This window comes from Sceloporus occidentalis, unplaced genomic scaffold, assembly GCF_023333645.1.
Source record: "Sceloporus occidentalis isolate IW3139 unplaced genomic scaffold, rSceOcc1.0.p SCAF_137, whole genome shotgun sequence".
Classification (NCBI taxonomy): Eukaryota; Metazoa; Chordata; class Lepidosauria; order Squamata; family Phrynosomatidae; genus Sceloporus; species Sceloporus occidentalis.
In genome coordinates this window covers 179,123-323,301 of record NW_028317117.1, presented here as the reverse complement: position 1 = coordinate 323,301, position 144,179 = coordinate 179,123, and the positions used below count along the sequence as shown (strand labels likewise).

The 144,179-nt window shown below is 46.6% G+C and overlaps 3 protein-coding genes across 6 annotated transcripts; 1 reads left to right on the top strand and 2 right to left on the bottom strand.

Annotated features, from left to right (window-relative positions):
- The first annotated feature begins 8,613 nt into the window (after positions 1-8,613).
- Positions 8,614-19,920, top strand: LOC149281180 (protein FAM168A-like). Of its 4 annotated transcripts, none has more exons than XM_089499530.1 (6): positions 8,617-8,686; positions 16,130-16,210; positions 17,489-17,614; positions 18,085-18,227; positions 19,265-19,439; positions 19,808-19,920. In XM_089499530.1, exons 1-6 carry the CDS (start codon positions 8,617-8,619, stop codon positions 19,918-19,920), a joined length of 708 nt encoding a protein of 235 aa, XP_089355656.1. The 4 variants fall into 4 exon arrangements, with proteins under 4 accessions (XP_089355658.1, XP_089355656.1, XP_089355655.1 ...); XM_089499529.1 differs by having other exon boundaries at positions 17,462-17,614; XM_089499532.1 differs by lacking the exon at positions 17,489-17,614 and having other exon boundaries at positions 8,614-8,686.
- A 10,643-nt stretch (positions 19,921-30,563) lies between these two features.
- On the bottom strand, positions 30,564-36,036 carry LOC149281179 (tumor necrosis factor receptor superfamily member 19L-like). The gene is made up of 9 exons (XM_089499537.1): positions 35,992-36,036; positions 33,317-33,430; positions 32,784-32,962; positions 32,619-32,704; positions 31,924-32,207; positions 31,587-31,641; positions 31,299-31,380; positions 30,922-31,134; positions 30,564-30,750 (listed from the first exon to the last, which is right to left on the bottom strand). Exons 1-9 carry the CDS (start codon positions 36,034-36,036, stop codon positions 30,564-30,566), a joined length of 1,245 nt encoding a protein of 414 aa, XP_089355663.1.
- Positions 36,037-52,982: 16,946 nt separating this feature from the next.
- Positions 52,983-135,652, bottom strand: LOC149281178 (rho guanine nucleotide exchange factor 17-like). Its single transcript, XM_089499536.1, has 21 exons — positions 131,687-135,652; positions 87,689-87,766; positions 75,733-75,915; positions 71,283-71,399; positions 70,532-70,624; positions 64,358-64,534; positions 64,203-64,253; positions 63,387-63,496; positions 62,483-62,568; positions 61,958-62,076; positions 61,417-61,630; positions 60,801-60,874; positions 60,517-60,710; positions 59,337-59,581; positions 57,034-57,280; positions 56,639-56,725; positions 56,175-56,242; positions 55,656-55,804; positions 55,277-55,451; positions 54,188-54,445; positions 52,983-53,173 (listed from the first exon to the last, which is right to left on the bottom strand). The coding sequence occupies exons 1-21, from the start codon at positions 135,650-135,652 to the stop codon at positions 52,983-52,985; spliced, it is 6,882 nt and encodes a 2,293-aa protein (XP_089355662.1).
- Between the last annotated feature and the right edge of the window lie 8,527 nt (positions 135,653-144,179).

The window sequence follows — 144,179 nt, the reverse complement described above, 5'->3', positions numbered from 1 at the left end:
CCGGGGTACCTATTTCTGTAATCTCATGAAAAAGAGACTTGCGAGCCTACCACCTGCTGACAAATGAGCAGCAGACCGCTGTGGCGCACGAGAAATTGCAGCCGGCTTTGTGAATGAAGACATGGCTCGTGGTTTGTTTTTTTTTCGCTTGCCCTGCATCTCCGGAGTCTTTGTGCGCATCGGGCGTGTGGGAGGCCGCGTCGCACCAATTAATCGCATTCTTTTTTTAGCTCTTTTTTTTCTTTTTTAAATGCGATCCCGTTATGTGTGAAGGACGTTCTGTTCCGGATTATTGCAGATCTGAATTCATGTGAAGCCGATCGCCAGACACGGCGCTTCCCTGACCTTCCCGGAGACGGCTTTAACCTTTAATGTCCGGATTCAGCAGTCGGGTGCCCGCGGCGGCCCCGGTAACCGGGCCCGTTATTTTAACTATATATATATATATATATATATATATATATATAGGTATTACTCTACAGCAGTTGTAGTGGTTACGGCTGATTGATTCATCAAACAAGGTATTTACCCATAAAATGCCGGACCCCATAGGTATATAAGCTTAAGGGGTATAGATTCTTCCTTCGTTCTACTTGCGGTTCTATGCCCGCTGTTCTAGAATAACGGATGTTCTGTGCTGTCTGGAAAGGTTATTAAGGGACAGTTCAATGTCACGGGGAGCCGCTCCAAAGAATAGTGCGTATTAAAGTACTTTGTGAGTGTGACGATTGGCCTGTTTAAACCAATGGGAGCTGCTGAGCCGTTGATTAAACCAGGCCAGGTAAACCATATGGCCCCCTATTTAGCCGGGGGGGGGGGGGGGGGCAAATGCATATGGGGGGTATTTATGCCTTTGCAACAACAACATGAAAATTTAAAGGGACCACACAGCTGTTATATGCTTTAAAGCAGGTATGATGGCTCGAGTGCCCCTTTTAACCGTTTTAGTTAACCATTTGTTGTTCTGCAATGCCCCTCTCCCCTATTTAACTCTGGTTTAGGGTTAACTCCGTGTGAGCTGGTGGCTCGTGTCATTCCGTAGTAGGTGCACCGGATATCCGTATGCCGCAGGCAGCTGCGCTTAGTAGACAATGCGCTGCAGGGAAAGGGTTAACTGAAATGGCAAATATATTAGTGCGATCTTCTTGCTGTCCTACACAAGCCTATAGGCAGTGTACAGCGAGGCTGCTCCATTTATCTACCACCCTCTCATTACAGTAAAAATAATGCGAATCCCCGAGGCCTATTATTAAAATAATAATAAAAAGAAATGATCTTTCTGAGCTTTTACTTCTCGCTGCAAATATTCTTAAGAATCTGAATTGAAAACAATTCAGCGATTCTGAAGCAGTTAACCCCCGAAGCGCCGGAGCTCTCGTCCCGACCCCCCCCCCCCCCCCGACGCGTGCGTTCTCCCGGAGATTCTCCCGACGCGTGCCGCTGCTTGCCGGAGATCGCTTTCATGTAATCGCTTGTGTCATCACAGCCGGCTTGCAGGTGCAAAGCAAGCGACGACTGCAATTCTTTTTCCTGCAGTCACCTTGAACGCCCTTTTGTGATTGGTGTGTGGAGCTTCTTTTTTTGTGTGTGGAAATTCGTGTTTTGGGGGGTTTTTTTAGGTTATTTTTTCTGCCGCCTGTTACAAGGCAATGATTGTAAACGTGTGAACCTTCTCGGTGTGATCGTAAGGCTTAGATTTCGTCGGCTTCCTTTCTCTGCCGTCGTCTTCGTTTGGTTCCTCTGTCGCCCCGTAGCCCGGTCTCCCCGGGGTCTCCTTTATTTCCGGCGGCATGCTGGGATGTCCCCCCCCCCCCCCGTTTTCTGCGGAGGTTATATTTTTGGATGCATTCTTTGGGGGGGGGGGGGCTTGGAAAGGAGGTAAATGGGGTCTGGTTATCTAACTCCGGTAACTAAGGAATGACGGCACCAGTTTGCATGCAGGAACGTGCATTGGGGTCCATGGTAACTGTGTTTAAATGGACTCTCCAGCCGTTATATGCACTTTAATACATGTGACCCCTTTAAATGTTCATGGTGCCCACCTTAAAACCACACGGGGGGGGGGTCTGCAGAATCCCCCATATGCATTTGCCCCCTTTCATACACCCCCAGCTAGTCTCCGTGCGGTAATTGTCTCCGGCCGAACGTACATCTCCACGCACGTGACATGCTTACCGCCTGTCGGCTCCAGCAACGGCTCGGCGACCGCCATGTTCAGACCCATATGCATACCAAGTACCCCCCCTGCCGTTGAATTCAATGGGAGCTCCTTCCTAATACTGCTTGGTTGCTTCAGCCAATTAGTGGCATGAAACGTCAGACCATGGGGCGGCGCCTCTGCCACAGCAGGGCTGCAGCTTCCATCTCGAGCATTCTTCTATACCATAAACCATGATTGTAGTTTTTGAGGCCGGACCCCAAACCCCTTTCTGTTATATTTACATATTATAATTCGATCGTTAATTTTTTAATTATATATATATATTGCAGTAGCCAGTAGCAGGGAAAAAATAACATTTTTTTTTTTTCAGAAAGTGTCATTTTTTTTTTTTTCTTGGCAGTAATAAATGTTTTTATATAAAGATTTTATGGCTCGAGGGATTCTCATTATGAAGCCCATCGATCGTGTGGATTTTAAGGCGGACTCGTTGTCTGCCGGCTGCGTGATGTGTGTTTCGGGACCCGGGTGGGCGGCCGTGCGTTCTGCCCTGAATCGGGTATTTACGGCAATTTTTAATATATTTATTTCTGATCGCGCGTTGAGGGTGTGATTCGGCGGCAGGAAAAACATTGCGTGCCTTAAGAGCATTGAAATCCATTAACAGAAGGACATGTTCTGCGGCAGCGAGCGGGGCGGGGGGGCGAGACGCGCTTATCTATTCCTATCTCACTGCCGGCAGTTCCTTAGGATTGCTGTCCTGCTTGAAGAGAGGTGCAGTGATGCGGGGGGGGGGTAGATAAATGTAAAGGCAAGAGGTAGAACTAAAACGGTCAGATTAGGTTTTAGGTGGCATGTAAGGATGTTTTACTTTACTGAGAGGGTGGTAGATAAGTGGAACAGCCTCCCAGCAGAAGTGGTAGAGGGTAATACAGTGAGGGTATTAAACATGCATGGGATAGGCATACGGCTCCTGAATCTAAGACGTGGCTTTTGTAGAGATTAAAGTGTTGGGGTATATATATATATTTATGGTACGCGCTGTATATAGATGGGTATACGGAAGCTCGCGGTGCGTTCTGCAATCTGTATACTATATAGGACGCTGGTAAATAATGTTGTTATATGGAACTCTTTCCTTTTCCTCCCCAGAATCCGAGTTTCAGAGATCTGTACTCCTGCAATGACCTCGGCTTCAACGTTCTTCTAAACCCCTCGTTTTATCCTTCTGCTCGGCCCCTCGGAGATCCCTTCGTCTCGATCTGAGAAAATCCCCAGAAGGTTCAGTTGATTGAAAGAGGTAACGTGTTAATATTATTATTAATATTTTAGGCAAATACTTGATTCGGACACTTCTGCTGGGAGTCTGTTCCACTTATTCACCACCCTCTCAGTAAAGTAAAACTTCCTTACATTCCACGTAAGGCCTAATTTGTAGTAAAATTGGAAAAACAAATAATTGCGATAATGTCAGCATTTTTGGCATAGCTCAGGGCTGTGCAGATTTGAGCAGTAATCGGGTTGGTGTCTCGCTGGCTGTGATGGGAGTGATGCTATTCCGAGGAAACCCCTTTTTTGTACATGGTACTCGGCTGAGTAAACCAGCGCCATACCCCTGACACCCCGCCGCCGTCATATCAAGCTCTGTTTCTTAAGCAGCCTTCCTATCACCCCCAGGCATCTGTAGCATATGGTCCTTGGTGCTGAGCTCAGCCCCTGCTGCGCACTCTGGTGCCGGATCAAGGAGTCTTTCCAGCAGCTGCCATCTGCGCTTGGCCAACGATCCGTTTCCACGGCTGCTTTCCCCCCACGTCCAGCCATTTTACCGCATTCAAATATATCTATTACTTAGGACAGACATATTTCTCTGAGGGTTGTAGATAAATGGAACAGCCTCCCAGCAGAAGTGGTAGAGGGTAATACAGTGAGGGTATTAAACATGCATGAGATAGACATACGGCTCCTGAATCTAAGACAAGACCGACGACTGATTAGGGTTTGAGCAGGAGAAACGGGCCGAATGGGGGCCGATCTGCCGGTGGGGTTCTATGTTCCCGGTGCCGGATAATGTTTTTGCTGACTTGTTTTATGATCCAGTAACCAGCGGATTTCGATGTGTTTCTGAGATGTGTATATTAGGGCTGAAACAACTAATCGATGAAATCGATAATCGATAATGAAAATCGTTATCGATTATAAAAATTATAATCCGACCTCAAACAGAGATCGGATTATAACACTAGAATCCAGATCCCCCGCAACGCTGCAGGGGACCTGGATTCCCCTCACTGTAGGCCAGTCTCTCACTTCCGTCTCTCTCCCCCTCCCATACACCCCTCTGACTCCTCCCCCCTCCCATACACCCCTCTGACTCCTCCCCCCTCCCATACATCACTCTGCCTCTCTACCCGGCTCTGTTACTGACTTCATAGAAGCCTCAGCGTAAGTGAAGGGCAGTAACGGAGGCTGTCTGTGCGCATCGTACAGACCCCCACCGGCTGACAGAGAATCATCCTCTCTGTCAGCCGGTGGGGGTCTGCATCGCACAGACAGCCTCCGTTACTCACCTTCACTTACGCTGAGGCTTCTATGAAGTCAGTAACGGAGCCGGGTAGAGAGGCAGAGCGGTGTATGGGAGGGGGGAGGAGTCAGAGGGGTGTATGGGAGCCACCCTCCCATACACCACTCTGGCTCCTCCCCCTCCCATACGGCACGCTGCCTCTCTACCCGGCTCCCTGGTGTCTTGTGAACCTCCCTTGCTGACAGGAGGCAGAGTGGAGTATGGGAGGGGGGAGGAGGCGGAGTGATGTATGGGAAGGGGGAGGAGGCGGAGTGGAGTATGGAAGGGGGGAGGAGGCAGAGTGGAGTATGGAAGGAGGGAGGAGGCGGAGTATGGGAGGGGGGAGGAGGCAGAGTGGAGTATGGGAGGGGGGAGGAGCCAGAGTGGTGTATGGGTGAGTTATAGTGGTGTATGGGGGGTATTATGAATTTCAGGGCATATAGGGGGTATAAGGCATATCGATATTAGGCATATCAGGGGGGCATAAAACATATCTGGGGTAAAAGGTATATCAGGGGGCTCAGTTGCATATCACTGGCATATGACGAGTATAAGGCATATCAGGGGGCACAGTGGAATCTGGCATATAAGAGGTATAAGGCATATATGGGGGCAGAGTGGCAAGCTGGGGGTCAGATGTGCATAACCGGGGGCAGTTTGGTAAATAAAAAAAATTTAAACAAGGCTTTTTTCTCATAGTTTTTATTAAATATGAAAAATAGTTAACATATGAATTAATATTTACTAATAACTTTGTATTAAAACCTAGTTTGAGAAACACAGTGTTTGGGTTCTTGTAGCTTTTATTATTATGTCAGTAAAATAAGAAGGTGAATAGCGAGAGGCCATTGCAATAAAGAGATGAAAGTGTAAATTGTACGTTTTTTATTACATTATTTTAAATTGAAAAAAAATTACATTTTTTTTATCCGATTAATCGAAAAAATAATCGGCCAACTAATCGATTATTAAAATAATCGTTAGTTGCAGCCCTAGTGTATATGTAGCGCCACCGTATTCAGGATTTCCCGTTACCTGAACCCTTATTTGCTGACATTCTCTGCTTTTCTACTACCATTTAATTTTTTTTTAAATTACATATATATATATTTTATTTTTTTTTATTAATGAATTAAATTTGATATATATGTATTACTTTTTTTTTTTTTTTTAAATGAAATTGTATTTATATATATATATATATGTGTATGTTTTGGTTTTTTGGCATTGAGTTTCGGGTCATTAAACTGTTCTGTTGCCCATATGCAAATATCAAGCTTTGCGTCAGCGTTGGTTGATGTTAGGAGCCGTGTAGTATTGACGGATGTGTTTAATGGGGAGGAATAATAATGACTGAGATGATCGGCGGCATATTTTTATACTGAATTGTAGCTCTAGTAATTCATTATTTATTATTATATTATTGCATATTTATATTGTTGTTGTTGATGATATGATTATTATTCCCGATATCGGTAGTAGCAGAAGTAATAACCACGTCAGTCCCCCCCCCTATGGCTGAACCTGTACGTCCTGGACTCCCCTCGGGGTGGGGGGGGTTTAATTTATTTTCATTTATTTAAAAAAAAAAAAAGAAAAGAAAAATCATCACTAAAAATAATTAAAATTAACGAAAAAGTGAGCTACGTGATGTCATTTTTCATTCGCTTTTGTAGATGAGTAAAAGATTTTTCATATAAAAGTCTGAATTCAATTTTCGCCCCTAACCACAAGCTCCAGCCGGCTGTTTAATACGTGCGGGTCGTGACTTTTCGTAGCTTTTACCTTTTTTTTTTTTTTCTTCTTTTTCTGTGTTTATCGGCGACCGCGTCGTTTTACGTGTAGATGGCGGTCCTGAGATCCGCCACCTAAAAAAAAAAAAAAAAAAATCTAAAAATAAAAAATCTTTGCCAAAAATTAGAAAATGACACGGCCTTGCGCATAGCCGCTAGGTACAGACGGACCCTTGGGAGGTATGGAGCCGTGTGCTTTGTTACCATTTCCAAGGTTGTCCTAATTTTGATGATAAATGTAAGGTTTTGTCTTTGTTCCTCTTATGTATGGGAATAAATGTATAGTTCCCGGCACGTCTGCCTCCCAGATCGTCTGCTGATATAACGCTTTTGTTGATCTCGTTCGTTATATATATATATATTATTTTTTTATTTTTTATTTTTTTTTCTCACGACATGGGGCTAAAAATAAACAGCTGATCCAGGGCCCTTAATGAGTGTGTATGAGGCACTAGACTGTCCCTTTAATGATCGGGGGGTCTGTATGAGACACTAGACTGTCTCTTTAATGATCGGGGGGTCTGTATGATACACTAGACTGTCTCTTTAATGATCGGGGGTCTGTATGAGACACTAGACTGTCTCTTTAATGATCAGGGGGTCTGTAAGGGACACTAGACTGTCTCTTTAATGATCGGGGGGTCTGTATGAAGCACTAGACTGTCCCTTTAATGATCAGGGGGTCTGTATGGGAGACTAGACTGTCTCTTTAATGATCAGGGGGTCTGTAAGGGACACTAGACTCTCTTTAATGATCGGGGGGTCTGAATGAGGCACTAGACTGTCCCTTTAATGATCAGGGGGTCTGTATGGGAGACTAGACTGTCTCTTTAATGATCAGGGGGTCTGTATGAGACACTAGACTGTCCCTTTAATGATCGGGGGGTCTGTATGAGGCACTAGACTGTCCCTTTAATGATTGGGGGGGGTCTGGATGAGGCACTAGACTGTCCCTTTAATGATCGGGGGGTCTGTATGGGACACTAGACTGTCTCTTTAATGATCAGGGGGTCTGTAAGGGACACTAGACTGTCTCTTTAATGATCGGGGGGTCTGTATGAAGCACTAGACTGTCCCTTTAATGATCAGGGGGTCTGTATGGGAGACTAGACTGTCTCTTTAATGATCAGGGGGTCTGTAAGGGACACTAGACTCTCTTTAATGATCGGGGGGTCTGAATGAGGCACTAGACTGTCCCTTTAATGATCAGGGGGTCTGTATGGGAGACTAGACTGTCTCTTTAATGATCAGGGGGTCTGTATGAGACACTAGACTGTCCCTTTAATGATCGGGGGGTCTGTATGAGGCACTAGACTGTCCCTTTAATGATTGGGGGGGGTCTGGATGAGGCACTAGACTGTCCCTTTAATGATCGGGGGGTCTGTATGGGACACTAGACTGTCTCTTTAGCAGTCGGGGGTCTGTATGAGGCACGACTGTCTCTTTAATGATCTCACTCACATTCTGTTGCTCTCTCTGTCATCATGGTGATTTTTTTTTTTTTACCTTTTTTATTTTTGGGGGAATGTTTTTTCCCCTAAAGCAGAAACACATGTGGAATGTAACGGGATGATGTAATCGCGCAGGTTACCGGAGGCCGGAGCAGCGGCCCTTCCTCAGGCCTCTCTCATATCTCAAGGGCCACATGAGAATTTGTGGTCAGGTGTTTTGCACTCTTACCTTTTGCAACGTACTCCTCCGCGGCACAAACCTTTTTGGGATAAATATACAGAATATAAGGGCTCTACGTATTTATAGTCTTTCTGTCCACAGGGACTCCCTGCAACAATGTAACCGGGGGGTTATCAGCCATCATATGCACATTGGTGCCAAATATTTACATGATGATGTCACACACTGCGTCATGAGTGATGCAATCAGTACTTTGTCGCAACCTAGAGCCAGCTTCTCGGATACCAAAGTTTCGTGGGTTGGTGAGCCCTCCGATGAAAGAACAAACGATATAATAGAAATAAAATGACAATGTTTATGCGATATTATATACATAGGAATACGGAATATGATATAAAACATTTCTGGGTCGCTTTACTGCCTTTGCGTTAATCTCGCTGTTCCTTGCCTTTCAGATCTCTTCGTCTTCCGCGATGAATCCTGTTTACAGCCCTGTGCAGCCCGGGGCCCCCTACGGAAACCCCAAAAACATGGCCTACGCAGGTACACTTTTCAGTCTACTCTCTGCCGATAATAATTACCAGCAAAACCACAAAGTGACAACTAACGGGTATGCAATAAAAAAATAATAATAATAATAAAAAAGGAACGGGTGAAATGCATTGAGAAATCTCCAGGGTCCGCCGTCTGGGGAACCGAGAAGCCGACGTGGAACGTTCAGCTTTATTCTTCGTACAGCTGGTATCTCCAAAGATCATCACGACTGATATATATTTATATTTATATATATAATCGCTTTTTACCAAGTGTTTGCGTGTGTTTTATATTTTATTATTTTTAAATACACTACCGTTCCAGAGTTTGGGGTCACTTAGGAATGTCCTTGTTTTTTCCCCATTAAAATAACATGAAACGTATCAGAAATCCAGCGCAGACGGGGTTAATGTTCTTAATGACTATTATAGCTGGAAACGGTTGGTTTTTAATGGAATCTCTTTAAAGTGTACAGATGGCCCTTTATCACTCCTGTGTCCCGACGGCCCTTTATCACTCCCATCACTCCTGTGTCCCGACGGCCCTTTATCACTCCCATCACTCCTGTGTCCCGACGGCCCTTTATCACTCCCATCACTCCTGTGTCCCGATGGCCCTTTATCACTCCCATCACTCCTGTGTCCCGACGGCCCTTTATCACTCCCATCACTCCTGTGTTCCAACGGCCCTTTATCACTCCCATCACTCCTGTGTTCCAACGGCATGTTGGGTTCGCTGATCCAAGTTTACGTTTTTTAAAGGCCGATTGATGGTTAGAAACCCTTTTTGCGATTGTTGCAGCCAGAAATCTCCTTGTTTTTCATGAAAATATCTGAGTGACCCCACACTTTTATATGACGCCGGTGACCCCGTGGTTATTTAGGCGCACAATTAAAATACTGGCCTTTCGCTATATGTATTGTGAGCAGTGAAGCGAGGGGGGTGATCTCCGCTGACCGTACTAAGCTGTCCAAGATCGCGTCTTTATCAGGGAATGGATTTAATACGCAGTATCTGGCGCGCTTAATTATAAGCGATACGGACACTTAGAAGAATAACGGGCGAGCCGGTCTTTAAGAAACAATATTGATGACTTTGCAAGACATTCCTTATACATGGGAAGTATTGACGTTTTTTTTATTATTTTTATTATTTATTTATTTTATTTTACCGGTTAATTAGCCAGGATTAACGGCCGCCCTGTTGTTGTGGGAGTTGTTATCATTGATTAGCTTTTACAGACCGTTGTCACATAAGCCCCTGTTAATGGCGTGGGGATAAAGGAATCCGATTCCGAAGAATCCCCCTTGGATCTCTGCGAAGGGCTGCTAGGTAACCATCGCCTCGGCGCGGGAGACGGTGATCAATTCTGTCAATATTAGCCTGCGTTGGTATGTGGGGGGTATCGGGGGGCCGCACCTCGGACGTCTCACGGTGACAGCTTAGGTCTGTATACGCAATCGAGCGTCCCGTTTAATATACGAGACCCCGACGTGTTTAGCGCGGGAACGGCCGTGGCAGATCTTTATGATTCCCCGTCCTGCCGCATTGTCCTTGGAGTTCTCTGCGTAAGCCGCGCTCCTTGCGTGCGGGGGCTGTGTCTATAAAGCGCTCTTACTTCTTCGCTTTATCACCAAAGGCCTGGATATAATGTAAAGATGTTTTACTATACTTGGATGGTGGTGGATAAGTGGAACAGCCTCCCAGCAGAAGTGGTAGAGGGTAATCCAGTGAGGGGATTAAACATGCATGGGATAGACATACAGCTCCTGAATCTAAGACGAGACCAACGACTGATTAAGGTTTGAGTCGTTACAGCAGGAGAAACGGGTGACTAGCCGGGGGCCGGATGGGGCCGATCTGCCGACAGACTCTGTTTCTACGTCCTAATAACCCGGATAGAATAGTGTCCCTTGTTTGTTTTGTATATCCTATAATTAATATTAATCATCAGTCGGATTTTCCCAAGGCATCCGGATTCATTCAGCGCGTTGGATTTGTGTTTATTTGGTCGGGAAGGCAATGAAATTGTTGCCGGTCTCGGTGACAAAGGGGTTAAGCAGCGAGGAATCTGTCGGCTATTCTGGGTCTCTGCCGGCCAGGCGTCCTTGGGGGGGGGCGGGGCCAGAATCCTAATATCTCTGCGGCTCGGAATGATTTATTACATCGCCCGGTGACTTGGCAGCGGCGAAATAAATGAGATCCGAAAGGCTTCTCTCTGTGCCTCCTTCGCTGCTCCTACCTTTTCCTGCCAAGGCCGGGTCCCTATTACTATATATTGATTTATATAGCGCCCCCATATGCCACAGCGCTGTACAAAGGGTAAACAGGACATGAGTGGGGCTTCACGCAACATTTTGTCTCATAGGAGCTTACAATCTAATGACAAGCCGATCATTAATACTGATGTAACGCTGCCGGGGCCGCTATCTGGTGTATCTGTTAAAGAGGCTCTCCCGTCGTCTTTTATTCCTTTTATCCGATTAAGAATAAGTTTCAAAAAAATGTATCCTTATCATGCTGCCTGTGGGGAACAATGGAATGGCTCGGTCTTAATCACACAGCCGGACAGTGTTGGATTTAACCCTTTCGCTCCGTGCTGAGCAGTGTGTTTCCGCGCTGGCAGCAGGCAGATCACATGCTGGTTTTCGGGAATTGTCCCGTGGGGTAGGTATTTCCCCTCCTCTGTCACACGGGGGGGGGGGGGGCGCTATTATCCTCCAGTCTTTATATCTGTTACCATAATAACCGGCGAAGCTGCAGCGGCAATCTGTGGAAAATTGTGTGAAAGCCATATCTTCATTCTATTTATAGTTTGTGTCCCCGTTACCGTGGAGACACCGGTGACATGGAGTGGTCTGTATAAATGATCAAACGCGTTGTTTAGGTGACATAGTGTGTGTCGCATTAAACACTTTACAGATCTCTGGTCAGACCTCACCAAGGGTATCGGGGGCAGTTCTGGAGACCCCATCTCTAAAAGGATGCGGTAACATTGGAGAGAGTTCAGAGGAGACGACTGGAATAGCGAACGGTTTGCAGGATAAAAGTAATCCGAAAAGATTAATGGATCTTAGAATCTCCAGCTAGGGAGAGAGGAGGGAGCGAGGGGATGGAAGGGAAGAGAGGAGGGAGCGAGGGGATGGAAGGGGAGAGAGGAGGGAGCAAGGGGATGGAAGGGAGAGAGGAGGGAGCGAGGGGATGGAAGGGGAGAGAGGAGGGAGCGAGGGGATGGAAGGGAGAGAGGAGGGAGCGAGGGGATGGAAGGGAGGGAGCGAGGGGATGGAAGGGAGAGAGGAGGGAGCGAGGGGATGGAAGGGGAGAGAGGAGGGGATGGAAGGGGAGAGAGGAGGGAGCGAGGGGATGGAAGGGAGCGAGGGGATGGAAGGGGAGAGAGGAGGGAGCGAGGGGATGGAAGGGGAGAGAGGAGGGAGCGAGGGGATGGAAGGGGAGAGAGGAGGGAGCGAGGGGATGGAAGGGAGAGAGGAGGGAGCGAGGGGATGGAAGGGAGAGAGGAAGGAGCGAGGGGATGGAAGGGAGAGAGGAGGGAGCGAGGGGATGGAAGGGAGAGTGAGGAGGTGGGGTGGGAGAGAGATTTAAATACATGAAGGGATTTAACAAAGTACTGGAGGGAAGTTACAACAAGAGACCGGAATCTCACACTAGAGGTTATTTTGATCTCTAGTATTTGCAGTGTGATTTGCCCCAGCCGAGGGTAATAAGTCTGTTCAGAAGCAAACAAAGCTTGACCTTGAAAACATTTTTCAGGATTATATATATTCCAAAGATTGCATTTGTTGCTGTGGCGATAAAACATCTTTTCACTCTTTTGAGACATATTTGCTCTTAAAGGAGCTGTTAGTAGATCCTGGGAGACATTCGCTTAATGGCGTGGCACGCCCTCTTGTCTGATCACCCGCTGTCGGTGGTCACCGGCTTCGATGTGTCGGTGTTGATCTGAATGCCGGAAAGGAGGTTGTGACGTTCCCTACCCGCGGTGCCGAGCGTCTTAGATTGGTCTCGTCTTAGACATACGGCTCCTGAATCTATCCCATGCATGTTTAATACCCTCACTGTATTACCCTCTACCACCTCTGCTGGGAGGAAGATCCACACCTCTACCACCCTCTCAGTAAAGTAAAATGTCCTTAGATTCTATCTCCGCTTCTGACTCAATCCTCTCCCCAACCTTGAAATATTCTGCAAACAGCAGCGTCGTGCGGTATAAATGGCTGCTTTCACCTCGGAGAGCACTAAAGGATGTTGAATGACCGCCCCGCATCTCCCCAAACCGGGACGCCGCCGTTTATTATTATTCCTCATAAATTAAAAAGATATGTTTTTATAAATATCGCTCTGTTTTCTTTTTTGCCGTTGTATGATTCTCGCTCTGTTATCTGATCCCTGATCTACTAAACCCCCCCCCCCGACTCCTTATCATACTGCCTGTGGGGCACAATAGAACGGCTCGGTCTTAATCATCCAACCAGACTCTCTGACTAATGAATGTCTATGGAGGAACGGACTTCATTAGCATCGCCATAAAGCATCAGCTCAGTGCGGTGTTGGAGCCGGGAAAGTCACCCAAAATATCACATGACTGACAGCAGCGGCGGCTCCAGGTCTGCAGATAGAGAGTTTATTGGGGCAAAATGAGTTAAATCCGAAGCTGACATCCGAACCCGTTTCCTCTGGCTTGCTCGTCGTACCTGCGCGGCGCGGTGGCTGCCAGACGGACGCCTCTTTTCTGCCAGCGTCAATTAGAGAGGAAACGTCTCAAAGCGACACGACTCTCTCGATAACCCTCGCTTGTCGGCAGCATTTATATGAAACAAGTACTTCCCTGCTGCAGCTGGCATCACAGGCCCATTATTAACACAATAGTTACGCTGGAAAAACTTACGCTTCTATTGGCTTCAGCATTTTTTATTAAAAAAACCGTATATATTCAGTGTGAAATTTAATGATTTATCGGATTGGATCGACGTCCCGTAAGAGGGCTTTTATTTATTTTAAATTTTTTACATTTATAGAATCAAACTACGGTATTTTTTTTATTCTTCATGGTCCAAAAAGTTAATTTTTTTTTTTTTTAATGGCATTCTCTCGCTGGAAGAGGTTCATGTTCACAATATTTATTTTATTATATTCTTCTAAAATTTTCATCTTTTATTTTGTATTGTTTTTTAGATCCCCCTCCCCCCTCCGATTATTGAGATTTTTATTATTATTTATTTTAATTAATAGAGGCTTTGACTTAAATCAAACCAGGCCTTTAAGGGGACCCTATAGCAGCTTTAGCCTAACTAACTACTTTAATATTCTTTAAACCTACAAAATGACTTCCCTTTGGGAGAAGCTGCAGCCTCCAGCTCAGTCCGATGTATCCCACCAATGATTGGCAGCATCCATTCCCGTGGGACCCTGGAGCGGCACGGTGGTCTGTATCTCACGCGTCCGGACAGATTCTCCGGAACCCCCTCCATACGTTTGTACGGTGGACCCCATGAAAATGTAAGGGGGGGGGCGACGCGACCATCGTAGGGCTGGAGGGTCTTTAATCCCAGTCGGTGAGACGGACGTTTTTATCATCTGTTAAGCGAAGAGAATTACAAATGGAATTCTCTTTTTATCTGCCGAGTTATAAATGCTTTATAACGCCGCCTCGCTCTGCAGGATTTCATTAACAGTCGCCCGGGGGGGGGGTTCTGGAAGAGAATTGATAAGGAATTCCACCTGAGCTGTCGTCAAAGCGCACACCCTGGCCAGAGCGTCCCCGTAACTCCTAATATACTATAAGAGATGGGGTGCAGGAGAAGGGTCATATACATATAGGGGCACCGCATAGCCATCGTATTATTAAAGTGCACATGATGGCATGATAACCCCCCCCCCCGGCGCTGTATACAGTAATATAACCCCCCCGGCGCTGTATACAGTAATATAACCCCCCCGGCGCTGTATACAGTAATATAACCCCCCCGGCGCTGTATACAGTAATATAACCCCCCGGCGCTGTATACAGTAATATAACCCCCGGCGCTGTATACAGTAATATAACCCCCCGGCGCTGTATACAGTAATATAACCCCCCGGCGCTGTATACAGTAATATAACCCCCCGGCGCTGTATACAGTAATATAACCCCCGGCTCTGTATACAGTAATATAACCCCCAGCGCTGTATACAGTAATATAACCCCCCCGGCGCTGTATACAGTAATATAACCCTCCGGCGCTGTATACAGTAATAACCCCCCAGTGCTGTATACAGTAATATAACCCCCGGCGCTGGATACAGTAATATAAACCCCCACCCCGGTGCTGTATACAGTAATATTACCCCCCCGGCGCTGTATACAGTAATATAACCCCCCACCGCTGTATACAGTAATATAACCCCCCAGCGCTGGATACAGTAATATAACCCCCCAGCGCTGTATACAGTAATATAACCCCCCCGCGCTGTATACAGTAATATAACCCCCAGCGCTGTATACAGTAATATAACCCCCCAGCGCTGTATACAGTAATATAACCCCCTGCGCTGTATACAGTAATATAACCCCCCAGCGCTGTATACAGTAATATACCCCCCCAGCGCTGTATACAGTAATATAACCCCCCAGCGCTGTATACAGTAATATAACCCCCCAGCGCTGTATACAGTAATATAACCCCCCCAGCCATGTATACAGTAATATAACCCCCAGTGCAGATCTAGGGCCGTCGTTGCTGTCAGTTATGTGATATTTTGGGTGACTTTCCCGGCTCAAACACCGCACTGAGCTGACACTTTATGGCGATGCTAATGAAGTCCGTTCCTCCATAGACTTTCATTAGTCAGAGAGTCCGGCTAGGAGATTAAGACACAGCCATTCTATTGTTCCCCACAGGTAGTATGATAAGGAGTCTGGGGGGAGGGGTTGTCTGCTAGAATACAGTCAGATAAAATTCCCCACTTTACTTCCGTCACAGTCTGGGCCCCTCGGACCCCCGCGTGTGATCGCGTGTCACGTGTGATCGCGTCTCTGGAGATATGACATGAACACAGAAGGTTCTGCCGCGTAGCCGCCTCGATGCGCTTATATCACGGATATTCCGCGCGAGAATTATTTGAGTTGTCATGGCAACCAGTTCCGTAATAAGGTTCGCAAAGGGGGCTTCCTGAGGAATGCTGATAACACGGCTTATACCCGTATTACACGCGCAGAACACGAGCCCCCCGGCGCACGCTTTTCCCCTGAGCCGCTCTTATCTGCTGTATTGATTCAGAGCTCGGTGGTCCCGTCTAGGGCCCGAGACGTGCGGCTTCTCTACAAGGACCGGGACTCGTTCCAGCCTCCAAAAATCCAAACCCTTTAACTCCCAGCCAGCCCCGCACCAGCGATCCCGACGCATGCCGATTATACCATATGTTCTGACGATCGTGATTTTTTGTCTTTGCCTCCAGGTTACCCTGCTGGATACCCCGCGGCCGCTCCTGCCTACAACCCCAACATGTATGCCACCAGCAGCCCAGGCTACGCCCCAGGTAAGGGAACCCTCTTCAGCCCTCTGACCTTCAATGACCCCGAACGTCCGCAGCCCACCGTCTCTCCCGGTGGGCATCTGTGCCGGCGCTCTATCTGCCGCCTCCGCATAGGTTGCTGTATAAGTGTTTGGCGAGTGTCCGGACTCGGCCCCCGTCTCCGGGTCAATCTCACGGGGCGCCCACCTTTTATTTTGGCGGATTGTATGACGTTTGCTGCATCTGTATTGTTTTCCATAGGTGGTAACGCAAGGGTTAATTTGCTCTCATTTTTTGTGGGGTTTCTAATTCATAAAAAGTCCAGCCGAACTTCTGTAAATGGAGAGAAATTGTGATAAATCGGGGCTCGTAAGCGGCTGCGCCAGGCGGCTCCGGCCCCGCGGGATAAATGTCACAGCGTGCAGCGAGAAAAGACAGAAATGAGATCACCGCCCCGATGAGCGGCCGCCCAGCGCGCGGCCCGGAAAAATACCGGATTGGCTCACGCACCACTTTTCACATGGGCTGTTTAACCCCTTCAGTGCAATCGTATGAAAATTGTTCTAGCTCTAGATCTGAATGTACCAGCGGCGACGGCCATCTAAGCCAATACATCAGGACTCGGCCCAGAAGCTTACAATCTAGAGATCGCTAGATCCGCAAAACCGTACAACTGGATTTTATGAAACCAGACGCTACGTCCATCCGCAGAAATCATCTGTTTCCATTAAGTGCTTCTGTCCCGTAATGAGCTGGGAGCTTCGTACAAATGACCAAAACTCCCAATACTCTGGTGAAACGGGTTCCGCCTCCCAGCGGAGGCTTCTCGCGCGTCCTGCGATCGCCCCGACGACGGACGTGGAAGCGCGGCTGCCTTCTGAGCTGAACGCGGAGCCGGAGCTTATTCGAAGGACTTCTAATCGGGGCTCCGAGACGCTTCTGCCGAGAGACCTACGGGGGGCCGCTGGCTCCGTACCCGACGGGGGATGGGATTCACGCAGAGTCTGCTCCGCATGGCCGTCAGCTGGTACCATAAACACTCGGGTGCCTCCTGCGCTGGGCTTTGGACACGGGGGTATTTAATGTGTGGATTTACTAATACCCCAAAAACCCCCGCAATCTGTGTTTCCACCCCATCTGCATTCTGTATGCCCCCCCCCCAGGAACAATAATATAAAATATACAATGGCACCGACTCTGCGACCAAATGTATAATTCCAGTAATATATATCGGGCAATGCCCCCATATATTAATATATATATTTATTATGTGTAAACACCGCTTTTTGTCTTGTTTTAAAGCGACCCTTTTGATGAAACAAGCCTGGCCGCAGACGTCTTCATCTTGTGCCAACGAGGGCACCTTCCACCTCCCCGTGGACACCGGGACAGAGAATCGCACGTACCAGGCCTCCTCCGCCGCTTTCAGTAAGTAACGCGTTTTACTCCGTTACTTTTTCCTGCGTGTAAATCGCCAAACGGCCGCAAACGTACCGAAAACAGCGGCGAGCCGATGAGTCCGTCGGCGGCCCCCACGCAGAGCTCGCGATTACGTTATATTCCGATTTTTTGCGTGACTGACGCTCTGTGCCGGCGGCTATGGAGGGCCGCATTCCCCTGCGCACCATTAGCTCTCTCGGCAGCCATTAAAGAGGCCAATAGCAAGAAGGTCAAATACCGGCCAAGGGCATCTCCAAGGAGATTGTTTTATTTTCCCCAGGACCTGGTAGGCGGACTCCAGCCCGGGGGCCGCGGAGGAATTAACAAACATTTTGTGTTATCTCTCGCCTGCTTTGAAAGTGTTCTTCAGCAGTGGTGTTGAAAGAGTTAATGTGCGAGTGCAGTTGCTCTTCGTGTTTGGCTGTTAACCTTTTGTTTTTCCTCCCCTCTTGTCGTAGGGTACACTGCCGGGACTCCATATAAAGTCCCCCCAACTCAGAGCAACAGCGCACCTCCGCCCTATTCTCCCTCCCCAAACCCTTACCAAACCGCAATGTATCCCATCAGAAGTGCCTACCCACAGCAGAACCTGTATGCCCAGGTACGTGGAGCCCCGGGCCCTCGGCCACGCACACTCAAACGCCCCGCTATCCCTGCGCATGCACACTATTCATTTTTTTTTTTTTTGTTCCCCCCCAAAAAAAATTACCTGAAAGGGTTCCTACAAAAATCAACATCAAAAATATCCTTTAAAGTAACTCAAAAAAAAACTACCAAAAAAATTAACCCAAAAATATTATCCTTTAAAGTAACTCAGAAAAAAAAATACCAAACAAATTATCCTTTAAAGTAACTCCAAAAAATACCCCAAAAAATTTACCTAAAAATATTATCCTTTAAAGTAACTCCAAAAAATTGTTTCTAAAAAAATAAAAAATACTAAAGCTGAAAAATAGTTAATTAAAAAATATTAACCTAAAAAAAAATCTAAAACAACTAAAATGTTGCCTAAAAATTGTTACTATAAAATTGTCCTAAAAAGAATATTTACCTAAGAAAGAGTTCCTAAAACAAGTATTTTTTATGAATTACCTAAAATAACTTACCTTACAATACTTTTTAGGAAACATTTATTAAAAAAAAAAAATACCTTAAAAAAAATTGTAGAAAAAAATTACCCTACTAAAAATAGTCCCTAATATTAACCAAAAATATTTACCTTCTAGTTCTAACCCCCCCCAAAAAAAGATTCCGAAAAATATTAAAAATTAACCTAAAAAAAACCAAAAATAGTTCCTATAAAATGACTGTCCTATAAACATTTACCAAAAAATAGTTCTTAAAACAATTAACCCCCCCAAAAAATTTCCTAAAAAATAATTTAGCTAAAAATGATTAATCAACGTGTGGGAATAGGGAATATGCCTGAAAAATCCGGAAAAGATCTCGCCCCCCGGCAACCAACCGCTTTACGGAAACCTGGAAGTAAATATTGCCCCGACGTGGGGTTTGTTGTGTCGTTCCGGGTTGGTGGCAGCTCTGCTGGGTTCTAGATCCGTTCTAGCAGTTGTTGCCCCTACAGTAGTTTATTATTATTATTATATCTTTATTAATATTTCTATATATTTTTGTTTCTAGGGCGCCTACTACACACAGCCTGTTTACGCGGCCCAGCCACACGTTATTCACCATACCACGGTGGTCCAACCCAACAGCATTCCCTCCGCCATCTACCCGGCCCCAGTACCCGCTCCCAGAACTAACGGCGTGGCCATGGGCATGGTCGCCGGAACCACCATGGCAATGTCTGCAGGTGAGTCCGCGAGCCTCCGCCCCGGGTGACTGAGCCAGGATTTAAAATAAAACCCAATATACATAGGTTTTTTTGTAAAAAATGTCTTTTGTCTTGTTTTGAGTAGTGTTTTTTTGTTTGTTTGGTTTTTTTTGCTTTTTTTTTTTCTAGTTTAGTTTTTTTTTGTTTTGTGTTGTAACAAATCAGTGATTCGTTATTTGATTATTCACTTACGAAAAAAGAACAGCGATTCCTATTCTTATGGAATGCTTAGAATTTGCTGATTATTGGTTAACGTCTCCTTTTATTTTTAGTTTTTACTGCTGGTTAGTGACATCGCCTCCTCTCTGTCTGCTGTTATAAAGCCGCCTTCTTTGTCTCCATTGCAGGTACCTTGCTGACTACCCCACAGCACACTGCAATAGGAGCGCATCCAGTCTCTGTGCCGACATACAGAGCCCAAGGAACGCCAACCTACAGCTACGTACCTCCCCACTGGTAAAGTCGCCGGCCTGTCCATGTAAGTAGCTCTCCCCGTGGCGCTCCTAGCTCTCCGTGCTGCGCTTTTACTGGCCAATAACAGCTGAGGATAGACAAGCCAGAGACCTATGGGGACACCTTGTGGCTCCTCGGTGTTACTGCTTTTATTGCAAGTGCTTAAAGGTCCGCTCCAGCCCTGTTGTGCACCAAGCGCAGCAGCCTCCCAGCGGAGGTGGTGGAAGATAATAACGTGAATACATTTCGAAATGCATGGGATAGGCGTATGGCTCCTAAATCCACGACAGCATTAAGGATTGAGTCTTTACAGAAGGAAAAGCAGGCAGACTAGATGGGCCTAGTGGCTCTGATCCGTAGTCCGGTTCTATGTTTCTGTGTTATTACACATACATTTAGCGTGTTTGTTTTTCCCCCCTCAGGTCTAGAGTCAAACATTGTATGCAACCTACTCGAGTCTTACTTCAGGTGCCGGAGCAACGCAACGCCTGCACCGACATTGTCTGCAAGAACAAAACAAGGAAACAAACAAACAAAAAAAAAAAAAAAAGTGCAAGGGTCACTTTATTATTATTATTTAGTGTTTTTTAGTTTTTAAAAAAAAGCTGCTTTTCAAAAACTTCCACTTTTTTATTTTTAAAAATTTCCATCCCAAGTTGCTTACGTTGCATGTTTGTAGTTCTGTTCTAGCAGAGGGATAGCAGAGCCGTCTCGGGTCGGCCGAACCAACTGCTTCATTCATCCGTAATGCAATTCAGCGCTACACAGACTGTTTTTTAATTTGCAAAAATCATTGCGATTTTATTATTTCTATTTTTGTGTTGAACTAGTACCGTTTTTAAATATTTTTTTTTTATTATTGTCCTACATATGCAACAAGGTACACTACATAGCTTTTTTTTATTATTTCCTAAATATATGGTTACTTTTCAAACATTCGTAAGAACAGATGAAAATGGTGTCTTCCAAAACTATTGCAAATGGATTATGTCTAAAATAGTAATATGTAGTGAACCTTTTTTCTTTTTTTATTATAATTTTTTCTCCCATGTAATTTTGTTTAAATAGGAAAACTACAGACGCATCACCAAGATTTTTTTTACATTTTTTTTTGTATTGTATTTTGTTAAATTAATTTTTTTTTTATTTACAATTTTTATTTTATTTACTTTTTTTTTTTTTTTTTTTTAACTTGCAATGAAACTCAAGGCTGCTACACCAGGTTTTCTTAGAGAAAGATAGAGTGATTCTGAGATGACCACAATTCTGTAAAAGCCACTGGTATCTTTAAAAGCACAAAGCACCCTGTTGTACGTAACTGCCGTTCATTTCTACCACCGGAGGAGGGGGGTATTTTTTTTTAAATTTTTTTTATTAACCCCTCCGCAAGTTTTCCATCAAACCCCTCCTCCTCTTTCCAAACCAAAACAGGGCCACCGTCTTTTTTTCCCCGCAAAGTAAGCCAATTACACGGAGTATCGTGTTATAAGGAAATAATACGCTGGGGGGGAGGGGCGTCCGTGATGGTGTTTTAATATAGACGATGACTTGTTTTTTTTGTTGTTCTTTTGTGATTATACAATGTTATACTAGGAGACCTAAATGTTTTATTAATACCCCAGCTATTAGTTTGCATGTACGGGGACAGTGTTTAGGCTGTAATTGATTCAGTAATGTACGGTAGCCCTTATGCACCGGTTTTCTGCCGTTTCCGACGAACGGTCGATTTCACATGTGATTAAAAAAAAAAAAAAGGGAAATTCTGTTTAGTGAATGGCTTCGTTCTACGCCGGCGGGTATCCTACCTCTGCTGCTTTCAGTGAAGCGCCCCTGTGTGTACGGCATGGTTTATTTTTTTTCGGGGGCTGTTTTTTAAGCGCGGGTTGCTGAATCACAGGCTATTGTATATGGTGCTCCAAGAGATATAACAATAAAGTATTTGCCGGTTCCACCTCTCCTTCATCCCTTTCCTAGGCGCTATTCAGATCCGCTTTCTATTGAAAAGACCTCTTATTCCTGGCGTGAAAAAAAAAATGGCGTCCAGACTGCAAAAAGTTGTGTTGGACGTAGAAGGATCCCATGATCTGTTATCTCGGGTCTCCTTTTAAACTTAGTTCTTAGTTCTTCGTCCATTTCTTATCCAGAGACCTTGGCTTGTGTTTGAAGTCATACAAGTCAGGCGGCTCTAGCGGGCTTTAAGAACCCACCGGCTTGGAATAGCGTTCCGTTATTCCGGAATCTTGTCTGTATGGAACCCGTTGATGCATAAAAACCCGTCTATGCGTTTAATTGGAAATAAACATTGGGCTCTCCTGGATGTCTTGCATCACCCCGTAACTTATGACATCATTTTTATCAGCCGTTAGACATTTGGCGGCTTTCCGGGGCTGCTGGGTGTTTAAGGGGCAGGCATTGCTAAGATATCGTCAGCAAACTCAAACGCCCATCAGGAGGCAGCCGCGATGGCCCTGGGGGTATTATAACAGCCGAACACCAGATTTAACGACCCCGGATGGTGTTAGAGCGACTTGTCGTGTTTTATGGCAGCTTCTGCAAGCCGGCCGGGCCTTGCAGGACTTCTAGGAGAGGCCTTGAGTCGTACGCGTGTTGGGTAGAAGCGTCCCATCCATGCGCCGGGTTCGGTACCGACTTATCAACGCAAACCAAGGCAGAAGGAGATGGGGAGAAGGGATTAGGGGGAAGTGGCAAGCGGTAAGGGACACAATAGCAATACATTGTTGCCTGCTGGAGGTAGAGTTCCTTACCGCTTCGCGATGAGCTGCAAGTGACAGAAACCGGAGAAAGACACGGTACATCCAAAAAAAAAAAAAAAAATAGGCATTTCATGAAGGACGGATTAGGATAAAGCAATATGTTCGTAGAAATGTACAAATGTTTGAACTCTTTTGCTTTTGGGGAGAGCTTCGCCCTTCAGGGGCCAAAGAGTCCGACTTTCTTAGTGTTACCGAGACGAGTCGATAAGTATCAGTATTTGTACTTGTACAAAGAGTCTTGACGCGTTCGGGGCGTTCAGGGATTAACTCTGCCGCCGCGGTGTCACGGTATATATCTGCGCTATTATCATTAAAAAAAACAATAACGTGTGCTTTGATTCTGTTTGTATTTGTTGGATTTTTTTCTTGTCACTTTGTTTACTGCAAAATAAACGCTAGTAATTGTTTTTTTATTTTTATTTTTTTTAACCACTTCTTGCCTGGATACCATAACACATAATAACTTATCTAACGCTCATGTGCTATATCAAGGTGGTTAATAAGTCCGATTTGTTAGATATCGGGTACAAATAGATTCCAAGAAAATTATTAGTTAACCCTTCTTTGGACGCAGCATTCTATTCCAAACCTGATATCTGTTACCCTCCAGCACTCCAAGGGCCACGTAGGGTATTGCCCCCGGCCCCCAATAATCCAAAATATATTCAGCGCGGTGATGGCCTTGCACGGTATTGAAGGTAAAAGATTGCAGGTTGTGGCCCCCATACATCACACACTCGCTGCTCCTTCTGCCGAAGTCTCTGTATAAATTGTGGCACAAATTGAGGAACAATAACCGCGTCTTTAACGTTCTTCACAATACACCTGGAGTAAAGCATTAACCCCGTGACGTCTAATCCTATCGATCCGTTTGGACCTCTTCTTTCTCAGCGACTGCTCGGTGGAGGGCTGTCCGCGTAGCGCCGAGTACATGCGGAGAACAGATCTCCAACGGAGCAAAAGTACCAACGGGGACAAAGTAATGGGTTAATGGAACCCCAGTTACAACCTTAGACTGGTGAAAAACCATTAAAGGCTCCCAAGCATTATGCTGGTTAGATTTAAAGCTGTTGTTCCAGCTGGCGTGCCTCAAAAATTATCCCAGAGAAGCGCTGCAGCAATGAGTAAAGGCAACCGCCTGCCGGTGCTCCCGGTTACTGACGGCAATAAAAGCTTTATTGAGATAAAAGATCGACAGAAAAAGGGCCACTGACCCCGCTAGCTAACGGGGGGGGGTTGTACAGCTGGTGGGAAATGAATCTCAAATAATGGGGAAAATGGTAAAATCTCTGTTTAATCAAAATTGAATACAATCTAATCGGTGCAGAACAGTAACGGGATAGTCAAATCATCCCGAGTGGCAAAGGGGTTAAACACGGGCTCCCCGACGTACCCAGCTGGGCAAGAGGTAGTCGCTCTCCTTGCTACATCATAGCCCCGACTTCTGGGGGGGGTTCCCTAAGTACGGGGGTGAAGCTCAGAGAGACGTCCTCATAGATCTCCCTAATTCCGCGGGATGAAAGGAAATATAAAGAACAAGCGAAGAGGAGACGGACCATCCAACACCTTTTCCGTTTCGCTGGCGGCAGCCAATTAGTGTCGACTTTTGTGTCACAGCAGGGCTACGGTGAGAGCGATGCTGCCTACGGCCCAAGCCAGCAGCTGTGGGCTTACTGAGAGGGTGGTAGTTAAGTGGAACAGCCTCCCATCAGAAGTGGTAGCGGGTAACACAGGGGATTAAACATGCGCGGGATAGACATACGGCTCCTGAATCTAAGACGAGACCAACGACTGAGTAAGGTTTGAGTCTTTACAGCAGGAGAAACGGGCGACTAGATTAATTAAATGATACATTTGGGGGGGCAAACAAAGCGAAGAAAAAATCCTCTTCTCAGTGCACTCATGTTGAGAGCAGCTAAAGAGGTAGTGTTTGCAGTTGCAGTACTATAGGTTGCGTCTGTCACATTCCCCCCCCCCCGTGGCTGTTCTCTCTCACTCCAGCGGATGGCAGCCGAGCCCTGAGATCTCTCGTCACGGAGACTTTCCCAATACAATCACACTTTACAAACAAAGCAGCTTCTCTAGTATTTCATTTTATATTTTTTGGTCAGTTGCTGGCATAAGTAGGGATTTTTTGGGGTCCCCGGTCCGCACGCTGACTTGCTAAAAACTATTTTTTGTGATAATTTTATTTTTATTTAATTACCAAAACAAAGAATTCTTCGTAAACATACGTAGCGGCGCCGGGCAGCGATAGGCCAATGAACGGTTACAGTCGTTGATTTTCTGAAATTTTGTCATTTTATTCAGCAAATACCCAAATTCAGCCTCGCTTTTCCCACTAGTGATTTTTGCCATCGATGCTTTTCCCCAATTCCTGGCCATTTTTTTTTTTCCACACTTACAGAACGTAGCGGACACCACAGTTAGAACAAACGGGACGCGATCTCTCATCCCTACCTCTACCGCAGCATTCTAAGAATATTCTTCTAAATATTTTTCTAAATAATAAATAGAAATAATTTAGAACAGGGGGTTCTCAAACTGCGGCCCTCCAGCTGCTGCAGGACTACATCTCCCATAATGCTCCTTCAGCTAAGGGGCTGGCTGAGGAGTATGGGAGATGTAGTCCTGCAGCAGCTGGAGGGCCGCAGTTTGAGAACCCCTGATTTAGAAGAAGCCGCCGTACCCGACCTCGCTGTATGACCTCATTGTGTGTGAAATAAGAGGGAACCGAACGCCTCGGGGAATAAAAAGCTGAGTAAGGCGTTGGAACAATAAGGGGATTCATTGTCATCCCAACCATTGTGTGGAGAAGAGACTCGGCTCACGGAGACGACAAAACTCCTCGCGACGGCAAAACCCCCGAGTTCAACGATCAGCAGGTTTCTCAAACTATTCTGTCACCGAGTGTCAGCGAGTGAGTCAGGCGAGTGATACAGCGGAACCTCCCAACGTTTAAACTCTTCATTTCAGAACGGACGTGATGTAATCGGACGCGCTGCTCCGCCAACCAGCAGACAGATTCAGGGCTGAAGGCTGACTAAGCACTTTACACACACACACACTAGTGATGGGAAGTTCGGATCATTAAAGTGAATCGGATCATTTCGATTCGTTCACTGAAATGATCCGATTCATGATCCGGATCTTCGGATCACTCAGTGTGTCTGCACGGAGTTACTGTTTTCCAGTAACTCCGTGCAGGCACACTAACGATTGGCCCCGCCCCTTTCATTATGAATCCTCCCCCCTGCCTCCAGTGATGTCAATGAAGGCAGAGAGTCGTTCAAAGATTCGGATCTTACAGGGATCCGAATCTTACAGTGATCCGGATCACTGTAAGATCCGGATCACTGTAAGATCCGGATCATTGTAAGATCCGGATCTTTGAACGACTCTCTGCCTTCATTGGCATTGTAATCATTCAGAGAATGTCACCATACTGTTATAAATAATACATTCATAATCACTGCCCCCAGGATTTACATTCCCCTTTACCTGCAACTGCACCTTAAGCTAACTTTATTAAATTAATTAAATTAACCCTCACCATTAAATTAACCCTAAACACCCCATCAACCATGACTGCCCTAAAATTAACCCTTAACACCCCATCAACCATGACTGCCCCTAAAATTAACCCTTAACACCCTATTAACCATAACTGCCCCCAAATTAACCCTAAACACCCCATTAAGCATAACTGCCCCTAAATTAACCCTAAACACCCCGTTAAGCATAACTGCCCCCAAATTAACCCTAAACACCCCATTAAGCATAACTGCCCCCAAATAAACACTAAAGACCCCTTTAAGCATAACTGCCCCCAAATTAACACTAAAGACCCCTTTAAGCATAACTGCCCCCAAATTAACACTAAAGACCCCATTAAGCATAACTGCCCCCAAATTAACCCTAAACACCCCATTAAGCATAACTGCCCCCAAATTAACCCTAAACACCTCATTAAGCATAAATGCCCCTAAATTAACACTAAAAACCCCATTAAGCATAACTGCCCCCAAATTAACCCTAAACACCTCATTAAGCATAACTGCCCCTAAATTAACACTAAAGACCCATTAAGCATAACTGCCCCCAAATTAACCCTAAACACCTCATTAAGCATAACTGCCCCTAAATTAACACTAAAGACCCCATTAAGCATAACTGCCCCTAAATTATCCTTAAACACCCCATTAAGCATAACTGCCCCCAAATTAACACTAAAGACCCCATCAACCATACCAATTTATTAGGTAATTTATCTGGAGTACATGCAATTAATTTAGGGGCAGTTATGGTTAATGGAGTATTTAGGGTTAATTTCAGGGGCCGTTGTGGTTAATGGGGTCTTTAGGGTTAATTTCAGGGGCCGTTATGGTTAATGGGATCTTTACGGTTAATTTCAGGGGCAGTTATGGTTGATGGGGTATAAGGGTTAATTTTATGCTGATGATTGAGGGTTAATTTAATTAATTTAATAAAGTTAACTGTAGGTGCAGTTATAGGTAAAGGGGGGCAAACTCAGGGGAATCTAAATCCTGGGGGCAGTGTGAACATTATTAATGTATTTATTTATAAAAGTATGGTATCAGTGATTTTCTCTGAATGATTCGAATCTCTGTAAGATTCGGATCCCTGTAAGATTCGAATCATTCGACTCTTCGGTTCATTCGACTCTTCGGTTCATTCGACTCTTCGGTTCATTCGACTCTTCGGTTCATTCGACTCTTCGGTTCATTCGACTCTTCGGTTCATTCGACTCTTCGGTTCATTCGACTCTTCGGTTCATTCGACTCTTCGGTTCATTCGACTCTTCGGTTCATTCGACTCTTCGGTTCATTCGACTCTTCGGTTCATTCGACTCTTCGGTTCATTCGACTCTTCGGTTCATTCGACTCTTCGGTTCATTCGACTCTTCGGTTCATTCGACTCTTCGAACGAATCTCTGACTCTATGAGTCATCGTTCCTGTGAGAATTAATGAGCTGTAACCTGACCCCAGAGTGCTCTGCAGATGACTCACAGCTCTAGGATCAGGTTACAGCTGCATGATGATTCACAGACTGAACTGCTACAAACGAATCGTTCAGTCTAGTGAACCGACTCATCCGGATCACTAAAAAGAACCGGATCAAATGAACGATTCGTTCATGATCCGGACATCACTAACACACACACTAACTGTATCATTATATACACACACGTTTGGTTTTGATGTCCTCACAAACAGTGAAGAGTAGAACAGAAGATCAACCCCCGCCACACAACATGGATTAATTGGGGTGCAATGCAAGTGAAATTATATATAGCGCCAACATATTGCATAGCGCTGTACAACGGGTAACGAGTATAGAACACAACTCGACTTACAGAAGCAAGGACAGCCCTTCTCAGACAGTCACAGGGGAGAGGTAACAGAATGGGGAGCAAAACTATAGATCTGCCTCCCCCCCCAAAAAAATAATTGACCTCGAGAGAAGAAAAAAAACCAAACAAAAAATACTAATTTTGTAAATGTTTATTAGATACATTTAACAAAATAAATAAAAACTCATAAAGAAACAGCAAACATGTAAAATGAAAACCAACAAAAAAAAAACCCACCAAAACTTTAGTATAAAAATGGATTTGTGGGAAAAATGTTAATTCCATGACAGAAATGCAACGATAGAAGACAGGAACCCCCCCCCCCCAAAAAAAAAACAAAAACACCACACAAAGGGTTCTGTAAACCAACATTATAGATTTTGATTTTAAAATGCCCCATTTTTCAGAGTTTTCAGGACTTTGGTGAACGAGCTCTTGAAACTTCTAGAATGTTTGCAATCTCATCATGCTCAGCCGGCCAGGATGATGGGAGCTGCAACCCCCCCTATAAAGCCAGTAAAACAGCTTAAAGTAGCCCCCTAGACAGACGATGGTTATGCAATCAACCTGCGCATGGAAATCCAGCACTGCGAGGGTTACCTTTATGCGGATCCAGAAAGCTTCCCACCAGCCGCGCATTGACTTATGATGTCATAGCAGGGGATAGAAAGCTTCTTAACGCTGATATAGAATTAAAAATAAATGGCAGAGCAACAAAAACATTCCTGGGACGTCAACATCAAGGGGCCAAAACTGTACCGCCCTCGAGGGGTTAATTACTATGAACCATACGTTTACCAGGCGTAGCGAACCGGTTTTGGTGTAAATTTTTTTTTATAAACATATATATATATATATATATATATATATTATATATATATATATATATTTTTTTTTTAATGTACGTTTTCATGTTTCTCGCTAGAGGACGCTGAGGCAGCGCACGCCGCACAGAGCCGCGGGGGCGGAAAACAAAATTATAAAACAAAAAGCACATAAAATGCAATAAATACTCAATAAATTAACATAAAAATATACAGTACCTAAAAAAAAAAAAACCCGCAAAGAAACGAGACGTTTACTCCATTCTGATAACTTTAGAAGTTCTGCTCTGTACATGCGCAGCTACCCTGGGTTACAAGCACTTGGAACATGATCATCACTCTGCATTTAATACGTTTTATCGGGGCCGTAATTAAAATGTCGATCTATAATTGCTGAATTTGGGTTGCCGGGGGTTACGGGCAGCCTATAATACCTTCGTATTTGAACATCGCATATTATAAGCGGCGGCGGCCCCCGCCGGAGAGTCACGGAACGGCTGCCCGCGGCACGTTACTGAATACCGAACATCGAGTCCCCGTCTCGGGTGACCAAGATCTCAGCGCATGACGCGCCAAGGTCGTCCAAGGTGAGCGCCGGCTCCGGGTAAGAAGAGTCTCGGCAAACCGTCTGCTGATTGATAATTTAGACGGCGGACACTCAGTTTGTGACCTTCTGGCTGAGCAGCGCCATCGCGGACAGTCGTTTCCATGACGACATGCTAAAACCCCCCCTTTTTGGGGGTGTTGCTTTAATAACCCCCCCCACACTGATACAGTATATGGGGGGCTTCATCTAGAAGGTTATATTACAACTTGGTGAGAAATAAAAACGTTAGAGGGCTGTATTCATGATCGCCTCGGGGGGTCGCGGGAATGCCGGCACGTTCTACTCCTACACGTAGCCGAGAGGTTGCCAAAGCGCGGCGTGGAAGCCGAAGAATTGCGTGCGGAGTCCCGATGCAGAACAATATTTGAGCCGCTTGGCGGCCGGCGGTTTAATTCACCGCATGGCAGGAGATTCATTCAGTCTCGGCGGCTGGACGGCGGCTCTACTAATAAAACTTCCCCATGTTTACGCTTCTTCTGAACGGCGGGGGTCTCGGATCGGTTCCGCCCCCCAGATCTGCGCCGGTGAAGAGTCCAACGGAGTCCGTGAATAAAAAGAGTTCTGTTCTTTTAAATGAAAACGATGTACTTTAAAACGCAGCGCGGGCTTCCGGAACGTCCCGCAGAGAACGAGGCCGCTCCGCGCTCCACCTGCAAATCGGAGCTTCCTCGGGGGGCCGCAGGTGGCCAGCGGGGGGAGCTCTCCCACAGGAGGGTGCTTTCACTTTTGTTGTCCCAGCAAGAGGAGAGGAGTCAGATAACATCCTGACGGGGAGGAAAAAGTAAATATTTACAATAGACACAAAGTCATCAGCTCAGGATATACGGCCAACCCAAAGCTTCGCGGTAACCCAGGCTGGCGGAGCGCTCTGCTCCCAAAATGCTCGAGGGAGGAGGGTTTTGCGCAAGGAAATGCCCCGGGGGCTTCATTAGCAGAGCCCCGAGTACATCCTGTACAGCGAGCGGCGGGGCTGTGCGCACGTGTGCCGATTCATCACATAAACAAGACACAGCACGGAAAACGAGGACACAGAGATAGAGCGCTAAGCAATAAAGCGGCCGGACCCCGAGTCACTCGCACGCCGTTACCTCCAGCTTGCTGGTGTCTTCCAGGCTGCGGTTTTTGGCCCGAAGTGCGTTGCAGAGCGGCGTCCTCTGCTCGGCGTCACGCGGGGCGTCCTGGGGGTCTCCGAGGTCAGAGACGGTTTTCACCTCCGGGGGGCACGGCTTCTGTTCCGGAATACGAGCCACGCGGAACCTGCAACGAAGCGGCCGGGATTAATACAGATCGTGAATAATCGCCACGGTCTGCGCCAGCGATATAAGCCACAGCACCGGACAGAGCCCACCCCCCCCCCACCCCACACACACACACACACACACACACCACGGAGCTCGGCTTCGTCTTCATTTTACCGGAGATTCCTACCTTCCCACGGAGAGGATGGTGATCTCGCCCGCCCGGCCCGTCTTGGCCCCCGGTTTGGTGACCGGTAAGGCTTGTAGAGGCGAGAGAACGTCTGTCCACTTCTTCTGACTGCAGCGAGAGCAGCAGGGGCCGGAGCGGGACGCCAGGCCCTGGATGGTGTGGAGGTGATGCTGGTGCTTGCAGATGTGGGGCATTTGGGGCAAGAGGTGCAACCTGCGGGGCAGAGAGACGGAGCCGGTGAGATACGGGGGTCACAACCTCCTGTAACTACCCCCCCCCCCCCAAGGTCAATGAAGTCAAAAGGCAGACATTCATATAGAAGAAGCAACATACATCGCTACACATATTAACTATACACGATACAGGGCCAGCCGTACCTGTGCGGAGCTTTATTCATGGCCGGGGAGGTGGGCTTCGTCTGATATTCCTTTAGAAGTTCCTCCAGCGCAACAGCGTTTTCTGCCGGGGGAGGGGAGAAAAGATGTGAGATTTACGGAGCTTTCTTTAAGAGCCTGGACCGCAGCGCGGAGGGGGAGGAAAAAATAAAATATACCAATGATATTAATAACGCTCCACGATAAAAACAAGAACGGTCCCGGGACTTTAAATAAAGACGCGTTACGCATGCGCAAAACTAACTGGCCGAGGCTTCACGGCTTATTTACCCTTCTTCTCGGTTATGAGGCGCACGAGGACCCCGATGGTATCTTCGTTGGCGTTCTCCTCCAGCATGCAGACCGGGGCCGCGCCTGGCGAGAAACAACGGGTTAGACGGTAGAGTAACGCAGCGACACAGCTGGAGTCTGGGTGCCTCATTGCCTTTCCTACCTAACGCGTTACACCTGGAGACCCAAACCACGCAGCTCGCTGCTCTCCCCACCCCCTTCTGGCGTCATTAACACGCAACACGGACGCCTGCATCAGCCGGAACACACGTTTTATGTAGGGTTTGCTGCGCCCCCCCCACCAGAGAATGTAATTATGGCTATTTGGTAACAGGACGGTAACGGGGGGGGGGGGGCTCTCACCGTTCTTGCCATGCGCGGCGGCCTCCTCGTCGAGCTCCTTCCGCGCCGTGCAGTGGTAGCCCTTCTTTTTCAGCAGGTTGCAGAGGAAAATCCCCGACAATCCCATCATGCAGAAGACGGGCACGATGGCCAACACGGCGTACTCCGTGCCGCCCTCCTCCTTCACCCCGCTCTGCGTGATGTTGGCCGGCGACTTGTTATCCGGCTTACCGGCCGCTTCTATCGTCCTCGGGGAGCGGGAACGCAGCGTCCGGAGACCTGGGGAGGAAAAAGTAAATAAGGTTTATACGAAAGTAGAACGCCCCCAATGAAAGGCTTCCTATTACCTGCACCTAGGGGCTTTAAAGGGCCGACAAGTGGTCCCCTGGGCCCCTCAGAGCGGCACCCGACAAAGGCTGCTCGATATTTTACACATATTTATACGTTATTAACCCTGTGGCTCCCAGGGAGCTACCAATTCTCAGTTAGAGCCTACCAGAGACATGAGAATATACAAATCAACACTGATTTACTGATAGAAGGATGTAACAGAGTGGTAGATAAGTGAAGCAGCCTCCCAGCAGAAGTGGTAGAGGGCATTAAACATGCATGGGATAGACATACGGCTCCTGAATCTAACCTAACAGTGGGAAATATATATAGTTGTAGTAAGTAGGCCGCGGCTCGTACCTTCGCACCCCGCAGAGTCCGGGGGGGCCAGCCAGCAGGGGTAACAGGCGCTAGAGCTGCTGGTTTTGGCCACCAGCGGGAAAAACCTGTCAATAAATGAAAAGTGAATTAAGCTGAGATTCGGGCTTTGCCGCAGCGACTGGTTGCCCTGGGAGACAGACTCACCCCGGCAGACAGACCCCGCACTGCACGTCCGACCCGGGGGTCCCGGGGCTCAGCTGGACCCTCTTGCGTTTATCGCATTGCGTGTGCGGACTGCAGGGGGACACCGAGAACCCGCTGGAGAACGTCCCGGGACCGCACTTCCTACAGGAGACCCCGACACCGACTCCAAAACCGCAAACCTGCAGAAAAACACGCAAAACACACGCGATGTCGTCATACGTCTTACAGATTCTAACCCAGAATATCAGGTCACCGGCAGCTGCATATCAGCCGTTTGTATGATTCCCTCTCTGATATCTGACCCCCGATCTACTAAACCCCCCCACTCCTTATCATACTGCCTGAGGGGAACAATAGAACGTCTCAGTCTTAATCACCCAGCCAGACTCTCTGACTAATGAAAGTCTATGGAGGGAGGGACTTCATTAGCATTGCCATAAAGCATCAGCTCAGTGCGCTGATTGAGCCGGGAAAGCAGAGCAGGGGGTGGGGGGGGAGATGTTTTTTTGTTGGCGGGGGGTCTCAGTCCTCACCCTGTCCGGCTCTTCTCCCGGTGGGCAGACGGGGCAGGTTACACACCGTCCTTCTGAATCCGTGAACTGGCCCTTACCGCACTCCGTCTGGCAGCCCCCTCTCTGAAGCAGCAGCTAAAAAAACCACAACATGAAAAGGAACGTTAAAAAGGATTCACTCTGACAGGCGGCCCCCGGGGGCCATAGAACATTTATTATGCGTATAAAGCAATGAAACCGATCAACGCAAGGAGATCACTGGAACTTAGAAGCTGCCCACAGATCGGCCCCATCCGGCCCCCGTCTAGTCACCCGTTTCTCCTGCTGTAAAGACTCAAACCTTAATCAGTCGTTGGTCTCGTCTTAGATTCAGGAGCCGTATGTCTATCCCATGCATGTTTAATCCCCTCACTGTATTACCCTCTACCACTTCTGCTGGGAGGCTGCTCCACTCATGCTGTAGTCTATGAGACAGTATGTTGGTTCCCTTCTGTCCCTGCGGCCCCCACACCGGTCACTCTGTTATTTGTTCTTAACCTGCGGTCCCGGCTTTATTTATAGAGCGTGCGCAGGATCTCCCGCGGCCCCACGGACGGACGCTCTGACACAACGATCTGCCCCCAGGACACACAGTGGGATATTAACCCCCTCACCGCTAGGCAAGGGCCCCCCTGCAATACCCTCATACCCAGAAAACATTCTGAACTCCTAGAAAAGAGGGGCATCGGGGAGGTGAGAGGGGTACTAGGATTCGGGGGCCCCTATAACAAGTAATGTGTTTGAAGGACTCCGGTGCATGCGTGGCTGGGAGTGCTGGGAGTTGTAGGCGGCTCGCTGGCGGGTGTCAGTGCGAATGCGTTGGGCTTATGTCAGGACTGTTCCCGGGCAAACACTTCCGGCTGCTCGCATCTCCGTGACACGGCGTGACCCGCACCACCTGCTGCTAGAGAGACCGACGAGGCGCGGGCGCCGACCGAAGAGCCACTCGCTGCCCCCCCCCCGGGCTATAAAAATAGAAACCCCCAACATCTCTTAAAGGGAAAGCACCCCGGCAACCAGATAACTGAAGGGGAGTATTCACTAAACAATGCGTCTGCCCACCTCTCATCCTTCCTTATTCATTGTCCAGCCCTGTATAATGTATTATTAAGCGGGGGGGGGATTACTTTAACACCCCCCCCCCGCAGGCATCCCCCACACAGCTGCTGCGAATCTCACCTGAAAGCACCGCGTCAAGGTCACCCCCCCCCCCCCCCCCCACGGACCACTGCAGAATCCTCCTCCCAGCCGACAGCCCTCACCTGCCAGCCGCTGAATGAGAGAAACACCGACGAGAGGCTCCTTCCCCTCCGCCCCGACTTTCTGGAGAATTCCTGACATTTTGGTATTTAATAAACTCGCTCCTAATCTTTAAATAAAGTTCATTATAGAAGATTGTAGGCAGTTCTTTAATAAGACGGTGGCGGATTAGAGGACAGGCTCCCAGCAGAGGTGGTAGAAGGTAATACAGTGAGGGGATTTAAACATGCATGGGATAGACATACGGCTCCTGAATCCAAGACGAGATCAAGGACCGATACCGCTTCTGCTGGGAGGCTGCTCCACTTATCTACCACCGTCTCAGTAAAGTTAAGACTAAGCTCTAATCACTAAAGACAGATAAAAAGCTACTTGGGAATCGCTCTCCTCCTTCTCTACCATTAGGAAGGATTGGGCGTTTATCGCGCCCCAGGGGTAATAATCCACTCCCAGCACCACAAGCCAATCAAAGCTCTGACAATGTCTGCCAATTCATTTTGGGGGAAATATTACCAAAAACGGGTTATGTTCTATATAACGCATATAGGAGAATATTCCAACATTTAACTCATTATAGACCGAGAACGTAGAGTGGGGAAGACGACTTAACTATTTCCTGCCCGCTAAGTAAAGCGCGAGAGTCAGCCAGCAGCGGCCACGATTCAGCATGATGGGAGTTTGAGTAGCGAGACGGCAAAGCCGGTGAATAGAGGAAGCCGGCGCAGGGGATCAGAAACCGGTCTGGGTGGAACGTCGTCACTCAAAACAGAGAAAGAATTAAATCCACCCAACAAGGAATTTAACCCCTTCATTCCACAGAAAACACCCCCCCCCCCCCCAGACACACACACCCTGGTACACCTTCAGATGCGCAGCAGGGGTCTCAGATTTTGCTACCGACTTTGGGGGCAAATCGTCCAAAACGCGCTTCTTTACACCAAACAAAAGGGTACTTAACCCTTTCCTCCCCCCTGCCGGGAAACGATCACGGATCGATTCACGTGTCAGTCACCCGTCCAAAGGGCTTGGCGTGTTTACAGGGAGCAAAGCCAGGGCCGGGACGGACAGCCCCAGGCCGTGTTTGGTAAACAGAAGCCTCGCCAACCCCCCGGGGTGATCACGGCCAATGGTTATATAATCATACATGTTCATGCCCCCCAGTTAACCCTTTGTTTATCTCAGGACACTGGTTAGACAGCAACGAGTTTTGGGTCCATAAACGCAATAAGTCGTTTTCCTCCCAGCGAGCCCCCGGAATTCTCCCGCCAGGAGATCTTTACCGGAACCCCTGGATATTTTACAGTTTTATGAAACCCGACATCTATAAAAACGACCCAAAATACAGAAATCTAAACCGCGCCGAACAGAACGTTCCGGACTCGGCAGCCGCGACTCACCAACAACAACGAGGCCAACAGAACCGCGAAGGCGTCTCCGGTCATGGCGAGAAATCACGACCCCGGCAGCAGCAATCTGCAAAAACACAGAAAATATATGGAATTGTCAAAAACAGTTATTAAAAATAACTATTAACCCCACGGCTGCCATACACTCTAATTTACAAGAGACGCTAAACCGTCCAATAGTCTCCTCCATAACCCGACCTCTGTTTCCAGCTTTAACTTGCCCGATTGTTCTTTTAGGGCACACGTCCGCTGAATGTGTCGTCCCCGCAGGGCCCGGCGGAGTCTAATTCCTCCCCGTGAATGTCACCAAACGGCCTCAGCCACGGAGTATAAAGCGTCTGGCCCGACATTCCACGTGGATAACGGACCCTGCGCAACCCGGAGATTCCAGAATCTCTCCCCAAACTCACAGCCCCCGGCTCATCAGCCACACGTACGCCTACCAACTCTGCTGCAAGACAACACCATGCATCCACCTCCTCATCTCAAAGGAGGGGGGGGGGGGAACCAGACACCACAAACACACACACACCTCAAGGTCAAGCGAATGACCTACAAACATCCCGTAACCCCCGAGGTCTCTTTGAAGCAGAGAACATGAGATTTTCACCAAGACACGAGTAACCACGGCGACACTAGAGTCAGGTTCATTTTTTTTTGTGTTTCCATGGAAACATCAACTTCACCAACTATTGAAAGGTTAATATTTAAAGCGCCCGAGGGTGAGTTTTGGTCTCACTCCGTGGCGTTGGGGGCAGGCGAAGCGACCCGCGTTCGGCTCTGGGACGGGACTGTCTGAGCCAGAATCGGCCGCGTCGGGTGCTATATTTAGAAGCCGTGGCTCGGCAGTTCGTCATCTCGGCACCTGACGGGGAGCGAGCCGGGGCAGATCTGACTCACCTGAGTACCGGATACGCCTGCCAAGCCCTGCCTGCCGGCACGCGGGGCAACTACACCCCGAGAGCCACCGAGCAGGAGGACTTACAGGACGAGAGCCGGGGAGGAAAAAATTATATATAAATATATATTTCCTGTGTATCGTGTCCATGGTAACCATTAAATGTTACCCAAAGGATAAAACCCAGAAGTCGCTTTTATCTCTGGATCCGGCTGCCGGCCGACGCTGGGGAATCCGGCTAATAGCCAAACAGCCTTTCAAGCAGCCATTACTGCCCCAGCGGGGCAATTAACTTTCACGATGAAAGGCCCTGGGCCCTGAATATAAAAAGGGCGTCAGGGTCAGCTTAATAAATTAATAATCCATACATTCTCCACCCACGGAACGATTAAATCATCTTTTATTTATATAGCGCCAACAACGCCCGCAGCGCTTCTTGCAGTCCCTACAATCAAAGGGTCCGAAATAACTAGAGCCGACCGCGTTTAGGGAAAGCGGGCCCGGCTCGTGAGCTTGCAATCTAAACGCCCCCCTAAAACCAGCTCCATAGTTCTCATGGAATCCCCCCGGGGCCATGTATAGTAAATATAAATTAATTAGAATTTGTGATGAGCAGGAAGTTTTTAAATTGCGAAATTTGGCGCAGAACCAGGAACGGGAAGGAAAAACTAAATATATGCATTCTATGCAAATGTGCTGAGCGGGCGACGTCAGCCGGAACCGGCGGGATAGACGAAGGTGTAGCCGGGACCGACGAGTCCTGCGTGAGGTCATCGGGAGCATTAATAGTAAATAGCAGGGGGAAATCCGGCTTCCCCTTCCTGCTCAGGAACATGTATACGATATACACCATACAGGAACTCCATATCCTTCCCTATACACACACAGAACACCCCCGCGCTACCCCGGATTATTATTTCACACGCTCAGGACCTCAGAGGTCTCTTCTTCAGGTGCAAATCAGCAGAAGCGGCCCTGCTCTTCCTGCCCGGCCCCTGTTATCACGCTGCTCATCCAAAGAATAGCCCCAGACGGGGCGGGAACGCGGCTCACATCTGACTGTCGAGGTGTCCGGGGCCGGGGGTGGGTGGCTGGTCTGCTTGGTTGTAGCTCCAGATACGGGGAGGAAAAAGGTGAATTTTACGCTACAAAAAAAACCCAAACAGCCCATCCCCTCCCTGCTGTAACGACTCAAACCTTAATCACTCGTTGGTCTCGTCTTAGATTCAGGAGCCGTATATCTATCCCGCGCATGTTTAATACCCCTCACTGTATTACCCTCTACCACTTCTGCTGGGAGGCTGTTCTGCTTGTCTACCACCCTCTCAGTAAAACATCCTTCCATTCCATCTCAGCCCCGGGCTCTATAGCTTTAGATTACAGTCTCTTGCCGTACAGCCGCCGTTATGACACCCGGATGGTTCAGTACGCCCGCCTGTCGCCCTGGACTCACCCGCCGCTCGGCTAGAGGCTCCTTGGCATCCGCTGGGCCAGGCTGAACATCGCGCAGGAGCCAGAAAGCAGGGGGGGGGGGGGGAGCGGGGGCTATAAATAAACCCCACGCCGCGTATCAGGACATTAAAGGCTCTTAAACGGCCAGCGCCGAGCACACAGGACGGGCCACTTAACGGGGCAAGCGGCGGCCGGATCCCACGCAACGATTCAGCAGACGGGGCGTTCACTGAACGGGAGGAGACTAGGATGATAGGGGTTGTAGTCGGGCATCTGGATGATGGGTCAGTAAAAGCTGTTCCGGCATCACCGAGCCAGGCGATCCCCCCCCCACGCAGAATCTACCCCACGGGAGGCGGGACACCATTACACTACTACAACTCCCACTATCCTCAGACAGCTGTTGGATACAGAGTTGGCTTCCTGCGGGATAATTAGTTTATTACACGGTGTATGGGGGGGGGGGGAAGATAAGGGTAGCATCGTTTCCATAAATAATACAGTGCCTGCCGCGGTGTATCCAGGACCAACTCGGATCGGGTGTCGGATCACACGCTGCATACGTGTCTGAAACCCGCATGCGACACGCAACACTACACGGAGTCTACAGAAAAAACAACAATATTAATACATAAAACCTTTCAAATACCGCCAGATCGGCCCCCATCCGGCCCCCGTTTCTCCTGCTGTAAAGACTCAAACCTTAATCAGTCGTTGGTCTCGTCTTAGATTCAGGAGCCGTATGTCTATCCCATGCATGTTTAATCCCCTCACTGTATTACCCTCTACCACTTCTGCTAGGAGGCTGCGCCACCCGTCAGCGAACAAAACACTAACATGAATGGAAAGGTCAGCAATGCGAATAACTGTATAGGACGCGGGCGCTCCGGCTATTTTAAGCCGCAGAGATATTTATAGCGCATCAGTTATAACATTGATTAATGCAAAGACGCAAGTGGGGGGGCCACTCCTTAACCCTGCGAGTGCCAGCGACAGACCACACACACGACACAGCACCTGATATCTCACCGGCACGGGGTTTATTGACGTCATGTAAAGCGTTAACGTCCCCAGACTCCCCCTGCGCAGGCTGCATGTTACCGTCAGAGGGGAGAGCGCTCCTGGTCATTACCCTTCTCCCCTCCCCCCCCACATCCAGACATCAAACCAGTAAGGGAACTGGGAGCTGCTGGGCTCATCAGACAGCAGGAGGTAGATAAGGCCCAGAGCAGAAGGTATGACGTAATCAGCAAGGATCAGCCTGGGGGGCTTCACACCACAAAGCAGAGGGCGGACCCCCCCCACCCATAATGAAACATTGGGGAACATTCCAGAAGCTCCAAGACCAACCCGGGGACCCCGACGGGTAACAGCCCCCCCGATTTACAGCAAAATTACACAATAGGCACGAAGATACCTAGTCACAAAAGCCTGAAAAATCGTCATTTAATATATACTGCCTGTGGGGAACGATAGAATGGCTCAGTCTTAATCACCCAGCCAGACTCTCTGACTAATGAAAGTCTATGGAGGAAAGGACTTCATTAGCATCGCCATAAAGCGTCAGCTCAGTGTGGGGTTTGAGCCGGGAAAGTCACCCAAAATATCACATGACTGACAGCAACGGCGGCTCCTGGTCGGCAGATAACGGGGGATTATTGGGACACGTCGTGGGTCGCGTCGTTTAGCCGGGGGGGTGAAACCGGTCACCGGATATCCACGGTTGCCACATCAGCGAGGAGGGTGAGATACCGGGTGCCCCACGCCTCGGGGTTTTCATCCCTCCTGCTTTGTTCCTGTTGTTACGAAAGCTAATCTGATGCGAAAGGCTTCCTCCTGCACCAGAAGGCAGTGCCACGTATTGATTACTTCCTGTTCTGGATCAGAAGCGCGGCCGGAAGGACAACGAGATCTTCGACTTATTAGAGTTTATTTTTAAATAGAAACCTCCTTCCCTCGTCAGGCCTACAGAGGGTTAAATGTAGGGAGTATGTAGGCGCCATTAGGAGGGGCAATTATTTGAACCGGTGGATTTCCAACACCTTTAACGTCACACATTAAAAATGCATGATACATCTGTTAGCCTCTACCACCTCCGCTGGGAGGCTGTGCCACTTCATCACCCTCTCAGTAAAGGCAAAACACACACTCTATACAGCAATACGCAATGGCTGCTTCACACCCCAGCACTTTATCTCTCAGATCAGGACAAGATGCTAAGTATTTGGGGAGTAGTACAGACAAGGATCTGGTTTGGAATGCCGTCCCCTCCCCCAGAGCTCATCTTTTTTCACATCAGCCAGGAATTCCTTAACTTGCCCCCCCCCTTCTACTCCCTGCAAAAAGACAATTGAGACCTCTCCTTAAAGACACAGATACCGGTGCAGGACTCAGGGAGAGCAAAGTAACAAAGGATAAGAGATTAAAAAAAGGGGGTAAACAACAGAGACGGGCACAGAGTAACAACGTTATTAACTGCACCAACGGGGGCATCCAGGGGTAACCTAAGCAGGGGTTCCCACCACGTCAGGTCATGCGTGGAGTGATTAATGCACACGCTAAGGTCACAGAATAACATCTGCAGGGGATAGGTGGCAGTAAATGCCCTCGTGGTGACAAATACCTGGGGGGGGGGGTAAGATACAAACTACCCTCCAGGTAAAAGCAAGCACATGCCTGGTAGACACGGTATGCGCTGGAGATATAGTCTGCGGCTGCGCATGCGCAACACCGGCGGAGCGGAAAGCAGAGGAGGACAAATACTTATTGTTGCAGAGACCGGGCCGGCAGCCCAGACCCATCACAGGGACCACCTGGCAAGGGCTGCAGTTGGCCGACCCCCAACGTCTTTCTCCAACATTTCCGTGTGATCTCGGGGGGGGCGTCACGCAAATAATATCAGGGGACAGCGGAACAAGGGGGGGGGGTTAAACTTTCCTCTAGATCATAAGCTCTTATGGCAAGGCTGGCCTCTCACCGGTTGCGTCTGCCCGCTGTAGGGATCAGGGGTATGCGGATATAAAATAAGCAGCGGGCATTTCAACAGAGCCCGGGGCAACCGTAACAACATAAAGAGCCCCAAATTAGCCTTCCGCCTGTTGTTCCCCAGCTGCTTTCCTGTCATGGAGATGTCAGCCAATCGGGACACGGCGTGCACGAGACAGAATTACCCCCCTCAGCCACCCCCGGGCTATATCTGTAAGCAGCCAGTCTGGCAAAATGCCCCAATAACAATGAAACCTGTGACTCTTGGAAGGACTGCGGCCAACCAGACCCCGTGCAGCCTGAAAGCGCTTCCCCTGCCAGCCGGGACACCGGGCCGCACCGATGGTTCCTCATTAAAAGAATGTAATAAGAGATACCCACTGGAAAATGTAACACGGATACCGTAACTGCCCCATGACGTGCTCCTCTTTCCCACGGAGTGGTTTATTCACTAAAGAGTTGATTATATGAGCACCCTAATACCTAATCATTACACATAGTCAGGGGCAAGAGCTTATCCTTCTGCGCTAGCCCTGCACAGGTTATGTGATTACCTATACTTTATACGGGGCCGGCTCATCCATTCATAACATGATATCAATGTCCTTAAACTCAACAAACTCTCTTTAGTAAATCGACCCCAAAAGCGTTACTGAGACACGTGGCCCATCATATCGTGTATTGGTTTATATAGCGCCATCATATTCCGCAGCGCTGTACACCGGGCATTCCGGTACCGCGATGATGAAAGCGGAGAGAGCTATGCAGCAATTAGCAATGCAGAGCCTTCCAGCCGCAGGGGACGGTATTTTCCGTTACACCGCATTCCCTCCGGGTGGGGGGGGGATTAAGGGCAGCAAAGAACCCCATAAAGAGAAACAAGTGGCCACCAAGCCCCGGACTCTGGATAATGTATGGGAAGCCCGCGAGACATATAGATTATAGGTTTATACAGCGGCTTCATATTCCACAGCGCTGCACAAAGGGGCGTTACCTTAAAGTATTATAGAGTGTAAGCTCTTGAGACCAGGGATCACCGCATTGTAACATATTTGCCAATAGACAGGGAGAGTGGCTCAATAACCGGGACGGAGCATGAAGGATTTACACAGGAGCCAGGGGCAGCCATGAGACACCCCAAAAACACAGATACCCCCTCCAAAAACAGTCATAATACAGATACCCCCCTTAACATATCCAGTCACAGATACATCCCAAAACACAGCCACTATACAGATACCCCCCGCAAAGGCAGCGGGCTGTAGCAGTTGGGGCAGAACAGCCAACAGAAAGGGTAACCGAGTATTCAATGAACCAGATCAATACACCTGATATCTCCTGCCCCGGCGCCTGCTGACTAAAGCCCCCCCATCTCCTGCCCCGGCGCTCGCTGACTGAAGCCCCCCCCATCTCCTGCCCCGGCGCTCGCTGACTGAAGCCCCCCATTGCTGCCCCGGCGCTCGCTGACTGAAACCCCCCTATCGCCTGTCCGGGGGCTCGCTGACTGAAACCCCCCATCTCCTGCCCCGGCGCTCGCTGACTGAAGCCCCCCATCTCCTGCCCCGGCGCCTGGAGTAGGTCACTGTACCTGTATATCTGTACCCGATGCTGTAGTCCCAGCTGTGCGCTCCCTCTCTCTATGTGAATGAACACGCGCCGGTTATTTAGGTGAATATGTGACGTCATTTTTGGGACCGCCCACCGGCCGGCGTCGCAGTGAAAGTCACGAGCGGCCGCATTCTACCTGCGCCACCCGCTGGCAGATGCAGGAACTGCAGGTCAATCCTAAACCTAAAAGTCAGACTCGCCAAAAAACCCCACACGCTAGTAATTATTCTGATGCCTGCAGGATGTGAGCCAGACAAGCAAAAATAACATACAATAACATATAATAATATACAATAACATATAATAACATCTCACACAAACACATCCACACACATCATTCACGACGTATAAACCAATCACTCGATCCTGCAAATACAGTGATTGTTATGTTTCTGAGTGGTGTGGGGTAACCACAAGCCATGTTTTTTAGGACATACCGCTATATATTTTTTCTGTATTGCTCACCTGTATATATATATATATATATATATATATATATATATATATATATATATATATATATAAAATTTAATATATATATATATATATATATTTATATAATATATATAATAAAATAATACCGGTATATATATATATAACTTCATATTTATGCTTTATATATATAAAGTGCTGCCCCCTGCAGGATGTGAGATGTATAACCGAGCAGCTGATTCCCTTCCCTGAGGTTATACATCCCACATCCAGCAGGGGGCAGCACTGTGCATGCCCAGGTCAATAACGTGTGAAGTGTATCCGGGGAAATTTGACTGAGGAGGTCACCCTATTTAAAAAATTTTTGAATTCAGGTAATTATTACGGGCCCTTATTATACATCAGAACTGCAGAAATATTATTACAACATACCTGCCAACAGTCCTTAATTTTCCTATGAGTCTCGACCAGGGCCGGACTGGGACTGAAAAGCATGGAAACATTTGGAGATCAGCCCCGTATAGTTTATCTCGCGGTCGCGCTCTTATACCCACACGCACCCCTTATACCCGAGTCACACTATTTATCATACAAATAACTATAAAACATTATTTTTATCACATTATTTGTATTAAAATGCCAGAAAGCAAAAGTGTTAAAATGCCCTAATAAATGAAGTACATTACACAGAATGGAATCAAAACATTTGCTACTGCAAACATTTTTAGATGGAAAAGTTCCATTTTATTGAACAAAACAGCGATCACATTATTCTTAACTATATTCTTGTAAGAAACTTTTATTTCTTTATTAATTCATGTAAACTATTTTTTCATATTTAATAAAAGCTATGATTGAGACATTTTTGGTTTTTATTTCCTTTTATTTGCCAACCTCCCCCCCCCAGTTATGCATATCTGCCCCTAGGCTTGCCACTCTGCCCCCAGAAATGCCTTATACCCAGGCCCGGACTGGCCATCGGGCACACCAGGCATTTGCTCGGTGGGCCTGGCCGGGGCAGGGCCGCGACCGGGCCAGCCCAGGCCGCGACCGGGCCAGCCCAGGCCGCGGCAGGGCCGGATTGACTTAGGGGCTAATGGAGTTGCAGCTCCAGGCCCCTACCTTAAAATAGGCCCAGTCAGGACCGCACTGACTGGGCCTATGCGGCCGTCCTTAATGCAGGGCAAAAGGGGCACCTGCCCCTTAAGCCCGCAGCAACTGCGACCGGGCCCGCAACTCTAGCAGCAGGCCCGATACTTACCTGGCAGCGTCTCTTCTACCGCCAGGGGGACGCAGGAATCCAACGGAACCATGTGACATACGTCACGTACGTCACATGACCCTGCTGCGCGTCTGCTTCCCCTGTGCAGATCTGCAGAAGTCTGCGAGCGGCGCGTGCATCATTAGTTCAGGTAAGGAGGTGAGGGAGGCTGTATGGAGTATGTGAGATTGAATGAAAGAATGAATTAATGAGTATATGTGAAGGAGTGAGTGAATGAATGTTTGTGAATGAGTATATGTAAATGAGTATCTGAATGAGGGAATTAATGAGTATCAATGTATGAATGAATATCTGAATGAGTGAATGATTATCTGTGAATTAGTGAATAAATATTTGTGAAAGAGTGAATGAATATGTGTGTGTGTGATAGCATGGATGTGTAAGGGGGGGCAAAGATGCAACAGGCAGGCTGTTTTGGGGGCAAAGATGCCACAGGCAGGCTGAGTGAAACCGTCCGTGGAAACCCTCCGGATGCGGGTGTCAGTGTGGCAAAGCCTGTCCAGGTGTTTGTGATTGGGTGTCAGTGTGGCAGAGCCTGTCCTGTTATGTGTGTGTATGGGTGTTGGTGTGACAGAGCCTGCCTTGGTGTGTGTGTTTGGGTGTCGGTGTGACAGAGCCTGTCCTGGTGTGTTTGGGTGTCGGTGTGCCTGTCCAGAGCCTGACCTGGTGTGTGTGTCTGGGTGTCAGTGTGGCAGAGCCTGTCCTAGTGTGTGTGTTCAGGTGTCAGTGTGGCAGAGCCTGTCCTGGGGCGTGTGTTTGGGTGTTGGTGTGGCAGAGCCTGTCCTGGTGTGTTTGAACACAGAAAATAACCCCAGCACTCCAATCAGCTTCCAATCCTTAGGTTACTTTATTCAAAGAAAGCAAAACAAAAAAGCAACGTTTCCGCCAAACGTTGCTATTTTTGTTATGCTTTCTTTTTTTGTTTTGCCCTTTTTTCCTGCTAGTTGAGTGCTGAACCATTTCTTCTTTTTTTAACTGTCCTGGTGTGTGTGTTTGGATGTTGGTGTGGCAGAGCCCAGAGCCGGCCTTAGGTGTTCTGGCGCCCTGTGCGAACTGCTCCTCTGGTGCCCCCCCCTCACTACCCCTCCTCTGCCCCTTCAAACTACCCCCCCTCTGCCCCTTCAAACTACCCCCCCTCTGCCCCTTCAAACTGCGGTCGCACAGGTCGCACACCCCAAAGGCCGGCCCTGGCAGAGCCTGTCTTGGTGTGTATTTGAGTGTCGGTGTGGCAGAGCCTGTCCTGGTGTGTGTGTTTGCTTATCTGTTTCCTTAATTTACAGTAGGAACTATTTCATTTTTACTTATCCAGAGATAAAATGCCCTCCTGAATTTGTAGTGACTTCAGGGGTCAAAACATTCAAGGCCCTGAAATCATTTAGTGGAAAGATAAGGTATTGTGTTATTTACTCTAATATTTTTTTAAAGGATTAGTCGCACTAAATGGTGGCTTCAGGCTTCCCATGTTGAATGACCAAGTATTATGTATATGTACGTACATATATGTTTTTTCTTAAAAATGGGCTGCTCAGTCTGAAATGCCCGGGCCTATTTTTTGTCCCAGTCCGGGCCTGCTTATACCCCCCCTATATGCCACTCTGCCCCCAGAAATGCCTTATACCCCCCCTATATGCCACTCTGCCTCCAGAAATGCCTTATACCCCTATATGGCAGGGGCATATCATGGGACATAGTGGCATATATGGGGGTATAAGGCATTTCTAGAGGCAGAGTGGCATAAAGGGGGTTAAAAGCCATATCATGGGGCACTCTGCCTCCAGAAAAAGCCTTATGCCCCCATATAGCCCCCCCCCAACTTACTACTGCTTGTGACTCCCTGGTGTCTAATTTTACTTATTTTTTTATCCTTCAATATTTTAATTTATAAAAAATAAATAAATAAAATTCAATAATATACAAAATTATTTAATATTATAAAATTATAAACAAGTTTTTTTTTTTTATCTTTCCTGTAACAACCTGTTTATTTTTTTTACATGGATTTTCGCCTCTCTATAGTGACTCATCGTAAGGAGATAAACATTATTCCCGCGGCATGAAGTGTCTGAACCTCGGGACAGACGGCAGCCATCAAACCGCACGGCTACAAAATATTTGGCTTTCCTGGATTCGGCAATTTTGTTTTATTTTTTTATGTTAATAGATAAAGCATGACTCGGGGCAGCATCAGCATTTTATACCGACGCAAAACACGAGCCGTACATTCCAAGGCTGAGAAGGAAGGGAAGGCAGTTTTACGTTACTGAGAGGGTGGTAGATAAGTGGAACAGCCCCCCAGCAGAAGTGGTAGAGGGTGATACAGCGAGGGGATTTAAACATGCATGGGATAGACATACGGCTCCTGAATCTAAGACGAGACCAGCGACTGATTAAGGTTTGAGTCTTTGCAGGAAGGATCCAGTCAGGGTGCAAATGCTGTTTAAAGGCAGACCATCCCGAGAAATAATTCCTTAATTACGGAAATTTTTCTTTATTCATATTTTTTTCCCCGCCGGGAATACATAATTGTCACGTGACACAAAATCAGGCACTGATAGGCTGTGGCCATAGAACGCCGAGCTCTGTAGATATTAGGATTCAGCGTCTCGCTGCCGACGTTCTCAGCAACATTCTGCCTCTTAACGAAAATTCTTCTGAAAACAACGGTGATTATTCTATTTACTTAAAAAAAATCTGCTGTGTGACATAGACATGGTCTGCCGGGAAAGAATTGCTGGATGGCAACCGCGTCTTTATATAGAAAGAGGAGGAAATTAATATTGATTTTTGCTGGCCAGGCTTCAAGGTTCACCTTCCTACTTAATAACATTCAGCGGGGGAATCGGGACGGACGGACAGCGAGTGCTGCTCACATTTAAAGGGCATCTCCCAACATTATTTATTCCCCGTATTTTCCCAGGGAAATTCTCCCAAAATATCACATGACTGAAAATACTGTATACAGTGCTGGGGGTTATATTACTGTATACAGCGCTGGGGATTATATTACTGTATACAGTGCTGGGGGGTTATATTACTGTATACAGCGCTGGGGGTTATATTACTGTATACAGTGCTGGGGGTTATATTACTGTATACAGAGCTGGGGGGTTATATTACTGTATACAGTGCTGGGGGTTATATTACTGTATACAGCGCTGGGGGGGTTATATTACCGTATACAGCGCTGGGGGTTATATTACTGTATACAGTGCTGGGGGGTTATATTACCGTATACAGCGCTGGGGGGGTTATATTACCGTATACAGCGCTGGGGGGGTTATATTACTGTATACAGCGCTGGGGGGTTATATTACTGTATACAGTGCTGGGGGTTATATTACTGTATACAGCGCTGGGGGGTTATATTACTGTATACAGAGCTGGGGGTTATATTACTGTATACAGCGCTGGGGGTTATATTACTGTATACAGCGCTGGGGGGTTATATTACTGTATACAGCGCTGGGGGGTTATATTACTGTATACAGCGCTGGGGGTTATATTACTGTATACAGTGCTGGGGGTTATATTACTGTATACAGCGCTGGGGGGTTATATTACTGTATACAGAGCTGGGGGTTATATTACTGTATACAGCGCTGGGGGTTATATTACTGTATACAGCGCTGGGGGGTTATATTACTGTATACAGCGCTGGGGGGTTATATTACTGTATACAGCAAGTACCAGCAACATGAGAAGTTCAGTTTACAATAGCTGGGGTGGTAAAGATTAGCCACAACTACCCCAGTCTACATTTCCTACGGCGTTGTATTTAGGCCAAAATAGGGCACTTTGTAGTTTTGGCACATTTAAATATGAAATAAAACTCCCCTGACACAGAATTCAACACTAGTGAACTTTAATTACAAAGAATCCACAGTGACATAAAGACATTACAGGTTTGTGGTAGCCATAACAACCCGCTGGGTGCGCCGAAGGGGCTTCTCCGCCTCGCACGCGAGCAGTGACGGCTTCCACGTGGGGGGCGCGATGGCGCCGGCAGGAACTTTACATTATAGTTATATAAAAATATGCAGAATTATTTCAACAATCAGACGCTGAGAACACTATTTACAGGAAAGGCCATATAATGCAAGTCACTATTTACAATACGTCCGGGTTGTATATATATATATATATTTTTTATTTCTAAACAAAAAAAGACACAAATATATCATTCCCCCCCCCCCCCAAAGCGGTGATGAAATGGTTAACCCTTCCAGCTCTAGGACTGTGAAACCAGCAGGGCGCTGCTTGTCCCCCAGGCACTGAGAGAGTTAATGCAGGAGGGGGTTCCAGAACAGTGCAATAAAGGCTGGGGAGTTTTTTTTTTTGGTTGAGTGATTTGTCCCCTTAGTGCTTAAGGGGTTAATCAACTTATTTTTCTTTTTTTTTCTTTTCACAGCAGACGTGCTTTGTTGCCAAATGGTCCCAAACCCTATCCGGCGACTAAACAGCGGTAAAGCGTAAAGAATTTTTGGGTGGTCCGCTAGGGACCCTTTACGTAGCGCCGTGTACTGGAATATACCATTTTAGGGCACAGCGCGGGGGAAAATTTCTTCCAGGATCTTTGGCGGATTGGATTTAAGGGGAACAATTAACTTCCTTCTCCAATCGGTTGGATAAGAACTACTTTCTTCCCCCTCCTCAATGATCAAGAGAGGCACTTACAGGTGGGGGTAAACCCTCGGGGCAAATTCCAGCAGCCGTTTATCTGGGTAGCCTAGGAGAGATTGGGGTTAGCAGCGTAACTCAAGAAAAAAATATATATATTTTTTCAATACAAAAATTGGGGGTTTTTTTTTAAAAAAAGTGCTTAAAGATTTGCCTGCATTTTATATTCCAGATATAACCCAAACCGCTGACAAATCATTCAAATTATTTCCAAATTCTTGCAATTTAAACGTTTGGTGCGTCAGGTGCTTCTTCTATTCTGGAATACGTGGTAACGGCAGGTGGTGCTGGGGTAACGACCGGCATGTCCCGGGGTAATAACAGCCGAAGCAGTGTCTGCAATTTTTTTTAGATTTTTTTTTTTAAATTATTACTTCTAAAAGTTAATAGTATTTATTAGAATACAAAAAGGTACAAAGTAATAAAAAAATATATTGGGGGTTCTAGAATGAGGGGGGTGGAAGGAAGAAAGACTAGCCTAGAACCATGGACAACCCAATGAGGATGGAGGACTCAGGTAACATTTCCAATCAGCACAGGGGTATGTTTAACATGGGGCAAAAGGGGCAGCTTATTTTGGGGGCCTATAGAAGCTGTTGAGCCCCCCCAATAGCCAAGTGAGGAACAACCGGGGGGGGCAGATAACATTTCCAACCTTTCCAAGGGGCATCTTTAAAGTGGGGCAAAAAGGGCAGCGACCCGTGGACCTATGTGAAGGGGGAAGGAATTAGCGTGGGTTGCGGACTGCTGGTGTATGAAGGGGCTTGGAGGGGGAGACGAATGGGGGTCTCGTCCAGGACCCCCATAGATGGCCCTGTAGTCAACAATCACAGTGCAGGGCTGAACATCTAGAACATACATTCATAACACGTTCAACCAAACCCCAGTAGTTTCAATTTGCATCCACAGATTATAAATCCCGCAATCCCATCTGACCGACTGTCGGAAGGTCCGTGGGATCTAGAACCGAGCAACACCAATCAGACTTCCCGGCACAATAAAAAAAAAAGCGAGGCACATTCATCTTTGTACAATGGCTTGTACCGGAATTTTGGCTAAATAACGTAACATTAATGTACAAATATATTAACATTCCGTTCTGCGGAGTTCCTCAAACGTTACCATAGCAACCAGCAAGGATAAGTCTTTTCCAAAGTCCAAACGTCGGCCGGTGCGGTGGATGTGATCGGCACAGACGGGTTCTCGAGTAGAACGGTTCTCCGCTCCCGCTACCAACGGATAGATTGATCCTTAACGGCGATCGGGGAGGCGCTTCGACCGGTGAGATTCGGAGTTTGCGTTCCCAGTAAGGTAAACACTCCCATCAAACCCAGTATCAAAAATACCCTCTGCTGGAGCCGAAACTGGAACATTTTCAAAGCAATTTTTTTGGGGGGGAAATGCCCCCTCTTATGGCACAAAGTTAGCCTATTCTGGACAACACTAATTTGGGCGTCTTTTAATTTAAATTAGAAAAAAAGGCAGTTTTCATTTTATATTTTTTTAGGGAAATTCTTGGATTGTAACAAGTAAGACAATTTTAGATTAATAGAAACTTTTACCCCAAACTGATTTATTGGTCACCGCTGAACGCCCCAGAGCAACTGAAAATGAATTCTTTGATTGTATTATATCTTTCCCCGCTAATAATTCATACAGGTTGAAAAGGGTTTGAAAGCACTGACTGGTCCATGGGTTTTGTTGCCATAGCAGCAGAAAAATGTATTTCCTTGATAGGCTAAAACACTCAGCACTCGATGAACGTTCCAGCGACGTCCTGGCAAAACAGAAGGACGCAGAATTTCTTGTAATCCAGTTGCTCTGCGGCTTACTGCTGCCTGAGCCTGATGGGATTCGTAGGGCCGTGGTAACCGTGCCAGGGGCTGCCTACCCCTAACAGTATTTCCTCATTCCAAAATCAGACCACTTCCTTCTTCTCAATCATTTTAGGGGCGACAGCCGTCTTTTGACCATTTTTATTAAAAATAAACCTAATTTCTCAACTTCACGCAGATGGTTTCTGCGTCGATTTAAAGCGAGTTAAGCAGGAATGTAGGGTTTAGCCACGGAAATCCACGGAATGGGTTAAATAATTTACATTTAAAATTGAAATACCACGGCTTGTATCCATATTACCCCCGTGGCTATATTGCCAGCAACAGCTACGCTACGACCCGGGGTTTAAATTAACCAAGACCGTCACTAGATAGGCAAAATTACCTAATTTTGTTAGATCTGCCCCCGCCTGGAGCAATTATCCAATATCTGGGTCTCTAAATAATTTCCTTCTATTATAAGAATCACTGCTCTGAGAATTGGGACCCCACCTGCTAAACGGTGTATTTACGTACTTTTTAACACTAGCGGCCCCAAAGTTACCTTTGTATTCTCCATGACCTTCCGCCTAAGTGCTCTGACAATTATAAGTGAAGAATTCCCATTGCCGCAAGCCACGGCTGAGAGTGTTTACTGTCTTAAAGGCCCCATCTAAGAAAATAAACACATTTTTTTTTAAAAACAGCAAAAAAATAATAAAATAAATAAATCGGAAAAAAAATTGGTTAAAAGGAAGATTTTTAACGAATTAAAAGCCAATAAAAGATATTTTAAAGCCCTTTTTTTTTTTTTTTTTTTTTTTTTTTTTTGGACACTGCCAAGAAGAGGGGAGGTTATCCTAAAAAAAATGGAATAAAAAGAAGAAAACTATTTTAGAATAAGGATTTTTCATGAAAGTCGGCTGATGTCTGTGAACCCAGGAACACGCAAACCAAAAAGAAAAAGCGAAGCTCCGGGGAGATCTATCCTCGTTCAGATGAGAAAGTCAGCGTTCTCCTTAAGGCAATGGTCCTGACCCCCCCGGTGCCAAAATAAGACCCTCTCTTAGGGTATTACCTCTGGGCTTAGAGAGATCGGTGAAGCCATCCGGCCCCCAATCTCTCCGCACTAAAAAATATTAACATTTTTACGCAAGCTTCCACTTGACAATAAATAAGAACATTTTATATATATATATATATATATATATATATATATATATATATATATATATATATATATATATATATATATATATATATATATATAGTTGGCCTAGGGAGCCCAGTTTTAAAGCCACAGATATGGAGCGTACCAGTCGGACCTCCAGTTTGGTAAGTGGACCACGGATGATGCCTCTGGTGTTAGTGCCGGAGAGGAGTGCCGACGTTCCACCAAGTTTCCGAGGCCAATGTCCACTAAGCGGGGGTTGATACCGTAATAGAGAGACCGGAAGGAGCTTTGGACAGGTATAAGCGGACCGGAGCGGACAGGAGACCAAGGGGTCCATTCGTTCCCCATTAAGCTTTGGCTGTAGGCACCGTCTTTGAGCGCATGTACCGCGTGGTTAGCGAGGGCTTTGGTTTCTTCCTCCCGTTTCCTTTACATTGTAAAATATGCCGTTTCCGTAACAACGAATCTTTGGCCAAACAGCCGCGCGCTCCTAGGCACAGATTAAAGCCCCCCGGGAAGGAAGGCTTCAGGCCCTGCTTTGCTTTGGAACAAAATCACCTATGGACCTTTTCAGCAGGTTATATTTTAACAACAAGTCAATGGAGAAGAAGGGGGGGGACAACCAGGGGCGGCGTGGGACATGGCGGCCCACATCCCACCTCACACCCTCCAAAGGAGAAGGTGGTTGGTGCTGTCGTCCCTCCCCACCGTCTCGCTGCTGTTGGTGAGTCTGAAGTCCTCGTATCCGTCTCCGCCGCTGATGACCAGGATTTTGGACTTGGACTGATTGATGGCGGAAGGCCGGTGTCTGGCGGAGTCCCTCGTTTCTGTGTCGGACGTCTGCTCGTTGCCTGTGAGATGAGAAGAGGCGTAAGAGACACGTTGTATGGCGGCCATTCATCAAAGCTACCTATGGCTTCCGCTTCTTGTATGGCATTAGACGGGAGATATTCGGTTCAAACGTCTCGGGGCCCCAGAACTCAATCATCGTCTGCCCTGACGTTCTCTCCCTTCTCCTCCCTTACAAAGGCGGATAATAACAACAATAATAACATTATTACTTATTATTGTATTAATACTATTAATATTATTATTAATAGTATTAATAATAATATTAATAGTATTAATACAATTAATATTATTATTAATATTTTATTATTATGTTTATTACTATTATTGTTATTAATATTATTTTATTATTATTTTTTATTACTATTTATATTACTATTATTATTAATATTATTTTATTATTTTTTTTTATTACTATTTATATTACTAGAATTAACATTACTTTATTATTATTTTTATTAATATTTATATTACTATTATTAATATTATTTTATTATTATTTGTATTAATATTTATATTATTATTTTATTAATATTTATATTATTATTATTGATGATGTGCAAACAAAACTTAAATAATGATGACATTCAATATCACTGATATTATTTTTAAGGGTGGTCCTCAATAAAATGAATTGTAGGGTGGGATTTAAAAAAAAAAAATCCTATATTGGTATTTAAAGCCACCAGCCTTTCCCTTAAAACTAGGGGTAATGTTATGGCAGAGTTATAGAGGGATGGATCAGCCTCCCAGCAGAGGTGGTGAGGGCTAATGCCGGGGAAGAAGTCCCAGGAGAGGAACATGGACGCCCCTAACAGGAATTCCAAATGGGCCAATAGGTTCTTGGGCGGCATTTACAAAATCTATCCGTGTTTCACGGCTGCCGATTATTTTATTGGACGCGGGATCCCACATGTTGGAGATGTTGGCTCGCAAAAGTAGCTGATATGGCAACCCCAAACGGAGACCTACTGGAGGCATCTAACACACCTTCCGATGTGACAGCAGATACCCACCCAGATCTCCCGGCAGCGGGAAGTTGACGTCAAACCCTTCGGGCAGCTCCACGGAGGTGAGGAAGCGGACGTGGCCCGTGTGCCCCTGCGACAGTCCCACCGGGTTGAGCGGACCCTTCAGGGAGTTGGGGCTGGAAGGGACGGAGAGGGTGAGCACCACGCCAGCGCTGGTCCCGATCCACAGAAGGTCCTTGCAGGCCAGCAGAGCCGTAATTCGCAGACACGCCGACTTATGCTGCCGGATGATGGCGTCGGAGCCTTGAGGAAAAAAAAAAAAAACCCATCAGAAAGGCGCCGGGGTTATCGTCACATCGAGACACGTTCCGAAACAAATATTTTTCATAAAAAAAACCCAGGAAATTGTTTACGGTAAGAAGCCCCACGTCTGGGACCTTCGTGGTTTTTCGCTTTCGCTCAAAATATTTGTTGCCGGAGACTTCCGAGGCTTGCGAGTGGAGCGCCGCGCAGGGGCAAATAACAGTTTATCATCTTAAATATTTGTGGCCCGGGTTTGGTCAGACTGTCCGCCCGTGACATCATAGCCCAGCGACACCAAACAATAACACCTCTGTTTTTATCTCTTCCACCTGACGAGGCTTCAATTTTGTTCGATAAAAAAAAAAAACTTTGACTGCTCCTTTGGAACTAATTCTATTTTTATTTTTTTAATCAGATTAAAAATATGTTTTTTGTTTTTCTACCCCAGTTATAGTTTTTGCCCCATAATATCCTGTTTTCATGCAGCTGCGTATCAGCCTCGCTCTGTTATCTGAACCCCCATCTACTAGACAAACACCCCGACTTCTTATCACACGGCCTGTGGGAAACAATAGAACGGCTCGGTCTAAATCACACAGCCGGACTCTCTGACTAATGAAAGTCTATGGAGGAACGGACTTCATCAGTACTGCCATAAACCATCAGCTCAGTGTGGTGCCTCTGCAGAGGTCACTCAAAATATCCCATGACACTGGCGGCCAGACATGAGATTCTCTCCACAGAGAGCCGGTTCTCATCCTGAGGTTCTGGGGAGGAATAAGGCTATTATGTGATCGGTTTTGGAGAGGTCCAGGAACCGACAGTAGTTACCTGCTAGCATTTTGTGCACAGGTGGGGCAATATCAACCTCTGCCAGCTGCTCGAAGTTGGTGGCGTGGTAAAGCCGGACCTGCGCGCTGCTTTGTAAGGCGATCCACATTCCGAGGCACGAGCTCACCATGCACGTGACGCTGCGGCTCTGATCCTGCCCGATGTGAAACGCGTGCTGGGGCAGAAAGAAAATGCGTGTTACGTGTAACAGAAAAAAAAAACACACCAAAAATGTAACATAATGGGCAAATTCATTATTCCCCGTTCTCAAAAACTAGCTTCCGTAAAAAGCTGATTGGTGGGAGGCAAAAAAAGGGGAGGGGCCATAAATATTTATGATGCAGCGCCCCCTCCTGGCTGGATTTTTGGGGGTAATTACCTCCTGGAGCAGGGAGCTGGTGTTAAAAACGGTGATTCTGTTCTGGCATCCGCACCACAGCTTGCCGGAGACCGACACCATTTTCGTTACTGGGCTGCCGGGGGAGCCGAGAGGGAGAGTTTTTGAATTTTGAGGGTCCCAGAAACTTCCTGAATTAAAAAGAACAATAATAAAAAAAACAATAAAATGTATAATTAAATTTTATAAAGAACCGCCTAATATACAGTGCAAAAAAAACACGCAATACGGCAGAACATGCGCAGTTCGGTTCATATGTTCTTTATAACACAGGGGGAAAGTTCTTAACTCCAAAAGGTTATGGTAGGAAGAAGTTTTACGAGGGGGGGTCAGGAAGGAAAGCTGTATTTTGGGGGTCTGTGGTTAGAGAAGGATTAGGAAACGTTGCTATTGGGGGGGAGCACAGAAAGAATCCAGTGGAGGGGGGGTATTTAAATGCTGCAGACTTTATACATAAACCTCATCTGTAACGCTGAGTGACACTCAGGAAGACTCACTCACCTGCTTCCCTCTGATACACGATCAGCTCTCCATTGGCCAGCGATACAAACACCTGATTATCCAGATAGCTGTAAAAAAAAAAAAAAAAACATTTAAAAAAAAAAAAAAAAAACATTTTAAAAAAAATAAAAAAATTAATCCCTTTGTTTTGGAAAATTAATAAAAAATAAGAAGTCAAATGAATCGTATTTCTAGAAAAGCTATTAGGAAGATTTGGGGTTAACGTTTAAACATCGACATGGATGATCTCAATGGGGTTTTAATGCTAAAGCAGGAGCCGCAGGACATGGGTCACGTGACACAAAAGCGAGCGCCGATAGGTCGAATCTTCTCAAACGTTTCCGTGTAGACTCTTTTTGCCATTTCTTCATAATTTAATTAGGAAAGTTACGTGTGCGAGGGTACAGGGCGCAAGAGGGGACACAATCCGAGACGGGGGCGTCACGGTAACGGGGGATACTTACAGGATACACATAACGGAAGCCGAATGCTGCATCTTCATGCTGTTTTTGCGGTTGCGGATGTTGTCCGAAGACTGGTAGACATGGATGCTGCGAAACAGGGAGTAATCAGTACCGAGAATCACAAGCGGCGGCCCCGTGTACTGGATACAGTAATAGAAAGGGGAACCATCCAGCCAATGGGAGGCTGAATCTCTGCCTCGATACCGTCCCATTGGCCGGCCAATGTTTTAGAACATGACACGCAGACACGGGGTCTTCTATGTATTATATACACCCATGTGTGATAAAGTAGCCCCAGGTTTAGCGCGCCCCCTACTGTTGGTGAGGGTTGGCCTTGGTGATTTTTGCAGCGCGTTGGGGAAATGATTTTGGATTCATACAGGTTCCTCACTCACCAGCCGTCCTCTGTGCCCAGCCACATGGAGCTCTGATAGGCTTCTGGGTCAATGCTCAGAAGGTCCTCCAGACTTCCCCGCGAGAAGGAGCCTCGGCTGGACCTCCTCGCCGCGCTGTCATCCGGCGGGCTCTCGCTGTCTCTGTTCTGGTTGAACGTGCTGGGGATCGGGAGGAAACCGGATTCCTGCTCTTCCTCCGAGCTGGTGGTCTCGGCGGTGGTGTCCTTGGCACTTTGCATCTCCTCGTCTGATGGAGAGAACACACAGCAACGACTCGTTACCAGAGACAAAGCAGATCACCACCCGCTGATTACGGTTAATGGGGTACAGATGTCCCCCGAAATCTTGAAACATTGTTGCCACAGTTTTTGTTGCCCCATTGTTACATTCTAAGAAGAGCGGCTGAAATACAAAAGCTACAGCGAAGCGTCTGCACAAGAACCAAATCACAACGAGATGTTCTAGAGATCTAATGGGTATCCGGTTCCTCTCGCCCGCTGCATGTAAGATTCGACTTGAAGACAAGTTTAAGGCTTTAATTAGAAAAGTGTTAACTCAGACTCGAGGACACGTAATACGAGACTCCAGAACGACATCAACATATTGGAGAGAGTTCAGAGGAGAGCGACTTAAATAAGGAACGGTCTGCAGAATAAAAATCAACAGGAAAGACTAAGAGAACTCAGTATCTCCGGCTTGGGGGAGAGAAGAGGGAGGGGACGTGAGAGAAGGCATGGGAGAGAGGAGAGAGAAGGGGATGGGAGAGAAAAAGGGAATGGGAGAGAAAAGGGGATGGGAGAGAAAAGGGGATGGGAGAGAAAAGAGGATGGGAGAGAGGAGAGAGAGAAGGGGATGGGAGAGAGGATGGGAGAGAGGAGAGAGAGAAGGGGATGGGAGAGAGGAGAGAGAAGGGGATGGGAGAGAGGAGCGAGAGAAGGGGATGGGAGAGAGGAGCGAGAGAAGGGGATGGGAGAGAGGAGCGAGAGAAGGGGATGGGAGAGAGGAGAGAGAGAAGGGGATGGGAGACAGGAGAGAGAAGGGGATGGGAGAGAGGAGAGAGAGAAGGGGATGGGAGAGAGGAGAGAGAGAAGGGGATGGGAGAGAGGAGAGAGAAGGGGATGGGAGAGAGGAGAGAGAGAAGGGGATGGGAGAGAGGAGAGAGAGAAGGGGATGGGAGAGAGGAGAGAGAGAAGGGGATGGGAGAGAGGAGAGAGAAGGGGATGGGAGAGAGGAGAGAGAAGGGGATGGGAGAGAGGAGAGAGAAGGGGATGGGAGAGAGGAGAGAGAAGGGGATGGGAGAGAGGAGAGAGAAGGGGAAGGGAGAGAGAAGGGGATGGGAGCAAGGGGAGAGAGAAGGCATGGGAGAGAGGAGAGAGAAGGGGATGGGAGAGAAAAAGGGAATGGGAGAGAAAAGGGGATGGGAGAGAAAAGGGGATGGGAGAGAAAAGAGGATGGGAGAGAGGAGAGAGAGAAGGGGATGGGAGAGAGGATGGGAGAGAGGAGAGAGAGAAGGGGATGGGAGAGAGGAGAGAGAAGGGGATGGGAGAGAGGAGCGAGAGAAGGGGATGGGAGAGAGGAGCGAGAGAAGGGGATGGGAGAGAGGAGCGAGAGAAGGGGATGGGAGAGAGGAGAGAGAGAAGGGGATGGGAGAGAGGAGAGAGAAGGGGATGGGAGAGAGGAGAGAGAGAAGGGGATGGGAGAGAGGAGAGAGAGAAGGGGATGGGAGAGAGGAGAGAGAAGGGGATGGGAGAGAGGAGAGAGAAGGGGATGGGAGAGAGGAGAGAGAAGGGGATGGGAGAGAGGAGAGAGAAGGGGATGGGAGAGAGGAGAGAGAAGGGGATGGGAGAGAGGAGAGAGAAGGGGAAGGGAGAGAGAAGGGGATGGGAGCAAGGGGAGAGAGAAGGGGTTGGGAGAGAAGAGAGAGAATGGGATGGGCGAAAAGAGAGAGAAGGGAATGGGAGAGAAGAGAGAGAGAAGGGGATGGAAGAGAAGAGAGAGAGGAGAGGATGGGAGAGAGTGGGAGAGACATTTAAATACATAAAAGGATTTAACAAAGTACAGGAGGGAATTTATTTCAAAGGAGGAGGAAAGTTACAAGAGACCGGAATCCAGCACTAGAGAGTCAGAGACTGAGATGGAACGGAGTTTTATGTTACGGACTGGGCGGTGGATCTGTGTTTGGAAGGAGGCGATTACTGTAACCACGTTGAGCGGAGATGTAGGACGGTCGCCAGGCTAGCAGAGCAAAGCGCCAGAGACATAAAAACCGGCGGAGCGTTTTCGCTGCGGGAGCCAATGCTTACTTCCAAAGCTGGAGGAGATGGTGGAGCGGCTGGTCTGCAGCGTGCCGGACGGGCTCGGGGAGGACTCGTCATCTGTGTCGTCACTGTCAAAAGGGACCAGGTCGCGGCTGGCGCTGTCGGTGTGCTCGGAGAGCTCCAGCGACGAGCCGGAGATCGAGATGTGAAGGCACTGCTGGGCAGCCGGTCCGTCGAGGGCCGGTGGAACCTGCTCCGACGTCTGACTCGCCAGAGGTCTGGGCCTCTCCCTGGAGAAGAATGGGACGTTGCCGGTGACATTCCCAGTGAACCCACCGCCAGGAACATTTCCAATTAAAACCAGGGCTCATCACAGGGTTTCATCTCCAGGCCCCACAGCCACTAAATACCCTTCAGGTCCCAAACCATGTTCTACCCCATTGCTGGAGGCAACACGCAACGCAACACGCAACTGGAGGAACGTCAAGGAACGTTATCTACTCTTTCAAAGCACAGCCTGAATGAAGCTCGTTATCGCCTCTACACAGTACATTCCTTCACGGTCTACGCCAGCGTTCTGGATCTTCCGCGGCTTAAATCCCTGACTCCACCACCATTCCACCATTCTCGTAGCTCATCAATAATCGAAAGTCACGGCACAGTTTGAAGGCTAATCCCCCAATTCCTAGAAAAATAAATATAAATCGCCCCCCCCCCTCCCCACCCACGGAAGTCTCTGAACATCTGGGTCATATTTTCCAGTATTCGTATCATTTATATCTTGAGAAAGTCAGGAATGCCACAACGGATCTATCTCTGTAGGACACGTCTACCGCACCGCACACTTACTCCATACGACGGGTCAACACTAGGCTGATAGACAGTCTACGGCACCCACCTGTGTTAAAGGAACACCATCTTCCAGAGAATGGATCGATGACCAAAAGAACCCTCGCAACATTTCAAGAAGTTTTAAGTGACAGCAACCAAAGTTCTCCAACACTTTGGGAAACCCCCTAAACAATCTACATAATAATAGATTGTAAGCTCACAAGACCAGGTCCCTCTTCCCCCAGCGCTACGGAAGCTGCTGGCGCTCTATACATAAGATGCTAGCTTGTGGAACATCCCTGGTCTTTGGGAAATGGTTGGCACCACCATTAGGTCCTCCGCTGTCCCCACCACCCGGGTACGAGACGCCCCCCCCCCCCAACCGCGCGCTTACCTGTAGCTCCTCTTCAGCCCCGGCACGGACGCGATGCACAGGATCCTGGCGGAGCAGACGGCAATGCACGCTTCTACCGTGGGCTCGTTCCTGATACTCAGGAGGCAGACCTGGCCCACGTAGCCGTCGCTGTTACACACCCACACCTCGCGGACGTTCTCCGCGCCGCTCTGACTGGGAGACGCGCAGGAAAACTGCCATGGAGACAGAACGTTCACAATGACAAAGGAACTGCTGTCGGCACAAAAAGAGGTGGATTCTCATTTTTTTTTTTTTTAACGTACCTGCATCCCACTCCTGGTCTTCATGATGGGAATGGCCTTCAGGAACTCGGGGTCCAGATAGTTCTTACTGGATGCTGTAAAGCAGGAGATGAATTCAGGGGATCTGGTGCAACAAGCAATTTTAAGGGACAACTAAGACGTTTTGATAACGGGCTAATAATTGGGTGTCTATATATATTAATAGTGATTCGAGGACTCCCTGTCTCCACCGTTGGAGAAAGTTTCACCGGGTCGAAGTCACACATCACCCCGGGGGGCAAAAAGAGACAATAAAATAATGTGTCTCAAATAGTATGTATAGGTTTCTTTTTCTAGGGGGTCAATTATAATGGAGATGCCCCTGTTGACTAGGATTTGAGACCTTCCTACTCTGTAACCCTCCTGGTGAAGGTGGACAGTGGGGTGGAGAGACGCCCTGGAGAACTTTCCTATGGAAGTTCTAAGGAACACCGGTGGTCCTGGAACCAGAAGGAGACGGCCGCGGCTGTATGGCACAAGATTGCGGTCTCATTTCGGGCAAGGAACCTGCGACCCCGCTAATGTTCTCCAGGACGTCTTCCGATGGACCACCCGGCGGACGCGTGAAGACACGCAGCCTCCCCCTGAAGCGGACTACCTAGTTTCTTCTTTGCGTCATCGAAGGCGTGCTCAAAGTGGAGCCGGGCTTCCGGGTTGCTGAACTCAAAGATGAAGGATTCGGTGCCGTCCGCCTTCGCGGTGGTCAGCTCCACTTTGTTGGGTGGGAAGGACATGGTGAAAGCGAGCGATTGCTTCTCGGCCAGCTCGCGATGCACTGATGCCATCATATCTTTGATGACGTCATCGAGGCTCTGCCCAGCCCAGAAAATGACATTTTATTTTTAATCAATAAATATATTTAAATGTTAATATATTCAAATTGCATATTTTAACAGAAAAATGCAGACTACAACATGAAAAATAAACGAAATATATTCCAAGAACAAATTATTCCACGCATTGTCATTTTTTTTGGTACATAGACTGGGATTTAACACTCAAGGTACTACCAACTCTTCTAGAAGGTTCTACAAAGCATGTACAACTCTTTTTGTCACTAAAAAAAAGCCCCTATGGATAAAGGTATGCTAGGATATAAGTCGGGGCGCATAAAAATGTCTCCTGTTAGGAGTGCTCACCTGGTGTGGGAAGCTGAGGGTCTCGGAGAGTTTGCTGATCTGCCCCATGGTGCTCAGGTCCTCGTCCAGGCGGCTGATGGTTTTCTGTATGCTGTCTCGGTTGGAGGCTTGGGAGGTTCCTGGGTGAGGGGGGCAAAAGCCAGAGCAGTTCCAGGGGTGGGCAAATGATTGGGTAAACAAGGGGCAACAAGCACAGGGACCCTTGTTAAGAGTCCGATACCACTCCCCGACAACCCAGTACCCCGCCATTACTAATATACGCCTATGGGGATCTGCGTTACTCGTGCAATGAAGCGGCTGCTCCTGATTGGCCAGCGCACAGTGGCGCAACGCGTAGACGCAACCCAGGAACTGCTTTATGTATAGCCAATAATACTTTATATAAAATATAATATATATACATTGTATTTTATACATGGGGGATTTTTCCGTGTTAAACGCATGTATGATACCCGCAGCCACAAGAGCCAGTAAGATTTAGAGAACATGCCCCTCGTCCCGGGGGATAAAGCCCCCCCCGCGTACCTTTCACGATATCCACGTCCTCCAGGGGCAGTTTCCAGAGCAGTTTGTATTTGCTGGTGATGTCGATGACGCTGGCCGCCGTGTACCTGCAACACAAGCCCGTTATGTTTCCCCCCGCATTTCCAGAAATGACCACACGGGGGCTCCATCGGCCCTTCAAATGCCTGCGGGGAATGCGACACTGGGGGCAGCTAACAAATTATTACTTATCATACGGCGACAAGAATTCCCGCAGCACCCTACATAGTCCCTACATACGACGGGGTCTGAACCAGAACCGGCCCGCTACAGTCGGCACAGAGGGTCCTCTCAGCGTGTTAGTGAAAATACCCAATTTAACTCTTACCGTACCGCCGCACGCATATAGGTAGCCTTACTTCTATTTGCCGTAGGCTATAACTCCTATCATGCTCGGCATCCCCAGCAAGGTAGGAATGCTTTTTATTCTTAGAAGATCTCATCATTTTCCAGGAATTCTGGAATTTTTCCGAAAGGCCCCCCCTTTTCTGGATCCATAAAGACCGATTACAATGTATCCTTCTTTTTTTCCCCCTCCCCGTATAACAAATAGCTTCTCCTGTGTTTTGATGCCAGAAAATTGGAAGCCTGGAAGAGCCCGAGCCGTCCCGGTGCCAGCCGCTGGTATCTAGAGACGGATCTGCTTCTTACGCGGCTAATTAACTCTTTCGTGACCAGTGGCCTTTAAAGTGTTAAAAGTACGATATAGAGGGGGGGGGAGTGTAAAGGGTAAAAGCAGTGTTGGCGTTAGACATGAAAGAGTACAGAAACACCAAATAAAACTATAAATACTCAGTGTTCTAGAATTTCTAGGGATGCTTTGTGTAGAGAATGCATTTCACGCTCTACGTTGCGATTGGTCAAAAAGATCGGCGAGGATACTCACAAGCTCATTGAACTGCGGCGCAGGGACCCCGACTTCCTTTTCGAGGTGGTGCAAATCAACAGGTCTGTAAACAGGAAAAGCGATCGTTCCTTCTTACCCCCGACGGCTTTCTGAGGAACAGAGAGAGAGAGAGAAGGTTTCAGGGGGCAAATGTCTCGCCCAGCGAGACGCCAAGGACCAAGAGGGTGGACTTTGTTGTTTCTCGATGTGCCACGACTTTTATTTCTACTTTTTCGAAGTTGGTGGCCAAACTTGACCGTCCATGAACGTTATAGACGTGGGAGGATTCTGGATAAGTATCTGGGTGGTCAGGGGGCAAATGTCTCGGCTCATGGTGTAGGGAGGGCAACGCAAACATTCCCTTTGGAGTCCGGATTCCAGAACTTTAAATAGAAATCTTAGCTTATAACAGAGAATGGAGGAAGCGATCGGGTAGAAGCCCAGGTGCTCTAGAACTACAAGGGCCATGATGTCCCACCAACCACTCACATAACTGACCAAGTGCTATGGGGAGAGTAGCTACCCTCGCCATAGAACTTTCTGCGGCCGTTGTTTAGTATAGTGTGGGGTTGAAGACCTGCCGATCATTTACACGATGGTCTCCTCGGTTCTCCATTCTAAGGTATTACAGAGGAGTCTAAGAGGAGAACTAAAGGCCACCGGTGGTCTTCTGCTCACATTGATGATGGGAATGTCTCATGTCACCTGGATTCCTCCACCAGCTACGATCGATGGAAAGACGAATTCCCCCCGACACACGGAAATGTCTCTGAACCCCCGTTACGGTCCAAGAAGAAGGTGAAGAACGCAACTTACCACTTCTGCCACCATCTCCTGCCGCACAAACCTCCGGAAAGGAACTTGGAGCTGTGGGTAGAAGATGCACGGGGGGTTATCGCTCCGTAGAAAGCTAAGTAGACCAGCTGATGTCTGATAACCACCCACACCTTAGTTAGGGAACCGGCACTTACGTCCTCCATGCCTTCAATATGGGACTCTATCTCCTGGAGGATCCTGGTGTCTCTCTCGGCCTCCTCGGCGTTCCTCATGCCTTTGTTTATTCTCTCTGCTAACTGCTTGATATTTCTCTGGGCGTTTAATAGACATGGGTAGTCCGGATGGTCCTCGGGGGTATGTTTCAGCAGGTCCTGGAGGAATTACAGGAGCGAGAAGTCAGAAGTCCACGCGTGGCATCAATAAGGCCGTCGGACTGTACATTAAGTATTCCGCTGGGGTAGAACCCAACCAAACGAGCCTAGAAAGTAAGAATTTCCTGACAAGGGTGGTTGGGCAGTTAAGTGAGGCTGCCCCAGGTACCACCTTAGGCAATTTATTAGGCAATTAATTAAATAAGTGAAAATGTTTGGCCTTCTAGATAGCTTAGGTTCTAGATTTAGATTTTTTTTCTCATTTTCTTGTATTTTAATTTATATTTTTTTGCATTGATAATAAAAAAAGGTTATTTTCTTAGAATGGTGCAAGGCCAGGGTGATCCAGACTCCGCCCGGCTCTAGAACTCTGTTCTGGAGGAACTAACGGTCGTGGTCTCTTATTGGCTGGTGGGTCACACGAGAGTTACAGCAGAGCCAATGGGAACCCTCGTCCAGGTTCCGGGGCGTCATGGACACGTCGGAAAGGATAAAACCACCCGCCCGTAAAAGACTGGCGAAGGACTCGATACTCTGAGCGGTGAGCGGACGTACCGTGAAACCGGCGCATGTACATGGAAAAACAGCACGGAATGCAAAAAAATGCGCATTGCACGAGAGACGCTCACCCGCAGGACTGAATTTTGGGCTTAAATGTTATCTTTGTACCTACTTTTGTAACTGGGGTGGAAGCAGCCCCCGGGGCATCTGTGTTGTGGAGGCTGACATGACTTTAACCATTTAACTGCCAACAGGGGCAAAGAAATGAAACAACCCCCCCCCCCCAAAAGAAAAGTATGATCTAGAAGGACAGACCTCCGGGGACAAGGGGGCCGCCGGTTACCCCAGTACACCCCCCCCCAATGTGTAACGAGTACGTCCGAGGACCAATAAAGCAATGACTGCGTCCTTGTTGCCCCTGGTGGGCGGAAGGGCAGGTAAGCCCCCCCGGTGTGATATACAGTATAACGACGCATGGAGAAGCCCCAAACATTCCTGAGACATAAGGGGGGAATTCCCTTAATGAGGGGCTCCCGACGCTCATTTGGGGTTATGTAAAAAAAAGTGATTATTATCACCATAGCAACTGGACTGATCATGCTGCTGGGAAGATTCTATTAGTTGCTATGGTTACAAGAGAACCTATCAAACCTTTTATATAAAACCCTCAATGAGCTTAGTTATTAACCAGTTACTTCTCAAGGGAAAACATATATATTATATATATATATATACCAGTATATACGGTATACACATATACACACACACACACACATATACACACAGATATATATATATATATATATACACATATATACACATATAGTTATATATACATATACACACATATATATATATATATACACACACCAGTATATACGGTATATACATAGACACACATATATATATATACATATACAAATATATATTTATAACTTCAAATTCCAGCCTCCCTAAAAAGGAGCCAAATAATATATTTAAAAGATCAAAAACCTACAAGAAAAGGCTAATAAACACATCATTCGGCGGGTGCGGGGGATGGGAGGGCGTCCAGATTTGGCCCATACACTGTGCCGGAGGTCCCGCGGCAGCTTGTGTCAATCAAACCCTAACACTGCGGTCCGTGTGAAAGGAAACAGGGGGCTGAAGCCGACCCACTCGCCGCAGCGGGGTACCGGCCAAAAAAAAAGGGGAGGAAAATCCCTAAAGATTAACGTAATTTATTACAATATACATTTGTTTTGGAATGGAATATAGAGAACGTTTGCCACAAACTTTCATTAGCTGGCTGAGGATGGTGGGATTTCTAGGTGGTTTCCTTTTTTTTTTTAAACTAGTTTAAGAGCTCTTATCTCCGCAAGAGACACCACACATCATATTCCCGTATGTATTGCTTTATATAGCGCCGTCATATTCCACAGCGCTGTACAATGGGTAAATAACAGGACATAACAAGCAGGGCGTCACATGGCTAGGAGGGTCTTGCACAAAGAGCTTACAATCTAGAAGAGTATCATGCAAAAGTAGTAGACGGTGCGTTTTGATCTACACGCCCAGCTTGGGGTGGTTCGACTACAAATTAATGTATAGCTCAACAGAGGCTTTCCTTTATATACGTTATCTACAAGAACAAATAAATTAAAAAAAGACCAAGATTGGGGACTTGGAAAAAAAATCTAGCTATTCTTTGAGGTGCACCCAACTCTCCTGAGGTTTTAGGACTACAACTCCCTGCCAGCTACAACCCTCATCACTCTTTGCCAACCAGGAGGGATCCAGATACCCGTGTCCCCCTTTTTGTTGTTATTGTTCTTAGCCAGCAAGGGGTCAGATGTGGCCCCTGAGTGTAGCGGATTTCCAAACACCATCATCCTCAGACAGCGGAAGGGGGGTTGCAGTCCCCTCCAGTCCATTATCCAGAAGCCAAGAAGGCAACTGCAGAACTGCAACTCCCATCACCCCCTCAGCAATGAACGATCTGTGCCGTGCGGCCGCCTGCCTCTGCCCTAGGATTGGCAGGTATGTCAGTAAGTGAAGTGTTGACGGGTCATTTATTGACATCAGAAAACAAAACGGGGCAAAAAAAATCCCTTTGGCCACACAGAAAGCAACGTAAAAATCCAGACATTAAGGAAAATGGTTTTAAACGGCCCCAAAAATAACAGGTTTTAAATTCCCTACATATTTATTAAAAAAAAAAAATGAGTCAAAGGCAGAATACGACCGAAACAAACAGCTAAAAAAAGCAATCCGGGAGATTAAGACACCAAAGACTCCAGAATGTATTATAAACCCCAGATCATTAATTCTGCGCGGCCACTGAGAGCACCACTTCTGCTGGGAGGCTGTTCCATGTATCTACCACCCCCTCAGTAAAGTAAAACTTCCATTCCATCTCAGCCTCTGATCCTCTAGTGTTAGATTCACTATCATTCAAAAGTTTGAGGTCACTTTCTTGGTTTTAAAAGAAAAGCACATTCTGTCCATTAAAATAACATGGAATGGATCAGAAATCCAGCGCAGACAGGGTTAATGCTGTAAATGACTATTGTAGCTGGAAACGGCTGATTTTTAATGGACTCTCTTCATAGGCGTATAGAGGCCTTTATCACTCCCATCACTCCTGTGTCCCAATGGCCCTTTATCACTCCCATCACTCCTGTGTTCCAATGGCCCTTTATCACTCCCATCACTCCTGTGTTTCAATGGCCCTTTATCACTCCAATCACTCCTGTGTTCCAATGGCCCTTTATCACTCCCATTACTCCTGTGTGCCAATGGCCCTTTATCACTCCCATCACTCCTGTGTTCTAATGGCCCTTTATCACTCCCACCACTCCTGTGTTCCAATGGCCCTTTATCACTCCCATCACTCCTGTACTCCAATGGCCCTTTATCACTCCCATCACTCCTGTGTTCCAATGGCCCTTTATCACTCCCATCACTCCTGTGTTCCAATGGCCCTTTATCACTCCTGTGTTCCAATGGCCCTTTATCACTCCCATCACTCCTGTGTTCCAATGGCCCTTTATCACTCCCATCACTCCTGTGTTCCAATGGCCCTTTTTTTCACTCCCATCACTCCTCTGTTCCAATGGCCCTTTATCACTCCCATCACTCCTGTGTTCTAATGGCCCTTTATCACTCCTGTACTCCAATGGCCCTTTATCATTCCCATCACTCCTGTACTCCAATGGCCCTTTATCACTCCCATCACTCCTGTGTTCCAATGGCCCTTTATCACTCCCATCACTCCTGTGTTCCAATGGCCCTTTATCACTCCCATCACTCCTGTGTTCCAATGGCCCTTTATCACTCCCATCACTCCTGTGTTCTAATGGCCCTTTATCACTCCCATCACTCCTCTGTTCCAATGGCCCTTTATCACTCCCATCACTCCTGTGTTCTAATGGACCTTTATCACTCCCATCACTCCTATACTCCAATGGCCCTTTATCATTCCCATCACTCCTGTACTCCAATGGCCCTTTATCACTCCCATCACTCCTGTGTTCCAATGGCCCTTTATCACTCCCATCACTCCTGTGTTCCAATGGCCCTTTATCACTCCCATCACTCCTGTGTTCCAATGGCCCTTTATCACTCCCATCACTCCTGTGTTCCAATGGCACGTTGTGTCCGCTGATCCAAGTTTAAGTGTAAAAGAAGAATTGATGGTTAGAAACCCTTTTGTAATTATGTTACAGCCAGAAATGTCCTTGGTTTCCATGAAAACAGCGAAGGGACCCCAAACTTTTGAACAGTGTATAACTAAATATCTCTGCATATGAAGAAAGATGCAAGATAATTCTGGATTATTATTATTATCATCATCATTCTGGAATTTTATTATTCGGGATTATTATTATTATTCGGGATTATTATTATTCGGGATTATTATTATTATTCGGGATTATTATTATTCGGGATTATTATTATTATTCGGGATTATTATTATTCGGGATTATTATTATTATTCGGGATTATTATTATTATTCGGGATTATTATTATTATTCGGGATTATTATTATTATTCGGGATTATTATTATTATTCGGGATTATTATTATTCGGGATTATTATTATTCTGGATTGGCCCCCAGTAGGTGTTATTTGCCGCCATACATCGTGGTCGGGAAGGCATCACGTTGTGGCAGTGCACGGCGGAGTTCTTTACATAGTAAATCGTGAAACGCTCTGTATGGGTTTGAGGCCGCGGAGGCCATATAATAACCGCTTAACACGCCAAGAGACGTGCTGGGATTCCGTGCCGCGGGCCGGAGACAAACTGGGACAGTTAATAACGGGACACGTGGCCGACCCGGGGGGGGGGGGGGGGATGTGAAGGATGGGGGTGAGATCTACAGTTTTCTACTGAATACATATGAAGAAAAGACCTCCGAGGTCTCCAAAGCTTAGGTGCAATTTACTCTACGAACATTGGTCCGCTAAATCCTCTCTGGGGCCGATGCAGCGATATATAGTTCTGATAAACCGGCTACTAGCCGCGCATGAGTATTATATATATATTTGTTTTTTAAACCAAGGTTTTATATAAAAAATAAAATAAAAAAACACAAACGAATATTATCAATAATAATTTAAGTAATGAGTTTAGACGGGGCTTCTTGCTCAAGGTTTTGATGGACTGTATATCACGATATAGATATTTGTAACGTTCAAAGAGTTAAATGACAAAGAATAATTTAAAATCAGATTTTACATTTTATTATAATACTAAATTCGGTACATGGATACAACGTAACAACCGCGTCTAGCCAATCAAAGTCCAGCAACATTACGGGATTCCGGGTTGACTTTCATCCTAAACCCCATATCGTCTTCTCACCAGAACCCCCAAAACTGGATTGGGGTTTGGGGGCCAATGTTCCCCCCATCTTTATTACCATACATGGCCACAAGGGGGGCGTGTACCGTGACGCTGTCAGCTCATTGGCTGAATCCTGACTTGCAGTTTCATGTTTAATTACTTATTGATTTATATCATTTTTTTTTTATACAAACCATTAAATCGCACTCTTAAGCAAACACGGTTTAGCAGATCTGTCATTTTATTATTTCCTCTGAACGTTCTATTGAGTACAAACTACACAAAACCCATTTACGAAGACTTTTCCGCTGACATGGCAACAACCTATCACTGCCTGCTGTTCGTACCCCATGAAAATTAAGTGTTCCTGAATAAAAAAAAAAAAAAAAAAAAAAAAAGAGGGACCCAAGGTTTTTATGTTAATTAAAAATATATATTTCTGGAAGGATTTGCGGCTCCAGCGGTATTGGAATCGCTGTCTCTAGCGCTGGATGTAGTTATAAAAGCGTGGACCGGGTGGGACTGCAGCTTTAAGAGGCGTGAGACGAGCGGGGCGCTCTCGGCTCCTCCCAAAGACGGGAAAAATTGGGTGTTTAATGAGAAATGAATGAAAAGAGGCAGATTACTGGAGGGGAAGGTGTCCGATCGTCCTGTTAGATCTCTTACCTTGACGATAAGCTCGTAGCGCGGGATCCTCTGGACGGGTTTAATCATCAGGTCGGAGAGCGCTTGCTTCTCCTTGTTTTCCCGCGTACATTGCTGGAACGGGAGAGGAAAGGGTTAAATCGTAACCTGGGCCCAACAGGGCCAACCATACGGCCAGCGCGCATTCTCCCCGTGTTGGAAGCCACTTGGGCGGTTCTAGAGTTTTAGGGACTCATCGCTACAATAAATTGGTTGAGGTCACATATATATCACTTATAGAACACGCTACATACATGAACACACGCTTATCTCACTAACAGATTTGACTGGTATGTGGCTTACTGTCCTTTGTCCTCTGGATCACATAAATCACCAAAGGTGAGCACTATGAAGCATCTAGAAGAAGAATAATGGGGGTTATTTACCCCGTTTAATGTATAAAGCCGTTTCCTGCTGTTTCTATACACATTATCGGGGCTTTTAGGGCAGTAGAACCCTGCGATCCCCTCATACCCAGCAAACATTCTGACCTCCTAGAAAAGAGGGGCATCAGGGGAGGAAAGAGGGGTAAAGGGGAGGGGAGAGGGGAGAGGGGACTCAGGGGAGGAGAGAGGGGACTCAGGGGAGGAGAGAGGGGACTCAGGGGAGGAGCGAGGGGACTCAGGGGAGGAGCGAGGGGAATTAGGTTCGGAGAGGGGGTATCAGGGTGTGGAAGCTGTGATTGGACGATGATAAAATTCGAAAGTAGAAAGACTTTATTTCACTGACAAACCTCCAGGAACTTCAGAAACGCCGGCCTGGTTTCCTTGGCCACCCTCACGGCGTCCTTGGCGTTGAGAAAGTTGTCGATGTACGCGGAGTAGATCGTCACCAGGATTTCCTTACAAAACTGTATATAAAAAACACATTTTAGCTTCTTTCCCAATGGGAGCCTCAACTCACTGACCTCTACGGTGATACCACCCCAGCCCAGAGTCAGACCTGTAATGGTCGGTTGGGAATCCCAAGGAACACTAAATAATAAGCTCTGAGACCGGGGCGATCCTTTTTTGCATCACCAACTGGCTGCTGGCGCCCATGCGCAGAAACCTAGAAACCTTTTTTTTTCCTTTAATAACATCAAACACACTACGGCCCCCCATGAGAATAATGTTAAGGGGTCACCAGCAATGAAGAATGCATATGAATGCAAAAGAGGGAGAAATGAATTTAAGGGGGGCACTCAGCCAAGTTTAAGAAAGACGCCACTGATTCATTCTGCTCACGGAACGGGCAAAATCGTCTCAAACGAGGGATTTTCACCCATTTTATTAAGTATCACAAAAACAAGTCTATTCTATCGAAGCTCAAAAAAAAATCTATAGACAGGGGCCAACATCACAAGTCCTGGGCCCCGAAACAAACATAAAGACAGGGGCCGCACAAAGCCTGCGGGGGCCAATCCCAGGTATTGGGGCCAATAATGATGAGTCAGGGTTCCCATGAGGACCAGAATTAGGCACATTTGTCGGGTCAGGATGGGCTATTAAAGGGTTAATATTTAAAGAATCTAAAAGGTATGGACACGATTGAATGCTACCAAACGGATGTTGCTTAGCAACAGCAACAAATAAATGCATTCCCCCCCCCCAAACTGACGACGTCTTGTTATATGGCAGGCAGTCCCCATGACGACGATAGTGATTTTTCAACCAGCTCTGGCATTTAACTAGTTAACGGACCGTGGACCCCCCTAAAAAAAGCGGCCAAAGAAAAGCAAATGTGCTCAGAAGAACACTCGGGACGGAGCGCCTGGAGACGCTTCAAACAAAAGCTCTTGAGCGCGCAGGCACGCCGCGCTCCATTACCGACGGGAGACGGTCCAAAGGAGGAGTCTAAAGAGACAGCCAGTGCCGGGACAAGACAGCCCGCCAAACAACGCGGGCAGCGGCTCCAACGCTTAACCACGCCGGCTACGCACCGAGCTCTACCAACCCCCCTGTGTACCCGCAACGCGCTATACAAAGGAGCAACAGCGATACGGAATATGATGGCGCTATATCAAACAACACGCATCATAAACAGCGCTGGCTTCCAGCTGCACGTTGTGTTATAACCGGGAGCGATCTATTCAATGAAACTATTTATTGGTACGATGCAGGTAATAAACGGCAATCCGAGTAATCTCCTGCCGACCGGCGCTTTACAGCAACACCTAAATGCCTCATTCTTCCTAAAACACGAACGCACGCACGCACGCACGCACACACACACACACACACACACACACACACACACACGCACGCACGCACGCACACTATCACTCAGAGGGTCACTTCGCTGTTTTCATGGATTTTCTAACCATCAATTATCCTTTTAAACTTAAACTTGGATCAGCGAACACAACGTGCCATTGGGACACAGGAGTGATGGGAGTGATAAAGAGCCATTGGAATACAGGAGTGATGGGAGTGATAAAGGGCAATTGGAACACAGGAGTGACGGGAGTGATAAAGGGCCATTGGAACACAGGAGTGACGGGAGTGATAAAGGGCCATTGGAACACAGGAGTGATGGGAGTGATAAAGGGCCATTGGAACACAGGAGTGATGGGAGTGATAAAGGGCCATTGGAACACAGGAGTAATGGGAGTGATAAAGAGCCAATGGAACCCAGGAGTGATGGGAGTGATAAAGGGCCATTGGAACCCAGGAGTGATGGGAGTGATAAAGAGCCATTGGAACCAAGGAGTGATGGGAGTGATAAAGGGCCATTGGAACCCAGGAGTGATGGGAGTGATAAAGGGCCATTGGAACACAGGAGTGATGGGAGTGATAAAGGGCCATTGGAACACAGGAGTGATGGGAGTGATAAAGGGCCGTTGGAACACAGGAGTGATAAAGGGCCATTGGAACACAGGAGTAATGGGAGTGATAAAGAGCTATTGGAACCCAGGAGTGATGGGAGTGATAAAGGGCCGTTGGAACCCAGGAGTGATGGGAGTGATAAAGGGCCATTGAAACACAGGAGTGATGGGAGTGATAAAGGGCCATTGGAACACAGGAGTGATGGGAGTGATAAAGGGCCATTGGAACACAGGAGTGATGGGAGTGATAAAGGGCCAATGGAACCCAGGAGTGATGGGAGTGATAAAGGGCCAATGGAACCCAGGAGTGATGGGAGTGATAAAGAGCCATTGGAACCCAGGAGTGATGGGAGTGATAAAGAGCCATTGGAACCCAGGAGTGATGGGAGTGATAAAGAGCCATTGGAACCCAGGAGTGATGGGAGTGATAAAGAGCCATTGGAACCCAGGAGTGATGGGAGTGATAAAGGGCCATTGGAACACAGGAGTGATGGGAGTGATAAAGGGCCATTGGAACACAGGAGTGATGGGAGTGATAAAGGGCCATTGGAACACAGGAGTAATGGGAGTGATAAAGAGCCAATGGAACCCAGGAGTGATGGGAGTGATAAGGGCCATTGGAACCCAGGAGTGATGGGAGTGATAAAGAGCCATTGGAACCAAGGAGTGATGGGAGTGATAAAGGGCCATTGGAACCCAGGAGTGATGGGAGTGATAAAGGGCCATTGGAACACAGGAGTGATGGGAGTGATAAAGGGCCATTGGAACACAGGAGTGATGGGAGTGATAAAGGGCCATTGGAACACAGGAGTGATGGGAGTGATAAAGGGCCGTTGGAACACAGGAGTGATAAAGGGCCGTTGGAACACAGGAGTGATGGGAGTGATAAAGGGCCATTGGAACACAGGAGTGATGGGAGTGATAAAGAGCTATTGGAACCCAGGAGTGATGGGAGTGATAAAGGGCCGTTGGAACCCAGGAGTGATGGGAGTGATAAAGGGCCATTGAAACACAGGAGTGATGGGAGTGATAAAGGGCCATTGGAACACAGGAGTGATGGGAGTGATAAAGGGCCATTGGAACACAGGAGTGATGGGAGTGATAAAGGGCCAATGGAACCCAGGAGTGATGGGAGTGATAAAGGGCCAATGGAACCCAGGAGTGATGGGAGTGATAAAGAGCCATTGGAACCCAGGAGTGATGGGAGTGATAAAGAGCCATTGGAACCCAGGAGTGATGGGAGTGATAAAGAGCCATTGGAACCCAGGAGTGATGGGAGTGATAAAGGGCAATTGGAACCCAGGAGTGATGGGAGTGATAAAGGGCCATTGGAACACAGGAGTGATGGGAGTGATAAAGGGCCATTGGAACACAGGAGTGATGGGAGTGATAAAGGGCCATTGGAACACAGGAGTGATGGGAGTGATAAAGGGCCATTGGAACACAGGAGTGATGGGAGTGATAAAGGGCCATTGGAACACAGGAGTGATGGGAGTGATAAGGGGCCTCTGTACGCCTATGAAGAGATTCCATTAAAAATCAGCTGTTTTACGCTACAATAGTCATTTAAAGCATTAACCCCGTCTGCGCTGGATTTCTGATCCATTCCATGTTTTTGTAATGACAAAATCTGCTCGTGTGTGTGTGTGAGATGAGTGTGTGTGCGAGATGAGTGTGTGTGTGAGATGAGTGTGTGTGCGAGATGAGTGTGTGTGCGAGATGAGTGTGTGTTGGTGAGTGTGTGTGTAGAAGTAACTGTGCACAAGCTGCACCTTAGAATATGATCAGAGGCATTGATTGCGGCTCCCGCGTGGCTCCCTTGTGATTTATTGATGCAGAGAAGTATGACATCATACCCCAGCTTTCTGATTTACCGCAGGGCAGGGTGACTGGATCGGTAACCATGTCTGTAACAAAGCAGCTTCTCTTTGGATGCATGCTGAGGGGTATCTCACACTGCCGGCTAAACTCCTTACACAACTGCCTCTCCGGTACGAGAGGAGATCATTCAGGGAAAGGGTTAAACTGAAATCAGACCTGGCAATAAATCATTGCTGGAAATCCCGGGTATGTGAGAGGTATTTTGGCACAGAGTCCCGCACATTATATTAAAATGACTCTCGCACACGGAAGGTTTAACAGGATCCACGTATAAATGGACTTTACTGAGAGAGTGGTGGATCAATGGAACAGCCTCCCAGCAGAAGTGGTAGAGGGTAATACAGTGAGGGGATTAAACATGCATGGGATAGACACACGGCTCCTGATTCAGGTTTGAGTCTTTACAGCAGGAGAAGCGGGTGCGAATGTGTTTTTTATAGGCCAGAAAGTCCTGTGAACACCAGGACTGTTGGAAGGTATGCTCCAGGCTACTTACAGACTGGCCTAGGACGTCTCCCACCGTCTGGATCTCGGCCCAGTTGTGCACGCACTGGTGGACCTGCTCCAGGAATTGCTCGTGATGTTCCAGCAGCTCCGGTATCTGATCGAATATTTCATCCACCAAGGAAGGGTCGCAGAGGAAGGAATTCTCCGGCTGCTTTAAGGGCCTCATGTAACCCTGCCGGGGAGGAAAAAGAGACACGAAAAGTCATCTAAAGCCATAAATCAGGATTACGATTATAATAATAAATAATAATAATATTATTGTTGTTATTATTGTTTTTATTATTATTATTGTTATTATTGTTAGTTAATATTTTATTATTGCAGCTTTTGTTTTTATTGGATTAACACATTTATTATTTTATTATTTATTTAATAAATGTATTTTTTTTATTAATTTTAAACATTTCTTGGGTTGTGGATAAAATTGTACATTTCCGCAGGTTGTTTTGCCTCTAATGATCTGGCCGGTGATATAATATACAGCTTCCCGACCCCCTTACTGCCCGCTCAGTTAGAGAGATAGCTATTACTCGGACACAGAGTCCCGTAGGTATCCGTTGCCCCCTCGCACCCCTGAGCCATATCCCATGACGAGGAGGGGAGATGGAATCCCTGGGTAATAGATCCCTGAGTTGTTGTTGCGCTGCAGTTGATGGGAGTTGGGATTCGCTCCCGGCTGGCAGAGATTAATCAGCTCCTGGAATCCTGACCCTGCTGCCGGCTCACATTGCCATAATCTTTAGTGAAATGACCCAAAAGGGAGATATTTGCACTTTTCAAAAGGATATACTATTGGGGCTGCAATCACCTTTTTGTGCCTGGCCTCCATGATTCTGGCCTCCTCTTTCCCATCATCCTCCATCCTGCCCTCCTCTCTCTCTCAGTCTTCATCATCCGCCCCTTCTCCACTCTGCCCTCCTCTCTCCCAGCCTCCGTCATCCTGCCCTCCTCTCTCCCAGCCTCCGTCATCCTGCCCTCCTCTCTCCCAGCCTCCGTCATCCTGCCCTCCTCTCTCCCAGCCTCCGTCATCCTGCCCTCCTCTCTCCCAGCCTCCGTCATCCTGCTCTCCTCTCTCCCAGCCTCCGTCATCCTGCCCTCCTCTCTCCCAGCCTCCGTCATCCTGCCCTCCTCTCTCCCAGCCTCCGTCATCCTGCTCTCCTCTCTCCCAGCCTCCGTCATCCTGCTCTCCTCTCTCCCAGCCTCCGTCATCCTGCCCTCCTCTCTCCCAGCCTCCGTCATCCTGCCCTCCTCTCTCCCAGCCTCCGTCATCCTGCCCTCCTCTCTCCCAGCCTCCGTCATCCTGCTCTCCTCTCTCCCAGCCTCCGTCATCCTGCCCTCCTCTCTCCCAGCCTCCGTCATCCTGCCCTCCTCTCTCCCAGCCTCCGTCATCCTGCCCTCCTCTCTCCCAGCCTCCGTCATCCTGCCCTCCTCTCTCTTAGCCTCCGTCATCCTGCCCTCCTCTCTCTTAGCCTCCGTCATCCTGCCCTCCTCTCTCCCGGCCTCCGTCATCCTGCCCTCCTCTCTCCCAGCCTCCGTCATCCTGCCCTCCTCTCTCCCAGCCTCCGTCATCCTGCCCTCCTCTCTCCCAGCCTCCGTCATCCTGCCCTCCTCTCTCCCAGCCTCCGTCATCCTGCTCTCCTCTCTCCCAGCCTCCGTCATCCTGCCCTCCTCTCTCCCAGCCTCCGTCACCCTGCCCTCCTCTCTCCCAGCCTCCGTCATCCTGCCCTCCTCTCTCCCAGCCTCCGTCATCCTGCCCTCCTCTCTCTTAGCCTCCGTCATCCTGCCCTCCTCTCTCTTAGCCTCTGTCATCCTGCCCTCCTCTCTCCCGGCCTCCGTCATCCTGCCCTCCTCTCTCCCAGCCTCCGTCATCCTGCCCTCCTCTCTCCCAGCCTCCGTCATCCTGCCCTCCTCTCTCCCAGCCTCCGTCATCCTGCCCTCCTCTCTCCCAGCCTCCGTCATCCTGCCCTCCTCTCTCCCAGCCTCCGTCATCCTGCCCTCCTCTCTCCCAGCCTCCGTCATCCTGCTCTCCTCTCTCCCAGCCTCCGTCATCCTGCTCTCCTCTCTCCCAGCCTCCGTCATCCTGCCCTCCTCTCTCCCAGCCTCCGTCATCCTGCCCTCCTCTCTCCCAGCCTCCGTCATCCTGCCCTCCTCTCTCCCAGCCTCCGTCATCCTGCTCTCCTCTCTCCCAGCCTCCGTCATCCTGCCCTCCTCTCTCCCAGCCTCCGTCATCCTGCCCTCCTCTCTCCCAGCCTCCGTCATCCTGCCCTCCTCTCTCCCAGCCTCCGTCATCCTGCCCTCCTCTCTCTTAGCCTCCGTCATCCTGCCCTCCTCTCTCTTAGCCTCTGTCATCCTGCCCTCCTCTCTCCCGGCCTCCGTCATCCTGCCCTCCTCTCTCCCAGCCTCCGTCATCCTGCCCTCCTCTCTCCCAGCCTCCGTCATCCTGCCCTCCTCTCTCCCAGCCTCCGTCATCCTGCCCTCCTCTCTCTTAGCCTCTGTCATCCTGCCCTCCTCTCTCTTAGCCTCTGTCATCCTGCCCTCCTCTCTCCCGGCCTCCGTCATCCTGCCCTCCTCTCTCCCAGCCTCCGTCATCCTGCCCTCCTCTCTCCCAGCCTCCGTCATCCTGCCCTCCTCTCTCCCAGCCTCCGTCATCCTGCCCTCCTCTCTCCCAGCCTCCGTCATCCTGCCTCCTGAGAAGTAGAGCAGTCTTTCTACATAATTAGTTGATCGCCGAGTTACTTTTTACAAGAACTCAGTCTCTCCATTTAACACCTTTTTAAAAAGCTTTTAAATTTTAATAAAAATGTCTATAAATAGAACTTCCCGAAAGTGAGACCCCCTGATAAATATTACAATCTCACCCCCCCCGGCTGCCTGCGAGTGACCCCCGTTGCGTTCAGATTTCTGCGTCCATCACCTTGTTCTGTTCCTTTATTTTATTGAATCGCAAATCATTTCCCTGAAGCCGTATAATCCTCGACCCGCATCGCTCGTTATATATTATATTATATTATATATTATATTATATATTATATGAGGAACTGGGAGGGGCCTACCAACCGGCTCATACAAAAAGGTCCAGCTTCAACGAAGACCACCCCACCGACACCATATAAATTGGTTATAAAAATAGACCTTATTGGGGGAACGTTAGCAAAGACCTCGCATACCCCCGACCGCCTCGGATACCCCCGACTGCCCCCGATAACCCCGACCGCCCCCGATAACCCCGACCGCCCCCGATAACCCCGACCGCCTCGGATACCCCCGGCCGCCTCGGATACCCCCAGCCACCTCGGATACCCCCGGCCGCCTCGGATACCCCCGGCCGCCTCGGATACCCCCAGAAGACACGGCTCTTGGTCTGCACGCGAACTGAGAAGCTACAAAGGGAGCCAGTGTTTGGACCGAAGGATGTTCGGATCTTCTGAGGTCAAACCACAATGTTTTGTTGGTAAATGAGCTTGTGCTGCGCGGCATGCTCTTGGGCACGTGTCACATGTGTATTGTCTCGCGCACGGCTCGGAACACTTACAAGAAGACAACGGCCTATTCATGCTCCCTGGCAAAGAGGCAGATCTGAAAGGATCCACCCTAATGTGTTTAAATTCCCTCACTATAACAGCTTTCACCACTCCTGCTGTGAGGCTGCTCCACTTATCTACCACCCTCTCCATGTCCTGCTACAGCTGGATACATTTTTAGGAATATGGCTTTTTTCGCATGTAGATTGTATACACCATTTAGTGTGGGGGGGGCAGCAATAACCCCCAGCGCTGTATACCGTAATATAACCCCCCCAGCACTGTATACAGTTATATAACCCCCCACCGCTGGATACACTAATATAACCCCCAGAGCTGTATGCAGTAATATAACCCCCCCAGCGCTGTATACAGTAATATACCCCCCACCGCTGTATACAGTAATATACCCCCCACCGCTGTATACAGTAATATAACCCCCCACCGCTGGATACACTAATATAACCCCCAGAGCTGTATGCAGTAATATAACCCCGGCGCTGTATACAGTAATATAACCCCCCAGCGCTGTATACAGTAATATAACCCCCCCAGCGCTGTATACAGTAATATAACCCCCAGCGCTGTATACAGTAATATAACCCCCCAGCGCTGTATACAGTAATATAACCCCCCAGCGCTGTATACAGTAATATAACCCCCCAGCGCTGTATACAGTAATATAACCCCCAGCGCGCTGTATACAGTAATATAACCCCCAGCGCGCTGTATACAGTAATATAACCCCCAGCACTGTATACAGTAATATAACCCCCCAGCGCTCTATACAGTAATATAACCCCCAGCGCTGTATACAGTAATATAACCCCCAGCGCTGTATACAGTAATATAACCCCCCAGCGCTGTATACAGTAATATAACCCCCCAGCGCTGTATACAGTAATATAACCCCCCAGCGCTGTATACAGTAATATAACCCCCAGCGCTGTATACAGTAATATAACCCCCCAGCGCTGTATACAGTAATATAACCCCCCAGCGCTGTATACAGTAATATAACCCCCAGCGCTGTATACAGTAATATAACCCCCCAGCGCTGTATACAGTAATATACCCCCAGCGCTGTATACAGTAATATAACCCCCAGCGCTGTATACAGTAATATAACCCCAGCGCTGTATACAGTAATATAACCCCCAGCGCGCTGTATACGGTAATATAACCCCCAGCACTGTATACAGTAATATAACCCCCAGTGCTGTATACAGTAATATAACCCCCAGCGCTGTATACAGTAATATAACCCCCAGCGCTGTATACAGTAATATAACCCCCAGCGCGCTGTATACAGTAATATAACCCCCAGCACTGTATACAGTAATATAACCCCCAGTGCTGTATACAGTAATATAACCCCCAGCGCTGTATACAGTAATATAACCCCCAGCACTGTATACAGTAATATAACCCCCAGCGCTGTATACAGTAATATAGCCCCCCAGCACTGTATACAGTAATATAACCCCCAGTGCTGTATACAGTAATATAACCCCCAGCGCTGTATACAGTAATATAACCCCCAGCACTGTATACAGTAATATAACCCCCAGCGCTGTATACAGTAATATAACCCCCCAGCACTGTATACAGTAATATAACCCCCAGTGCTGTATACAGTAATATAACCCCCAGCGCTGTATACAGTAATATAACCCCCAGCACTGTATACAGTAATATAACCCCCAGCGCTGTATACAGTAATATAACCCCCCAGCACTGTATACAGTAATATAACCCCCAGCGCTGTATACAGTAATATAACCCCCAGTGCTGTATACAGTAATATAACCCCCAGCACTGTATACAGTAATATAACCCCCAGCGCTGTATACAGTAATATAACCCCCCAGCACTGTATACAGTAATATAACCCCCAGTGCTGTATACAGTAATATAACCCCCAGCGCTGTATACAGTAATATAACCCCCAGCACTGTATACAGTAATATAACCCCCAGCGCTGTATACAGTAATATAACCCCCCAGCACTGTATACAGTAATATAACCCCCAGCGCTGTATACAGTAATATAACCCCCAGTGCTGTATACAGTAATATAACCCCCAGCGCTGTATACAGTAATATGTGATATTTTTCAGATAACAGAGCGAGAATCATACAAACGGCTGATATGCAGCTGCCTGGAAATCTTGTATTATGGGGCAAAAACTGGAACTGTAATATGAAGAAAACAGTGAAATATTTTTTATAAAAGTTCGCCTTTATCATACTGGAGAGGGCACTAGTGTTCTTTTTAGTGGAACAGCAAACAATCTGCAAGATATTCTCACACGGTAATCCATCAAAACCAATCCCTGTGACTGTAGACGGTATTTATGAGAACGGCTCAGCGTGGATACATTGTTTCACCCGCAAGAAACGCCGTTATTTGTGTAACACGGCTCGGCGGTACACGGAGCAGCCGCTGCAGACAAAGCGTTCCGTGATCTCTCGGGTCTCCTTTGTGTGATGACTGGAGAGAGAGCTTTACGGAGGAGGCGAGACGCTCTGCACATGCAGAGCATCACGTGCCACGTACTTAGCAGAAATCCCCACGTGTCACGTGTAGCAACATTCACGGCCCATGACGCCTGGCCCAGTATCTGATTTCCCCTCTTTCCTCCCCTGATGCCCCTCTCCTCTAATACCCCTCTTACCTCCCCCTGATGCCCCTCTTTTCTAGGAGGTCGGAATGGTTGCTGGGTATGAGGGGATCGCAGGGTTCTACGGCCCTAAAAGCCCCGATAATGTGTATAGAAACAGCAGGAAACGGCTTTATAAATTAAACGGGGTAAATAAACCCAATTATTCTTCTTCTAGATGCCTCACAAACATTGGGGGGATTCATGATTGTAAGCAACGTGAAAAATAAGGACTGCTCAAACTAAACAAGGACACTTGGTATATATGATAATGTATAGCATACTGTATGAAATGTCTGTACCTGTACGGTAAGTTATAGGGTGGGACCCTCCGGCCATAACATGCACTTTACTGCCGCGGGCCCCTTTTATTTTCCGTGGGGGCCCTTTTATTTTCCGTGGGGGCCCTTTTATATTCCATGGGGCTCCTTTTATTTTTCGCGGGGGCTCCTTTTATTTTCCGCGGGGGCCCTTTTATTTTCTGTGGGGCCCCTTTTATTTTCCGTGGGGGCCCTTTTATTTTCCGTGGGGCTCCTTTTATTTTCCGTGGGGCTCCTTTTATTTTCCGTGGGGGCCCCTTTTATTTTCCGTGGGGGCCCTTTTATTTTCCGTGGGGGCCCTTTTATTTTCCGTGGGGGCCCTTTTATTTTCCGTGGGGCTCCTTTTATTTTTCGTGGGGCCACTTTTATTTTCCGTGGGGCCCCTTTTATTTTCCATGGGGGCCCTTTTATTTTCCGTGGGGGCCCTTTTATTTTCCATGGGGGCCCTTTTATGTTTCGCGGGGGCCCCTTTTATTTTCCGTGGGGGCCCTTTTATTTTCCGTGGGGGCCCTTTTATTTTCCGTGGGGGCCCTTTTATTTTCCATGGGGCTCCTTTTATTTTTCGTGGGGCCACTTTTATTTTCCGTGGGGCCCCTTTTATTTTCCATGGGGGCCCTTTTATTTTCCGTGGGGGCCCTTTTATTTTCCATGGGGGCCCTTTTATGTTTCGCGGGGGCCCCTTTTATGTTTCGTGGGGGCCCCTTTTATTTTCCGCGGGGGCCCCTTTTATTTTCCGTGGGGGCCCTTTTATTTTCCGTGGGGGCCCTTTTATTTTCCGTGGGGGCCCTTTTATGTTTCGCGGGGGCCCTTTTATTTTCCGCGGGGGCCCTTTTATTTTCCGCGGGGGCCCTTTTATTTTCCGTGGGGGCCCCTTTTATTTTCCGCGGGGGCCCTTTTATTTTCCGCGGGGGCCCCTTTTATTTTCCGTGGGGGCCCCTTTTATTTTCCGTGGGGGCCCCTTTTATTTTCCGTGGGGGCCCTTTTATTTTCCGTGGGGGCCCTTTTATTTGCTCTGTAGGTATAATGAATGCACATTAAAGCTTTCTAACCAGATTTCTTGGTTCAGGATGCTGGGGGGACGCCGGAGGGTCTCTTTAAAGGGGCGCGCAGCTATGATACGCATTCAAGTACATTTTATGGCTGGAGTGTCCCTTTAAATGATCTGCAATGAGGACAGCTCCAAACATTCTCCCCCTCTCTCTCTTCTCTCACTCCCTCCTCTCTGTCTTTCTTTCTCTCTCTCTCTCTGTCTCTTTTTCCCTCTCAATTCTCTCACTCCCCCTATCTTTTTCCCTTCTCTCTCTCTTTCCCGCTCTCTTTTTCCCTCTCTCTCCATCAGTCTCTCTCTCCCTCTCCTCTCTTTCTCTCTCTCTCTTTTTCCCATCTCTCTCTCTCTTTCCCGCTCTCTCTGTGCTCTAACGAGATGTTCTTTGTTGGTACGTTAAAGGGCAGCTTGTCAGACCGCGTCCCCTCTTCCTGGTACACGCAGGCCGCCGGACGATTTCCTCTGGACATCATGTTCTCAGCCGTCGGGACAGATAAATCCGTAAGCGCGAGAACGAGGTGAATGAAAGCAGCATGCAGATTTTCGGTGAGATGGGGAGGAGCGCGATTCGCCCTCTCTCTTAAATGAGTGTAAAAGAGAAGAAAACACAATTGTTACCTAGCAATGGTTAACCCCTTACGACACCGGTTACTCTCTGGTGAGATTCCATAAAAGGACTGTATTATTATTATTTATTGGATTATATAGCGCCGTCATATTCCGCGGCGCAGTACACAACGGAAGACAATCTCTGCCCCACTCCTGTGTTGTGTCCACGACATAAAAAAGGGTTAAACGTCAGGCTGCAAGAATTTGCCCGATCTGCCCAGGGAGAAATTCCTGAAAGATCAAACAGATAGTCGGTTTAAAGAAGCGGTCGATTACTTTTCTGCGGGCCTCTTGGAAAGCGATGAAAGCTCCGTCCGGGCCGCTCATATAATAATATTTATTAGCGGAGATCACCCTCCGCCAGGTACGTGGACTGCTTCTGGTCCGGTGACTCCGGGCCGCGGCGGCCACCTTGGCCATTTAACACCTGACGTGTAGGAAACGTACCGATTTTAGTCGGCGACCAGCTTTCAAAAAGCGATTTCCAGGGACAGTCTGCCTCGGAATATTAACATCCCAATACAACGTATCTGCGCTTAATTGGAAGGAAATTACCCTATTAACCCTTTAGAGAACAGAGGACTAAAAGACTGATTAAGATCTGAGTCTTTACAGCAGGAGAAACGGGCAGACTAGACGGGGGCCGAATGGGGCCGATCTGCCGGCAGGTTCTATGTTTCTATGCTTTCAATTCTGACGAATGTAAAGGTGATAGCAGTCAGATTTATTAAGAGCGAGCGGGGCGCCGAGTGGAACAGATGATGTAAAAAACAGAAACCCCCGGAGACTTGTTACACAGTGTCGTGGAATTCTACGAGCCGTGAAGGTGCGACTATTAGCGGGGCGCCAGGGCTATATAAAACTGCAACAGCCATTTTACACTCGGCGAGGTGACTGTACCCAGGGGTGAGCGCGGCTCACGCGTTTCGCAGCCTTCGTTACGATGTCATGATGCAGCGTTACTATGGGAACGATGGCGCTGCACAGCGGTGTCGGGTGCTGCGGAGAACGAGACCTTGAAGGTCTGCCAGGTTATTAATAATGAATACAATGTGTTGCTTTCAGTGCCGTCTTTGACACGGGGTGTACAGGGCAACGGCCACGAGCCCAGGCTTACCTTTGGGGTGGAATGGCACCTTTTGGGGGGCCTGCCGTGGGCTGCGTTTATTTGTACCCCCAAAAAGGCGCAAATATACAGATCTCTGTCTACTGCACCACAGAGTCAGCGGTGCTCTGTACTGCAGGTGGACCCCTAAAACTAGAGGGTCAGAGTGTGGTAGTTAAGTGGAACAGCCTCCCAGCAGAAGTGGTAGGAACTAATAGAATGAGGGAGGGGATAGGCATATGGCTCCTGACTCTGGCCTTAAAAATACATACTATGTATTCTGTTTCCATTCAGCAGCACAATTTTATTTTTTAACTACATCACATGGCGCACCGAAAAAGCCGGATGGATTTGGTGTGATCACGTGGTCCGGCTAAACACAGATAAACTAAGGTATGGCAACTAGAAGAAATAATAGCATTTTAAGGAATACTTCCATTCTTGTTATTATATTGATTTTATTTAAATATAATAGCAAATAATTTGAAGCAATAATATATTTGACTATTGGAATATTCCGTATTCTTACATTCCGAGTTACATTTCTGGGAATACTGCAGATTGTTGCGATACAACGGCAATAATAGGCTTTGAAAGGATGCTCGAAATAATTGGCTGTAATAATCCAAAATAATAATAATAGATATTAATAATAATTAATAATTATAATAATAAATAATAATACATATTAATAATACATATTAATAATTAATTACAATAATAAATATTAATAATAATAAATAATAAATAATGTTTTGCAGGCTACCGGCACAGAGCTATATAGAAAAGCTAAAGCTGGTAATCTGCTCAGAGAATTCACCTCCGGCGGCTTCATGAGCTCTTTGGACTTTAAGTGTGAAAATACAATTGGAAGCCGGAAAAGTACTGGTAACTTTCCACTGTCAGCAATAACGAAGAATCTTCTGCATGATCTGCCCAGCTCCTTCATTAAAGGAGCATTTCAGCCCATTTTCACGTTAAGTGTATACTGGGTCTAATTCGCACGGAATCCGGTGCTTTTTCCGGCATGGAAATAGGTCCTGGCATTCTATAGTTATCAATGAGTTTGTCGCTTAACTCCTCCCCCAGCTGCCTCCGCTGAAAACAGGGAGCATACCATGGTACGCTTCGTGCGCACGCTCAGAACCCCCCTTCTAGTCAGAAAAGACTGAGAGCGGCAGCAGCCAATCACGCGTATGCTATCTGAACACTGCTCTGTTAACATACGTGTGATTAGCTGCTGCTTCGGTGAGTGCTCTACTGAGCATGTGCGAGAAGTGTACGTACGAATACTTCCTGCTTCCATTACAGGCAGCTGGGGGAGGAGCTAAAGGAGTCAGAAAGAATACCTGCACCGATTCACATGCATTGGGGTCCGTGTAAAATACACTCTGACATGCATAGAAAATATAACTAGACTATTCCTTAGCAGACCTGCTGTCTTCACCCTTGTACATTATATATATATATATATATATATATATATATATATCATAAACACATATATATATATATATATAATACTCTCGAAGGCTCAAAAGAAGGCTTTAAAATGGAATATTAGTCCAATTAAAAAGTATTTTATATTGCAATACTCATTCTTTTTTTTTTTTTAATATATATATATATATATATATATATATATATATATACACACACAATATTTGCTTGATTAAAAGATAAAAATCATCTGAAAAAACAATCTTGTCTTATAATCGGAGTCATCTTTTATTCAGACCTCAGATCCTTGGCACAGCCGGCTAACCTCAGGGCTTGTCACTCACACTCTCATTCACACGCTCTCTCTCTCAATGTCTCCCTACCTTCTCTGCTGTGCGCTTCCGCGTCCCTGTCTTGTTTCCCGCTGCTCCGCTTAGTCTCTTGCCTCTTCTTGTTCTTCTGAGGCAAGAGAAGGAGCAGAGCCGTGAAAAAAAGGAGACAGGGACACAAAAGGAGGATATGATTTGGAGACATTGACATGAGAAAGAGTCAGAGTGAATGAATGAATGAAAGTTAAAAAAGCAAACAGTGGTTTTGTCCAATATTTAATTATATATGAATTATATTCAGGCTTTTTAAAAATAATTTCATTAAGATCCAAAGTTTGGAGGTCGTCTTATAATTGAGCGATATGATGCATATATATATATATATATATATATATACACACACACACATTATACACATTAATAAACATGTTAATGCCGGAGAGAAATATGTTAAGTAAATAAGAAAAGACCGAATTCTTCCGAGAAACAGAACTAATCCAAACAGCCGTTCAACATGTTGGTGGCGGAACCAGCGTGAGTAAAGCGGAAGACCTGTGGGGTTTTGATGCCGACTCAATGTTTCAAACCATCATCTGAACCACAAACCTCTAACCAGCCAGGACTTTCATATCTTGAGCAGGAAAATCTGCTCCAATGTTCAAGAAGGTAGGGGAACGGTATGCCGGTTACACCAGCAACACGAACAGGGGAGGAATCTGTAAACATGGGACCTCAGATACTTCCATACTTCTGGGAGGTCCACCTGTGTTCATGTAAGACTTGTAAACCCCTACTTGAAGATCAGCAGAGTGGATGCAGCGGAGGAGCACCAACTCTGCCACGCCCCCCCCCCCCCCAACCTCACCACCAGACCAATCAGCATATAGGATACGGACATAACACGGCACTGTACCTCCATCAGCGTGCGCAGAGACTCCACGTAGGACTGTTCCGTGTCTAGGAGGGTCAGGAACACATGTTTTCTCATATCCTGCAAGAGAAAAGGCACATGTATGTGAAGAACCAGGTGCGATAAAGTCCAATAAGACGCCACTACACTTCGGGGGTTAACATGTGAACATCAATCTATGAACTACAGCAGATTACCGAGCAAACGTATAAAAAAAATCTATACGAATAATTCATTCCATTGCAGTCTGCGCCATAAACATGTTTCCGTAAACACATTACACAACAGATATCACTTTGTATGCTGCGCCCTAATTAGCAGCATGCGCACAATTAACACATTGGATAATGCGACCTGGAGCTTAGTGAATGAAGAGATGCTGCGCGTTCTGCCGCTGCGTGAGCCACACGATGTGGATGAATATTTGAACTTGTACCATACGTGCTGCGTTACATGGCTATATACATTATATAGGCAGCCGCCGCCGCTCGCGGGATCCCTGATGAAACAGAATGACATCATAGAGCACTGCGTTTCACCATTTATATTCTTATGACCTCACTTCATACCGAGTCTCCATCGTTCTATTATCTCCTGTAGCCACAACTTTGAATATTGTAAATGGCCAACGAGGGGCGTGTCTGGGTTAAGGGGTGTGGTTACAGGCATGGTCATGGGTGTGGCTTTACGCAGACGTTTAATGTGACTTTGTGCCCTATTGCTGGGTATTTGTTGAGTGGGGCATCTAGAATAAGAATAATGGGGTTTATTTACCTCGTTTAATGTATAAAGCCATTTCCTGCTGTTTCTATACACATTATCGGGGCTTTTAGGGCTGTAGAACCCTGCGATGCCCTCATACCCAGCAAACATTCTCACCTCCTAGAAAAGAGAGGCATCAGGGGAGGAGAGAGGGGGCATCAAAGGGGAGAGAGGGAGCCTCAGGGTTTTGGGGGCCACTTTTAGGGTATGTATAGGGGTCATGCAGATCACCAGAAAATTGCCCATTTGCTAAACATTCATATTAATAAATCATAATAGAGCATAATAGTATTATGACATCATCAGGTTTGTGCTGGTTTGCATCAGATTAGCTCACACAGCTACAAAAAAAAAATAAAAAAAATAGCATCCGGAACAGACATCTCAGACACTTGGATGGCAGAAATGATAATAAAAGCTATAAAGAATTTAAAAATGATGATTTTTAGCTTAGTTTAATCATTCCAAAGATCTGGACTTTTTGGGTTGGCAAAATTTTTTTAAATGTAATATAAGCTAATATAACATATATAATAATATAATACTTTATGATTTTATGACAATATTTATGTCATTCCTAAATTTTTGGGGTCGGTAAAAAAATACATAATATAACCCACAAAATAGTTCCCAAAAACTTTAACATATTTAAATATATATATATATAGGGTCTGGCTTCTTTTTGCCTTTCTAGATGGTTTATCTAAACCTGCAGTAGCTCTGATTGACGGCTTCTGTTGAACGACAGGACATTTTCCTACACGTCAAAACACAAGCTCCATTGTAAAGGAGACTTAGGAGGTATTTCAGCACCTTGGAGAGGTTCTGTTGACTGAGCCGCGTTACAAGATACAACTCTTCCTTTTTTTCTTTAAGGAAACAGTTTCCATACTTTGGAATGGTGAAGGTAAGGCGAGGATTGTCCCTCGGACAATAGATCAAGGTCTACAAAGAGACCGTAAATACAGAAGGACCATCAGCAAACCCCCATAACATGCCTGGCCTCATGAAACCCTTTATTTCACGGGGTCTCTCCCATGACTTGAGAAGAGGCGTTCTGTGGACACATCTCTCCCCCTTTCTTGTGGGTATCTGGAGATGCTTGAAGGTTCAGGGCTGGAGAAACCAGCCTCCTCCAGTGTCAGGACCCAGAAAGCTCAGAAGAACCTCTTGTGGTCCACACAGAGTCTGCCATCCATATACCCACATACTCCCAGCAGAAGTGGTAGAGGGTAATACAGTGAGGGTATTAAACATGCGCGGGATAGACATACGGCTCCTGAATCTAAGACGAGACCAACGACTGATTAAGGTTTGAGTCTTTACAGCAGGAGAAACTGGCCGGGGGCCGGATGGGGGCCGATCTGCCAGCAGATTCTAGGTTTCTATGTTCTCCCTATTTAATTTAATGTATAGTAACACCAGACTAAAATGTAGCAGAACATCATCTTTGTGAGAGGCTGTTATGACATCACGGTAGTCAACGAGACACAACGTTTCGCTATTTCTGATGAGTGTTCCAATAAGTGGTCCCATGGAGGATTGTGATATCCGTAGTTCTTTCCAGTATTAAAAAAAATAAAAAAAATTACATTTGTGAACAAGTTGGAGAACTGAGGGTTCTCTGTCTTCTTATAAAATCAGACTGCTATGGGGTCTACAGTCATATCCTCGGCCATCAGGTCTGGCCATAAAGCCACAAGTGGGCCCCAGTTATATGGAAAGGAGCTCCATGCTCACGTTCCGAAGAGTGTGGACATATTTTTCTTTCCCATCAACAACCCCAAAATTTTTATTTTTTTTTACATTTTTTTTAGGCTGTCCCTAATAGTTATTTCCTTCAAACTCAACAACACTGGTGCTTTATAACATAAAAAAAAGAAAATAAAGAGCAACCAAAAGCCATCATTTCTTGATTGTACTGCGCTGAGGAATATGAAGGCGCTTTATTAAAAAAAAAATATTATTTAAAACATTATTTTTTTCGGGGTAATAATAACAAACAATAATTTCATCAAAGAAAACTAGTGACTCCCTCTCACACATTAATGCTAACACACCCCCCCTCTCACACCACTTACACATTCATGCTCACACACCACTTACACATTCATGCTCACACACACTCCCTCTCACGCCACTTACACATTCATGCTCACACACCCCCTCTCACGCCACTTACACATTCATGCTCACACACCCCCTCTCACACCACTTACACATTCATGCTCACACACACTCCCTCTCACACCACTTACACATTCATGCTCACACACTCCCTCTCATGCCACTTACACATTCATGCTCACACACTTACATATCCATGCAAAAACACAAAAAAACACACATGCTTACACGTTTGACGAGTCACTACAAAGAGTCGTCACGATGGGCTAATAAGGGGTTAATATTTCAAGAGTCAGTTCCCAGACACGCCGATTATCAATAAATATAATGAATTTAATAAGCAACATTCTACGCACGTTAAAGAAAAAGACATTAAGATGACGGTACATGAGAGTGCGGCCCACCCCGTGTGCACAGGCTAGCACTCTATTCTCCCATCCCCCAAATATTTTCATTTAATCTATGGCGGCTGCTGTGGCCAATGAAATTGTATGGATAGGGGGGTAGCTGGTGAAGAGAGGACAGTTATATGATCAGCGAATGCAAGTAGCTTTGATGGCACCACCATTAACAGAATGCCAATGAAAACCCAAGGCAACAGCTGTTATTCTATGACATATTCTGATGACATCACATAGCATCTGAGGTTCCCTCAGAGTCTTGGAGTTGCGGTTTAAACATAGAATCTGCCCGCAGATCGGCCCCATTCGGCCCACCTAGACTCTCAGTCGTTGGTCTCGTCTTAGATCCAGGAGCCGTATGCCTATCCCACGCACGTTTACATTCACTGTATTACCCTCTACCACTTCTGCTGGGAGCCTGTTCCAAGTACCGACCCCGCCAAATGAACCTGGATGCCCTCTGACCATCTCCATACTCATTGAGTGGGAGTTTGTACAGGTGAAGTTCTCCATAGCCTTCAAAGATGATGTTATATAATACCTGCCTGAGTAATATGTACGAGGAGCTACTCTTACAGCCGATGGGATGAAGTGAATTATAAGAGCCCATCATTCACCGGTGTCGTCAGGCAACGAGACGCCTGGAAGGACGACGATAAAATGTCTGATAAAGGATATTTTTAGTAGTTTTGTGAGCAACAAAATGTGATATTTCAACAGAAACACTCAGTATAAATCACTCGTATCTGGAATGTCGGCCAGAGGACAGGACGAGGACTACCTGGCAGACAATTCATCATCTCAAAGGAGGAGAAACGCCAGAACGAGAGGCCACAATCTCAAACGAGAGGCTTGGACAGAATGGAAGGAAGTTTTATTTTACTGAGCGGGTGGTAGGTAAGTGGAACAGCCTCCCAGCAGAGGTGGTAGAGGGCAATACAGTGAGGGTATTTAACATACATGGGATAGACATACGGCTCCTGAATCTAAGACGAAACCAACGACTGATGAAGGTTTGGGTCTTTACAGCGGGAGAAACTATACTTTGGGAAGCCGTACTCCAGGCTGGCCAGCGGTCACTCTCCATTCCCGTATTCTAAATATATACAATGTAGATCATTTAAATGTATTCAGAGTAGGGGATAGTTTGTATCCATTTCCGACAATGCTATAAATACACTTTATGGAAAAAAATTAAGTGTAACTTTATTCTATTGTTGCTATATCCTTGATAACCCAAATTTAAACTCTACAGCGCTGCGGAATATGTTGATGCTTAATAAATAAAAGTTATTATTGACGACAACGAGGATTTCCCCCTCTAAGTCTCAGAGTGAATGAACACATTCCGCTGTGTACAGCACCGGGGGTTATATTACTGTATACAGCACTGGGGGTTATATTACTGTATACAGCGCTGGGGGTTATATTACTGTATACAGCGCTGGGGGTTATATTACTGTATACAGCGCTGGGGGTTATATTACTGTATACAGCGCTGGGGGTTATATTACTGTATACAGCGCTGGGGGGTATATTACTGTATACAGCACTGGGGGGTTATATTACTGTATACAGCGCTGGGGGGTTATATTACTGTATACAGCGCTGGGGGGTTATATTACTGTATACAGCGCTGGGGGGTATATTACTGTATACAGCACTGGGGGGTTATATTACTGTATACAGCGCTGGGGGGTTATATTACTGTATACAGCGCTGGGGGGTTATATTACTGTATACAGCGCTGGGGTTATATTACTGTATACAGCGCTGGGGGGTTATATTACTGTATACAGCGCTCGGGGTTATATTACTGTATACAGCGCTGGGGAGTTATTACTGTATACAGCGCTGGGGGTTATATTACTGTATACAGCGCTGGGGGTTATATTACTGTATACAGCGCTGGGGGGTATATTACTGTATACAGCACTGGGGGGTTATATTACTGTATACAGCGCTGGGGGGTTATATTACTGTATACAGAGCTGGGGGGTTATATTACTGTATACAGCGCTGGGGGGTATATTACTGTATACAGCACTGGGGGGTTATATTACTGTATACAGCGCTGGGGGGTTATATTACTGTATACAGCGCTGGGGGGTTATATTACTGTATACAGCGCTGGGGTTATATTACTGTATACAGCGCTGGGGGGTTATATTACTGTATACAGCGCTCGGGGTTATATTACTGTATACAGCGCTGGGGAGTTATTACTGTATACAGCGCTGGGGGTTATATTACTGTATACAGCGCTGGGGGTTATATTACTGTATACAGCGCTGGGGTTATATTACTGTATACAGCGCTGGGGGTTATATTACTGTATACAGCGCTGGGGGGTTATATTACTGTATACAGCGCTGGGGGGTTATATTACTGTATACAGCGCTGGGGGGTTATATTACTGTATACAGCGCTGGGGTTATATTACTGTATACAGCGCTGGGGGGTTATATTACTGTATACAGCGCTGGGGGTTATATTACTGTATACAGCGCTGGGGAGTTATTACTGTATACAGCGCTGGGGGTTATATTACTGTATACAGCGCTGGGGGTTATATTACTGTATACACCGCTGGGGGGGTTATATTACTGTATACAGCGCTGGGGGGTTATATTACTGTATACAGCGCTGGGGGGTTATATTACTGTATACAGCGCTGGGGGGTTATATTACTGTATACAGCACTGGGGGTTATATCACTGTATACAGCGCCGGGGGGGTTATATCACTGTATACAGCGCCGGGGTTATATCACCGTATACAGCGCCGGGGGGGTTATATCACTGTATACAGCGCCGGGGGGGTTATATCACCGTATACAGCGCCGGGGTTATATCACCGTATACAGCGCCGGGATTATATCACCGTATACAGCGCCGGGGTTATATTACTGTATACAGCGCCGGGGTTATATTACTGTATACAGCGCTCGGGGTTATATTACTGTATACAGCGCCGGGGTTATATTACTGTATACAGCGCTGGGGGTTATATTACTGTATACAGTGCTGGGGGTTATATTACTGTATACAGCGCTGGGGGGTTATATTACTGTATACAGCGCCGGGGTTATATTACTGTATACAGCGCCGGGGTTATATTACTGTATACAGCGCTGGGGGGTTATATTACTGTATACAGCACTGGGGGTTATATCACTGTATACAGCGCCGGGGGGTTATATCACTGTATACAGCGCCGGGGTTATATCACCGTATACAGCGCCGGGGGGGTTATATCACTGTATACAGCGCCGGGGGGGTTATATCACCGTATACAGCGCCGGGGTTATATCACCGTATACAGCGCCGGGATTATATCACCGTATACAGCGCCGGGGTTATATTACTGTATACAGTGCTGGGGGTTATATTACTGTATACAGCGCTGGGGGGTTATATTACTGTATACAGCGCCGGGGTTATATTACTGTATACAGCGCCGGGGTTATATTACTGTATGCAGGGATAAGGCAGCTGCGGGTGATTTTTCTGGAAGGGGAGGGCAGTAGAGGTTTATAGGAGAGAGCGCAGTCTGTAAGGGGAGGTGCGGAAATGAATTGTGCGCGAGTTTTAGACAGGGGTTGCCGTGGTAACGGTCCCCACGCCATTCCTCATCTTCCGCCTGCATCCAGGGCAGAATTAATTGAGAAGCAGCGCGATGTTCTGTTCCTGCTGCAGCCCCCACACCCCCCGCGCCTCGGATAAAAGAGAAAAACAGGTAGTACGGAGACGATTCTATCCCAGCTGCAAACAGTCAGGGAGCAGACTTCGGAGGTATAATCCTTCTTTATAAACGGAGGAAAAAAAGAACATTTTCTTTGGGCATAAAATACAAAAATAAGTTAAAAAAATTAAATAATGGTCAATGCGTCAGTAACCCTTTCATTGGCATTACCAAAGGTAATGTAAGGATGGGGGGTAGATAAGTGGAACAGCCGCCCAGCAGAAGTGGTAGAGGGTAATACAGCGAGGGGATTTAAACATGCATGGGGTAGGCATACGGCTCCTGAATGAAAAAGGACTGATTATGGTCTCTGTGTCTGTCTGCGGTCTATAGGTTGTAGTGTAGTCTATAGGGGATAGAATCATTTGGCGGGGGGGGGGTGACTCCCAGGTCGGACCCCCTTCCTAACTATCCTAATATTTGCCTTCCATCCACTCAGGAAGACTCCGGGTACGGTCTCCGGGTGCCACCCCCTGGTCAGTAACCACGGTGCGCTAACTGCTTTATGGCAGAAGTCAGGAAGTCCTAGGCAAGTCCCTCGCCACTAACCCTTAGGCTCAATAGGACATTAAGTCCCAGGCATTCTATAACTTTCAATAATTTAGTGTGATAATGCAAAAAACAAATAATACAAAACGTATGAAAACCAAGGTATTGCATAAAAAATACAATACAGTTAACCCCTTCTCTGCAGGGTTTGCTTTAAACAAACCCTGAGCGGCTGATATGAGGGGGCCCTGTGGCAATAAATGATTAATATATATATATCCCCCCCCCCGATTACCCGGGTGACTAAAACAAAACGCGTTGCTAAGATACGGAAGTCTGAGTACCGGAGCTCCCGCGTGGCCCCCGATACACTCTCCAAGGAGCAAGGATACTGCTCCGTATAACGAGTTCACCCAACCCTTAGAAATACTAAATAAATGATAAATCGACGTCACGAAGAAGAACGGATTTCTCTTACATTACTGAGAAGGCTCGTGGATACGTGGCACAGCCACTCAGCAGAGGTGGTAGAGGTTAATACCGTGAGGGGGTTTAGCCATGCATGGGATAGGTATATTGCTCTGGGGGGGGGGCTGAAGGATCTCCTGCTTAGTCATCGGGCGAAAAAGATCAGACCACCTACTTCAGACTATGGGTTAAATGCGGCTGTGCACTGTGGGCAAGTAAGCCAGGGTGGTATTAACCCTTTCACAACCTCACCTTCCAACATTTTAAAACAATTTAAAAAAAAAAATCCCCAACCCCTGTTTATTTCGATAATCCTTAGAACGACGGTTACCAAGACATCGGAAAATAACATCACAAAAGGGGGTGGTAGGTAAATGGAACAGCCTCCCAGCAGAGGATGAAGGGTTAGGAACCTGACTGCTACAGACAAAATCACATAACTTGGGGCACTGGTGCACGAAAATATGAGGGCCCACATTCCTACTTGCCAACAGCGTGCCAGCCTGCCACCAAACTCTACGGACGGGCTAAGCGGGGATTTAAGATTAATCACGCTTGAACACAGGTGGGTTCCCAAGTCCCAAAGTCATGTATACGACTTACCTATATTCAAGCAGGAATATTGTTAAGATCTGAGTGTGTACTTAGGATGAGATCGGGAAGCAGCTCCATTACAAAGCACCGTCCACATTATTAACCTAGCTGGGGACATACCCCAAGTCTCGGGGGGGGGTTATTTACTGCCCGGTCTTGGGGTAAATGGACGGATAACGAGGGTCACACAGTCTGGAGCCGACACTTTCCCATCCTCCTCTGATTGAATGATTTCTGGGCATCCCGATGGGTGCTTTTCTCGCTGCTATAGCACAGCTGGGATCCCTGCTTGAACACAGGTGACTTCATTGAACATACTGTTTACCTCCTGGCGAGCTGTTAAAGGGTTACTCTTTAAAGAGCCCTGCGGGTCGGCTCATGAAGACATTTCCCACGGCTGCCTATCAGGGGCTGCGACATGCAGCATGCATTATCTCTTAACCCATTAAGTGCTGCCAGTATAAACATTAGGATTATAGGAGAGCGGTGGAGCGGCCGGGTATCCAATGATATGCCATTCTGGTAAATATTTAGACATTTAACCATTTGAGTGCTGAGAACGTCACTCTCAGGGAGGTTCCTTAACCACTGGTTGCTTCCGCAAGCGTTTGCAGCCCCCTGCGCATTTTGCGTCATTGGGTGATGGCCAATCCGGCTATCGCGGCCACCTCCGCCAGAGGGGCAATCGGATATACCCACAGGGTATATCATCCATGCCATGCCAGGCTTAACCCCAGCACTGCCAGAGAGAGACGCTAAATGTCCCAGAGGGGACGCAAAAAATGTGTGCCGCGTGTTTAACCTTTTCAATGCCAGCGTACAGCCATTCGTTTCCCGCCGGTACAGCGAGCATATGAGTTAACCCATTACCCGACGCTGCCCGGCATAGCAACCTGCAGCATCCCTTCTCTGTTACCCCCGGGGGTTATAATCTGCTTGGCATGCGGGGGGGGGGGCATGCGGGGGGGGCTCGCGGAGGCGCCGCATGCTCTGACCCCCGACATCCCGCGCTCCATCCATCCCACCTCGGTGATGCTGCCGGCTGGCGCGTCCCCGCTGGTGTCCATCTCCTGGGTCTCCTCCGCTTCCCCCGCCGACACCTCCGCACCATCCCCCGTTTCTTGCATGTCCTCCAGCGCGATGGTGAACTGGGCAAGCGTCCTCACCATCTGAAGCATGCGGAGTCCCTGGAATTGCGTCTGACCACCAGCAATTAATATGTTGGGGGGGGGGGCAACAGGAAAATCCAATAAAAAATTTAAAAATATAAAAAAAAAAATAAAACCTCTCCCCCTTCTCAAAAAAAAAAGAAATAAAAAAAATGCGTTATTGTAACGCGTATATAAAATAATTCTTGCATCTCCGGCAGCTGCTTACGGTTCCTGCATACAAGGGTCTGATGATGCTGTACTTATCCGAGTCTGCCTCCTCCTCCTCGCTCACTCACTCTGATCCCTCCTCGCTCGCTCACACACTCACTCTATCTCTTTCCAGCAGGTGCGCGGTACGCCTGTGGCTCCTGTCACTGTGATCAGCGGCAGAGACACTGAGCAGACAAAAGCAATCACTCACAGAGCCGGGGGTATAGGGGGGGTGGTCTGGTAGGGGCTGAATCACAATGCCACATTAACACCTTTACTGCCAGAGTCTAAATAAAGATGTATTCACCAATACATTACAAGTTTATATATACTGCGCAAACATAGCACGTAGTGGTGTCACTGTGAATTGGTGACATCACATATTTAGACTGTGACAGAGGGTGAGCAAGGTGGATCCAGCCAATGGGAGCTTACTGTAAGGCGACGCAAGTCCTCTAATTGGACCATTCACATTATTTCAAGTGTCTGGAGCTTAAAGGGAAAGCAGATGCAAATGTTCTTTGGTGTATGGCTTTAAATGTCACATAAACAGCCATCAGCCAATAATATTCTTTCCTAGGGCCCTTCTGGTACATATGTTTCCATACATTATTTAGCTTCAACGACATGTTCTATAGACGAGACAGAACAATAAAATGTATCAGAAACTACTAAACTGCACAATTTTAGATATGCAGGCTGCCACTACTGAAACCAGGAAGTGTAAACAGGAAGCATACTTAAGTACACTTCCTGCACATGCTCTGAAATCATTGGGAGACGAAGCAGCCAATCGCATGTCGGACCAAAAGCAACTGGGCGGGTAAAAAAAAGGGACAGAAGTCTAATTATCTAAAGAATGGCATATGAAATAAAATGCATCAAAGTCCAAGAAAAATGTGCATTTAACCCTATGTTTGAGTTGGGGCTATAACCTACAGGACGCGATGGTCAAGAGTATTTTTGGCTTATAGTGAATGTGAAACAAACACAAGCTAACGCGTGATAAATAACATATTCCTACCCTGCAGAGCTTCCAATCTAAACAACCCTTGGGCAACCACAAGAGGCTTATGATGTTGGGTGATGTCTAAACTCAATCGGGTTCAATGTCTCCCCGGACCAGATTACTGGGGGCCCCGGGTAAATGTCTTGTCGTGTATGTTAGGACCCTCCACAAAATAGCCCCCAACAACCATCACTACAGCAGTTCTGCTCCGTGATATTCCACTCTCTAGTATACGAAGCAAACACACCTTAGGAGATCTGTCATTTTATTCTTTCCTCTAAAGGGTTACTGATACGAAAACAATGCAGAAACTTTTAGAAACCTTTTTTTTCCCCCGTTTCCATGGCAACACCGTATCAGCACCTAATTAAGTGTTCCCTGCGGAAAAAAAATATAAATATGATTTTGGGTTAAATAATTATTATTTTTGGTAAAGGTTTGGGGCATTTAGAAGAGCAAGGAAGGATGCTTTTAATTCCCAGCATCAGTTATCATGTGTTCAATTCAGTATGGAATTTGCCCCAATCTCAGGGTGACGGGGCAGATTCTCAGGGTCACAGAGTCATGAGCCGACTCCTTCCTATTCTGCCCCCTCTGTGATTTATATATAAGGCTGCCAGTTGGTGCTTTTTCCTACTAACATGCTATGGTTAATATCCCTGCTTGAAAGCAGGTGAAACACAACGGGCTAATAAAGGGTTAATATTTCAAACATCTCACAGTCATCTTATTTAGGAATCCCTGGGTACGTTAAACACTCAAACTGTATTTTTTGAGATATTTGTAATAAAAACGTTCCCGTCTCTCCTGTGGATACAATCGGCTGTTTATTTAACAGGAAGGTAAAAATACATCGCTCGAGAAAATGATTTTATTACATATATCTCAGACTGGCAAATGGTGGGTTAAAAATGCCGATATGATATATACGTAGTTTTTAATAATGTTAAGTTACAATTACAGGTTAAATTACCCAACCTTCACCTATTCTCTTTTTTTTGTAAATCACCCTCTAATGGAATGGTATGTTCCAAAATAAACCCTGCAAGCCAGATTAAACACAGAGACACCTAGTGGTGAGCAGAGGCACTGCAGCTTCAACAAACACAAAAAATTGGGGGATTTGTAAATAAAATGTATCCGCTCAGGCACAATTCTTTAACTTTGTATCAAGAAAGTTTACCCCCTGCATTGTCAGGCAGACACTGGCCATATAATGTGTGCTTAACCCCTTCACTATCAGGTTCTAGTAGTTAAATTCAGAAAAATATAGGGCGATTATTTTTTTTTCCTCTCTATTTATGAAAAAAATGTAGCATCAGTATTTGCGGGCTCAGAATTTTAATGTAAAAAAAATGAATTTATTAAAACTAATGGCGTAGCGTTCTGAAAATGCGTTTATTAAACCCTACCCCCCTCTGTCTTTCCATAAAAAGTGCTGCGCTAAGATGCACGAAGAGTCTGCTTTAGGTCTCTTTCCCAAAGAACTGATAATGGATTATATTTTCTGCAGTATTTTTAATTCTATAGACGGTACGGTACTTTATGTATAGATTATTAACAACAATTTTAGAGAAAATGCAAAATAGAGAAGCCAATCAGGAATAAGAGAACAAATAGCTGGGGGCTATGCTACAGATCATAGGGCCAGGGGGTTCTTAGAGGGTCGGACATCACCGGCTGGCCAGGGGACAGAGACCCCCGGGCCCGCAGTTCAAACGGCTACAGCGGGGTACTTTTGCCATAACTTTTTGTGTGTCATATCAACAATTAATAGTTAATAAGAAAAGGAATAATGGATATTTTTTTTATAAAATACTGCTGCTGTTTCTTTTATTACCCTAATCCACACGGCCAATCACAGTCTGATCGTGGCCAATCACAGTCTGATCGTGGCCAATCACAGTCTGATCGCGGCCAATCACAGTCTGATCGCGGCCAATCACGCCTTTCGATGAGGGAAACGGATTCGTTCCTCGTTACTGGAGTACCGGTGCCTAACTGGGTCAAACATCTGTATGCATGCAGAAGCCAATATGGATGTTAACCCTTAGAACACTGTATAGCTTTGACAGTTTGAGAATATATTATTTTATAAGCACTTCAGGAAACAATTACAATCATATCATAAAACAGCAAGGGCCACAAAAAAAAATAATTAACAAGACAAACAAAAGTTTTGGGAACTCACGGGGTTAAAAAAATGGGTCTTGGCTATTAATGCATTTAAGACTTCTTACCATCGATTATCTTTAAAGTCCCAGCCCATTCTGCTGTGTGCAACGCGAGAGGGCCAGCCTGGGAAAATAACCATATCACCCTCAGCCACATGGGAAAATATTATGAAAGAGCATTATGGGAGATGTAGTCCTGCAGCAGCTGGAGGGCCGGAGGTTGGACGCCCCTGATTTAACCTGTCGGGGGGGGGGGGGGTGATGGCTAAGAGTTAGGTTCCAGAGTAGCAATTTAATGCGGAATTACAAGCGTTCTGCCCCAGACTTCATGCGCTGGAGATCAAAGGCGAAAATACCACGTTCCCAAAAACTCAAATAAAAAAAAAATGAAAGCCCGGGTCGCTCCGCTCCATATGCTGCTTCCTGACATAATGCATGACGAGGTTTCGTGACGGGGTCAGTGAATCGCTAGAAGCTTCCAAGGGAGAGGGTCAGAGGCTTTGATGGAATGTAAGGAAGATTTACTTTACTGAGAAAGGGGCGGTGGATAAGTGGAGCAGCCTCCCAGCAGAAGTGGTAGAGGGTATTACAGTGAGGGTATTAAACATGCATGAGATAGACATACGGCCAGACTAGACGGGGGTCGAATGGATCCAGGAAATCCCTTTCCTGTACGTTATTAAGTCACCAATAATGCTAATTCTACCTGTCCAGCTTCCATTACCACCTGTGCTGTCACATGGTGCGTATCTGGACCAATAGCAGTTCTGTATCCATAGCAACCAAGGACACTTACACAACCCCGCAAATGGTAATGTTGCAAATATGGCAGATCCTATCCCTTCCTTTACTACGCCTTTAATTTCCATACTTTGCAACAGGTGTCCTCCGTGATTCTGGATTCCACCTGTGAAAGTTCCTTGTGCTGCTGCTTGACCATTCGCACATTCATGCGCCGCTCACCCGCCTGTGTACAGCGCTGCCCCCTGCAGGCGGTGCGGTGTATAAACGTCGGTTCTACTTCCCACATCCTGCAGGGGGCAGCGCTTCATATGTGAAAACATGGCCGAACTCAACAGAACCCCAGAGAAAAGAGTCCGGGTTCCACCAAGTTCTACCGACGTCATATCCCGCCGCCCAGCGTAGCCATCAGCGGCCGGAAGGAGGATGTTTCATCTAATATCCCCCAAAAAGTCTAATTACAGCCATCTTTTTAGGGGTCATCCCGGCGATGGAGCAGAGCCAGTCCCAAATTAAGATGTTTTAACAAAAAAAAAAAAAAAAAAAAAAAAAGGGTGAAAAACATTAAGAAAGAAGTTAGTGCCCCGCGTGGGACACGTGGACGCCTGGATCGCTCTGAATTATTATTATTTGTGAATGAGTTTTTGCTTTGATTTCATGGTAAAGGAATGTTAAATATTATAATTCAATAAACTCACGGGTTTTTGGAATTTTTTAAATGAAGTTGGTCATGGGGGCATTCATAAAATGAAGCTGCGGCCGCCTGGCTTTTTAACCGGCCCACGATGGCCGCTGCCTGCCAAAGCGGGATGGTTGGAGCAGCTACCCAGACAAAAGTGCCTAAAAAATCGGGACGGTCCTGCGAAAAAAAATCAGGACTGTTGGTAAGTATGCATTGGGATTTTCTGGTTTTGCTATGTTTCTTTGCCACTAACTGGGTTACAGTTAACCTCTTCCATGCCAGCCACCTCTAGAACAGCTGTGACCATGCGCTCATGGAGTTCCAATGGAATGAACAGCTATGGAAACTTGTTTTAAAGGTGCGGTTCCACTTGGAGAAAACATGAATGGCGCCATCATTCAGCAAATAAGCGATTCGCAGTAATTTTTTTTCTTTTTTCTGAAGTTTTTGAGTCAGGTGACCCCGGCTGAAAATATCACTACACTTCATGGCAAGTCACAACTCCCACCATGCACAGTCCCAGCCTGTATTGGCTAATCTTAGCATTCCAAACACTGCTGTCCAGATGAATGGAAGCAATTGATCAAACAGTTTAGGCGATGTGGTCCAAGGAGGCTTTTATGCCCATTTTTAGTAAAAATGCCACTTTTTTGCCCCTATCTTGGCAGATCTGTATGAGTCAGGAAGTCTCCGGAATCGGATTGATCCGGTACCAAGTTTGCGCGCGGCTAAATCGGCAAAGTCCGGGGATTTGTAGGCAGAATGTTTTAAAAGCGCTGATTTATCTGGGTCGCTGACTCGGGGCCTGGCAGCAGCTTGTATCCTAAATGTATCTTTATTAACTTATTATGTCTCAAATATTTAGAGCCCTACAAGGTGCAGAAACATAGAACCCGCCGGCAGACCGGCCCCATCCGGCCCCCGTCTGGTCGCCCGTTTCTCCTGCTGTAAAGACTCAAACCTTAATCAGTCGTTGGTCTCGTCTTAGATTCAGGAGCCGTATGTCTATCCCATGCATGTTTAGTCCCCTCACTGTACCCTCTACCACCTCTGCTGATAGCCTGTTCCACTTATCGACCACCCCCTCAGTAAAACGTCCTTCCATTCCATCTCAGCCTCTGACCAGAATCCGGTCTCTTTTTGTAACTTTTCTCCTCCTTTGAAATAAATTCCCTCCTGTACTTTATTAAATCTCTTTATGTATTTAAATGTCTCTCCCACTCTCTCCCATCCCATCTCTCTCCACTCTCCCATCTATCTCTCCCATCCCCTCTATTTTCTCCCCATCTATCTCTCCTATCCCCTCCCTCTCTCTTCTCTCCCCCATCCCATCTCTCTCTTCTCTCCCCATCTATCTCTCCCATCCCCTCGCTTCTCTCCCCCATCCATCTCTCCCATCCCCTCGCTTCTCTCCCATCCCCTCTCTCTCTCTCTCTCCCCATCTATCTCTCCCATCCCCTCTCTTCTCTCCCCATCTATCTCTCCCATCCCCATCTAACTCTCCCATCCCCTCTCTCTCTTCTCTTCCCTCTCTTCTCTTCCCCATCTCTCTCCCCCATCCATCTCTCCCATCCCCATCTAACTCTCCCATCCCCTCTCTCTCTTCTCTTCCCTCTCTTCTCTTCCCCATCTCTCTCCCCCATCCATCTCTCCCATCCCCTCGCTTCTCTCCCATCCCCTCTCTCTCTCTCTCTCTCCCCATCTATCTCTCCCATCCCCTCTCTTCTCTCCCCATCTATCTCTCCCATCCCCTCTCTTCTCTCCCCATCTATCTCTCCCATCCCCATCTAACTCTCCCATCCCCTCTCTCTCTTCTCTTCCCTCTCTTCTCTTCCCCATCTCTCTCCCCCATCCCCTCTCTCCCATCCCCCTCTCTCCCATCCTCCCTGTCACTCCCCCCCTCTTCCTCCCCGTCTCTCTCCCCCATCCTCTCACTTTATTACACATTAGTTAATAAGAATAGCGTCTTCGGCTGGAAAACTGCATGCTGGGTACAGGAAGTGAGCTTCCACTTCCTGTTTGGGCTGCTGGTAGGGATCATGGGAAATTAAATATTAAAAAATAAATAAAAACTGAATGAAATCCCCCGGCTGTAGATGAATCTGAATAAGAAGAAAATAAGGACAGAAACACTAAACGGTTTTCAGCGCTGGATTCAATTATGGTTTTCATTTTTTTTATTTGAAATTTGCCAATCGCCGCAGCGTCTCTCTGCGGATCAAATCCCATTATCGGGCCTTTTCCGGCCAAAGAACACGAAACAATGTTAATCACCCGTAAAAAAATTATAGTAATAAAAATATTAACAATATAATAGTATTTTGCCCATTTAAAACACTCCGGCCTCCACACACTTTAATGCATATGCTTGATTTATATTATATATCAGATTTTAATATATATTCTGTAATATTAGATATTAATATTTATGTGTATATACGGAATTTGATTAATAATAACATTAATAATAATAATACATTCACACGCAGTACTCACGAGCCCTTATCGTTATACCACTGAACAATATTATATATTGCCTCTAGAGTGTAAGCCTCTGGGCCGAGCCCGCTTCACCTAATGTAGCGAGTCAGTCAGACCCTCAGTTTTGCGCTGAGTTCGGGGGTTTTTAGGACTCCGCACCCACATAATAATAACAGGGCTCAGCGAGAGCATTACAACAGAGAACCCCGCGGTGACCAATCAGCCGCAGTCACGTACATCGCTACGATTTAAGGATCATACATACAAGTGAATTCCTTATGCAGTATTAAGGGCTCTATCCCGCAGAGGCTGAACCCTGCATAATGTATAGTTCAGTTAGGTTCGTTTTCAGCCGATGTGCCCTCTTTTCACTCCCCCCCTTTTGCTTCTATCCTCCATATAATTTCTTTTAGATTGTAAGCTCACAAGCCGATCCTCTGAAGCATCATTCTTGCCAGGAAGCTTGTGTGAAAGAGGCTGGATGGCAGAGCCCCCAACTCCTGTTGTGTCTGTATGTTATAGACCCCATTTAATTGGGGGGGTGGGTAGAGGTGTAAGTGGGTGGGACCAAAGGCATGGCCACCTGCCCACCTTACATCAAGAGGTGGTAGGGTGGGCAAAGGAGATCGGAGGATCTGCCCAGCCTGTCCACGGTGACCACTGCCCCCCCAAAAATAAGACAGTGGGGCAGCTACGCGGGACAGTGTCTGAAAATCGGGGACTGTCCCCTAGGAATTGGGACACTTGGGAGGTAAATACTTATATCTAAAATTTTAACATGTCATATGCTGAAGTTTTCTTCCTTCTCCTCTCCTGATCCTTGGGAAAAGCTGCCTGAACCAATCAACAACAATCAGCAACTTAGCAATAGGGGAGAAATAAGTTAATTGGGGAGGAATAATGATGCAGATCCAGGAAGTTAAGACAGCTGCCCCCACGGGGCAAATGAAGGGGGATTTCCTTAAAAAAACGTGCCACCATTTGGGAGACGGTTATCTCTCCGCCAGTCCCGGTGACAGGAGGCAGACCCACAAATGCGTTGGAACAAGCAGGGATTCCACCTAAAGATAACGTATACTTTGTGATTCTATCGCCTTCAACGACACCGACCGCCAAAACACCCGAGTCCCACGCAAGAGTCCCGTCACACGCGCAGGAATGCGTGACGAGAATTAGACAGGGAGAGAGTGGAGGGATAACTCGGGGGGGGGGGGGGACAGACCCCCAGCAGACCAAATATCTGCTTTCTCTCATACTCTGGCCACCAATGGGATTTAAGAGGCGCCCCCAAAACATGCGTAACCCTTTTAGGCAGGAGCAGAGGCCATTAAAATACCGCCGGTCGACGGGGGGGGCTTTGGGGGTACGATCTGAGAGTGGTCCGGTTCTGCGCATGCATTCGGCGGCACCGGCCAAGGTTAACGCGAAGTGTGATTCGCCCCAGCCTCGTCCCACACTTGGAGGATCAGGAGTCATCGGCTGTCATGGAATTCCCGGGATAGTTACCACGGTAACAACAAGAAAAGGAATGTTATCTGTCTGCCGGAAGCGAATGAATGAGAGGGGGGTGTCGGGGACCCCCGCTCAGCCCGCACTGCCAGGCCACGGCTATAAAACAGGAGGCTGATGAAGCGGTTACCGGCCTGACACATGGATCACACAACTGGCCCCAGCGCTGTATGCAGGCATTACATGGGATACATTGTGTCCACGGGGTGACAAAAGCTATCAGTTATGGTTTTGGGGTCTCCCCCCCTAAAAAAATGTCTAAAAAACCTCAGCGACTTATTTCGATACTAATTACAAAGTTCACAAAAAATGCTTTGACTTGTTTTAGTCCAGAAAGCAAAGCTGAAAGGGTTACTGCAGGATTCCCCCCCCCCCCCCTGAGATAACACAACCTATTTTCACACCGGCTCGGCTAATGTCGCTGAGAAAAAAGGGGTTAAAAACACCAATCCTAGTATCCTCAGCTACCCAACCCCCCTTCCCGCAATATACTCTTCTAATCTAGTAAAATATTGCCACTTTCAGTTTTTTGACGGGAACACTTAATTGTCATGTGATGCAAAAGCAGGCATTGATTGGTTGTTGCACCGAAGCTGGAAACATTTCCGCATTGGAGATAAGGGATTTGGGGGGCAGGGATTTCGGGGGCAGGGATTTGGAGGCAGTCAGTAAGGACTCAAGGGGTCAGGGTCCAAAGCTTACGTTTTACCCTGAGGGGAGGGGATATGTGGAGTCTATGCCTTGAACAGATCCACCAACAAAGAATGCACGTTAAAGTACTTTGTCAGCAAATCTTCTGAAGTTGTCCCAAAAGCTTGCAATCTAAAGCAGTTCGGTCAGCCAATCAAAATATTATCTTTCTCCAAATTTGGAAAAAACTATACATGTAATTTAGAAATGTCCTTAAGCCCCCCCTTTCCTGGGAGTCGTGGCCCGTTTCACGCACGCATGGAGTCAGCTCAAGCTGAAACAGCACCCCCCGCCCCCCCCCCAAAGCTCCGTAACCCTTTCCTTCCCAGTAGCCTCACAGCGGCAACACAGGACAGGGCAGGATAATATATATATCTGAAAGTCAGAACTGGTCCTTCTCAGTACAATGTTAACCCTCTAGCTGCCACAAGGATGTTCAAAATATCAAATGTGTGTATTAACCAGTTCAGTGCCAAAGTTGCTTCAAGGTTTGTGACCCTACATATCAGACGGGTAAGCCCAGCTTAGATAACAAGTAGCCATATCCCCGTCTTGTAGCGACGTATATCACACACGGCGTGTAATAATATATATGTATGTATATATATATATATATATTTGTTATAATATAGGGTATATAATAAAAGGAGTGTATTTAATGGTGCTTTTTCATGTATTCTGCTGCATTTTTTTTTTTAAATACATACTAAATACACCCTTCGAAACATAATTCCTGGTACTGTTCAATTCCCGAAACTTTCCTGGAAAAAAAATCTTTAAACCTGTTTATTTTCGCCCAGTTTATACATTTTGACGGGAACACTTAATTGTCAAGTGACACAAAAGTAGCCACCGAATGTTGTTGCCATAGAAACAGTAAAAAAAAAAAAGCCTGCGCTGTTACATGTTAAAACTTCAAAAGAAAGAATAAAATGATACATCTTCTGAACTCATCAAACGCCACTCTATGTGTATACAATGGGAGGAGCCATCTGCGTGGTTATTCCTCCCCATTACGTTACCTCTTCTCTATTGTTAAGTTGCTGCTTGTTGTCGATTGGCTCCGGCAGCCTTTGTAATTGGGGGGGGGGGGCCTCAGGACAGGAAATTGATCAGATAATAAAAAGTTTTTGCCCTCTTCTGACGAAGATTTCTACTCCCCCAATAATAAAAAAAATGAAAAAATGTAAAAAAATATATAAAATATATAATAATAAAATAATAAAAAATTAATAATAATATATTTTAACAGACATCGATTCCCTGACAGATAGCTGGAGCTCTAACGGCAGCACAGCCGACATTAATGCAGGAGACGCCCATGGCGTCTCCTGCAATCATATTTATGGGGGGGTATTGGGGGACAGGGACAAAAGTAAGGGGGCAATTATAATATATATATATATATATAGTCTAAGGGGGGGGGGTGCTGTAGGTTTAGCCCTTTGTGCGCCAGAAAGGTGCCGCCTCGGCGCAGGCCAGTCAGCTCTCGAGGGGTTAAACAGTAGAGGCGGACGCCGGAGCTCCCGTTATAATCCGCTGTCATTAAACGAGGACAGAGGCCGCCTGGAATTGCCCCATCAGCGATTTCACACAATTACCCCTAACCAGAAAATGACCCGTTCCACACGCAGACATTACCTTCACGTCTGGAGCGATGCCTCTGCTCCCGCCTTATTTACATGCATGCTTCATGCGGTGCCGGTGGAGGGGTTCCGGGGGGGGGGGGGGATATATTTTGAAGTTCTTACCAGACGTCGGGGTTGCAGCCAAACCGTATAGACGGGCCGAGCGCGGCCACAAGGGTGAGGGAATCCCAAATATTTATACCTAAGGTGTCTATTAGATGGCAATTTACAAGGTTTGGGGTATTTATACACCCCCCCCCCGACATTTAAAGTGTCGAATTCCGCCAACCTTATCCAAAAGAGCCACCTTGCAGGGATTAGTTGCCGGGCATCGCAAGGTAGCCACACGGAGCACTATGGATCCTCCAGCTACCCCAGCCAGCCAGGGGAGATCAGAGGACCCCCCGACTGATCAATTAACCCCACTGCGTCCAAAAAATCAAGACCGCCCCGTCAGATAAAGACGGGGGGGGGGTTGTATACCTGAGATCCAGCCGAACGTCACAGTCCAAAACTCCTGACTGTAAGATCTATTCTTATAAAATAACTCCCTGCTTGAACACAGGTATTATACGCTGGGAAAATACTTAGCTCCGTGGTGGCTGGGATTCCCCGAAGACACGACAGGCTGAAGGTACGATACACGATACGTCCGGCTTTGGTAGAAGCTGACCTGCCGCAGGCATCAACATCAATTTATTTAAAATAGCATTTATTTATATTTATAAAATATTAGAATTTTGAAAATAACAAAATAATAAAAAAAAAATGGTTACATGGGATCTATTCACTAAGCCACGAGGTTCGGCAGCGCGGAATACAGCGTCCGATACCCTAAATGTGCACGTCGGGACACGGAGTTGGGAATCTCCCACCCTGTAAACACGCCGATGATGTCACTCCGCGTGTCGTCTCTCTGACACCAAGCGCATCATCAAAAGCAACGCGGAATTCTAGAACACGGAACTCCCATCAGAGACGAACTCCGTTTATTTGTTATTTCGATCAAAATGATTATTATTATTTTTTTATGATAGGGAGATCTCCGGGTTTACGGAAATAATAGAATAAATGCAAACGGCATGACTTTAATAGCTTTTATAGATTGATTTAAATATAATTAACCCCAAAAAAGCCAGAGAGGTGAAAGTAATATATTTATTTTAAGCTATCTGATGTACTCCAGCACTGGGGGGTAAGAAGGGAGTCCTGGGAGTTAGCCCCGGGGAGGTGTATAATACGTATGGACCATGGCGGTGCTGGATGGAATGGGATGAAGTTCTGGATAGTTTGGAGGCGCTGAGTTTCACACGGCCCCCGTGGAAGTCACATCTGGATGGCATTACCGCCCGAGGCCCCATAAAGACAAAATCCCGAGCAATATATCCTCCCTGCGCAGGACGTGGATCCCGAGCGGCCCCCCGAGAACCGAAGGGCATCGCAGGAACTGCCCCATCTAACTGGCCACACGGGGTAAAAAGAATGCAAAGCAGCCATTATGGGCACATACGTGGCATTGTGGCACACACCTCGGCACTGAAAAGGTTAACTGCAATGCCTTCGCTTCTACATTTCTGGGAGGCTGTCGCTGCTCCTTAGAAATGGTCACCCAACTCCAAGAGCTTTACACCTGGAACTTTGAACTTGTCTGTGACATCACCTATGACATCATAAGCCAGGCTCGGCTCATTGTCTGTTAGCAGACACGCTGTCCCCTGTAGGTTTATGGCTTTGGTGGAACTTTGGAGCCGTTCCAAATAGATAAAGCATGAATTTAACTCTTTATGTTCTGCAAATGAAACCCCGATCTGTAAACGTATTCATTCATTTGGGACACAGGAGTGATGGGAGTGATAAAGGGCCATTGGAGCACAGGAGTGATGGGAGTGATAAAGGGCCGTTGGAGCACAGGAGTGATGGGAGTGATAAAGGGCCATTGGGACACAGGAGTGATGGGAGTGATAAAGGCCTCTGTACGCCTATGAGGAGATTCCATTAAAAATCAGCCGTTTCCAGTTACAATAGTCATTTACAGCATTAACCCCGTCTGCGCTGGATTTCTCATCCATTTCATGTTATTTTAATAGACAAAATGTGCCCCCCCGGAATTTAAAGTGACCCCAAACTTTTGAACGTGTCTATATATATATATATAAGGATCAGATGGAGTTCTTCGGTTCCAGAAGAGATTCTATCCCCTCTCGTCTTCCCCCAAACTGTTTTTCCCTCGATCCCCGCGTCGGCCTCAGGAATGACCTCCCACGGTTTGCAAAAGATAAAAATACATTTTATTTACGGAACCTCCTGCCGTAATGAACTCATCGTACGTGTACCCCCCCCCCATATTATAATACCCCCCGCATTCGATAATCCTTTTTTAGTGGTTACAAAATAACAAAGCACCAGCTCTAGCGGGACGGAATTTCGCTAAAGCCCCGTCTTCCCTATACATCGGTATATAGTCCGCGCTATACGTCCTTACGGCCGCCAGGACCCCACACTAGAGATCTATATAACTTATATACGCAGCGAGGAAAGCGGCGGCGGGGGGGGGGGGGGGGGGGGGGGGCGGCTGATGCTTCGTTCCTCCTCCTTGGGGCAGTTTGAGAAGTTTTGGGCGGTATAAGCGGACCTCCGTAACCCGTTTCCGGGGGAGAAAGGGTCGTCTTATGAGCTGCTTTGGTTTCCTGAAGGTCGTCCAGTAACGGACCTCCCGGAAATCTCCACTTCATTAATGATCACATTGCAAGACCTGCTCCTGTTTATATGCCTCCTCAAGGCTCCCCGGGGAGGAATAACACATAATAAAGGCTGAGATCGCCATCTCTGGATCTGTCTGGCCTCCCCGCCGAATACCTATTTATTTGCCGCAATTTGTCTCCAATCCATTACGTTAATATTATGACGGTCTATAAGCCGTACCCGCCAGCTCTGTAGCGCGTGATATTAAACTTGAAGGGACAGTTTAATGTCTCTGACAGCCCCGCTCTAGAAGAACCCTGAGCTCCTCCTCCACAGTAGAAGCAGCCAATCAGTCGCAGGACAGCGCCCCTATTTAAATCAATGGTTCACTAGAATTTGAAGGGGTCTCGGGTGGTCTGGGAAACGCACTACTGAAAATATGTATATTTCATCGTGTAAAAATTAGCTTTGTTCCAAATTTTTGCCGGGAACACTTAATAGTCAAGTGACACAAAAGCAAGCGCTGATAGGTTGTTGCCAAGGAAACGGCTTCTGTGCTTTGGGGGGCAGAGTGTGCAAATACTTTCGTTTAATAGAAGCTGATAAAATGTATGGTGCGTTCCAAGCAGAAAACATCTGAAACTCAGAAAAAGCTCCTGCCATTGCCACCACATGGGGCTAGACACTAATGTAATGTGAGGAGGCGTTACTTTGCTGTCAGGGTAGTAGATATCTGGAGCAGCCTCCCAGCAAAAGTGGTAGAGGGTAATACAGTGAGGGTATTAAACATGCATGGGATAGACATACGGCTCCTGAATCTAAGACGAGACCAACGACTGATTAAGGTTTGAATCTTTACAGCAGGAGAAACGGGCGACTAAACGGGGGGCCGGATGGGGTGCTTGGCCCTTGGGGTACTTTGACGTAGCGGGGGGGGGGGGAGTAATATACGGCCAGAAAGTGTGCCGGAATCCCCAATATTTATGCCGCAGATTTTCTTTATGTATTTATTGATCATTATTTTTCCGGGAACCTGAATGTTTTATACCTTTTATGTTTTTTTTTCAGGTTGTTCTAACTATTTTGTATATATTTTTTGTGCAGTGACATTCTATCGGTTGCTATGGAAATGACTTTTTTTTTTTTTCCGTAATCCTTAATGTTTTGAGCTTCTACTGTTTCTTGTTACAGAGCGTATGCTTAGCTGCCAACTGTCTTGATTTACTTGGTAGGTCCTGGCAGCGGCCAACCGATATCCTGGCAGATGACGCATGCGCATGCGCAATGTCTATATCTAGTTTTAACCCCCGACGACATGACTGCCACTGAACTTTGTTAAATATGCAAATATGCAGATGAGAAAAAAATGAGCCTACCAGATAGACAGATTAGGATGATTACATTAACATGCAAAATATGTTAATTTGCGTCCATAAATATATTGCCCTGGTCCCTGCCCCTTAAAGGTGCTGTTCCACCTAGGGTGCCTCACACACTATGCCCAGGTAAGTGCTCCATCACATAAAGAGACGTAAAGGAACCCTTTCTGCCACTTTATTTTTCTCCTCGATGCTCCCTGTGACGTTAAAAACTGCATTAGAAGATTTATTTAGATACTGCAGCTGCTTAGCAATAGAGTCATGTCATTCTTCAAATGGAACTGTTCTAGATGGAGCAGCACCTTAAACAGCAGTATTCTCCTATAGTAAGAGAGTGACGAGACGTGCCAGGCAGGGAAAATATACCTGAAAATATATATTTTTTATATTTTTTAGCTTAAACTGAACACATCTGAACTAATGGCTGGTCGTTTCCATAGCTATCAGGGGTTATTATTAGTCTCTTAGCAACAAAGCCGAACACACAAAGCAAAGTTAGAGCTGGCCTTTCACGCACGCGTGCTATAAACGGCGCTCATGTCGAAAGGAGGCCAAAATAAAACAATTTATTGGAGACGTCCAAAATATTTTTCTTTTTTCCTCTCTCTTTGGGAGAGAGAAAAAAAAAAATTAAAAAAAAAAAAATCATACTAAGGCATCAACAGAACCCGAGCGAATGAATCCACATTCCGTGAGTTCCTCTGCGCCAGAACGATGCTGTCATCCACGTGTCAGATATTTGATATATTACATGCGTGTATTGCCTAGCAACGGGATTTATTTTTAAACTGAATAAAAGAAATAGCACAGGTTTTACTAAACGTGGATGTTTAAATATGCGTTCAGGGAGAGGCTCTTAAAGGGACGGTAATAAGAAGAGCCACGTCATGCGTGACCCCCTACAGCGCTGCGGTATGTGTTGGCGTTATATAAAACGATAAAAGGCAGCATTGGTACATCCAGCACTCGCAAACAATATAGAACATCACTCAGGCCCTGACCGGGGCCGCCGTACAGACCTTAAAGACAGGGTGCCCCTTTCCACCCCATGCACTTCCCACTACCCTGTCAGATGCTAGCAATACAGCATTATGACCCTGAAGCCTGCAACAGCCCAGACACAGGTAGGGAACCTCAAAGGGCCTAGGAAGCGGGCCGCAGGGGCCAATGAGCTTACCCGAGAACTCTGGGTAATGTGCTGTTCCTCTGGTTCTCCATTCTCTGTCATCTGGGTCACAGGAGCAGCGTTTAGACACGCCGCCCTATTCCCATAAAGGTTAAAGCTACCTAGGGTTAGCGCTTCCCCCTCACTAAGCCACTCCCCTGAGGAGCGAGGGTTTTGTGTAGCCTAACCTGGGAAGTTCTCAGTTATGCCAACGAGGGGGCCCGTGAAAAATCAGGGAGGCCATGTCCCCTGCTTGCCCCATACACTGGTACTGGTTATACCCCACCACCCCAGTACCAATGTTTTTTTTGGGGGGGGGGGGGGTAATGGTCAAAAATATAACAAACCAAAGATGTCATTCTTTCAACCTTTTCAAACCGTTCAGTATTTATTCGTTAACTATTCGAGCACCGTCCCTTTAAACTCCGCTTGGGCTCCGGGATGCAGTCAGGGAAGGAGACAGACGACTGTTAAACATACATTTCCTTTTTTTGGAAGCCGTGTCAGGTCTGTTTGCAAGTCGCCCGCTCTGTTAGTTTACTCGGCTCCCATGTTTGCAGAGTAATTAAGATGTCATTAGTTGTTAAACAGAGCTAAAAGGTACCTGGGTCCTGTCTGGCAATGAATTAAAGGGGAAGCGACTGTAAACATTTCACTTCGCTTCGTGACTGGAGGCAGCATGTGGCAGGGACAGCAGGATCTGATCAATTTCTTGTTCCAATCAAGAACAATCAGTAACTTGAGGACAGGGGAGGAATAACGATGCAGATCCCACCAACAGGAAGTTAAGAGGACTGCTTCCACGTGATACACATGAATAACGAGGGCTTCCGATACACATTTTGTTTACTTTCATTGGTAAACGTTACCTAGGTTTATTTTAACCCCTTAAGAACTGGGGCTATTTTATGCTATAGGGCCAGAGCAAGTTTCATGTTTTTGCCACGCTCTTCTTCAATCATTACGTCCCGCTTTCTCATTTAGCGCACCCTCACAAATTTATACCTATATATTTCAAAACCACATTCATACATGCTAGACGTTATTTTCTATGAAATGTAAAATAAAAAAAAAACCAAAAAAAACACATTTATTCACAATTTTACAGATACATAAATTATCCACAGCTAGTATATATAAAGGAAAACAAAAAATATGCTCATTAACCTACCCTGATTTGAAAACCCTGTATTCCTAAATAATTGTCATTTTATCAGGTTTTTATTTAACTATTATTTTAAATAATAAAAATAAATATATATATATATATATATATATATATAGTAACCTTAACCTAACTCTAGGTAATTAACTACCCTATATACATTAAACATTACATATAAAAATGAATCCCTTAGGACAAATCTAAATCATATATACATATCTAAATCATTATATATATATATATATATATATATATATATATATATATATATTTAAAATCTGGGACGTGAATTTTGTGCTTGAGGGATGGACAGGGTGCTGCTGTTATACTTCCGAAGTGTACCAAATCGCTGCTTCCCCTCTCCCACCCCTCCCCTGCTGCCCCTCTCTCTCCCCCTAATGCCCCTCTTTTCTAGGAGGTCAGAATGTTTGCTGGGTATGAGGGTATCGCAGGGTTCTACACATAATGTGTATAGAAACGGCAGGAACCGGCTTTATACATTAAACGGGGTAAATAAACCCCATTATTCTTCTAATAAATGCCCCACTAGGGGCACAAAGTCATGTAACGTCTCAATAAAGCCCCGCCTCTAGCCACACCCCCAGAACAAAAGCACTCCTCTTTAGGTACGCTTTCCTATCATCAGCTTCCACCTACACGAACGTACTCAACATCCAAAGCATTAAATAAAACTCTTTAAATAAAAAAAAAATATATGCATAAAAATATAATTTAGTAAAAATGGGCAAAACAATAGACCCCCCCCCCCCCCCCCGTTTGCAGTATATTTTCCCATATAAATGGCACTTTGCCTCGTCTTCTCCGGAAATCTGTAGATGTTCACTGATAAAGCTTTTCTCCCACGGGTAAAAAAAAATAATAAAAAAAAAATAATAATGAAAAAAATAATTCAGCAGCAACGTCTTATAAGCTTTTTTGAAGAAAAAAAAAAAATATCTGAATCTATTTACGTTGCTAATAATACCCAAATGTTTATCTACAGCCCTAGAGTGCAGCGTGTTTGTTTTCCAGTTGTCCAGAGATACTCCCTGATTTTTTTCCCAGGCTTTTAGTGTTTTGGGCTTTTTTTTTTTTTAATAATTCCCCTCTGTATTCATCTATTCAAATCCTTAACCCTCACGATTCTGGGACATCTCCACGGGCAAGATTGACGACGGTCACTGGACATAAAACGATGTCTCCTTTGAGCAATGCGAACGAACGTGGCAGATGGGAAATGGAATGTCTGATTATCCATAAACTCTTTAGAATGTCGGAGGGTCAAAGAGAAGAACCCCAGCAGAGCCCCCACCCCTCTGTTTAGATTCCAGGAAATGATGATTAATAAGGGATCACATACCCATCTATTGCCCCATCTTTTTTACTTACAAGCGTCTTTAGGGCAGATTATTATTATTTCCCAAATATTTTTTGCTTAAAAAATGTGGTACCCCCCAACTTCCTGTGTCCTTATCTCCGTACCCAAGAAATTCCTAGAGCCGGCTCCCCGGAGCTTCCTCAAGTCTCCATTAGGAGGCCAGAACGTAGGGACGGCCACACATGGAGTGGGGTTGGTCATGCATAAGGACAGAGGAGGCTCCAACAGACCTCAAGGGGATGGAGGAGGGGGCAAAACATGGGCCCCGTAATCTCTGGAGCCCCAGGTAAAAGCCAGGGCATTCCCTGATAAGGTCATCCCCCGGACCTTACCCTGACTCACTATGTCTTCTTCTCCAGGACCTTAACCTGACTCATCCCCAGATCCTTAACCTGATTTTAGATGTCAGCTTCTCCGTAACCTTACCTCTACTTTGGGTCCCACCATCTCTGGTACCCTACTCATGTCCAACTGCTTACCTCCTACACCCCCATCTAATCCCCTTGCCCACTCTCCCTGCCCGTGATCCACTCTCCCTGCACTTCCCACTCCCACTCAACAAAAATCATCTATTTCTTTCCATTTCTTGGATCTTTCTCTCTGCTGAAGTCAGAATTCCAGGTGAAATGTAGCAGATTGGGTTAACTTTTTTTTTTTATTACTATTTCTTGGCATTTTTATTGTTTCTATCAAAGTAAATTATGAGTGTTTTTTCTTAAACCAAGGGTTCTTATGAAATATGAACATGCTGATGTAACATCCGGCAATGTCTTCCCTAAACTGTCATTATTATTATTTCCACTCACTGCAATTTACAGATAACCCCCCAAAAAAGTTTTCTGGTCCACAACAGCGTGCGCAGCCACTTCATTACCATGCCTGGGTAGCTGGAGCCCAGAAGTTCCCAGGTATGGTTGAGGGCGATTAATCCTCTGGAACAAAAAAAAACCCTGTGATACCCTCATACACGGCAAACCAGGCTGTTAACCCATGAAGATCCTTGATTCGTGTGATAGAGATGCTCACATGAGGCATCTCCTGGTACCTCATTTAGATCTGGAAGCAGAATCTCAAGCAGACGTCACCATGCCTGGGAACTCCCTGAGTGTGACCAGGAGGCTCCGGGTGATTCCCTGGCTCAGGGTCTCTGGGTCAGTTTCTTCATTCTCCAGGCCAGGGAGGAGCATTTGACCACGCCCACTCTCCACCCACAACAGTATCCCCGCAGCAAGCCCTACCCCTACGCACAGCTGGCACCACCCCTTCATGAAGCCACTCCCACCAAGACACACAGCTCCGGGTAAACTACTGCAGGAAGCTCCCGGCTACGCGCACGACGCCACACACCGAGGGGAAGTTAAGACAAGGGAACACGCACTACTTCCTGCCAAGCTCTACTGGAAAACCTTCTGCCAAAAGGGCGTCCAGATGGCCGTCTCACCAAATTAAATTTCAGCGAGAATATCTCATTTCCACGGTATTTGATCTTACAGTAAAGCGACGAGGCACGGGCATGATGTAAACACAAAATCCAGCTCCACCGAAACGCAGATGGTATCGGTTATTCCTGGTTTACGCACAACCCAAGAATTCAACCTGTTACTCGAGCGGCCTCCAAGAAAGGTTGTCTATAAAGGATTTTCTTTTTTAATTTTTATTTTTTTTTTATTTTACATCAAGAACGACCCAACAATCGCGCGCTTTATCTCTTTCCAAAAACGCACAAGGATTAATAGCAAACACATTAAAAATTATCCCGGTGCCAAGTCCACCGAACGCGACGTAATCCGCCCGGCCAGAAAATTCCACCCGCCGTGGCTTTTTTTTTTTTTTTTTTTTTTTTTTACGAGCCTCGTGTTATCGTCCGACTCTTAGATATTGAGCTTATAAGGGATATTTCTCCATGCAAGGCAAACCGACGGGGCAGGAAGCTATGCCGGGTGTATAGCGAGGGGCATTAGTAGCAGGAAGACGGGAGGTGCCCCCTGTACAAGATCGGAGGTTTATAGAGGTTGGTGATGACAATGGTGAGTGGGCTGGTTACATGGCCTAACCGGCCTACCGAGCTGTGGCTCATCGGAGAACACAACTGACCCCATAGGGCCATCTGCCCCGGTAATACGGCACAGGGGCTCCTCCAGCCCCGTAGGCCTGCCACCTTAGGACTAGTTCGGAATACGCTTGGGGTTCTGAATTAGAATACCACGTAGCCAATAGGAGCTAAGCCCCCTTTCCCATTGGTTGCTCTTGCGTTGCTCTTGTTATTACAGCAGGACGGGGTATTTCTGCGTTTGATTACATTAAGCTCTTATGGCGGATTACTTTTCAGCGCGGTGCAAATCCTCCCCGACTCCAAAAAGTCTGCTCCTTCCTGTCCGTTTTTCAGCAGATAGGAATTGTGTTTGAATATAAATACGATGGCAGCTCGGCTTGTGTATACGTCTCGCAGCGCACTGTAAACGTCCGCAGACATTAAAGTCTGCAAAATGTTTTGTCGGAATGTCTACCGCCCAACGCCGTCAGGGAAGGCAAGCGGGTATCAAACCCTGTATATATTATATATATGATCCTGTCGGAAACTGTCAATCAAGGGTATCCAGCCACATACACAATATATACTCACCTGTACCCACTCATCTTCTGCATAAGTACAAGTCGTCTACACCGTCACCTGTCAATCAAACATGAACGCATATAAACACTTGCTCGTCTTAACCCCTTCCCTCATGCATCGCATTTAATAGAGGGAGGCATAATATAACGTTTTCAGGCAGCTGCACATCAGCCGTTTGTATGATTCTCGCTCTGTTATCTGAGCCCCGATCTACTAAACACCTCGACTCCTTATCATACTGCGTGTGGGGAACAATAGAATGTCTCGGTCTTAAGCTACCAGCCAGGCACTCTGACTAATGAAAGTCTATGGCGGAACGGACTTCATTAGCATTGCCATAAAGCATCAGCTCAGTGTGGTCTGGTCTGCAGATAAAGGGAGATTATTGGAGCAAAATGAGATAAAAACCAGGTTTATGTCACCGACCGACATTACTGTATACAGCGCGGGGGGTTATATTACTGTATACAGCGCTAGGGGTTATATTACTGTATACAGCACTGGGGGGTTATATTACTGTATACAGCGCTGGGGGTTATATTACTGTATACAGCGCTGGGGGTTATATTACTGTATACAGCGCTGCCCCTAATTACTCCTTCAGATAGCGACTACCGCCTCCCTTTACCCCTCTCGACGTTTCAATCACCCATATAACTCTTTTTAGATTGTAAGCTCACGTGCCAGGGCCCCCAGGAACTTTGTATGAAAGAACCATAAGGCTGAAATGGCGGCTCAGGGGCCGGCTCTCCAACTCCTGTCGTATCTGTCGGTATAAATGTATAATAAGTTACGTATTTATTAGCCCCCCCCCCACCTCTTGCAATTGTACACCGCCGCGGATTACGTTAGCGCTAAGTAAAGATGATAATAATGACAGGTTTGATGATCTCATTCTGTTTACGACGCACCAGTTAAAACCCCACAAATAAGAAGAATTTATCAAAGTCACCTTACCCCCCACCCCGGGGGCAGCCGGGCACGTACTGTGGCGCGGCAGGGGTTATGGTTTGCATGGGACGGGGTGTGGGGAGGACTGGAGCGGGCCCTGGGCCGTCGGGAGAGCTCTTTCACCAAATATGGATGGTTTTTGCGTTAGTTTTAATCATGCAGGATTCAGCCCAACAGCTCTGCTTTCCAGATGGTTAGGTCACAAGAGTAACAAACCTTGCCTCTTCCTCCCCCCTTCCCTCCAGCCGCCAATAAATCCCTCTCCCTCCTTCCTCCCCGAAACCCAACGCACAGGGCCGAAAACTGCCCCAAAACGAAACCCCCCCATCATCCTGGGACAGCCCATAGCTGGTTAATTATAAATATATATTATATATCTGGAAAAGTTATAAAAAAAAATGTGATTTTAACCCTTAAGATGTCCTATCTTTCTGGTCGCACAAGGACGTAGATTTCCCCATCCGGTAGGTGAGGTCCTGAGAGTGACGGGAGTCGGCATAAAGCGGATAAACCCCCCGGCATGATCCCTTTAACATTTTTGGCTGGCGTATTAACCCTTTGTTGGACGCCCTGATCCGGCATCGCCTTATCGCTGACGCAGGTTGTAGAGGAAGACGCTTTTTGCACGATGCAAGGCATAAGGGTTAAAGTTACAGATCTTTCAGGCACCCATGCGTGAGCGGTGGCATTGGAGGGGCAGTTTAATGCCCGTAGTACCCCCACTAGAGAATAATTGCATATTATTTGTAAAAGGAGCACGATGGATATTTAAAGGGGCGGCGCGTCGCTCGCATGCATTAATGCGTTTATGGCGGTCGGAGCGCCCCTTTAAGGAATGATCCGCGGACGCCGTAACCCCGCAGCGTTGGTTTTTTTTCGTTACACAAAAGTTGACAATCCGGCCGTTCCTCGGATCCGCGTCTCCTGCTCTCAGAGAGCTAAAGCGGAAGTTTGGGATTAGGAGGCCGGTGTCGTCCTGAACATTCGAGACACGGAGACGGTGCCAAGCGACTTAAAAATAGAAAGAGGAACGACCACGGAGATCTGGGATCTGCAGTTTCTCAACGTGCTGGGGGGGAGAGAGAGACAGGACAGCAGCTCAGAGGGGCCGTTAACCCATTCCTTGCCCCCAGCACGTAAAACAAACCTACTGTATCTCAAGTCCCCCGAAAGGGGTCACCAACGGGCCGAGGCTCAGAGCGGACCCACCAAGACCAGCGGTGGTTCTGGGCCAGAAGGACCACCACCCACATGTAACAGTTACAAAAAAAACATTAATCACAACTTGAGGACCACCATGGAAACTCCAGGGTGATTCCCCCCCCCCCCCCCCCCCCCAACAGGCGACTGATTGCAACTCCAAAAAAAAATTTTTTTTTCTACTTTTCATCAAATTTTTGGGTTAAAGCTAATGTTCTTTATTATTTTTATAATACTATTTTGCCAGTATCTGACTCCTTCTCCCTGATTGGCTGCTGGGAATATCTGCGAGAAGGTCCTCGGTACAGAGACAACCTGACCTTTTACAACGAATGTAGGTTTGCAAGTATTAAACGTTAACACCGTTAACTACATTAAAAATGACTCTCGAAGGGTTAAAAATGTTTCCTAGTTTCGGCCAAGAAATCATTTTCTCTAAGAATGCGTTCTATTTTTAAGCGGAGTTGCTGGGTCTTAATATAGATTCTTTTTACAGATTCCATCGCCCTCTCTTGCTATGGAAACCCACAAAAAAAAAATAAAAAAAGAAAAGGCTCGGCTCGGGGGTGAAAGTCCTTTTATTGCTCGTCAGTGGTTACCGCGGATGCGTTAATGAGACATTTGCACAAAAGGAATTGGCTTCGGAGACGTGGCGGTGGTTTAACCATTAAGGTGAAGGGGGGCAACCTTGGGGAGCCGGCCCTGCATAATGTATAGTTAATATGGGGGGAATTCACGAGTCGGCTCGCTGATTTAACTATACATTATACAGGGCGCGATAAAAATCGGTCCTGGCACTTTAAGGCCAGCAGTCGATACATCATCAAATCCATCTCTCCTGTAATGCAGATGGGGGGGGGGCAACCGCATCAAGGGATTTGGATGAACAAAAAAAAAAAAAAAAAAAAAATTTGATAAAAAATAAAATAAATAAATCTCTGTTCTTCAGTCAGCAGATCAGGACTGCCTGTCCAGTGTCGGGAGGTCGGGAGTAATCGAAGCCTTCCACAAACCCCAGCGAAGCTCTCGGTTGCCATCATTACATCCAAGCAAAACACTCGTTACGCGATCTATTCCTGTACAGAAATGGGCATTTATCTCCCGCGCGGTTTATATAACCGGCCCTCCACGGACGAGCGAAGAAAGAAAAAAAAAGGAACTTTCTACGTCCCTGCCCTGGAAAAAAAAAATATTAAAATCTAGAAAGTTACCCGAGTTTAAAGCCCTGACCCCCGGCAATCACCAAGATCCAACGAAACCCTGAAACGCTATTAACCCCTTCAGTCTTAGATTCAGGAGTCACGTGTCTATCCCACACGTTTAAATTCACTCACTGTATTAGCCGCTACCACCTCTGCTGGGATGCTGTTCCACTTATTCACCAACCTCTCAGGACGGTCATCCCTATCCTTTAGAGTGCGATCATCTGTGGCCGGAAAAAATGCAGGACTTCTTTCTGAGATAAAACCAGGTTTTTGTAAAGTTCGACCGACATCACTGTATACAGCGCTGGGGGGGTTATATTACTGTATACAGCGCTGGGGGGGTTATATTACTGTATACAGCGCTGGGGGGGTTATATTACTGTATACAGCGCTGGGGGGGTTATATTACTGTATACAGCGCTGGGGGGTATATTACTGTATACAGCGCTGGGGGGTTATATTACTGTATACAGCGCTGGGGGTTATATTACTGTATACAGCGCTGGGGGGTTATATTACTGTATACAGCTCTGGGGGGTTATATTACCGTATACAGCGCTGGGGGGTTATATTACCGTATACAGCGCTGGGGGGGGTTATATTACCGTATACAGCGCTGGGGGGGGTTATATTACCGTATACAGCGCTGGGGGGGTTATATTACCGTATACAGCGCTGGGGGGGGTTATATTACCGTATACAGCGCTGGGGGGGGGTTATATTACCGTATACAGCGCTGGGGGGGGGTTATATTACCGTATACAGCGCTGGGGGGGTTATATTACCGTATACAGCGCTGGGGGAGGTTATATTACCGTATACAGCGCTGGGGGGGTTATATTACCGTATACAGCGCTGGGGGGTTATTACCGTATACAGCACTGGGGGGGTTATATTACTGTATACAGTGCTGGGGGGCTATATTACTGTATACAGTGCTGGGGGTTATATTACTGTATACAGCGCTGGGGGTTATATTACTGTATACAGCGCTGGGGGTTATATTACTGTATACAGCGCTGGGGGTTATATTACTGTACACAGTGCTGGGGGGTTATATTACTGTATACAGTGCTGGGGGTTATATTGCTGTATACAGCGCTGGGGGTTATATTACTGTATACAGTGCTGGGGGTTATATTACTGTATACAGCGCTGGGGGGTTAAATTACTGTATACAGCGCTGGGGGAGTTATGCTCAAGGAGGAAGATTTGCCCCCCATGGGACTCCCCCCTTTAAATGTCCTCAAAAAGTTTCAAACTGCAGAATTCCTCGCCCATTAGTTACGCCTCCTGGCTGTGAAAGGGTTAACGCATTAGCATTGCGTAATTGCTGGTGGCGCAGACGTTCTGGCAGGAGCGCTCTGGCGATGTTTACATTACGTAGGACATTATTCCTCCCCCCTCCTCCCTAGCCATATGTACATTCTGTGGAAAGGGAATCATTTTTGCACAGTTTTTTTTCTGCGCGGCCGACGCGTTCTCGTACGATTACAATAATAATACAAAAAAAAAAAAAAAAAAAAAAAGACAATTTCCGAACACAAATCCCTACAAGGACATTATCGGCAAAAACATATAATTATACTGTTTAAACCAGGCCATGCGCGGCAACGCTGGAGGAGCAAATTGCTAGAAGAACCCAAACACTTTTTGTATTTAAATAGCATTTAAAAATTTTTTTTTTAATTTTTTTTTAAACATGTTTTTGATTTCTAAAAATAAAAGGTTTTAAAATATTTGTACGTTATCGATATTATTAACATGTTTATGCTGTTTTGATTATTAAAGCATTTTCAGCAAACCAGCCAACAGACCGCACAATTTATAGCCTTTTCCGAAAAAATGAAGTGCCTTTTTTTTTTTTTTTATACAGGTTTGTGTGATTTCTGTGTGATTTAGCATTGAATAAACCCGGTTTTTATCCCATTTTGTCCCAATAACCTCCCTTTATCTGGAGCCCTGGAGCCGCCGGTGCTGTCAGTCATGTGATATTTTGGGTGACTTTCCCGGCTCAAACACCACACTGAGCTGATGCTTTATGGCGATGCTAATGAAGTCCGTTCCTTTATAGACTTTCATTAGTCAGAGAGTCCAACTGGGTGATTAAGACCGAACCATTCTATAGTTCCCCACAGGCAGTATGTTATGGCTTTTTTTTTTTATCCTTAGGATAAATTTGTAAAATAATGGGTCAAGGAATGAAACCAAAGCTGCGCGTGTATAAACTGCAGCCACCAAAACAGTGTTTTTAGCCAAGTTGTGGCCCCAAAAAGCTGGGCAGAGGTAGAGCGCAGCGGGACTGCGGCATAGAGTGGAAAAGTCGGGACTGTCCTGCGCAAAGCAGGACCGTTGGGAGGCATACACCTTGTTGGGAACTGGAATTTAATGCATGCGCAGGCCCTGGGAGAGAAGTTAACACTATAATGACAGGCCGCTCTAGAAATCGCGTTAGACGTCTTGTATCCGTCCTCCTCCTCCCCGTTCTGAGCTTAATTACAGATTTTCGATCGAGACTTTCAAAACAAATACAGTAATCCGGCCATGACGCCCGTTTCCGCGGCAACAGCACAGCTTAAAACTGTGAGAACAAGATGAAAGCAAGAAAAAGTCCTAGTGTGACAGCGGCGGTCGTCTGCTTCCCATGGATCCGGGAACCGCCAGGGAAAAAATGGCACCAATTAGCAAAACAACCCGGGTGACAAATCCCAGCATTTCCATGCCCGATACTGGCAAATTCACGAGTGTGTACCTCCAAAGTGTCCCTGTTCAGTAACGACAGTCCCTCAACAGCCCTAAAAGCCCCGATAATGTGTACAGAAACAGCAGGAAACGGCTTTATAAATTAAACGGGGTAAATAAACCCCATTATTATTATAAATGCCCCCCTCCCAGTTACACAAATACCCTGCAATAGGGCACAAAGTCATATAAAAAGTCTGGGTAAAGCCCCCCCCCACAGCCACACCTCTAAAACAAAGCCTACGCTTTTAATTGTTGGGAGAGATTATTTCCCAGCAGATTGGCCCCATCCGGCCCCCCGTCTCCTGTTGTAACGACTCAAACCTTAATCAGTCGTTGGTCTCGTCTTAGATTCAGGAGCCGTATGTCTATCCCATGGATGTTTAATCCCCTCACTGTATTACCCTCTACCACTTCTGCTTGAAGGCTGTTCCACTTATCTACTACCTTCTTTGTAAAGTAAAATCTCCTTACATTCTAAGGCTCTGGCCCTCCAGGTTTATATAATAGCGGTGTGAAAAACTGTCGTATTCGTAAGCTGCGGACCACCCTTTGGGGCCTGAAAATACATATCTTTTTAATGTGTACAGCGCTACAGAATATGATGGTGCTATATAAAAGAATAAATAATAATAATAAAGGGGAAAAGCACATCTCCTGCATGGCAAATCGCTAATGGGGGCAGAAAGGCAGAACCCCCCCCATGCATTTGCAAGGGAGACGCCACGTAAACTTAAAAGGTCCGATCGCCTAACATGCGCATTAAGTTCTTCCTCCTTCCAAACCCAGGATCGTGGGACACGTTAACTAAATTCAGCGCTGGATTCATAATTCTTTGTGCTGCCGAGTATCCGAACCCGTCCTACACATAATTCTTTAATCAGCTAGCATTTCGTCCGGGAACACTAAATTGTCACGTGACACAAAGGCGTGAAACTGAGAAAGCTTTACAAATAATTTCTGCTTTTAAACGTAATGTAAAACGGCAGATCTGACAAAGTGCTGAACGCACCGCAGAGCGGAAAAATATAAAAAAAAGTAAATGTCACACAGAACAAAACATCATCACCCGATGCCAGGACCCGAGGGGACTTAACCCCGATATACCAAGCAAGCCGGTCGCTTTGTACCAGAGCCCGCTGAGCCCTGCACCGATCAGAAAAGAAAGAGAAAACATCTAGGTTTACTAAATCAGCACCCCCCAGCGCTGTATACAGTAATATAACCCCCTGCGCTGTATACAGTAATATAACCCCCAGCGCTGTATACAGTAATATAACCCCCCAGCGCTGTATACAGTAATATAACCCCCCAGTGCCGTTTACTGTAATATGATCATGTGATATTTTGGGTGATTTTCCCGGCTCAGACACCTCACTGAGCTGATGCTTTATGGCGATGCTAATGAAGTCCCTTCCTCCATAGACTTTCATTAGTCAGAGAGTCTGGCTGGGTGATTAAGGCCGAACCATTCTATTGTTCCCCACAGGCAGTATGATAAGGATTCAGAGCATATACGCTGTAACAAAGTCTGAGATTAATCGCTGGATTAGTTACTAATTTGGTACAAACATAGAAAGCTCTCTTGTGAATATCTAAAAAAATAAATAATTAAATTGTGGTTTTCTATAACTTGTCCAAATATTCATAGATTATTGCAGTGTTTACAATATTGTTTCTCCACAACGTACATCGCAAAAGAAAGATTAGTAATGGTAGGTGTTCACAACTATGCTAATAGCTATGACATTCTATGAAGGTGGTAGATAAATGGAACAGCCTCCCAGCAGAAGTGGTAGAGGGTAATACAGCGAGGGTATTAAACATGCATGGGATAGACATACGGCTCCTGAATCTAAGACGAGACCAATGGAGTAGATGGGCTGAATAGGGCCGATCGGCTGGCAGATACTATGTTTCCATAAGGAGGCAGTTACTATTAAAGGGAGACACTTCTTAATGGGGAGGAATAATGATACAGATCCCAAGAAAGGAAGTTAAGATGGCTGCCCCCGTTGCATACACATTTCTATATGTAAAGCCTGTATACTTTAATCCATACAGCAGCAACACAACGCCGGAACCTTCTGAAGAACTTTTACCAGGAGAGCGCTACCCACCTGCTCATTTTGGGTGAAATCAGCGTCTTCTAGCATTTCCGTAACGCCTCGCTGGTTAACCCTTCACACACAGGGAAAAACCCACCCAAAAAAAATAAAAAATATATATATATTTTTTTTTATCAATCTCTTCTTCTTGCTCCTTTGACCGGAACATCTCTAGGAGGACCCCACACCACAGCGCCTTCTCCTAAAGACCCCACACCACAGCGCCTTCTCCTAAAGACCCCACACCACAGCGCCTTCTCCTAAAGACCCCACACCACAGCGCCTTCTCCTAAAGACCCCACACCACAGCGCCTTCTCCTAAAGACCCCACACCACAGCGCCTTCTCCTAAAGACCCCACACCACAGCGCCTTCTCCTAAAGACCCCACACCACAGCGCCTTCTCCTAAAGAGCACCGAGTCGGACGACACCAAGAATCTCAGCCCCAAATCAACAAGATCAGCAAAAAAAAATAAAACAAAGAAAGGGGTGTAATGTCCATCCATACGCCGCTATAATCATTGTACTTCGCATGAAGCTATTGGAACGCGCCCAGACCAAATAAATCGAAGGATTACGCGACGGACCTTTTATCTCGCGACTGTTGGCGGTGGCGCTAATTAACTGCCCCCCCCCCCCAGGGTCATCAGACCGCATCTGCGATCTTCTAAAACCAATGGAAACATCCAGAACAACCATCGGGTCCGGCCGGCTTGCCCACCTTTCCCAACCGCGCTGCGTCTCTTGGATCATCCGTGGTCAACCTTGAGCGCTTGGCGCCGGGCTCACGGATTGTGGGTGTTCTTGGGAAAGCTCGCGGTCTCGGTCGCTTCCTTTCAGCTCTCGCTGTTATTCTAACGATTGTTGATATATCATTTGGCAGCAGTCACAGTTTGTCTTGGGATCCGCAGGCCTCCGAGGAAATAAACTCTGAGAAAAGCCTACGGGACAGAAGAGCGCCACCGGTACAGGTACATTTTCAGAAGAAAAAGTCCCTTAGTCCTCAAACTGGTAACAATGTAACGGCGGAACCTCTCGGACACGTGCCTCGGAACGCTCTGCTTTTGGCTCGGAGTATCACAGTTGGGCTTCCAAGTTTTTTTTGGGGGGGTGGTAGTGGCATCTGCCTGCTTCCTACATTCTTATGCCCACCCCCTAGGGGCTAGCCACACCCTTATGCGTAATGACCTTCACCTTGCTCCACCCCTTTCCAGCCACTTTAAGTAGATGAAAGGGGAGACCCTAGTGGCCCGCCATATATGTATCACTGTGCCAACGTTTCCGATTGGTTATTTCCAGTTGCAAAAGTTGCTGATTGGTCGAGGAAGCTGTATTGGATAAAATAGTCCCGTACTTTAACAAAGAAGTTGATAAATCCCTATAGGCGGCCGGTCACTTATTTAGTGGATTTTGTGTATTTTAGCATAAAAACCCTACTAGAGGAGCTTCCCAAGGTCAAGCTTTAAATAGAAGGCATTCGTGTGTATAAAGCACGTCTCATAGAAGAGAAAAGCACGTTCTCACACCTGATAATAAGAACACGGACACGCGACGTTATCGCCGAGACTGAAAGCGAGCACAGAAGGCTACAGAAACCCGAAGCGAGTTATCTTATCGCAGCCGACGGCCTCTGGAAGTTTCTCTGCCGGTCTGCGGCCCGGCGATCGGTAATTAAACGACGAAAAGATTTGGCAGACGACGTATTCATTACGCACGACTCGGTCCCAGCAACTAAATCCACCGCCTGGATAGAAGAAGAACAAGACAAAAAAAAACCAGAAGAAAGAGCACAGAGCAGATCCAGGCAGGGGGGTAAATGCTGTCATACGTCCCAAGGGCCCAATTTTTGGGCACTATCCCCTGACCTGTCGTCACCAGTCGTGAAGCTCAGATATCATCAGAGGAGATTATGAAGGCTGTGGGACCCTGAGAACCCGACCCCCCCGAGACTGGGACAAAAACATTATACAATATTGTATGTGTTCTAATTATTAGCCCAATCTACTAACCCCCCCCCCCCCCCGACTCCTTATACTGCTGGTGCCGAGCGTTACGGTATACAGTGCCGCCATGCACCCCCCCCCGCGCCAGGACCTCAGGTCCGCGTATTAACGTGTCAGGCTTTGCTGACTTTTTACACGCAAATCCCACCGCTGACACGAACAGGAAAGAGTTCCTTATCCAACACGGACAAAAAAAACTTCCCTCATCAAACAGGCCTCTTAAGAGAGCAAATATTTAAAAATCACATGTACTCAGCGCTGCGAGATAAGGGGTTATTCTTAAAAGCGTTTACAATCTAACGCAGGAAAGCCTCACGCCTCGCACGGCCCCCCGGGAGGAATAGTTTTCTTACAAACTCATAAACAGCTTTTTTACCTGTGGGAAAAAAACAAAATATATATATATATATATATATATATAATTACCCCCCTCCCACCATTAATTCCGAACCAAATCTTAAATGTAATTAAAATGAAATTATTTTCTTAAAGCCTTCTTCACCCCGCACTTAGTAAATTTATGAAACCGACACGGTCGTGCAAACATGCAGACGGCACACGCAGTGCATGTCGGTGACAGAACACAACATATATCAGGGTAGGCATACATAAGATCCATAATCATGTTAAAAAGGCCAATTTTAGGTAGAAAATAAAATTGCATGTATTTCAATCAGCAAAACAGGGCCATCCCTCACATCACAGGGTAGATGAGGGAGAAAGGGAGAAAGAAAGTTGGAAAAACAAATAGAGGAAAAATGAGCAGTAATAAAAAAAATAAAACATAAATAGCATTTATTGGGAGCCTAGTGAGGTCACCATGACATCACTGGGATTAAAAAAAAAAAAAAAAAAAAAAAAAAAAAAAAAAAGCATGAGAGGTCCCCAAAGGGATATTGAGTCATACTGCACAGATAACAGTGCAAAGAAAAAAAACAATAATTAAATTATTTTTTTTATTGCTTTAATATTTTTTTTTATTACTCCTATAAAATATTTTTACAAAATGACTACCCCCAAATAGTATTAGAGGTATGACTGTAATCAGAAGATGTTACTGAACATACATTGGTCATTGTTTAGCACCTACAGGATAGAAGAAAATGTAAGCAAAACTTTTTTTTTTTTTCTATTTTAGTACAGGTTTTTTTTAATCTATTATCCCTAATAATTATGTCTTATGTATGATTTTAAAAGAAGGCCCTACTTCTCCTGAACAAAATTATGTAAAACTTGTGCGGGTTCATCAAATGTGGGAAAAGAGAATCATGCTTTAACAAACATATGGTAAAAATAAAAAATCCTGGTCCTTAGGGTCTAAAGAGACCCGGCACTGAAGCGGTTAAAGAGTTGTGTTTTTAATTCAGGGCTCTCTAAGCCAATAGGTCTTCCTTATGACATGGAGGGCCGCTGTGGGCTACAAGCAGATAGCTGGCTTGGCTCAGGGTGTCTGCACCTTGAACTAGAATGACCGCGTCCGCAATTTTTTTTCCAGGACATGATATATTTATATATACTGCTGAAAAGCTTATAATATTATTTACTGTTTTATATATAGCACCATCATATTCTGTAGCTCTGTACAATGGGTATATACACCCCACGCGCTACAGGGCATCGTGTCACACGCGCAGGTCAGCAACATGCAAAATGGCTAAAGTGGTCACCCTTGTCAAGTGCCTACTATTTGACTTAATAATTCAACGCTCTTTGCTCGGTGATGCAATTATTATAATTTTACACGTAAGATAAATACAGCCTTAAAAACGATGTCGTACACCGGTCCGTAACCGGTATTGTATTCTCTACAAACTGCTTGTAAGACCAATTCAGATCTTATCTCCCTTTGTTGTTGTAAACAGAACGACTTGCCTATTGTTCTACAGTAAGCCTTGATGACTTTTAGCAGAGATGGAGCTGGCAGAACGCGCTAATAGCTAGGAGGCGAGTAGAAAAGACACGTATAACATAAATAAGAGGAGGCAAGCCCTACGACACTTCACAAGACATTTAACCACACTTTTCCCATAACAGAACGCCATTCAAACACACTAATACATACTAATACTAACATTCTACAAGCAGGACACCTATATCTGTCCCGACTGAGGCCAAAAAGCCATAACAAGGAGAAACTTGGTACTTTTGGAACAATACAACTTTTTTTGTTGGATTTTTCATGATCATTAAGGGCTCACTTAATACCTTAAAACATTTTTATGCCTTTTTGTTGGAATAAAAACACCACTGCAAGGTCCTTCACAACCTTCTTATCTAGTTGGGAACTCTATGGTACAATAACTAAAAGACTTTACAGGTAACATCAGCGGAGGAACGGGCGTTCTTCCTGCAAGACATGTTCAGCTTTCACGTTAATATTCGTGGGTTTAACGAACATTGGAGTTCCAAGTTTGGGCATCAACAAAAAACCATGAACATTGTTGAACGATTGTAGCACGAAAAACATCGTCATGAAACCAGCTGCTTCCAAACTAAGAACCAAATAAAAATTCCAGCCAAAGACATAGGACATATAACACAGCACTTACCACGAAAGGCTTGCTTCTGTTGACCTCGTCATGTGGCTTCGGAAGTTTGGGTATCTTGGGCTCAGCACCTGTTGGCGTGCTTGGGGCAGTTCTAGACACATCCACCGCTCCGAGAAGATTAGTATCGCCAGGGCTAAGGGTAGATGGTTTGGAAACATCCTCCAATAACGGACCTACGACAACCGGGTATGGTTTCACCGGAATCTTAGCAGGATCAGCGGCATGCGTTAAATGAACAACCGGGTGCCCGGGAGGGACCTTACATTCCGCCGGAGAGATTGGAATAAAAGTGGCCGGTTCACTTGTATGCCTCACGTGCTTGGTGGTTAATCGAGGCTTCCCGTGGAGTTCAGTGCACTCGCTGCTTTCTTTTTTACTTTCGTGACTACCTGCTCTAAAAGTGCGCTTTCTGAAGCTGCGTCTAACCATCCTCGGGGACAAGACCTCGGCAAGTTTTGGGTCAAAGCTGAAACTTTGGTTTACTTCCGCGCCATTTTCATCTTCTCCAATGGGCAGCGCATCCTCCGACCTGGAACGTAGCTTCTCAACGTCTTCATCCATTTCCTCCAACTCACCCAATTCATCCCTTTGCTCGGATAATATAGGTTCACTGCTCGACGACAATATTGGCTGCTCTAGTTCTTTGACGGGCTCGCTCGAGTCCTCCAAACCGGTGGGAGACAGCTCTCCACGGCGACTTGGGTCACTGAATGACTTTTTCTTTATGGTCTTACCATTGCCTTTCTCATCGATCACCTTGTCGAGGGCTCCTGGTTGACTAACAATATTCTGGATTACAGTGTTGTAGTCTTTCGCGCCATCGCTACTGAGAGAAAGAACGCTGGCCGCGCTACCGGTGTTTTCACAAAAAGCTATGGCCGACGACTCAGAAATTCCAGGCTTAGAGTTTAACGATCCTAGAAGGTTGCTATCGACAGAAAAACTTGGGGGATCTTCGGTAATGGAATATCTCCTATGAGGCATTGGGTCACTTAGCGACCTGTAACTCTCACTTCCAGACTCCCCATTGCTCCCATTGCTCGAGTCGGTACCGTTATTGGTAAGAGAAGGAAACTTCCTTCTCCGTCGAGTAGTTCCCGGTGTTGGTGGAGCATCGAGTGGTCCTTGAGAAGCAGCTTTATTGGGAGCTCCCTTATAACATGTATCACTTTCTAAACCGTCTGTAAAAGTAGCTGGAATTCTTTGGAGATCACCGTTCCTTGCGTGAAACTGTTCTCCTTCAGACTGGACGATACCCGTCGACTTCCATACCTTGAGAGTTTGACTTATGTCTCGATATAAATTAACACTGGGTGCAGTCTCTACTTCAGTAACAATCCCTTCATCGGTCATGCTAGAATCGTGTCCAGTTAACTCTGCCAGTTTCCTACAGGACAACTCTTCTTTGGATTCCGATCTCCTCACCGACGTGTGTCCACCGGCCTCCGCCATTTGCCTATTGGCGTTGGTTTGCAATTGAGCGTGGGCTTCCTCGCATTTGAAATGGTCGCTGACTTCCTGATCGAAGCTGTAGTCATCCTGAGAGCCGATCCGACTTATTTTTTCAAAGACTTGCCTCGCTTCTTGAACGTACTGGTCTTGCGTTAGGTCAACAGCTACACTTCCGTCTCTCCTCCTCTCTCTACCGTCACCTTCCTCCTTCTCGGACAGCAGGACGTCACTATTCGCAGTGCTGGCCAGCATGAGTTCTGAGGAGCTTTGCTTCATGGAACCGTGTCTAGCAACCCGCTTGGACCCAGATTTATCAGAATACGTAAAGGATTTGGTGCGACGTAGGGTTGCGGTAAGGTCCTTTAACGTCGGGCGGCTGCCTTGCTGCGAGCGGCACGAGTGGAGTGTGGATTTACCTCTTCCAGGTGAGCTTGGTTGCCCTTCTGTGATCTGGTGGGCTTCATGCGCGTACGTCGCTCCTTCCTTCTCACCAACGCTTCTTCCGCGCTTCCTTATTTTTAAGTCTTCAAGGTCAGACTTCAAAAAGCTAAGCAGGCTCAGAGTTTCTGATGCTATATCGGGGTAGGACATAGACTTCTCTTGATTCGGACTTTCATGTTCTTGAGAGAAACCAGAACCTTCGCTAACACATTCATTCTTCACCTTTGCGAAGCTGGCAGCCGCCGCTGCCCTCGGACGTACCTGTTGCCTTAGCGCGGCGTCGCTCTGCCCGAAGCTTGGCGACCTCTGCATACCGGCGCCTCCCGGGAGGCTTCGGCTTTGCCCGGAATAGAAGAAATGCTCATCTTCTTTAAGGGTTTCAGTGCTGGAGTACCTGCTGCTGCTTCTAGAACCGCAGGGGCTCGGCATAAAGGGCGGAATGTTCACTTTTGATACTCTAGACACAAGCGGAATCGGCAACCCCGTAGCGAACGGACCCGTGTTCGATGGCGCAACCACCTCAGACGCGCACCTGGAGCGCGGTTTATGCAGAATTTCGGAATAAGTATTACTTGGGCTAAATGTAGAAGTGTGCTGTTTGGATTCAGCAGCAGGCGGGTGCGTGTTAGATAAAGAAGGGGTGCTACATAAGCCTGGCCCTTTCGGGGTGTTACTGTTTTGTGGTTGCATTTCAGAGTAGCTTAGATCATGACCTAATCGACGGGCAACCTCCGGCTCGACCACAGAGTGTCCATGGCCACCGTCGGACTCGGTCTTGCCCAAGACAACATCGTTCTTCTTTTTCCTAAAGGAGCGTTTCCTGAGGCTTTCCCTGAGGGTTAGGAGGTCGTTTTCCTCCTCGCTTCCAGAGGATATTCCCTGGGACGCGACCTTCGGGGCATTCTTGTTTGAGGCGGCGTTAGGCAACTGCAAACCTCTGCAGACCTGGTCTTCCCCGCCGGAACCGTCTCTGACACTGGAAGGGGCAGTCTGTGGTTTGCCAGAACTATGCAAGGAATGTAAACTATCCGAAGGCTGTTTTGCCTCTTGTTTAGGTAGGCCGGAGGAAAGAGCGTGCGCCCTCCAACCAAACGGTACACAGGTTCTCGGAGGCGGGGGCGGAGGCTGGGACTTGGGGATAATGGTGGCCCTCTTCTCTTTTGTATCCATGCCCACGGTATCGTCGAAGTCTGCCTTGCTCTCCGTAAGCGCTTTGCAAGACAAACTTTCCAATTTCGAAGACAGACTTTTATACTGGTGGGAAGCCCCGGGGGAATGGTCTTTGGCAAAAGGCGGAACGCTTTTAAGAAGCTTGCTTTCTACTTGGTGATGCCTGTGCGGTTCTATCGAACCAACATCTCTCGAGTGATTTACTGCCTGACCCGACGGACCGGTCTCTTCCGAGTCTGCCCTGCCGGGCTGCATCCTAGAACTTTCTCCAAACAGTTTCCTCATTTCGGTAACACTGGGCCAGTTTGCCCCCTCTACCACCAGCTCCCGGGTGTCTGGCTGGTGCAGCAAATCAAAGTAAGAGTTGATGGTTGCTTCGTCTAATGAAGAAGTCCCTGAGCTCTCAGCTCCCCTTGGGTTGACAGCTGAATGCAATTCATCAGACTTACCCGGACACACCAAGGATTGCCCATCGCACTCAGCACCGACAGCTTCTTGCCTGACGAGGTTGCCCCATGACGGCACATCAGGGGGGGCGCTTTCCACAGGCGAGGCTTGGCACCCCCTTTTCAGCTGATCCACACGCCGTAAGCTTTCATCATCGCTTTGCGCCCCTTCATCCCCGGTTTGAGACGAGAAACGTTGAGAGAGCTGACGGACCGAAGGACAAGGGATATTCTGGTCTTTGCCGGCTGCGGAGATTTTGGATACTTTCCTAGACAAGCTGAGGGATCTGGCAGGAGCTCGACTTGCTTTCTGACATGCGGATTGGGTGACATCTCCTTCCACGGGCAGCTTGGTGCCTCCCTCTCCACTAAAGGATTTTGCATTCCAATTTTCCAGTCTCTTAACAGAAACGCTCCGATAGATCCTGATTTTCCTTTCCGGAACCCCTTCAGCCATTGTTAAAAAAAAAACAAAAACAAAAAAAAAAAAGTCACTTTATTCCCTCTGTCCGGTATGTAAATAAAATATGTATTATGTATTTAAATAAATCCGAAGGCGATCATACAAGATGATTCTTTTTAAAATTCCGTTTGCCATTTAGGTTTTAAAAAGACCCGTTTCGGTATCATAAAAAAGGGTCTTCAGGAGTTAAGCTGTAGCGTGCACAGTTCTTCCCCAGGGTCTGTTAAGATTCCATCCATAGAACCGTACGCACAGGGAAGTAAAGTTTATGTCGCGTTCCCTTCACTTAACCCTGGGGAGGTCCACCTCACCCCAAACTCTCAGACATAGCCATTTCCCAGCTGCTCAGCTCGAAAAATCAACAATTCTCTTTGAATATACTCCAGAGGCATGTTCCGGGTTCATCCCAACCCCGCTCATCTCTAGAGTGGATAGATTTCCCAAATAACGGTCTTGGTTTGAAACTCCGATCTTTTTTTTTTTTTGTTCTCTCTCTTTTCACATGGGAGACATCGGCTTCTGTGAGTAATGCTTTAGTTAAGAGGGGCGCGGTTTGGGAACATTTCTTGCCTCTAATTTGTCCCTAAAAAAACAAAAACAAAGGAAAATACAGTTTCATTAACACGGCACACACATCCCACCAGCCCCCAAACCTACACTGTGTTACGGAACGCTGCTCAAATCTGTGTTTTCTTATGAATTTTTTTTATTTTTGCCAACGAGAAAAGACGACAATTTTCAAGATCTATAGACTTTCCCATATACTATAAAAATAATGTGCAGAGCGGGACTTGGAGCATTGCCTCCCCCTAGTGGGCAGACGCTGTATTGCAGCCATCCCTTTACAAACTGTTTTAAAGAGAGCTTTAAGGTAGAAATCCAACATTGCCCCATCTGGTATGGACTACAACTCCCATTGCACATTACATATTTACCGACAATTCCCCCAAGTGTTTTTTACTTATAATAATTGATTTTTGGTTGGCCAAAAAAATATATATATATTTTTTTTTTTTTTTTTTATAAAATAGCTCGTTATTAATAATTTGCCAGAGAAGGGTCACAAATATAAGGCTGTAGCCAAAATATACTGGTTTGGGAAAAAGACAGAAAATGGTTTTTTGTTTTTTTTTTTAAAGGAAATGATTCCTTTAAACTCTAGATGTTAAGGTTAACATTCTGCATTCGTAGCCTCGCTCACTTTTAATCAGCAATAATCAGGGTTAGAATGTAACGTGAACATTTTTCTCCTGCGTCGTAATGGGATTAACCCTTTCAGCGCCCCCCCCCCAAAAAAGTGGCGCTCACCTGGGCCTCGCAGTAACTGCCCTGCCATAGCGGAACCTGCGACAGGTAATCCAGATCTTGTAGCCCAATTCCCGGTTCTGATTTTCTTGCATATTAGGTTTTATTATTTGCAAGAAAAGTTATAATTTTTCACCTGGATCCAACAAAATTTAGATTGCATGCTCCCCATGCAAGAAAATCAAACCATCATTATTTAAAGAGAACTCAAAGCTGTTCTAAATATTTACAAAATGTTGTGACCTGGGATCTCTCTACGACTGTAGGAAAGCAACTCCTATTACCCCAAGCCAACCAGATGTGCAAACGGCAGCCAGAAAGGTTAGGTTTTACGCCGCACGATAACCAATGAGCACATGGATTTAATTGTCAGCTGTCAAGACCAATTCAGTTCCGTAAATTGATACATTATATTACCGTCATAAATGTCTAGTGCCATCGCCAAATACTGGTTGGAACACATATTTTAAATGGAAGCCAAAAAAAAAAAAAAGTCAGGAATAGCTCCCAACATGCCCAACCATCCACTGGTGGGAGCGACAACATGTCTGAAGGCAAAATATAGCACATGGCTGACCGGGCATGATGGGAGTTGCAGTCGTACACATCTGGAACGCCTTTGCCTGATTTACAGATGTCTTTTCTGATTGTTAAACGACACGGAATGCCGGTTAACTTTTTCAGGTCCAAGTGGGGAATAACTGCCCGGGACACACAGACGGTTAAATTCCGTATTAACCCTTTGTATGTCTCAGAACTAGATCAGGTCTTCAACTGGGGGGGGGCATGAAAGCGGTATATAGAATACAAAGGCCATTTAGCCTCATCTATGGCAGTGAATGGGTTTAATATGACAGATATAATAAAGTTAAAATTTGCTGTATGCCATGATTCTGATTATTTCACTGCCCCCCCCCCAAAGAACCTGGGGAAGGGGAGGGGGGCACCTCCTTAATTAGCATACAAGGGTAACAAAAACAGAAGGTGGCAAAATATGTTTCTAAACGCAACAGTCAAAAGTCATAGAAATCCAAATAAACACAGAATTTTAGGGATTTAACATAAATCCCATCCACCGACACCCTGTTATTTCCAGATTTACAGGAATTGCAAAGGTTCCCCCCCCCCAAAAAAAAGTAATCTCCTCTCCCAAATAAACTTTTAACAGATGGAAACTAACACCCCCCTTCCCACTTTAAACTCGAAAATAAATCCAAGTTAAAAAAAAAAAACCTATTCAAAAGTGTAATAAAAAAAAAAAAAACCCACATGCAACTTTATTCCTATTCTTTACTAAAACAAAATCTGCCCCCCCTCCTCCTCCTCCTCATTTTTTTTTTTTTTATAATGAGAATTGGACAAGAATAGCAGCTTCTATTAACCCCTTCACTGCCAGAGCAAGGAGAAGGGGGGGAACCACATGGCAGAAAGGGGGTTAATGCTGAGCTCCTTCTTTCGCTACAAAGTATCCATTGTTACCGTATTTACCAACACAAAGAGCGCAGCTACTCACCCTTCAAACTCTCCCCTGCAGTCTGCTCTCCGCAGGACTCTGCCGAGCGCTGGAATTTGTACGCTCCATTTCCCAGAGATAGAGAGGGGGGAGAGCCCGGGCCGCCAGAACTTGCCACGGAGCCCCCAGTGGCCCCAAGACCCCCGAATCAGGTGTGAGCGGTGCCCCCGCGATACAAAGTAACACACAATCCCTCTCTGCCCCCGGAGTATGCTCAACTTCCAAAGACTCCCCCCCGCCTGGGATACAGGAAGTGCCCCCTCCTCCCCTATTTGTGTACTCACTTGGAATGTACCAGACCCTTTCTCCTACACAGCACAGTTGAATAGGTTTAACCCTTTGTTGGGAGAGTGTGTGCGCATCCAGGCATCATGGAAACTGATTACACCAAAAAAAAAAGGGAGAGAACTTTTGGAGATTTCATTAAAGAAGTTAAAAACAGGACATCAATTTTTTATTAAAAGTAGAATAAAAACAAAGCCTCGCGTCACCGGTTGTAGATCATTTATATAGCGGCGACATATTCCGCAGCGCTGTACAATGGGTAAACAGGAGATAACGTGTAGGGTGGTCGGCGTAACAGTCCGGACGAAAGGTCAAGGGGGGGGCAATGCTCCAAAAAAAAGAGCTTATGGTCCAGCTCTTTGTAGCCAACGCCAGTGTTGAAAGGGTTAATCGCGGTGGCACAGAATAGGAAAAGTAATTAAAAAAAAAAAAAAAATGATCCCGGGGTAATACCCCTGCCCCTTAAGGTGGTAAAAAAGCCAAAAACTCGGGAAAACCCTTAATGAATATTACCGGGGGGCTCTGATCGATCGGCGTTTATTACGCAGCAATGTTATTTGATTTTTATAGCACCATCATATTCCGCGGCGCTGTACACGGCGTGGCGAGGAGGGCATCGTCTAACAACCTGCATTTACAGAAACAAAAAGTCCGGAGGGCCCTGCTCAGAGGAGCTTACAATCTAGAGGGTGGTTTGGATATCTGTTATTATACGGCATCAGGGAGCAGAAATGTTTCTTGACAGCGGCTGCGGTGCTGCAAGGAGTCGCGCATGGATGTGCACCGCTCCGCCTGCAATGCTGTCAGTCATTCGTTATTATTATTGTAATTGATGTATAAAACAAAAAATATTTATTTAGATATGATTTGGGGTCTGGCCTCTCCCGTTACTTAAACATTTTAGGAGATTTAAGTCGCAGTCACCATCTTTAGACGCAGGGGCTTCGGCAGCTGGGCGGCAGCTGGATCCCGTAAAGCTCAACCGTCCGAGGGGCCGCCGTGCTCACGCAATGCCAAACTAAGTCAACAGCCGGTAAGACAAAGGGGCAACATCATTCCCCAATGTGCCCCTCTCTCCTCCCCTGATGCCCCTCCCCCCCAATGCCCCTCTCTCCTCCCCCAATGCCCCTCTCTCCTCCCCTGATGCCCCTCTTTTCTAGGAGGTCAGAATGTTTGCTGGGCATGAGGGGATCGCAGGGTTCTGCAGCCCTAAAAGCCCTGATAATGTGTATAGTGATTAATAATAATAATCTGAACCACCTAATTTTACAATGTTTGACTGTAAGCTCTGTGGGTCAGGGTCCTCCTATTGTAATGCTATTGTGATGTATCCTGCTCGTAATGCTTCGGTACTCATATGATCGCACTTATGGCGCCTCTCCTTTTATTTTATTTCAGCAGCGCTGCCCCCTGCTGTGTACGAGATGTATCAACAGAAGATAATCAATTACTCAGTTATGACAGTCCCGTCAAATTCAGGGCTGTTGGGAGCTACAATTGCAGTGTGCGCTCTCTTTTGCGGGTGCAGAGGCCGCCAAACTGCTTTTCAATCCCATAATCGGGTGACGTAACACCATATAGTTATCAGTATCACACCCATAGCAAATAGGCTCCAATCCAAATGCACAACCTTGGATTCTACTATGTGGAATTTCTGTGATTTATCGGCTATATTTTTTTTCCCCAAATCAAAATTTTTTAAAATCTTAATTTCTTTAATTCTCCGACATTCCAAAGGTAGAATTATTGACTCAAGACGCTGCCTATCCCATTTTTCTTTTTTTTTTATGTTTTCTTCTGTCCTTAATTGTTTTTGTTAAAATCAGACTTGGCTGCTTTGTAGCCGGATTACTAAAGTGTTTATTCGCGGCCAATACTACCAGGATCGCAGGGAACGTGGGTGAGTCCTGGCTGTCTACACAGGGAACAGCACGGCTACCCCCACGTTATGAGGAGGTGTTTTCACAAACAGCGGAGGGGGCCATTAGCATACACGCCGGCTGCTTAATTAATTAATTAATGACCAAATTATAAAAAAAATAATATATATATATATATAATCATATGTAATATTTTTACAGTAATTTGTCCTGGGAGGGGTGGTAACTAACTTCCAATGACGTATACTAGCCCACGCCGAGTAGGCCTAGAGCAGGGGGGGGGGCAAATAGCCTTCTGGGGTGACTTGCCCCCCACTTTCTGTGCCGCTGTTTATAAATGAGACCTCTGCTCTCCCCATACCATCGAGCCTCCGTAGCAAGGATGGCTGCCATGAAGGGGGGCAGATGTGGGCTTATACCTGGGGGCATCCGGGCTCCGGCTACCCGGAGCCAACCCTTCATGGAACAAGGGTGGGCCGTATGGTGATGTCAGTGATCGGTCCCACTGCATGTATTTGGATGATGGTGGTGAGTGGGGCGGAGTTTCTCAGTGGCAACCCATAGTCCCCGAGAAGCGGCACTTTACCTAGAGTCATGTGACACGGCGAGAGTTCCCAGGTATGTAAATTGACATAAGCTTTTGATACCTCAGAGGTCTCGTCTTCCGTTTTTATCAACATATGTGGACATAGTGATAATTTTCTGAGCAAAGAGGAATACCTGCCATAGAGCCTCGCCATGATTCGACCGAGAGATTGCTGTAACCACTGCCGTTCCTCATTCTGGATCTCACGTGGCGGCACATCTAGGATCCATTACCTTGACTTTAAGTGGGTACTTTTTTGCAGGACAACCAACCAAGGTCAATCTTTTCTAAGTCCGACAGGGCCACCATCAACAGTGATGTTCCAAATGTCTCTGGAGTCTCAGGACTTTCTGTAGGTGGCCATGTATGTGGAAGTGTGAGCATGAATGTGTAAGTGTGAGCATGAATGTGTATATGTAAGTGTGTGTAAACATGAATATGTACTGTGTGTAAGTGTGAGCATGAATGTGTATACGTAAGTGTGTGTGTGGACATAAATATGTACTGTATGTGTATGTGTGAGCATGAATGTGTATGTAAAGTGTGTGTGTGTGTATATATATATATATATATATATACTTAGGGTAGGAGAAGCTCGCCAGGGTTGGCCCTTCTTAGTTGAGATGCTCAGCCTCTCCCCATTAAAATTCCCGGTTCCGGTTCTATCGTATAATGTCTTAGAAGGGGTTAATCAAACTGAAATTACGCTTGTCTGAGCGCATGAGGAACAATGCTGACGCTGTCATCTCCTGGACACCCCATTGTCTGCCGGGTCATCACAATGCGGCTCGGCACAAAAGAAAAGCAGAGTCTGCGGTCAGTCGTTAGGAGCCGAAATCGTGTTTCCCCTTTAAATGGACTCTTTGCAGGAGTCCGCGCATGTCAATGATTTCTCAGACCTTCCGAGAGATCAGGAAGCCAAACGGACGTAAAGTCTTAACATTTAATGTAACGCTTCACAAATCTCCGGTATAATATAATTCATTTAAATACCCCGTTTAAAGCTGCTGTTCCATCTACTCTGCTGAATTTTACACTTCATTGGCGAACGCTCAAACCTTTGCCACAAATATTTGCTTAATCATGAAAAAAAGTTAGTTTTGTTTATCATTTTTCAGGGGACGCTCAATTGTCATGTGACGCGAAAGCAGGAACCGTTGCCGTAGACACTGAAAAAGGCTTCTTGCGTTGTTCTTCAGGCGGTTTTTATGTTTTTTTTTTAATGGCCAATAAAGAGATCTAGGAAAAGGAACAGTTCTGTAGAGGGGTGGCAGTGGCTAGACCTTTAACCGTTTTCCTCGGGACTCTGGGTCATGTTCAGTCTCCGGGAGGGCGAGGTTTGTTTGGGCCTAACTTTTCACCTATGTGTGGCAAAGATGCTCAGTGGCACCAACTAGGCCTGTGAGGGCAGCAGCCCCTCAGATGCATGACAGGGAGCCAGTTGCCCTCCTGGGCGATCAGACTCCCTATAGCACAACTGCCCCATTGGACGGTTAAAAGAAAGATCACTGACCTCCCCGTCCGGCCCACTAACACTATAGAGAACTGTGTTGCGTCGGCACAGCCTCCATTGTTCATCTCCACCTGCACGCCCCCTTAAAAGATAGAGCGCCATGATATGATGTCATATCCTGCCGCCCAGCAGGATGGTGACGCAGAGAAGGGGGGGGCTGGTGCTGCCCCTCCTCTAACCATGACACTGGGCTAGCCCCTCCTCTAACCACAGACACACCCCCTTCCTGCACCATATAAGAAGTAGGAGATAAGAACCTCGAGACGGCCAACCCCAAGAAGTCCCAGTTGGACACCCATTCACTATGGGATGGGGGTTATCTGGCAAAAAATGTTGGGGGGTCTGCGTGTCATTACACAGGCCATAACGATATGTTTTTGTACACAGGAGGGCACAGGAATCGAGAGGAACCGAGACATATAACTCAAGAAACGGGTTCAACGGCGGGAGGCCTGAAAACCCGCAACAATAAAATCTATAAAGAACAGTGACATATAGACAGACCGCGATAAACACGAAGCCGAGACGGAACACGGACGGTGTAAACGACACATTAAAATTACGGCTACGACGTATTACTCAAGTGTTACGATTTTCTGGGAATTCACGTTTTTAAGGGACTTTCAAAACCGGAACCTTCGGAGTGTTCAAATTTCCAGTAAAAAAAAAAAAAAAAAAGGATTTCCCCAAAGCGTCTGCCTTTCATAATCGGATTGTAAAAGAGATGACATTGTCCGGATTAGAACGCGGCAGACTGAATAACCCGCTTGTTAATCTCTAGGTCGCAAACATAATAGACCATAAACTATAAAGTGTTCTGGATCATTTTCACAAAAAAAAAAAAGTTTTAATGCTATTTTTTTTAAACGTAGTAAGACATTTTCCTGGGACATTTGGTTTATCCAATACAGAAGACGCTGAAACAAGAGACATGGACTTTAGTAAGATTGTAAGCTTCCGAGCCGAGCCTCTCCACCTAATGTATCGGTTTGTCTTAGTCTGTCAATTCTCGTCTTGTCGGACCCCTTGAATACATGCATTGTATTAAGCGCTGCGTAAACTGTTGGCGCTTTATAAATAAAAGATAATAATAATAATGTCTACAGAAATACAGGAGTAACAGAAAAAAACAACTAAATTCAAGCATTCTCTCTCCATGTCTCACAAACCCCCAAAGTCTCCCATAAATAAGGCAGATGCAGCGAGGCCTCTCTCACATTTGTATCTGAATACGTTGCAAACGGCGCGTAAATATTACACTTTTTGTTCATTTAATGCTGAGTACCATAGGCTGAGGCCCATTTTTGTGCATATATATGACATTTTCACATAAATTCTTGAGTTTATTCACTAATAAAGCCTTTACGGTGGGGGTGACCTTCAGCCTCCCACATGTCCTTAAACAGTGAAGTAATCGAGGCCCGCACATCCACCGGAGG

Coding starts and splice junctions, on each gene's coding strand:
- LOC149281179 (XM_089499537.1), bottom strand. CDS start 36,036: ATGACCGGAGACGCCTTCGCGGTTCTGTTGGCCTCGTTGTTGTTG. Junction 31,642..31,923: donor GCCCCCCCCCCCCCGTTACC/GTCCTGTTACCA, acceptor ATGCTGGAGGAG/AACGCCAACGAAGATACCAT. Junction 31,381..31,586: donor CCTCATAACCGAGAAGAAGG/GTAAATAAGCCG, acceptor CTCCCCCGGCAG/AAAACGCTGTTGCGCTGGAG.
- LOC149281178 (XM_089499536.1), bottom strand. CDS start 135,652: ATGGCTGAAGGGGTTCCGGAAAGGAAAATCAGGATCTATCGGAGCGTT. Junction 56,726..57,033: donor CTGGGCACAGAGGACGGCTG/GTGAGTGAGGAA, acceptor CCTGTTTCGCAG/CATCCATGTCTACCAGTCTT. Junction 55,452..55,655: donor CCAGCTCCCTGCTCCAGGAG/GTAATTACCCCC, acceptor TTTCTGCCCCAG/CACGCGTTTCACATCGGGCA.
- LOC149281180 (XM_089499529.1), top strand. CDS start 8,617: ATGAATCCTGTTTACAGCCCTGTGCAGCCCGGGGCCCCCTACGGAAAC. Junction 17,615..18,084: donor GGCCTCCTCCGCCGCTTTCA/GTAAGTAACGCG, acceptor CTCTTGTCGTAG/GGTACACTGCCGGGACTCCA. Junction 19,440..19,807: donor CACCATGGCAATGTCTGCAG/GTGAGTCCGCGA, acceptor TCTCCATTGCAG/GTACCTTGCTGACTACCCCA.